At 35.4% G+C, this 122,494-nt stretch overlaps 6 protein-coding genes, 1 long non-coding RNA gene and 3 other non-coding genes across 12 annotated transcripts; 9 read left to right on the top strand and 1 right to left on the bottom strand.

Moving 5' to 3' along the window:
* The first annotated feature begins 11,591 nt into the window (after positions 1–11,591).
* On the top strand, positions 11,592–46,473 carry LOC139687957 (RRP12-like protein). Its single transcript, XM_071585331.1, has 22 exons — positions 11,592–11,806; positions 11,917–12,085; positions 12,389–12,515; positions 16,585–16,767; positions 16,857–16,973; positions 19,828–20,079; positions 20,173–20,408; positions 23,352–23,640; positions 25,020–25,187; positions 26,463–26,590; positions 28,095–28,227; positions 29,759–29,995; positions 31,635–32,105; positions 32,474–32,638; positions 34,012–34,144; positions 34,248–34,405; positions 36,284–36,546; positions 39,182–39,354; positions 40,547–40,732; positions 44,359–44,469; positions 45,179–45,362; positions 45,458–46,473. The coding sequence occupies exons 1-22, from the start codon at positions 11,677–11,679 to the stop codon at positions 45,558–45,560; spliced, it is 4,116 nt and encodes a 1,371-aa protein (XP_071441432.1). The 5' UTR covers positions 11,592–11,676; the 3' UTR covers positions 45,561–46,473.
* On the top strand, positions 13,422–13,574 carry LOC139688465 (small nucleolar RNA SNORA53). The gene has a single exon (XR_011700768.1). It is a non-coding gene; the product is annotated as a small nucleolar RNA SNORA53 (small nucleolar RNA).
* Positions 21,451–21,603, top strand: LOC139688463 (small nucleolar RNA SNORA53). The gene has a single exon (XR_011700766.1). It is a non-coding gene; the product is annotated as a small nucleolar RNA SNORA53 (small nucleolar RNA).
* Positions 23,915–24,067, top strand: LOC139688464 (small nucleolar RNA SNORA53). Its single transcript, XR_011700767.1, has one exon. It is a non-coding gene; the product is annotated as a small nucleolar RNA SNORA53 (small nucleolar RNA).
* A 2,925-nt stretch (positions 46,474–49,398) lies between the features above and the next one.
* mRpS18C (mitochondrial ribosomal protein S18C) lies at positions 49,399–50,388 on the top strand. Of its 2 annotated transcripts, none has more exons than XM_071584669.1 (4): positions 49,399–49,642; positions 49,725–49,855; positions 49,939–50,149; positions 50,221–50,388. In XM_071584669.1, the coding sequence occupies exons 1-4, from the start codon at positions 49,612–49,614 to the stop codon at positions 50,310–50,312; spliced, it is 465 nt and encodes a 154-aa protein (XP_071440770.1). In that variant the 5' UTR covers positions 49,399–49,611; the 3' UTR covers positions 50,313–50,388. The 2 variants fall into 2 exon arrangements, with proteins under 2 accessions (XP_071440770.1, XP_071440771.1); XM_071584670.1 differs by having other exon boundaries at positions 49,729–49,855.
* A 1,694-nt stretch (positions 50,389–52,082) lies between these two features.
* LOC139687487 (uncharacterized) lies at positions 52,083–53,085 on the top strand. The gene is made up of 3 exons (XR_011700640.1): positions 52,083–52,402; positions 52,759–52,917; positions 52,992–53,085. It is a non-coding gene; the product is annotated as an uncharacterized lncRNA (long non-coding RNA).
* Positions 53,086–53,519: 434 nt separating this feature from the next.
* Positions 53,520–68,797, top strand: barr (non-SMC condensin I complex subunit H). Its single transcript, XM_071585128.1, has 9 exons — positions 53,520–53,711; positions 54,244–54,514; positions 56,238–56,456; positions 57,799–58,008; positions 59,838–60,036; positions 62,929–63,052; positions 65,241–65,372; positions 68,250–68,354; positions 68,464–68,797. Exons 1-9 carry the CDS (start codon positions 53,598–53,600, stop codon positions 68,695–68,697), a joined length of 1,608 nt encoding a protein of 535 aa, XP_071441229.1. The 5' UTR covers positions 53,520–53,597; the 3' UTR covers positions 68,698–68,797.
* Positions 68,798–79,469: 10,672 nt separating this feature from the next.
* LOC139687960 (E3 ubiquitin-protein ligase MARCHF5-like) lies at positions 79,470–87,695 on the top strand. The gene is made up of 8 exons (XM_071585334.1): positions 79,470–79,744; positions 79,904–80,009; positions 80,097–80,187; positions 80,342–80,456; positions 80,863–80,993; positions 84,779–84,969; positions 86,658–86,838; positions 87,359–87,695. Exons 2-8 carry the CDS (start codon positions 79,915–79,917, stop codon positions 87,506–87,508), a joined length of 954 nt encoding a protein of 317 aa, XP_071441435.1. The 5' UTR covers positions 79,470–79,744; positions 79,904–79,914; the 3' UTR covers positions 87,509–87,695.
* A 1,845-nt stretch (positions 87,696–89,540) lies between these two features.
* LOC139687988 (2-aminoethanethiol dioxygenase) lies at positions 89,541–92,451 on the bottom strand. The gene has a single exon (XM_071585378.1). The coding sequence runs from the start codon at positions 92,449–92,451 to the stop codon at positions 91,669–91,671; it is 783 nt and encodes a 260-aa protein (XP_071441479.1). The 3' UTR covers positions 89,541–91,668.
* Positions 92,452–92,536: 85 nt separating this feature from the next.
* Positions 92,537–118,772, top strand: LOC139687961 (uncharacterized protein C2orf42). 2 transcript variants are annotated; one of them, XM_071585335.1, is made up of 14 exons: positions 92,537–92,647; positions 92,786–93,005; positions 94,006–94,176; positions 94,266–94,403; positions 95,524–95,694; positions 97,321–97,474; positions 99,508–99,761; positions 101,548–101,670; positions 104,100–104,262; positions 107,451–107,581; positions 109,317–109,490; positions 113,641–113,791; positions 114,104–114,309; positions 117,429–118,772. In XM_071585335.1, the coding sequence occupies exons 2-14, from the start codon at positions 92,793–92,795 to the stop codon at positions 117,552–117,554; spliced, it is 2,175 nt and encodes a 724-aa protein (XP_071441436.1). In that variant the 5' UTR covers positions 92,537–92,647; positions 92,786–92,792; the 3' UTR covers positions 117,555–118,772. The 2 variants fall into 2 exon arrangements, with proteins under 2 accessions (XP_071441436.1, XP_071441437.1); XM_071585336.1 differs by having other exon boundaries at positions 92,789–93,005.
* Positions 118,773–122,494: the final 3,722 nt, after the last annotated feature.

Raw genomic sequence — 122,494 nt, forward strand, 5'->3', positions numbered from 1 at the left:
TCTGCCACAAAAAATGCATTCAAATGGAAATAAAAGAAAATTATACGATACTTATACTCGTATATGCATCGTGAGTACTTGGCATTAAATACGCCATAGTCGGGTGGCAAAGAAATAAAAATTACTTTTTGGAAAGGATCGTTGCGGTAGACTTGAAAGTAGTATTATTGTTATAAGTATTATTATATTGTTATTATTATAACTACTTCATTTCTTACATTTTCCATAAGAATCCTCAATATTTTACCGCAAAATAAAAGTTAATCCTAGTAGGGAATAAATATAATTAATAGGTTTCATCGTCAGTAGTCGATGATTACTTTCGATTTTCCTTGCATATCTGTCCACACTATTCTTCTATCGAAATTAATATAGCGTGAGATAAATTAAGCATTACTAAACCGTATCACCATGATGGATTTCATTTAAACGTTAATTGGACCGAGTCACTAAAAATGTACAAGGAAAATTATTCCACTGATTCAATCGAAAAAATTAAATGAATAAGTTGTGCATAGAATCGAGACAAACGAAATTAATACTAAGGAGAAAACATAGCGGAGGAAAGGACGAAGTTGTTGGGAGAAATTGGAAGAGAGTATAAAAAGTGGATTGAGGAGATGAAACATCTGGTTCTGCTGAATAAATTCCTTTACCACCGGGTTAGACCCTTGGATGGAGGATATTATTGAAAGGCGGCCGGATGATTGTGGCTTAGAAAGCGGAGAGAGTGTTAAAGGAGAAGATGAGAAGGATGATGGATGTCAGTAAGGCTGGTATAACTAATAAGAGCCCAGAATTAAACAGGTGAGAAACAGCATATTTTACGCAGTAATACTTTAGAAATCAACTAAACTGTATTGAATATGTCGCTAATGCTCAAACGAATGCATTAAAATTTTGGCATACATACATTTTGCACGCCTTCAAGATGTGGGTGCTTATCTTAAATGGTAGAATGCCAATAATAATACATCTTATGTGAAACAAGAAAGAGCTTGAGAGCCTAGTGGTTTGAGCGCGCGATTGCCAGCCGATGGTCCCGGGGTTTATTTCTGATGAAAAACCCCAGATTCACCCAAGTTATGTGATTTTTTTAATTACTAGATTAGATCTTCCCAGGCAACCACTGGAATCACGAAAAGGACTACCCCCACTCTCCTGATGTGAATTTTTCATTTGCCGTACGACTCTATACGAAGTGATCACACATCAAACCAAGCTCGGGTTGATTACTAGGGTTTATTTTATGGTCGTGGAGTGGTTCAATTAAATCAAAGTACGAACAAGTAATTAGCTAAAACTCAAACTAAATAAAATAAATAAAATGACTCGAAACGCATTTCTAACGTTGATTTCACGATCACTTTCTGGCTGTCCGGATATTTCACCCTCAAGAGAATAAGTGTTCTATGGCGCTTCGACATCACTCCCTGGACACCCAAGACGAGCGGCGACGTGAAACATCAAGACTATTGATACTCGTTGAGAATCATGGCATGAAATGCACTTTGAGAAAGTGATTTACTAAATTTTACTCAGTATACTCAGTTAAAATTCATTATCTAACTGGTTAAAGCTAAGTATATGTAGTTCCTTACGTTCCACGAAAAATAGTAGGGATCGCGGAGGCCAAATTTTAAGATAATTTCCATAAACATTAATACTATTCCATAATCCTGACGCTATCATGAAAATTAGGGGGGAATAATATATTACTAGATTACACGTTTCGATAATCAAAACAAGTTAGCTTAGAGAACGTGATTGCAATAAGCGACGCACCCATAACAAGGCATTTAGCGTCTTAAGAGTCTCGAGTTAGCGTCTTGTGCGCCCTGCGAAACATGCTCCCAATTGGATAATTATGATAGATAAGCTACCACATATATTAATTATCCATTATAGCAACCAGCTGAAGTTAAAACACGCGATATTTACAAAAACCTACCACCAACTTTACAATCTGACATATACAGGAGTCTGACAATCTGACATTTCTGTAGTATCAATGTTTGGGCGGTTACATAGATATTGACTAATGAAATTTACCGTGGGCCTTTAAGAGAATTCAAGCCAAAAGACAGGAAACCAAAATATTAATGGGAAATGTGTGATTTCAAAATTGTGCCATTATTTTAAACGAGTTTATTTCCTATGGAAAAACATAAAAGTTGCGAACGTACTTATATTTATTGTAACATTTAATATGATCGTGTTACCAACATACGACATATCTATGGGCTTTTGGTGTGGCAGAACTACCTATAGCCAATGGTGCGCAAGCAAGTGCCTTGAACAATTACTATTTAAAATACCGCATTGCAGAGGGAGACAATTAATTATATAAATAATCATATATTTTCATAGAACAGGCCTTGAAGAATGGGAAAAACTGAGACAATAGTCGTGAAATCGTCTGGAAATGTACATTCCGTTTACCAGATTTTTTATTTTGAGGTATTTTTTAAACATTTACCTAACTTTAAAAGTGCTGGGAATTTTTAAAATTGCCATGACCTAATAGAGTGTAGTTTTCCCCATTGAATATTACACAAAACGTAGATTTTTAAAAAATTCATTAGCTTAGGAATAATAGCAGACATATAAATTTCACATTATTTTAAGGAATCAAAAACCTCACCCCAAATTGTCAGAATAATCCACGAAAAACAAGAAAACTTCAAAATACTCTATGCAATTCACTCAGCAGCAAACTTGTGAAAGTTGACGCTATGTTATCGAAATTATACAGGGTGCGGCAACATAACTTCCTTTTTCAAAGGGGTTTTCTTTATTAAAAAGGAATTTATGTTGCCACACCCTGTACCAAGGATTTTACCGAAGATTTAGTCAATAATTTAAATGCCAATTAGATCAAATGATTAGGTCATCAGTGTGAGATATCCTCTAAATAGGCATCTATTGGATATGCCTAATGATGGTTTTCCTTTATGGGGTTTTATTTTGTGTAGCACGTTATTTCCGTCATTGGTTGGAAATTTAGTAGATCTCAGAACACCGTTAAAGCTTCTACCCTCCCTCCGGTTTCAATAGCCTCTAATATAACTAATTTTATAAATTGACGGAAAGTTTTTGGAATACTAGGATCTTAAGTAAATTCTTGAAGTCGTATGACACAGAAAATACATTAAGAAAACCCTATCATCACCTGATTGCACTAAAACTACATTCAGTACGGGGTTGGAAACCATAATCATCGGATGACCCAGCAAAATCGTTGTTTACCCTCTCATCCTGAAGGCAGGAAAACTTAAAATCAGCTCAAACGTACTTAAACTACCCTCCTTACCAAAAAGATAAATTCCGCGATTATATTCGAAGAAAATTAAATTCTATCCATGAGTTGTGGGTTGGATGAGAGGTGGTGTTTTGGGCACACATCTGGACATCCTCGGCATTCGACATCACAAAATGTGCACTATGCCTGCGTTACGTGAATAAACGAGGCCGTAAAGGTTTATGATGCTAGAAGGGTCTTCATAAAATGTCGTGAGGCATCACGCGTGGATGGAAGAAGTCTAAGTTCGTCCCAAAAGTTGAAGAGCGATTCAAATGTAGTTCTCAAACACAGGACAGAATTCGGAAACAATCGTTCGCCAACAAGTAGATACGACCCTAGTGCTTAAAAAAATACTGAGTACTAAACTCTTCAGTGCGGAAGTAGTAAGGAGTTTGGTGGGAGGTGTCCGCTCTTGGGAACTCTACGTAAATTTCATGCACATGTGTTGCTTTAACTTTAATGTTTCCCCTAGTGACTTAATATTTCTCAAAGATGTTTCATTTCATTCGCTAGGGATTCCCTCAGAAGGAGGAATATGTCACCCGGAGATGAAGGAAGTGGATTGGTAACAAAAATTGAAATATAATCTCGTTTCTTTCGTAAATGATACTAATTCATTTAATTTATGAGTGAAATCTTCACGGGTGCTCAACACTTTTAGACATTCAGTGGCCAACAATCCGATTTATGGCTCTACCATCGTCCAAAGAGCGTTGTGTGCTGGGTACAATTCCAACGAATGTATACTCGTTCCGGTTTGAGTATGGTGTATTCTGATTGTCGACGCTTATGCCTCCCTTTTTCTTGAAATATTTATTCCATTGAGCATATTTTCTCCTGCTATTGGCAGAGAGCATACACTATGTCGAGGCTGAACATTCTACCCTCAAACCAAATACAATTGTCTCTTCCATTTACGTAATTCAATGGTCAATTGTTTTCACAAACTGTAGGAACATTTTCTAAAAACTAGGGTATTAAGTTATTTCTCCGGCTTCTGAGGCCGTATGAACACCGAAAATACGGCAAAGAAAACTAGCATTCCAATGACTGCCCTACAACTAAGACATAGGCGGGACTGGAAAATACGACTTGCGGGCTGGCCGTAAAGAGCACCCATTACCCAGTGACCTCATCGAGTTGGCATAAATATGAAAATAGTTCGAGTAAAATATTTTTTATAACAATCACACGAAAAGAAAAATACAGTGTAGCGTTTAGCACGCTGATACTCGAGCGACCTTATCGCAGTAACATTTTGCATAGAAACATGCTTATCATATGCCTCGATAGCTGCTGTATCCACTCGAGCTAATATTCTCTCTCAACGGATCGAAACTCCGTGAAACTTGAGCACATTACTTCTCCAACATTCGTGATATTTTTCCTGTTTCACGCTGCGCGAAAAATCTTCGGAGTAAGTTCTGAGCACAGCAACACTTCGTGCGCCTGCATCGTAATGAAGGAGTCCATCTTCCTCCTGATGGAGGAGAAACACCTTCGGCACTTGCTACAGAGGGAACCGTTTCATTTTTATTTTATTTTTTCATACTGATAACCTGAAAAAGAGCCTGGCACAAACGCAAAGACGGCTCTTAACCACTTAGTTAATGCATGCTCGACTGAGCTCAAAAAATTATCCCTCTCCAGTCAGAACGTGAGCAAATATTTTTCTCGAACTCTCTCGTCTCGTCCCTACTTATTTGCAGAAAACATTGGTAAATTAATAGTAATTTAGCATGTGGAAAATAACAGGATTTGACCATCTCGAATGTCAAGTTGAAAAGGCGAACTATGCAGATGAATTTAATAAGTTAAAGGAAAAAACCATTGTATCCAACTACAGTCATTTCTAGATCATTAAATCTATCAGAAGGACGTATAAGATTGGTCCAAGTTTTCAGGCTAAGATAACTATCCGTCACATATAAAAAAATACACAGCTCTAAAAACGGAAGATGCTGCATGGGATACTAGTTAGCTCCTTAGGAAACAAACCACGCTGTACACAAGTTTCAATAAAAATGGAAGCGGAAATGCAAACGCAATGTAAAACTACTGCGAAAAAAAGGAATCAGGAAATTATAATCAAAATCAAAGGAAATAAAATACGTGGGTCGTTCAATAATGTCTTGCAAAATTCAAGATATGCATTTAGCAAGTCTCACCTCTCAATAAAATGTTGTTAAGGTTTCAGCTATATCCACTAAGTGGTTTCGTTTTCATAGGAGATTAAAGAAACAGACTTTTGTTTAATTAGGAAAATGCAAAAAAAATGAGTTTTGTGCTGCTATTAAACACTTCTATTTAAAAGATTTAACACCGAAAGAGATCAAAGTCGAGTTGGATAAAGCTGACGGCAAATCTGCTCCTGTTTTTGCGATTTTACCATTGGGTAAATGTGTTTAAACGTGGCCGAACATTAAAAAATGATGAACATCGATCAAAAGTTGACTACATACGAAATGATTAACAAAATTCACGATATAATTTTGAGTAATCAACTAATAAAATTTCGCGAAACAGTTGATACTACAGGCATTTCACAGGGTACAGTGTTTTCAATTTTCAACGAAAAATTGGGTGTGGAAAAAATCTCGGCAATATGGGTGCTGAGTGGCGTTTGCTCTCAGTTAAGAACAAATACACACGTACTCATAAGTTAGATATCAGCAACAAGAAAGGGTAAGGCAGACCCTTCGGGAAACTTACTGTTTTTTTAAGAAAAATATCCTCAGAGTACTACAAATATCGAATCAGTGAACGATAGAATTCTGATAGTCTCTCTCAATAGAACTCCTATCGTATTGCTCGTAAGCATATATAATCCAGATATTATTTTCCGAACCATGAGAGAATTTTGACTTTGGGCTGCAAAAGATCCCGAACAAAACCAAGCATAGCTATTTATTTATATAATGCGTATTTTGAGATTCCGCGTACATTTACGCAACAACAAATATAAAATACGCGTACAGGTTATAAAATACGCGTACAGGTTACGTAACAACAAATATAAAAAAGTTTAAATGAGACTATTTTCAGTGAGAATGAAAAACCCGAGTAACTACTACGTAGGAATGCACTGAGGATTAATTATACCTATTTCTTACAAAAAGTTCAACGCATATGCACATTCGACAGCACCAGAAGCAAAACAAAACAATGATTGATTTCATAATTAAAAACAGAATTGTTACTTCAGCATAAATACTTGATATTAGAGCTTTCACTTCGAAAAAACATAATAAGGGATTGCAATCACATACCATGTAATATAACCTTCGGACATTCACAGAAAATGCAAAAAAAAACATTAAGAAATCCCATCTTAGTTATTATCATCAGATGGTACGTGAAATCACTATGAAAAATTATTTTTAAAAACTGTATGAAAGCCATAGTAAATGTAAACATGTCTAAAACATCTGGAGGAAAATAAAAACTGTTTGTAGGAAACTATGGAAGAGTGTACGGCAAAGACTAGGATCGTCATTCACGCAGTAAACTGTATATCTAGGGCAAACAAGGTTGTGCCAGAAGGACTGGCAAAAATAAAGTGGGAAATCCAATTAGAATATATAAGCTTACCACAAGAAATACTTTTGAAATATGTCCAAAGTAGAAAAAAAGTTAAATTCAAGGATGAAAAATATAAAAAAAGGAACATTGGATAAATTTTACAAGCGACATGGCTCATAGTATTTGTAGCAATAATTTCAGATATCGATGATAACCTTGATAGACAGTTCAAGTTTTACCAAGCAGTACAAAAATCTATAATAAAAATATCCACTGACAAAAGAAAATATATGATATTTTCAGAAGTCAGACGGAAAATGTAAGAAACACGGAGGAAATAATAGAATAATTGGGAAGATTGCTACGCCCTAATCTTAGGATAAACTATGAATTTGACAATTATTGACGACAGAGAAGAAGTAAAAACGACATACCTACTAGATCCTACACCCAAGTAACACATCTCAGGAAATGATGGCAATGTAACTCAACTACAAAAAAATTCAAGCAAATCATAATACACTGGTAGTTGATTTACTTTCACATAGTGCCCCGTCATCTGTTCATGGTCGACTTGTGAATCGAGTGATGAAATTCCAATAGGTGGATTAGGGATTTCGACGAAACAAATTCATGGCATGCCTTCTACGCGTTGATATGGCAGCGTCTAACGAGAAAACATCATTCCGCTCTCATGGGACGATTCCTATATAAATTCGAAATGAAGACATGAGCGACAATAATAATGATAAAAGTTTATGTTGACTAAAGGGACTCCATCTGGTGAAGGCTCACAATCGCCCCAACATAAGACCATGAGAGTAATGTTGCAAGTGTTTATACCTTCTAAAAGAAGGGTTACTTAGTCAAATTCCCCTAACGCAGGGTGCCAATTTTGAAAAGACGGTTTGAATGATTTTTACACTTTGAAATATCTGCATTTCAAAATCGCTCGAATTTATCAGCATACGATGGCTGTTTGATAAAGAGTGATCGTATTTCTATGTGCATGCTTAGCTATGCAAAAATTTTAATTTTATTTCATATTATTATGCATGTGATACAAGTTATTTTGTTTACTCAAGTATTGTGCCAGTAGCAGCTGTTGCAAGTTGAAACATATGCAATTAGCGAACTTCTAATGACGAAAAACTCTTTCAACGAAGATTTCTTTTCATTTTGGAATAGGAAAAAGTCATGACGGGCTAGATATGGATTAAAGGGATGGAAATACACTTCACATTGATTTCACGTGATAACGCGATTTTGCGGAGGAGTTCGCTAAACAACCGCGCACAAAAATTCTCATGCGCAATTTTTATGTAACCAACTTGTGGGAGAACCCAAATGAAAATGTAAATATTTCTGATACCCTAAATGTTATTTGTATACAACTGGATACATTACAATAGGTAATCTACCCGTTAAAGTATGTTTTGGATGGACACAGTCTATACAATAGTACAACAATACATTGACTGACCTCTACTAACAAACAACACAACCTCACATTGGACACTACAGTGATTCCCACTTTAATTCTGCATACTTCTTTCACTAGATACATATTTGCGTGTGCAACGTGTCGAATGAAACGACTTTACAAATAATAACCATCTCCTCAAATTAGTCACAACTTCGAACAAAATGACGATGAATTGGATGCAATATATCGAATAGAAGATCTACAGTGCCATATTATGAGTGTAAACACATATATATAAGTTAAAATATTAAAAGATTTAACCATGCAAAGAGATTGAAGTGGGGCACAAAGAGTCATAAATGGTTGATTATGATTAAATTAATCGTTTATCTAGTTTTAACTGAAGAGCAGAACTTTGTACTTGGACCACTATTTTCTACTCTCTCTACTTTGTAAGAAATCTTGCCAATGGAATTGTTTTCATTTTTTATTAAATTTTTATGGTGATTAACCTAGCTAATTAAGCGCTGTATTCAATTATGTTTTTTTATCGATAAGTACACATCAAAAGAGAAAAAAATACCCCAATATAAAGAAGATAAAATTCTTTTTCGGGGGGTATTTAAAATATGCGACATCGCCATGTTAATAGATATGAAAATTACTAAAATGCGTTTTGTTTTGGCTAAATTGATGGAGCACACCAAAGCTTTCTTTACGTTACACTGTAAAGCAAGCCTCACTGCAATACAACTTGAAAAGAGGGCTGCATCCCGCTAGGATACTATAAGGATAATTACATGGTTTGACTCGTATTAAATCAATGAATTTCTACAAAAAATCGTCGACGCATTGTTATATCCCAAAATTCTTCCAAAAAACTGCAAATAGCTCGACTGATCTGTATTACGTAGCATGCGAGATTAAAGAATATATCTCCACCCAAAAGAGGAAATCAGTTCCGTATTAATTTCAAACCACATAAGTAATGTTTCGGCCATTTCACTACTCACAATCCTATGATCATATAGTATGTCTTTGTAGTTACGATTTTGGTATAAAAACTAATTTTAATGCTCAGAAAGATTGGATTCTGGGGAAATTTCAAGGTTTACTCATTGCGTCGTGTACTTTCCTTCGCCCAACCGAATATATCGTCTGATACTATCAAAGATAATTTAGTTGGATGATTCACGAATTAATAACTTAGCATCCTAGACTTAATTCTAGCCTAGCGCAAAGCATCCGACGAAATAAGATATGACCAATGTACCGTATAAATTAACACAGGAAAAGGACTTATAGAAAAATGGATTTCCTCTGAACTACAAAGCAATATGGAATATTTTTGAGTATACGGTAATATTACTTTGGGCCAAATTTAAAAAGCTGCGCTCTCGTTAGCGAGTCGACGCTTAGATATATATTCCCGCCCAGACCTCTCCCTTTACACAGCTGATTATCTATGGAAAAGATTATTTCGCGCCTACTGATGAAATCCGTGGACAAACATCATTATGAGGCGACCCGTAATTAAATACCTGCATTGTATTTGCTTACGATACTTATATGAGAAAATGTTCAGAGGAGAGCTTAAAATTTCACACACCCCATTTTTTAGCATAACGAAATCCATAAATGCCGAATTAATATTAACTCAGAAGAAATGCCTTTTCTTGCTACCACGTTGGTGTAAGTAACAGTATTTTTGCAATGATACATAAAAAATCAGGAAAAATCCTGAATATTTTAACTGATAGAAAATTCATAAATTCTTGATTTCTTCTGGCAGTAACATATTGAATGTTTTGTGTAAATGAATGCAAAAAAATCCAAGGACGACAACGTTGCCGTTCAACTCTGGGTATATCATGGGAGCAAGGACGTAAATATTTTTTCGAATCTTTGGCTTGAACATCATAAACAAATATCCAACGTCAAAATATCATTCAGAATGATGGCAGGCAAAGTATTTTTCTACAAAGAACTTATTAATAATTCAGACGGAAATACGCATCATAAACATTTTATTCCCACAGTTTCTCCCACATGGTTAATTACGTTGCAACTACTGAAATTTCAAGTGACAAATATGAAATTAATCATTAAAAAATTGATATTAGCATGCCAGGAACAATAATTTGCCACAGGGATTGTTATTTCAATAGACCTCTGTCAATCAACGTTGTTGATACCTAAAACAAAACATGAGCTGAATATTTGAAAATTTTACTCACTTTTATAATGAGTTCATGCCTTACGACATATCTCCTTGGCAGTTCCAATCAAAGTTCTGCTATACAACCCTCTTTTGGTAAGAGTTTCTCAGCTCGTGTAATCCGCTTCTATCTCCTTTAATTTAGCAGCACTCTTTGTGACACAAAAATGAATAAGACCACTGTCTCTTCTTAAGAATGTGAGTCTGCCATTAAATACTGATGTGAAAGTCACACAACTGAACTACATTTAAATTTTCTATCTACGATACCGCTATTGGCACGAACCGCAACCACTGACGTCAGACAGCTGTCCAATATCAAATGCAGTTAATTTTTCGCTACACATCTAGCCACTAGGTAAGGATGATAGATAGCAGCACCATGCAAGACGATGAGTTTTTATTGTTGATGCACTTAAATTCATAAAGCCTCTTTTTTTAAAGTTACCTATGATGTCCTTCGTGACATCCAGTTTTCACTTAATAATCAAATCCGGTCACTATGAAGATCATCAAATATTAAAAGAAATGTTTCTTTTCCATTGCTGCAGTGGAAAAAGGATAACATTCAATGGAACTAAATGTAACGATCACTTATAGGGTTTTTCGCAACATCTTCCACAAGAAATTGATTCCGCTCTTCCTTTGGAATATGCTAATCATACCACCTATCGGAAGGTTCTGGGAACTGCGGCAAAAAGAAAGCAATGGGATAAGATGAGCAAAGGTTTTAAGCCAAGAGAGCAACTGAAGTAACTGATTAAAACTGTTTAAATATAATTAAAAGTGCTAATAACATACGTAAGAGACGCATTGCTCAGCAAAATAGAGTTCCTATGGTCGCGAATATCATAAAGGCAACTAGATGCTATGCGAGTGCGAACAATGATGTATAAATAAGCTAAACATGGTGACATTCGCATTTATTGGCATGTAAGAGACACTTATTAAGAAGCATTACAATTCAAAATTAGCTTCTACTCAAGGCTCGTTTCCAGGAATATTCAATCCGAGTGCGTACTTCGTAATATCTGGAAATAAACATAAGAGTCGCTAATTTCTTATTTTGTAAACAAATGAAGTGAGAAATGAAGGGCGCGGTGACTTCCGCTTAAGAACGGTCTTCGGTTGCACGTGGCCTCGTGATGGACACTGTGGGATAAGGTTTTCTTTTCAAGGTGGAGTTGTTGTATTCATCTTTTCACAATGGGTAATTTTCGCCCAAGGGTTAAGGGAAAAGGCAAAAGATGGGCGAAAGGACAAAGCTCAAGTTCTAACCCAGAAACACGGAAATTTAGAGAGAATGCCAAGTCGAGATTTTTTCATGAAAACTTAGGTGAGATTGATCATCGTGACGATGTGGAGAAATTAATTTTTACAGTAGTTGCCGTATATTTAAATATATATATATATATATATACAATTTTTATATAACCTCATTTTCAGGACAAACTGGCTTAACAACCGATGCGTTACAGAAACACGACGCATTTGCCGGTTTATCTAGTCCAGAAGTAATGCAGGATGATACTATCACCGTCAGCGATTCAACCTTCAAGACTTTTGGTACATTTGCCAGTGATTGGAGCTCGTGTTCTAATCAGTCGTTTACCAGGTAATTGATGTTTTCTTTATGTTGGTGAGGTCTTAGTTTTTGAGAAATTTCGTATAAAATAAAGCCATTATTACTTCAATCTTGCATGTGTACACATTTTGGTGAAATGAGTTTATAATTGATATTTAAACCGTATGCATCTCGTGATATATTAAGGCATTTATTTTAAATCTGTTTTATTTAGTCACCTTAAATAATAATAATGAGGTCCCATACTTGCAATATATCATTTCTTTTAACATTTTGTTTGAGCTTCCGTGATTACGTCCTGTGGCAATGAAATTTATCCGTGTTTTTCATTAGGTTGTTGAATGGTTTTCAGCCAGAATCTGCTATTCATAAGGAAATGCTGGCTGTACTTGCTGCGATAACTGAAGTGTTGAAAATGAAAGGTGGTAAAGAAGACGATGCAGAGTATTTCATGGCGCTCGTGAGTGTTGTGTAGTCTTTCAGAAAGTAGCAAGTACTTTTCTATTTAATTTCTATTTCATAATACTCATGACCTGGTATTCTTGAATAAATTGTTTAGAGTCATCTTTTGCTGTGCCATGTGTAGTTAGCGCCGCAATACCGGAAATATTAAATCGTTCAACGAAGCATTACCTTTACAAGTAATGCCGCGTAATTATGCTAGTTATGAGCAATAAAGTCACCCAAATTAGTTCCCTTACCATACCGAAATTATTGCAACAACAGAAAAGTTTTGTCCTTCGGTGAGTGGTACAGCCCCAATGACTGAAATTATAAATCAGTTCTGATTTTGAAGTTAAATCATTATAATGAACCATATCGGCGATAATACTGTGTGGTTTTCTTGATTTGTTTTGGTGAGAGAAATTTCGGGTCTACAGATGCCGATGAATAAAATGAAGTTATTTTTACTGTTACATTTGGATGTTTTAATTGCGTGTGTGAGCATTTCTTGCGCGCAATAACCATCAAGTAGAATTTGATAATAGTTTACGTTACATGATATTTAAATATTCTTTAGCTATTCCACCATATTTTTATATTGTCTTATTTTTTGTTACTATGAAGCCGTGCCCCAATTTGTATTATTTATTCGAACTTCCAATAGTTTTGATGTTACTATAATACGGCCCTGGTATTACACAATTTATGCATGATCCTTAGATCCACCTCCCTGAGTCAGTTTTGACTCAATTAATGGGAATATTAAAGTAACATGGACTGCACAGTTTAAGAGCAAGTAGAGTAGTTCTTATGAGGATAGGGTTAGAAGACTCTTCAAGTGACGTGTCTTCACATGACTATGTTGCAAAGGAAAATAAAAGGGTCAATTCATTACATGGCATTGGTATTATTTGTCAACATATGCACGCTCCTTAGATCCACCTCCCTGAGTCAGTTTTGACTCTTTTGATGGGAAGTGCTTGAGTCATAAGTGTGCTAAAGAAGTATACCTCCTTGGTCAGCCAAAGCTTCCATTGACAACATCAGCGGAAGTTAATCTGGTCAGGGGGACAAATAACATGTTGCTGAATTCCTAGCCTATGGTAATGGTTTAAGCAAGCCCATTTTGACAGGAAGATAAGGTCCTGAATTTCAGTGAAGCAGCTGTATTTTCCTTCAGAATGTAATTTGAGTATTTTGTGGTGCCTTTGGGATTTCATTAAGCCAGGAACTTCGCATAAATTAAAATTTCCTGCAGGAAAGTAAGTTAGTTCCAGTTAGCGTCAAATATTCAGTTTTTTTAAGTTTCAGATTTATCTTCAATTTTTTTATTATATTGGTATTGGGTGCCTTGCTTTAATCGCATGATGCTAATTTCACTCTTAACGGTTTTCCAATATAGCCAATATGTTTTTGTGTGTAGCTTATGTATGTTCTTTTGTAAGGCCATTCTTTGTGCCATCTTTGATGTAGTTCCAACTTGTTTGCCAAAATATGATTTTATCTTATTACTGTTTTGACATTAAAATTTTGTCCTCTTTTAAATTTCCCTGAAGTTAATTGCGGTATAAATAGGTAAGTTTTTTTTTCAAATCAGAAAGAACTGATTGCTCCTTTCTCAAATACTTTTTTATCCTACTCAAGGAAAATGATTCTTCTTTATGAATCTAAGAACTCTTAATCTCAGGAAACTGGTGCAATTTATTTACTCTCAGCCAAACTTCGGTTTCTATTGACCAATTTTTAAATATTTTTGCAAATATTTGTATGTGACAGTTTGTTAGGGTTCAGTAAAAAGTTATGGATCCTTTTCAAGATCTAGGTTTTTTAAAAATTTGTCCTTTTGGAGAGAAATGATAATTAACAATTGGGATTTCCACTATAGTGTTTTTATTCACACAACCTGGGTTTCAACGCTTCATGTCATCTTCAGTTGAAAATGAAATGCATGTGATTGGCTAGGTGAAAGAGTCAAACCGGTGGTTCACAGATGGGAAGGAAAAAGGGATACACTGCATATGATAATCTATATTGTGACAATTAAAGATCATGAAAACCTCGCACCACATCAAACAACCACCAGTCTCGTGAGACTAGATGGTTGAGTGATCAAAAAGAATGATCAAATTGTGGTTTGCAACATAAGATAACTGATGATCTTGCCCATATGCTGAAACCGCATCTAAAATTCATACACAGTTCCCTTATTCAGTGAAAAAGAAACACTGTTTACACTCATTCTTCCTTCAATCCTTGCTTCCTCATCAGGTGGTTGGTTTTCGTGTTTTCAAGGGCTGAGGTGGATATGGGGAAGGGTGGTTAGTCTTTAAATTTTCAAATATCTGCATAGAAATTGGAAGGTGGTAGGCCCTGAAAAGAATGGTTTCAGGCATCACTTTGTGGAAGCAATTCATTTCAGAAAAGAAATACTTAGTTATTCGATTTGCTGTTACTTCGATTTGCAAAGTGACTCACCTGATGACGACTTTGTAAGTTGAAACCTGGGTTGTGTTTAATAAAATATATATGTGGAATAACTAAGTATTTCTTTTCTGAAGTGGTAGGCCCTTTTGTTTCCTTGTGATGTACTTGAAGGATCAAAAACATTGAGGAGTGGGAGAGAAACACTTGTTCATCTACAAAGGTTGGGTTACCCAATGTGTGAAGCACTATTTTCAAGATCTTTAAGGGTATCCAGTTGCATTCCTTCTTCAATGTGGAGGAGCGAAGTCTCTGTTTTGGTTATTATCTAGTAAATGTTTAGCAAATATTGCGTTTTTCTTTCCTTTTCATAGCATATTGTATGCTCATTTTTCCTGTTCTCGATGTTTCTTCCAGTCTTGTCTATCTACTGTGCTGGGCAGTTTTTTCATTTGAATGAATAAACTATAATTTTCCAGTTCCGGAAGTTTTTCTTGGTATTAGTGATGTATTTCCCGGGGGTTGTTGGTGGATAGAAAACAATTCTGTAGTTTTTCCTTTCGGGATTTTTGCTGACACAAGTTTGTCCTTAATGAGCAAAATTCTGTGCCATTTCCTTGATTTTTCTTCTGCCTGTATGGACAAAATTTCCAATAACGCTTGTATCTGGAAGGCTTTGCATAAGATATTGTCTATGAGTTGTGATTTGTAGCCATTCCTAGTTGCTATATGTTTGATCACTTTTAGTTGTTTTTGATCTCTTGTAATTTTCAATGCAACAATTTCAGAGTGTAAAAATCATTCGCCTTGACTGGGACTCGAACCCAGATCCCTCAATATCCGGTCAAGTGCTTTAGCCACTTAAGCTACCGAGGCGTCCTTTTAAACTCAGAAATTTTGGGGCTTTTAAAGGAACTAGATGTTGTGACGAAATACCGTACATACAATGTCACATGCATTCGTAGTCGTGCGCGAGGCGCCACTGTCCACGAGGTTAAAGCCAACTTTAAACACTTATGGTGTTTTCCCTTTGACAAATTCCAAAGAAACTGCGGGAGATGCCGCAACAGTAACTATTAACGGAGTCATCCGCTAATGTGCATTTCAATGCAACTCAATGATCTGGGTTCGAGTCCCAGTCGAGGGGAATGATTTTTACACTCTGAAATTGTTGCATTGAAATGCACATTAGTGGATGACACGCCTCGGTAGCTTAAGTGGCTAAAGCACTCGACCGGATATTGAGGGATCTGGGTTCGAGTCCCAGTCAAGGCGAATGATTTTTACACTGAAATTGTTGCATTGAAATGCACATTAGCGGATGACTCCGTTAAAAGTTACTGTTGCGGCATCTCCCGCAGTTTCTTTGGAATTTGTCTTGTAATTTTGCAGAGACCGGTGGTGGTATAATGGTTATTTTGTGAAGTGGTGTAAAGTTTGTTATCTGAATTCTCTAAATAGAGACCATCATATGCAGTGCCTCTCTTCTCTCTCACTCAGCCCCTGTGAACCATCCGTTTGGTTCTTTCCCCAAGCCAATTGGTGTGGAAAGTTTCCACAGTTAAGCCTGAAATTATACAGTAATTTATCATTTCATTATGTTTTCATGGCATTGTTAATTTCCAGTACTCTTCATTGAAATATATACTTTTTGCTTTTTTTAGATGACTGCTTTGGAAGCTACAGACTCTGTTGATTCTGTAACTGCAATATTGTCTTTGGTAGCTATGAGTATCAAAAAAGTTCCAGATGCCATTCTTCGTGTGAAGTTTTCAGAGGTCACTAAAACATTGGTGAACCTGTTGGGAGTCTATGCTGAGTCTGAAAATTATGTTATCTTAAGATCTGTAAGTTCCAAAGATTTGTATGATATATGTCTGTGTGTGAAATTTAAAATTATCTTCAACTTGTGTGTTGACTCGTGTTTTTTTTGCAGGTGATAGGATGCTTGTCTGTTTTGTTGCGTGCTCAGGAAGCATCGGCATGGACCAACTCATCTACCCTCCAAATCTATGATTCCATTCTAACTTTTACAATCCATATTAAGCCCAAGGTAAGCAAGCATTTGGATCAGTACTGCTTTCTCCATCTGACTTTATTTGCCCTTAATGCCTGACCTTATAAGAGCAAGTGTGGCTTAAAGAGTACAGTTTATCTCTTTTTCAACTGAAGTGGTTCTTGATATGCACCAAAAGTGTATTTTTATTCAGGTGCCATTCATATTCAAGTGTGGTTTTGGTTTAGCTTTATGCAATGATATCTGCTTGGTTTTGATAAAGATTCTATAGGACTTAGTAATTTTACTTTTGTTGGGCTCTTATTTATCTTGTAAATGTGTAACCTCCCATTTGACTTCAGCTATTTACTTGTCTTTATTTCTGGATAGATCAGCACGCTTATACATTATTTTTAGTACAAGTTATTGCTACAGTTCTCATTTTAGATATTTAGTTAAAACAATTTGCCAATGTATTAGTTTGACTTTCAGAAATCCTTATTCTCAAATAACCTTTCTTTACTTTTCCAAGGGAGAAAGGAAATTAGGTTGTGAAAAGAATTTGAATAGAATACATTTTTAAAAATTTGTTGGGGTTAGCTGATGGCATTAAACCCAGCAATCTTTTTGTCGTAATATGCTTCCCAGCTTCAGGTTTTTGATGACTTGGTCACATTTTAGATACAGCATTCAAAACATTACAAGAGCAGTTCACTTTTTGTCATTGGTTGTGTGTCACTCAAGTGGGTGAATATACAAACCATACTAAATATCATGGTTACCAGTAACTGAGGATTCTACTGAACCTTAGGGAGCAAAGTAGTAATTTGCTTTTGTTTCAGACAGTCTCTAAACATTTTGATTTTTTTTCAATTTTTTTTAGAATCAACCTTAAAGATATTTTTATTCATTGGCCCTTAATTTCTCCAAGGATCAGTGGGATCAACTATCAGAAATGGTCCTACAATAGAAATGAAATATTTACACAGTGGCAGGATTTTTATTTTAAATGTATGAAAATACTCTAGTAAAGCTTAGCACGCCAGTATAACCAGCCGTGAGATGTTATAGTTTACACCTGCTTCATATCGATCTCTTACAAAAGTTGTGGACTATGGAAGAGTAAAATTTGTTCAAAACTATATTGATTTCAGTCAAGTCAGTTTGCTTGCCCAATTTGTCTGAAATTTTCCTCCCGTTAGTGCAATATAATATGCAATATGTGAGCTCCCATCCATCACTATAAATGAGGTGACTCTTGCTCATAATCACCAAGGATTTCATAGTATTGTGAGCTGGAAAAAATATATATAATAATTAGTCCTCCCCCTAATGTTTCATATTTGAATGAATTTTATATAGTATGTACCACAAAATTCATGCACTCTAATTAGATCCACTTCTCTGAATCATTTTGGTTCTCTTGATGGGAAGTGCGAGTCACAAGTGTGCTAGAGAAGAACACCCCATTAGCCAGCTATTGCTTTTACTGCTCTCAAGTAGATGTTGATTCTGGTTAATGGGACAATACTTTTTTAATGACTTACTGATTGTCAGAAATAATTGTTTGATTTTCTCTTTTGTGTAATTTAAAAGACACAAATAAGCTTGCAGATAAATCTTGCTGAGTACCATTATAGTGTCTGAATAGGGTTCCTCTTCATTTCCTCTAATATAAGAGGGTATCGCTTTGTTACATTAAAGAATTATATCAAGTGTAAGGCTATGAGGAAGTAGCAGATATCTAGGACGTGAACCATTCATGTTCCTGACTTAGCCTAAATGAGACATTCTATTGGCGTAATATAGCTTTTTCACTGTGTCGTGAAAGACTTGAAACGCACACAAATTATTGCCATTCCTCGTCCACATCTAGCTAGATGTCTCTATGGGATAAATTACAACACTAGACAACCAAGGTCTTCTGTTAATTAGAAAGTGTCTGGAAAAATGATGATTAATATGAATATGCTAAAACATTGCCTAAATGTAATAATGCTAGCGTCTAAAAAAGAAAAGACTTCATTTGGCAACCATCTTTATTTACAAAACGTTTGATAGTCTTAAATACTGCTAAGAATATAATTTATAAATAACAACTGCCAGCCATGAAAAAAATAAAGGTTCAGTAAAAATGAAAATAATTAGCTCTAATATTCTGCTTCCATGAAATGATTCCTTTGTATAGAGATTTCATGTTTTACTTCCTAAAGGTATATATCAAGTTGAGGGCACATATACTGTACTTTCTATTTTTCAAGTATCAAAAATTAATCATTTCAAATGTGAAGAATAAATTTACTAATTCAGGTATCTTTTTTTATACTCTTATTGACTAAAAAAAACATAAACATAGTAATCAACCCGAAGGTCAGTATGGTAGGTGATGGTAGAGTTCTCCCAGTACTGAGCCCGATAGCATGTGAAATTTGCGCATCGGGATAGGAGGCCCAGTTCCTTTCCCAGTCTCAGTTATGGTTTCTCAGGAAGGTCTGGTACCCAAAAAATCACATAGATTGGGTGGATCTGCTGGTGCCCAGAATTCCTGGGCAAGCCTTGCCCAGGAATTTCACCTGGGCCCTCCAACACTCTACCCCTGGACTACCATGACCCACTCTTATCAAATATGAAAACAAATATGAATCTTCCACAGTGCATTTTTGAAAGGTGGCAAAAAGGGCCGATATCCATGAAAAACAATAATCCTTTTAAATAACAAGCTGTATAAGTGTAGACTTTCTTGTAGTTATCTTATATCAACATATTTGTGGTGGCATACTTTTCTCTATTGACCACGCAATGCTTGTATGCTAGACAATAAGTAGTAACTAATATGCACCCTAGATTTATCTGTTAGCTCTTGATTATTGGGTTAATTTTTACAACTGAATTGTGAACATTGTCATGGTAGGTTAGAAAAGCTGCAAAGCATGCAGTGTGTGCAATATTGAAGGGAAGTTGCTTTATGTTGCCGCTCATGCCAAAAGTGGAGGGCACTGAGACTGAACCGAAGGTGATACATCCTGCTGCTGGGCATACGGCAAAGTTTTGCATTCACGAGATGGAGCGTGTTAGTTCCTTGGGTTGTGGATCCACATCAACTTTACATATGCTTGGACTACTTAAGGAAATATTGCCCTGCTTTCCTAAATCCCAGCTCAAGGTTGGTTTTTCTGTCAGATTTGCCTTCTTTTTAGCTAAAGCTGTTGGAGTGTGGTCAATTTTCCTGGTGTATGTGAAGAAATATTTCTTTTAGGCTTCGTGTGAATGCATTCTGAAAGTGATGACCTTGGGAAATGTGTTGGTCACCTCCTGTGGCATGCAGGCTCTTCATGGGCTCTTTGTCTCAAGACCATCTGGAGCCACATTCCCATCGGACCTGAACGCGCGTCTGATTGCTGCATTATTCCAGTACCAACCCCCGCAAAATGATAGTCAGCCTCTTTTGGCATGGCTCGTCGTAATGCAGGAGGCCTACTGCAATCTGGCACAGTAAGTAAAGTTATTTTTTGACTATATTTTTAATTGGCTGTTTTTACTTAGAAGCTGTGATATTTTTTGTATTAAGTTATGTAAAACATAAAAATAGTAGATTTCATCATAATAAATCAAAATGTCTAGATAAAATTTCCCACTTATTCAACTAGTGATGGTTTCTGCACAGTATGACATTGTCAAAGTTTCAGATCTGGTAAGCAATCTTATATGTATAGCTATTTGGAAGGAAGTTTAGGGTTTCTATTTGGGAGTTTATGCAAGGAATATAATGTGTTAAGATACATCAACCTCGTTACGAACCCAAAGTCATGTCACAGGAGGGATGAATAAAGCAGACAAATACCTAACATAAGTGGTCATTTGCCAACATTTTGGAGGGTGGGCAATTGAGGTGGAAGGTATGAAAATGAATGAGAGAAGAATGGGAAGGAAACAAATTTCTATTGATTAGTAAAACATTAACAGAGATATTAACAGTTTAAAGTCATTGTTTTGTCTTTTTCTACGATTCCAAATAACATGATAAAATTGCTAAAATGTTTGTTTTTGCACAAGTGTTTTAAAAGTTGTCATAACCATTAATAAAAGAATTTTTGGTTTTTTTATTCTGCCTTTAATTTATCAGCCAGTTTGACCAATAAATTGAGCATCATACTTCTCATACACATGTACTTAATACAATTCACTTCTGTCCTGAATAACATGTGGTATGTTGAATTATTTCCTCCTCAATCAGAGAATTATAAAATGATAAATTAATATTATGTCTGGGGAAGTGTTTTCAGTGTGTGTGGCAATCTGTAAATAGAAGATGCTTGACACCACCTTTTTAGTTCCGCTATAACAAGAACATGGCTGTTACCATGTGAATAGCCATTCTTTGTATCACCTCTGGACTGCACCGTTTAAGTTTCAAGTAGAGTAGTTCTTATGAGGATAGGGTTAGAAGACTCTTCAAGTGACATGTCTCAACATGACTATGTGGCAAAGGAAAATCAAGGGCAAATTCATTACATTGGTATTATTTGTCAACATATGCACGCTCCTTAGATCCACCTCCCTGAGTCAGTTTTGACTCTTTTGATGGGAAGTGCTTGAGTCATAAGTGTGCTAAAGAAGTATACCTCCTTGGTCAGCCAAAGCTTCCATTGGCAACATCAGTGGAAGTTAATCTGGTCAGGGGGACAAATAACATGCTAATGAATTCCTAGCCTATGTCACTGGTGTAGTGCGCCGATTTTGATAGGAAGATGACAAGTTCCTAGAATGGCTGATAGAATAGAATGTTGTGGTTTATGTGCAAATCCATTCCCGGAAATGGTATCTTCTCTAACCAAGTGTTACCTGGTCTCATATAGTTTAAAGAAACTTACCATTGGGGGTACATGCCATAGATAAGAACCTCAGATGTGTGACAGACCCTGTGAGATACTTGAATGTTTTCCTGGTTAGTATCTATGCTGGTCATGGCTTTTACATTTCCTTATTGCTCTGTCTTTCTCTATTTTCTCGTTTTTCTCTACTCCATTCTTAGTCTCAGTGCCTTGGGCTTTGAATATCTACATAATTTTTGAGTTATCACATTTTCTCTTGTCAACATAGTTTTAATGATTATGATTAAGATGTCATGAACAGGGATCGGGATTGGTGCAGGGGCTAATGTACTGGCTTCCCACCCAGGGGGCTCTGGTTTAAATCCCAACGGTGTCGAATATTTTTCAGAGGCATCTCGATCCATCCTTGAGGTGCTTTATGGAGAGCACTTTAAGTGAGTATGACGTTCGTCGGATGGGGCGTTAAGCTGCGGACCCCTTGGCGCCTTTCATTAAGAGTAGGCTAATGCCGATGCCAGGTTTCTCTCCACCCTTCATCCTTTCCTGTCAATCCCCTATGGCACAACTGACCTTAGCAGTCGGTTGCCCCCCTTAAATACTACTACTGCAATGTCATGAACTAATAAGATCTGTTTGAATTAGTCTAAATGATTGGGTAACTTGATTGTCTATTTTCAAGAAAAAAGCTAATGAACCGGAGTGGGGAAATGGAGGGGCTAGGAAAGATTAATGTAAATCAATCCAAATGTGATGGCTATTGAAAAAATGAACTGGGTCAACTGTCAAAAAACTTCTTATATGCTGATGGGGGGAAGACTTCTTGGCTGTTGGCAGTTGTGTGGAGGTCGAGGTTGGAAGTGTTCACCAGGGTATGGATGATATCAGGGACACAGGTGGATGAGGGTGGGTGGGTGTGATAAAGAAAAAAGGGCGTTAAAGGAATAACGGAGAAGAAAGAAATATCATTATGTCCGTGGTGAGGCCACTTTGTAATGCAAAGGAGTGATTTCATAAGCTAGGGTAGAATCATTGAGGAAGGAAGATGATATACCTTTAAAGGAAGGAAGTTTGTGTGTGAGGAATAAATGAATAAAGTGACAGTATGTAGTCTGGATTATAACTCTTCATAGTTTGAAGATAAAATCGGGTATATTCAAAGATGTAGAGGAGGTGACCAGAGAGCTTTTTAAAGGGTTTGTCTATAGAAGATATAAAAATATGATTTCAATTATTTAGTATCTTACACATTCTGGTTTTAAAGTCTGAAGTATGCTGTCCCATTATGTGATAACTATCATTCGCCATTATCATGGTAACTTCATGTTTTCATTATTAACATATTCATGTATTGAATTTTTATTTCTCATGGTATGTGCTGATGGCATTGTAGTTGGACACCACAATCTTGTGTTTAGTTATTTACTATCCAGACTTGTCTCATTTCAAGTTGTGCATATTAAATTTTTGGGAAGGAAGCAGGTACATATATGCAGGGTTTCTTTTACCTATGGTAACATGATCTATGAAATTTCTTTAGTAGTTTCTTGTATGATATCTAATGCTTATTACTGCCTTCCTCATTTATATTTTTTACATTTTTCAGGCAGGATTTAAATTTATGCATGGGAAATATACCGCGTTTGTTTTCCACCTGTACACAACTATGGCTCTCTGACCGACAAGAGATATTAACAGGTGCAACCAATACCTTGCATACAGTCACCAAGGACTGCATATCACTTGCTAATGCAGCAATTTTGGAAGACCGAGAAAAGCATTCTTCTTACATTCAGCATATTCAAAAGGCATTTGGCTTTGTAGGCGCTGGTTTGAAATATCAGTATCACAGTGCTTGGAAGCACGTTTTTCTTCTTTTATCCATAATGTTTGAGGTGAGTATGTAACAGTGTTTCTCTCATATATATATATATACACACAGTTCTTTTGAATGGTCAAATGAATATTGGCTGCGTTAAAGTGCAAAAATATTAAAAACCTTTGTTCATTCAACTCATTTTTATTCTGTCGAGTACAATTATATGGTAAGAAATTTAAATTGATTAAGGATTAGTATGGTCACAGTTTCAGAAAGGTTTTCGTCTCAGTATGCATTAAAATAAAGGGAAAAGATCACATACACCTTTCTCGGATAGTTTTGTCAACATGTGCACGCTCCTTAGATCCACCTCCCTGAGTCAGTTTTGACTCTTTTGATGGGAAGTGCTTGAGTCATAAGTGTGCTAAAGAAGTATACCTCCTTGGTCAGCCAAAGCTTCCATTGGAAACATCATTGGACGTTAATCTGGTCATGGGGACACAAACAATTTCTCATTTGAACTTCTTCACATGAACACATCAAGAGACTGACATAACTCAGCAACTTTGTCTAAGTCCTAATGCAAATTAAAATCTTTACAATGAAGAAAAGTTTGCATGGATTGAAACAGTGAATTCTAGAGTATTTTGTCTAACTCACCTATCTCAATTAAAATGAGCTCTTTTATGTTAGATTTAGGCTCATAGTAATGAAATGTTTGTGTCATTACAGCCATAGTCAAATGACACACAAGCATTTGCCTTGTGTAATCATATGATCAAAGGAATGTAAATTTAACTTTCCAAGCATGGAGTACCTAAACTTAAAATTAATAATTCTGGTGCCTATTATATTCTCCTCGTTTTCCTGGAAGTCACCCCTCTCTATCTTCAGTCATGTATGGTCCTAAATGAGTACCTTGTACACTTATGCATGCATACATATGTCTAGAAATCTGTCTTCTCTAGAAATGGGTCTGTATGTAATATAATTGATAGATTTAATGAAGAGATTTATGTTTTGATCTAAGTCACTGAATTAATTTTATCAGGTTTTAATAATAATGAAACATTATTGCTGTTTAAATTTCAAATTTTTAGTGTAGTTGAGGGACCTGAGTATCATATTTTAAAATACAATTTGTGATTTTTATTGGATGTTCACAAATTTATAATATTGCATTGTGTAATAAGAATCTAATATTTCATTGAAAACAATTTTTTGTGGGCAATATTTTGTATATTTACATGTGCTATGTAATCTTATGGTAAGATTAGTGCTATAAAAAATCTAGGTTTCTCAAATTACTTTTTATCCGTACTTTCAATTGACAGCTATCTTTAAAATTCTTTTGAGAAGTGTTATCTCAGCTCTTCTTTGCGAGGTAAATGTCAGTGAACTTCGTTATTTCATTGTGTTTTTGCAATCAATTTTTTTTTCAACCTAATTTTCCAGGTTTGCAGTGGAGGGCCATGCTTAAAATTCATGGTTCCATCACTTGGACTACTTGCAGATCTTAGAGATTCAGATAAGTTCGCATACACGAGGGAGGTTGATATGGCAGTAGGGAAAGCCATTGCATCCTTTGGACCCAAGATCGTTCTTTCAGCTATTCCTTTCACGGTATGTGGCAAATTATACGTAACAAAAAGGGTACTCTGTCTTCATGCTATTTGCGTTTCATCATGGATCTCTTTTATGTCATGTGCCCCATTTTTATAGAGGTGGTTACATTTTTGTCTTTTTTTATTTTGTATAGGTAATGCATTCTCATCTACTGTTTATGCACACAAATATAGGTTTGCTTCAGCATCTTCCTCCGAAAGAGAAGTTTCATATTGTGAGAGGTAACCCTCGAAATATGCAAGCTTTTTGAAGTCGCAGTGAAGTTCTTTGCTGCCTTTGTCTCAAAGTTTCCTGCTTCACCATGCCTCATAAAGCCATGGATGATGGTTCTTCTCGTAAACTACTCAAACCATGCAGGGCTGCCCTTAAGTATTTGTGCAGCCGTTGATGATCCTGAAATCTTATTAATGAGTTTGACAAAAGTCACTTTCCTCTTCTCACAAATTATATTCTCGTAAATATCACATTGCAATTGCTTTTTGTCTATGAATAGAAGCAAAAGCTACCTTATGACATCATTGAGAATACATAACTAATGTGTAGAAACTCATGTTACTCTATTTGAAGCATCTTTTTTCTTAGTCTTTTCTGTGTTCTGAAAGAAAAGGTCAATCGTTGATGTCGATTAATTGGTAATGTGCATGCTAATTCAGTATGGCTTACGCCTTGTTCCCTTTTTTAAATGATATTGTTTATTTTTATTCTCTTATGGCTTTCCTCTCGAGAGATATCTCTTCCCTGGGTCAATTTTAAAACTATGCACAAAATATTATGAAACTTTGCCCGCACAAATTGCTTGTAATATGTTTTTACACGAGTTTGGAATGATGTGTGATCACCAATGATACTTAGATGCTAGCAGAACAAGTGCTAGAGTCAAACTACAATAGCAGGTGTGCGGTGAATGTAGGAATTACCCTCCCCTCGTCACTCATTATGGAATTACTTGCTGTACTAGATGCTTGTTTAGTGAAGTTCCGACTTTGATTGGAAGGGAATAGCAATTTAATTGATATTGGATGTTGTTAAAAGGGCCCCGAATATTGACCAATTAAAATATGATTACATAGACCAGTTGTTGATGATCAGTGGTCTATCATTGGTCATCAACAGTCTGTCTACATAATCTTATCAAGGATGGTAAAGGCCAGTAGTATGCATAAGTATTGTTTGTGTAATGATTTCTCATGGTGAACATTCGCCCTTTCCAAAATGGAAATTTTCAGTTACTATTCAGGATTTTTTATTACATGTCTATTTAATTCTTTACAGATTACGGGACAGGAAACATCTTATGACTTTCCCCGTAGCTGGATTTTACCCGTTCTAAAAGAAAGTGTCAAGAATTCTGAAATAAAAATATTTGTGGAAATCTTTCTTCCTCTTGCTGTTATTTGCCGGTGAGTTTTATATTTGGGAATGGTAGTCATGCACATAGTTAGGCTGGCTTCAGTGTTCATCTATTTATTTACAGTGTTAAGATTTGATTAATCCTGAATTGCTGGTAGAGTGCAATTAAGTGAATTGAGATTGTAGGACCATAATTGTACTGTGATCTTCTTTCAGTAAATATAAATCATATATGTGCAGATTTTCAATACCTGTGGTTTATATAGTATGCTCTCTCTTGTAACCAGTATTTCGTTCTTTATTACTTAGTCGTAGTATTTTCTGTTTTTTCTAGCTAAGAAGTGAACTGGAATCAACTAATCAGTGAATCTACTTGTAACACCATTTGGGTGCATGTAGTCTGTTGATATTATTTTTGTGATTTGCCAAAGTGCATTTTCTGTTTTAGTCTCTTTTTCAGGAGCACAGTCTCGTTTGTTAGCTTTTTAAAATATTCTATCGGCATTGTCTGTTTTCACTCTAAGAAGAATCTTTAAGGCCTGGTGTTAACTGCATGTTTGTTTTGTAGACCACAGTATGCTTTTTTGGTGTGAATGAAATCTTAGTTCAATTTTATTTGGCTGTAATTCACAAAAAGTGATCGCCCGTGTTATAAACCTTTTGTTATCAAAAGAGGAAGTGTTAGTTGTGATTTGCTCAAGTTTTAGATGAACCTATTATCTTAAAGAATGCTCTTTGGAAATAAGGAAGTGTTTGCATAGCGCTGACTCATTGGATAGTTGACTTTGCTGAATGACAAGAAAGATATAGCAAATGATTAATATGGTCTATTTCAACATAGTTTCACATTAGTTAAACATTAGGATTAATCATAACTTAAAACATTGCCATTTATATAAATTAACTGAACTTGCCCAATTACACTATTGACTTGTTTAGCTATGTTGTTAACTTTAATTGTTATACATTTTTCAACATTGAATAAAGAACAGTGTGTTGGCAGATGGATTATTTAAGGCTGAGAAATTAGGTACTAGGATTCAAAAAGCTGACAATGGCTATCCCTTCAATAATTTTTCAGTCAACAAAAGGAACATGAATGGATAGTGTACTTTAAATTTAATCTAGATCTATAATATAGCCAAATAATTCAGCTGTCATTTATCAAAGGAGAAATGTTTCTGGCAAAAATTTCAAATGCTTATGAAATATTTTTAATTCAGTTTTAATTATAATTCATGTTTACTTCATCATTAAAAAATGTTTTACTTAATGAACTGATAAAATCTGATTTCAGAGTTAGTTTATAGAAGTTTTCTAGGACTTAATTAAAAGTGTTTATACAACATACTGAAATATTTCTATAGACCTAGTTTATTTTAGATAAATATAAACTATCCCCATGATTTGGTATTTCTATTGGCAGCCCCTGGTGTAAATGATGTGTAGGTCATGTTTCAGCCAGCAGAAATGTGAAGATGTACAATTAATAATTATTTCTGTTTATTTGATGTGTTTTTCATTCGTTATTAAATTTATTTCTTTGTGTTTTAGAAACAAATCACAGGAGCTAGCAGCAAAGAATGAAAAAGTGGGATCTCACACATATGACTTGCTCCAGGCACAGATATGGGCCTTACTTCCAAGCTTTTGCAATGGAGCCGTAGATGTCAAGGAAAATTTTAAGGTGAGCTAATAAATAGCATATCATTTATCTTCTTTCGTAAGTATGTATTTGGATTTCTCATTTCTCTCACCATTGCTACATATTCAGTCAGACAAACTATTGGCACATGGACCATATTATTGGTGGATGGTTTTACTAATTATTAATAGGAAGAAGTGTGAAATTAGGTATTCAAAATTCTATGCATAAATGGAAAATTAGAATGGAAATGTTATCTCGCGCCTATAAAGTCACAATTGTGTATTCCCTTTGTAATGCTGTTAATGAGTAAAATATGAAAGAGAAGCTTCCATCTTTATTGAATACAGGTAGTTAATATTGTAGTAACTATTTCACAGAAATCCAGGTGCGTTGAATCTCAATTTACCCCCTCTGTTATTTTTTGATTTTGTTATGCTAATATCAAATTGTCCTGGTTTGTAATAATGATTACCTGCTCTAGCACATTGTTTGGTTAAAATGAACTACCCTTCTTCAACTCTTTCTGAATATTGGCAGAGCAAAATATTTATCTGTACACTGGCCTTAAGTCTGAAATTTGGCTTGTTAAAGAGATGGCTTCAATAGAATGAAAACAAAGGTAGGTTGGAGGGAGCATTGTCACATGGACACTTCTCCATAGATAGTTGAAAATGGTGTTGCCTGCCGTAAAAGAACATTAATATTGGTGAGAATTAGAAGTAATTAAGGATAACGTTGCTTTTTGTGTGATAATGCTGGTTGCCCTTTTATATATCTAAATGTAAAATATTATTTTGCATTCAAGATAAATATTTGTTTGCACATATTGAGCTCCCCTTCTCCATTAATGAGAAGTGTGCGATTCGTAAATGTGCTAAATTATTATACTCCTGTGCTTGGCTGTTGCTGCCATTTATGAATGGTGGAAGTGGTCAGGTGCTGGAACAAATGCGTGTTTTCCAGAGACTGGTAGAGGTTTATTTTGGAAGTACTTCGTTCTATGTATGTCACATCAGGACTCCATTGAATATGGGCTTCCCTCATAATTAATTTTCTTCTCCCTTCAGCAACAGAGGCAGTAGCCTCTTAAGCTGACCATTCAAAAATCAAGATCCTTAATTGAAGCAGATCTTCCATTTTTACTTGTATTTGTCCACTGGGAAGTAGTCCATGATGTTAATATCTAAATAAAAATGCTTGCCACGACCAATGGTTATAATACTAATCTGTCAAAAAATTATAGAAATCTGTATGAAATGCTGTTTTTAAGTAAAATTCCTATGGAGCATATGAGAATGTACACATTTTAAGTAGCACACATCATGCTTCAAAACTCCTCTTCTAGTGAATGACTGGGAGTATTTGCATAAAATGTTAAGTTTAGGGGAAAAGTGTAACATTTTCCTGGGTTTTTTGTACTTGTTTCTATTTTGTAACTATTTCTGCCTAAGCATAGAAATACTTTTATTTAACGATTCAAAATAGAGAGTATGTATGCATGCCATAGTAATTTTGTATTTTATATAGTTTGTTTCTAATTTATGGTATTAATTCCTATTGTCATTCACAGAGCATAGCTAAAGTCCTGGGTATGGCCATCAGTGATAGAAAGGACCTGCGTCTGGATGTCATGCTGGCCCTCCGGAGGCTTATATCCAAAAGTTTCGAATCAGGAGCAGAAGAAGACATCAAGGAATTGAGTCGTTTTTCCAAGAATTATCTTCCAATTCTTTTCAATTTATATACAATCCAACCAAATGGTTCTGAAGAGGCTGGGCACAGGCTGGCTGCATATGAGACTATCAAGGTGTGATTTTTGTAATGATGCAGTGGTGTCCTACTTAAAAATATCCATCCATTCCATAGAACAAATTTAAACTTTAAAATATTTTAATGAACCGGTAACATATTTTTGGTATTATATTGGCTTATTGGTTGGACGGGATGAAGGGAGGAAGGAAGTACACAGAGATGAAGAGGGTCCTGATTTGGAGTAGGTTCCTGGATTGTGTTTTTTCAAGAGTAACAAAATATTTATTTGGTAGTTGTCTATCCAAAACCTACCTTAACCGGTAGATTATTTATTAATAATAATTGTCTCATTGGTTCAATTGAATTTTGTTTTGTAAAAAAATGGGCAGCTTAATTTTAACAGAAAATATTTGTTTATATCATATATTTTCCCTCTCGAGCATGAATTTTTTTTACATGCTCTTATCATTAGTCCTTTGCACTTGGATATAATTCTGTCGAATGCCATCATCTATTCCGCATTTAATTTTTAAATGCTCTGATTTTATAAGTGGCAGCACCAGAATGAAATACATTTTTCTTCCAATTAACTTTTAATTTATAGATTTTTCCCATGAAAATCATTCATTGTATTGAAACAGTGATTCTAATTTCTGTAATTTTTCATGATATATTTTTTGGACCATTCACCCATGTGAAGACCTGGATTACATTCACGTCTCGCATGCATAAATTTTCTCCTCTTCTTCCTTAGGCTTTTATATTTGGGTAACTAACACACTTTCTTTTTTGATAGGGTGAGGAATGGAGCGTTCCATCTAAGTGCTGATCTAGCTTTTCAGATGATAATCTACCCCACGGAGTCTGCTCCTCCTCAAAATTCCCCCATGACATCATGCACAAGTTAACGAATATAATGTTACAGTTTTACATTGTTTCTTATTTGGCATTGGCTGTACGAAATATAAGAATTCAAAACCTCAAGCCCCCAGAAAAAGAACCTACACCGCCATTTGTGAGTCTTTCTCACAAAACATTTTGCTTGAGTGGTGATCTGCCAGGTTCTCCCTACCATAAACCTTTTAATTAGATTTGTACTTCAGAAGTTGCAAAAGCATATGGAAAGTGCTTTTAATATATTATAAACAGTCATTCTCAGTTATACATTGTGCAGAATTGTGTGCAAAAAGAGCATTATATGCTTCATGTAGCCCTAGTAATTCATAAATTACAGTAATACCAAAAAATGATGAACATAAGTTTAGTTTTCATTCATGTCCTCAAAAATTTACAAGAATAATTATTTTTCGGCAAAGTGCTACAGTGCAGCTATCTGGGACCCCATAAGAAACCCCTACCTTAGATTGTCACAATCCGTCCGGTTTAGGTAGGGTTTACTGTATTCCTTAAATTTAGGAATTTCTTTGTGTTGAAATAGCAATAAAAAGGAGTGCTAGTTGCCATAGATTGCATAGCTGCAAGAATATTTTTCTGAAGCTCAACTGTAAGCCAATAAGTGATATTGTTCCCATCTTAAATTATGACAGATAAACTTATGTCTAGTTAGTTCCAGTAGCCTCAAGGCAGTTCATAGGGCTAACATAATGTGCCCTATGCAAAACATTATTAATGAATAAAATACTTAGAAATATTAAATTATTTCTTGTCTAATGATTTTTTTTCTCTTTTTTCAGCTTTATTTGAAAATCACTGATTCTGCTTTGTGCATGGAGCTCTTTGATCGTGCTTTTGCCAGGCTGCAGTCTTTCAAGCCAGGGCTTAGTATTAAGAAGAAGAAGAAAAAGAGGAAGGGGAAGAAAGGTATTCAGGCAGAGGAACCGATGCAGGAAGATGAGTCTGCCAACAACAAGAAGGATGTGTTTGTTCGGGAATCTGTGATGGACTTACTTAGGGCTCTTCTTCCCTGGCAGTCAGAGGGATCCAGGCTGCACTCCTTGTATAATTATTGTGTCCCATTACTCAGTAGTAAGGATGCACATGAACAGAAGAAGGCATATCGCATCGTAGAAGAGATATGTGGGAGTGGATCTGGAAGTGGTGGGGTTACGTCAAATGCTTGCAGAGAGTTTCTCAACTCCAATATTACCGAGTTACAAAACGTTCTGCTTCAGTCTCTTTCAACAGCAGCCCCATCAAGCAAAGCGGTGAGTTGTGTTGGTGATTGATTTGGTGTTCTTTCCTGAAAGAAAACTTCAAAGGAATTAGCTTATTGTCCTAGTAGATCTCTCCAAGTCTGTTAAAGACATGAATCCCTCCAATACAATGCTTAATGTTTTTTTTATTTCAATGTCATTTTTAACAAAACCTTTCATGAGGTCTGAGTTAAGTTAATTGTCAGCTTGAAAATGATGATTTGAACTATTATAAAAAAGTTTTCCTAATTGAATTTTTTATGAGTGGTAATTATTAAATCCATGCCCTCCTCCTATGTGGTAGTTTTTGTATTAAATATCCATTGAGGTCCAGAATGTTTACTTTTTGATGCATATTAATATTGATACTTGATTTTCAGCCAAGAATTCGATGTTTGATTCACCTTGTAAGGATGTTGGAGGGGGACAAAACAGATGTAATCCAGGCTATTATGCCAGAAGCAGTCATGTGCATTAAGGACATAAATGAGAAGTGTAGATCAGCAGCCTTTAATCTGTTAGTTGAAATAGGCCGAACGCTACAGGTGAGTTTGACAAAGTTTTAGTTTTTAAATGCCAAAGTCATTTATTTAGCATCTACATCTATTATAATCCACTCAAGGAAAACTAAGTTAATGATAGAAAATTTGTCAACTGTGTTTACAGTAAGCTGGGTAAGTTGTCTGTCAAAATTTACCCTGAACATCACTTAAATCAAATCAATCTCATTATTTGTGAGATTTCGTTCTCATTATTTGTGAGTCTCATTAGGATACCAAATATGGGAATTCCAGTTTTCCTTCCTAAAAAAGCCATGTGTAGGAAATATATTTAATCAAGCACTTCATTAAATCGTAATTGCACTTGTAAAAGTTCAAAATGAATTTATTTTTGTTTAAAATTCAATAGTTTATCACTTCTGGGATCACTGTCAACTATATTATGGCAGTTATATCGAGGTAGAAATTTCTGCACTGGTAAATACAAAAAAGAAATGTCAAGAGTTTTATATTTTGATAATTTTATTTCTTGGCTCGTATGAAATTTTTTAACTTCAAAATTTGCTATAAAATCAGCCTGAAATTTTAATATGTATGCATTAATTATTGCTCTGTTCTGTAAATTTCTCCCGAAAACTAATCATTTAAGAAATTTTTATATTAATTTTTACTCTGTAATTACATTTCCCAAATCCTGTTGTCTTGTAGAACTCAATTTTGCAGGAAATAAAATCCTGTAGTTTTCTTTACTGTCTGTTTTTCTAAAATGATGCTAATAAGAGATATTTCATTTTGTTGTGCCTACCAAGAAAAATATTCTGTCTGAGGGTTAATTCATAGAAAAGCATTGCCTTTCTTTTGAGAGGTAGGCATTAAATGTTAACATGATATTGCATGAATGTGCCATAGCCATAAAAGATTAATTTAGAGCTCTAGTCCCAAGCCTTGGGTTTAGTTTGACATTGTTTAATTTCATTGTATGTATATATCCAGTGTATATTTGTTTATGGCTTAGCAAATTGCTCTTGTAAATTGGTAGTTTTATTTCTTTTTAATTTTAGATATTCTTCTGTGGAAAAATTAGTTGTCAATCGCAATAGTATAATTTTTATTTAGCATATCTTAAAGCAATAGAAGTTACGATTATCAAATCTGCTTGGAGGAAATTTACCAATTTTAAAAGCTGTAAAATAGGGAAAGAATTGTGCATTTTATTCTCACATGCAAATTATTCTTCTTCTTTAGAGCTACATGATCAGAAAGGTGCGGAGATCCTTGTAATATGTGAAACCATAAATATGTGTAATAAAGTGTGTCCACACTTCAATGCATAATTTAAATATAATATGTAGTGTGCTTGTTTCAAGTACTCATATATGGTTCTTTAAAATCAACATTTTTTTTATTTTATTCCTCAGAAATGGTCATCTAAACCTGTTGATGATGTTCTTCGGGATTATGTTGCTCTCGTAATGGCTGGCTTTGCGGGATCACCTGTTTTAATAAGTTCAACAATCTTGGCATTGGGTCGTGTTGTTTATGAATTCAAAGGTAAAATTTCGACTAAACTAACATCACTATAATTACATTTGCAGTAATTCATTTTTATGTATGCCAATTTTGGAAATAATTTGCTTTTTTTTCTCTTATTCAGGTCGTTTCCCCAAGGATCTTTTGAAAGTCATTCTGGAAAATGTCTGTCTTCTTATGGTGACAACATCCCGGGAAATAGTTAACAGTGCCTTAAGTTTTGCTAAAGTTCTTGTACAGTCATATGGAGCTAATGATCTTGCACCTTTTGTGCCAACCTTGGTAAGTGCTCATCACTTTGATTAGTAATGGCTGAATGCATGAAAACAAGCCATAATGATAATTTTACCAAATGTTTGTAATATATTATTATAATAACCTTTAGGTAATTGGTTTCAATTTCAAAAGTTGATTTCGATTGAAAATTTTGGACTTGTCAATAGGTGTCAAACCAGTCTCCATTTTGTTTAAATAGTCACCAAAATTATTCAAGTCGTTTGGATAGCTAATAACATTTAATTCTATGAAGCTCAACATTTTTTTGTCTACTTCATAAATGAAAAGTGCTTGATCATGTTTTTATTATTAGGTCATTTACTACTAATGTCATCTCAAACTTTTCATCCAAATTACTTTGTGACACTTTCTACACTCATTAGTATTAAAATTTCATTCTTCATGAATGAAATGGAAATAAAAAATATTTCAATTGCAAGGTATCCATTACATGATGGCACACACACAATGTTGTGGAAGACAACAAGCATTTTTAGTAGCTATGGAAAATACCATATTTAAGAGTTTTTTAAATTTAGTTTTACATTTTACATTACAGTATGGTAATGACTTAGTTGCTCCATTTTTTTCCTATGAGACTGGAAATAGATTAAATTTTCAAGAAAACGCAGCTACTGTAATTTCTGTTGGCAGTGCTGTTAACAATTTCACAGCATCTTCAGTGTATTAGAATGATTGAATGAATATAAAACCAATGTTTTTTCAAGAGTTCCCTCCAAACCAGAAATTCAGTCTTACTGTAAAATAAAACTTTGAAAGGATAATAATACAGAATTCATGATCACATTCTCATTTTCCACTTTTGAAGAATATTTAAGCTAGGATATCATAAAATGTTTTGCAAAACATTAAACAAACCTGATCAGAAAATAAACTAATTATCAAAAAAGCAATGTCTGAAACATAATGAAGGCAACCATCATTCTAATAAATAGATAAAGAACGTACTACGGCCGAATAAATGGAATGAATATAAAACCCAAAGCCGTACTCTTAAGGGCACTAATGGGTGGAATAAAGAAGGGGGGTTTACAGGGAGCGAGTAAGTTATAGCAATCACTCCGGTATATGTAGGCACATTGACCGTCGTGAATCGCAAACACACAACACTCAGGGTTTACGGGGCGGGAAGCCCGACGCCAGTGACCCGTCACTCAGACAAATGAAATATAAAATAAATAGTTCTAACAATTACTCCCTCGATCAGGTATTTGCAGAACAATTGACCTTCACAAGTCGCAACCACACACACACTCAGAGTTTACGGGGTGGAAACCCGACGCCAGTGACCCGTCACTCAAATGATTGAAATTTAAAACAATTGGAAAAACTACTTACTCCCTCGCTCCGGTATTTGCAGAACAAATTGACCGTCACAAGTCGCAAACACACATGCACTCAGGGTTTACGGGGCGGGAAGCGCGACGCTGAAGAGGCCTGCTTAGCAGGCGAAACACCTGGTGTCAGGTTTTTCGGCACTATTTCCCCACCAGCACTGTGCTTACAGTGTTTTCCTAGTTCGAGTGATGGGTCACTGGCGTCGGGTTTCCAACCCCGTAAACCCTGAGTATGTGTGTGTTTGCGACTTCATAACATTGATCTTTGGGGAAATATTATCTATTTTCCTGACTTATAAATAAAATATCTCATCTTATTGTTACAAAATAAAAAGTAATGTAATCATTATTTGTATACAACCAAGTCTACTGAATGTGAATTGAATACCTCTGAAATGTTCACTTAGCACCTATGTTTTGGACCCTGATTCTGAGCCTCAATGATATCTCACCGTGCCAGCGTTGATTAGGGTATTAAATAATTGAATTCACATGTTTCATAATTGTTGGCAATTACTTTTTTTAGGTGAAGAGTTTATCCTGTATGGTTGATGACACAAAACGACACTTCAGAATTCCAGTACGTCATCTTTTTGAAAGACTTATAAGGAGATATGGTTATGATGCCGTGGCTCGGGTGGTTCCTGAAAGTGATTCAGTGACACACAAGAGGTTGAATAACATAAGAAAAATTCAAGCTCGAAAGAAGAGGCAACATAGTGAGGCCGAAAATGAGGAGGAGGATGAATCTATGACTGATGATTTTCAAGTGAAGGCAAAGCCAATGAGGTATGATTTTTCAGGAAAAAAGAAAGACCTTCTCAATAATCCTTCTAAAAGATTGGAAAACCAAGAATTTAACCCCGACTTTAGTTGTTATTGTTAACATTGCCATTTATTTGTTTTTGCAAAATTATGACATCAGAAATTGATGCAAAATGACCATAGCTGTCGACCCTCCCTAAAACAAAAATTATTAAGACATACTGCGAAAACACCTAAGAAAATAAATCATGCCCAAAGTTTATTCAAAGAAAAAATATGTATATTGTTTAGGATCGTGGATCATCTTTATCTTTTCTTGTATTATGGAATGAAGCCACCAGGAATGCGACCTTGATATGTTAAAACAAAATGATTTATTATTTATGATATGTACCTAATTCTTTTTTGCTAGAAAGCTGCCTAGAGGCATTTTCTTTTGCTGATTCTTCAAAACGTTGTGTAAATTCAACTATATGGGACTACTTTCAATCTAACGGGGTTTCTGTTTGTTGAACAATCTGGAGTAATTTTCTAATAGCCACTTGCTTTGGCACAAAATAGCAGCATGCAAGCCTTTCATTGGCTTGTGGCTGGGCAATGCATTCTTTTCTACTGTTACATGTATAACTATAGGTTGCTTCGGCATATTCACCTACAAGAGACCCGTCTCTTCAAAATAAAAAACCTTTTTTGGGAGGTAAACATCAGAATGTACGAGCTGCTTGAATTCTTTGATGAAGTTCTCTGCTGCCGTTTGTTTTACTGGGCCTCTTAACTCTGTGCATGCTGGTTCTTCTCATAAACTTTTCAAATCACGCCTGGCTTCCCTTAAATATTCCCTCGGCCATTGATGATCCTGACATCTTCTTAATGAAGTTGCAAAAAATACTTTTCCCTTCTCACAAATGATATTCTCATTAATAGTGTTGCATTGAAATTGCTTTTTGTTTATCTATATGAGAAGCAACCTTTCAACATCGTTGTGAATACATGCCAGTTGTGTATCTTGTCTTGTCACTCTTTGAAGCATCCATCTCCTTAATTTTGTCATTGTTCTTGAAAAAAATGCAGATTTTTTTAAATCAAGGCAGTGCAAATGATCCCATTTGTGTCACCTTCTTGTGTTTCCATGCTTCATTGTGTTAACATCAGAAAAAATTTCAATTCTAGTAATTTCAACATGTTTGCGAAGTGAATTTCTTCTGCAGGTATTCTTGTGATATTCCATGCATAAATACGTAACTAAGGCCAACAAGGTTAGACATAGAAAGAGGAAATGACGTAGAGGAAGATAGCTTAGGTTCAGACATACTCAACGATGAGATAGAAGGGACATTAAGGGAGATGGAATCTAAAAAGGCCGTGTGGGTAGACAACATTCCTGCGAAACTACTTAAAGGTTAAGGAAAATGTGGGAGGAAGAGTCTATATGGACTGATTTGTAGTATATTCTATTTGGAAGGAATCTGGCTGGAAGGCTTTGTGAGATCAGTGATAGTTCCTATTCCGAAAAAATCAAAGGCTACATCATGTGAGGACTAAAGAACAATAAGTTTGATTTCCCACGCAGCTAAAGTTATCAGAATCATCAACAAAAGGACAGAGAGTAGGGAAAATGATTACTTGGGGGATGATCAGTTTGGGTTTAAGAAGGGAAGAGGCACTCGTGATGCCATTGCAGTAATGAGATCACTAATCGAGAGGAATATAAAATACAATCAGGGTGTAGTTGCCTGTTTGTAGATTTCGAAAAGACATTTGATAGAGTGAATTGGGAAAAACTAATGAGTATATTGCAGAAAATGGGAATAGATTGGAGAGGCAGGAGGCTAATCCGCAACCTGTATGTGTCTGAGACTGCTCAGGTATGAGTGGGGAACAGTGAGTCCAGATGGGTAGTGTTAGGAAGAGGTGTAAAGCAGGGTTGTTCATTATCGCCAATGCTGTTCAACATATATGTGGGGAAAATGATTACAGAGGCATGGGAAGAACTAGAGATAAGTATGAAAATCAGCGGGAAAGTTATAAAATCAGTTAGTTTTGCTGATGACCCAGCTATTGTTTGTCAGTCAGCCAAGGGGTCAAAATGAACTCAAATAAATTTTATATCCATGGCATTGATCCATAAAAACCTCTTGATGCTCAAATAAAAATTTCCTGTATTGCCCTCTGCTAGAATATTGAAATGAAAGCCATCCATTAGATGAGATATTAAGCTGTGGACCCCTTTATGCCTATTGTTAAGAGTAGGCTAATGCCGGTGCAGGGTTTCTCTTCACCTTTCCTCTTGTCTCAACCACCTCTTATGGTGCAACTGACCCTAGCTGTTGGTCACCTCCCCTTTAACTATTACTAGTAACAATGTAAAACCCCCTGCTGGATATGAACTTGGGCCCTCTATGTGAGAAACATATGCAAAGTCTCATTCTAAAAAATGAATAACTTTGCATTGTTACTTCAGCAACCCTAATTTCGCCCTAGTCTTAACACATCACACCTTTCCAAAGTCTATTTTAAAACTTATTATAAAGAAGTAATATTTGATTTCTCTTGAATTTTGGATTAAGTGATTTGGTAATATTGGAGCGCAGTTAATTTTTGCTAAAAATTCTAATTTCAAATATTGATATAATTATCATAATCTACACTTTTCTTTCAGCATTGAAGAAATTCTAGCTGATAGTGACTCAGATGATGAATTTTTTGGTGGGGAGAAGAAACAGGATAAAGCTCAGAGTAGGAAAGGAAAGAAACAAAGTACCTGGATTCAAGAAGGTGGAGATGACAGCATTGTTGATTTCACTGATACATCTGTTGCTAAGAGAATCAGCAGTAAGTTTTCTTTTACACAATTTTGCTTTTCCAGTCAAAGTAATTTTATTAGTAGTTGTAATATGGCGAGTATATTATTTGCAAATTAGTTTTTGTTCTTTAACTGAAGAATTTCTGTGATACGTGGAATATATCCCTATAACCTGTCAATTGATTTTTTCTTTTGCACAAATGTTCATAGTGCAAATGATAATAATTTCATGTACTTATCATAAGCCAAGCAACCGTAAGAATAGAGCAATACGACTATTTCAGAGTGTAAAAATCATTCGCCTTGACCGGGATTCGAACCTGGATCCCACAATGTCTGGTCGAGTGCTTTAGCCAGGTAAGCTATTGAGGCATCCTCTGAAACTGAAATTTTGGGGGATTTAAAGGGTTTGAATATCGGTCAAGGCGAATGATTTTTACACTCTGAAATTGTTGCATTGATATGCGCATTAGCGTTTGACTCTGTTAAAAGTTACTATTGCGGCATCTCCTGCAGTTTCTTTGGAGTAAGAATAGATTTTCCCAATTTTAGGAATTGCAATGTTCATGTATGTGCATAAAGTAAGAATTTAAGGGGAATAAAAGCAGTGTAAAATGATTTTAAACACTTAAATTTGAAATTTTCAAATCAGTTCTTGTATTTTATTACAATTTTTTCCTAATGAATTTGAAAAACTTTACCACCATGGTGTACTGTTTTTTCTGAGTGCCTTCAAAGAGGTACATCTAAGTTGTCTTTGTGTCTTGTATAATGTGAGTTTATGCCAAACCTAAGAGAGATAGTTGTTACTTTAATAGTATGTTAATGTGACTGTACCATCTTCCTCGTTGAGCTTAGAAAGTTTTGCTTGTTTATAAATTAAGGGAGTACATATGAAGAATTATTTTGCCAGATTATGTTTTAATGGTTATAATATTCAGAAGATTTTATTCTGAATTCTGATGATTCTGTTCTTTTGCATCAACAGAATTAGCTTGTAGTATTATACTGTACTGTAACTAATGTGAGTGATAAAAATGCTTGTATGTATTTATAGGCATGGGAACAAATATTAAATTTCCATATTACGATTTAATCTATTTTAAAATACACTCTTTTGGAAAACACAGGTAAACTAAGTGTGGCATTACTGAATGTTATTTCTGTCAAATGACACACTTATATAGTTCACAACAGTAAATTTTCATTTCATAATTTCAGCCTCAAAACCTGGCGCAGCTCAAGCAGAAGCAAGCCAAATGAGGAAGGAAAAAAAAGAAGTATTTAAAACAGCACCAGATGGAAGACTGATAATCACAGATGATGGCAGGTCAATGGATGTGGATGATGATGTGACAGTTGGACGCAAAACCCAGAGGAAGAGAAAACCAGAAGATTCGGAGAGTGGTATGCTAAATAATCCATATGTTTCTTTGCACTTGTGTGACATCCATGAACACCAGCAGGTTGTAGCCATAATTCATGTAATCATTCCTGCACATTCCAGCCAACACAATGTTGTGCATGGTGTCATCAATTAATTATTGTGGATCAATTTTTAATCACTGACAGAATCAAGAGTTGGGTCAATTATGACCCTTATTTTCATTATGATGTTGCCATTTTTTTAATTTGCCATCTAATTGAGTCAGGATTCTGTTTGACTTTATATCCTGGAACAAAATTAGCCACAATTATTGAGTAACGAATGCGCTCAGGCTACACCAGATATGTTCATAAATGAGCTTAAGTACTCATAATGCTGAAAGTTGTCCTCAATTTTTGAGTTTTAAGGTTTGTATTCTTAATTGAATTGCTTTTTCATAGTTAGTTCAGGCTGGTCACATTTATCTTGTCCTTGAAAGGGTTTACTTCAAAGCCAGTTAATCAAGACTTTATCGTCTGATAAAAAAAACTCAACTTCATTACTTTAAAGGGCAACAACAAGCTTGTTAGAATATGCTGATATTAATGAGCACATTGAAAATGATTTAAAATTATGTAGTCTTGGGTGGAAAAACTGAAAATTATTCCTGAAATAATTAAGTTTAGATTCGTCCTCAACATGCATCTGTAGCCTCAACTCTCCTCATAAGTCTCATGTGCATTCTAATTGCTTACTTGCATGAAAATGTAACTACTTAGCAAGTAAATTAGTCATGAAATAAAAGTACATTCTGGCTATTATAGTTACAAAATAATAAATAATTTCAGCATAGGCAAATGTCCGAGAAGCAACACTAGATGCAGTAGCATTGTAGTACAAATGCAGAATAGACCAGTACATCTTAACAGCAATAGAACTTCCCAGAATTGTTGCATTTGGATGGCCTTTGGAAGATGGTATTTACCATTACCATGTTTTGTCGTTGCAGAATGCTATCAGTTTCACTCCCGTGGCATTTTGTTTTTCCCATCCAAAATATCCCACACTTCTTCGTTCTCGCCCCTCGCAAACCACAGTATTCTCCCATTGCTATGATGTTTTCCTTCCCTTTTACTGTTCCTAGAACCTCTTCCAATTGTTCATATACTTCCTCTGTTTCCTCAGCCAAATGGCTGGACGTCGGCATATGCATCTGCACCATAACTGTATCCATAGGTTCTGCCTTGTTTATTTATTTTAATATTTTTTATTTATTAATTTTATCATCAATATCCTTTTATTATATTGCCAACACATTATTTTCCTTGCCCATTTCTTTGTGAGTATGATGCCTACTACTGCAATTCTCTGGTCGTCTACTTAGTGTATCACCCTCTAGCCGTCGCTCCAGAAGTCGTTTGCCCCCGCCCGCTTAATTTCATTCAATCCCAAGATGTCTATCCCCTGCATCTCCATGTTTGCATTTTCTAATTTCCCTCTCACCCCTAATGAACTAACATTCCATATCCCTATTCTACATTTATCCACCTTGATTTTCCCCTCCCAGTAGTCCCCACCCGGAGATCCGATTGAGGAACTAGTTTACCTCTGGAAAATTTTTCGGGAGGAAAGCCATCTTGTCATATTTGAATGCAAGGCTGCATATTCTAGGGAGAATAATGTGGGAGTTTCTCATTGCCTTCCACATCGCAGTGCTGTGGCCAATATTGTGTGTGAATTCACTGATGTGTGAATTTCACATGCCATTGGGTTCAGTACTGGGTGAACTCTACTATCACTTATCAAACTGACCTATGGGTTGATTACTGTGTTTATGGAACCCATATTGCTGAAAAAAATTTCATGTCCCAATTTTTGCGTAAAATTGAAAACGTAAACACCTTGTGATGTCTGTGGCCTCAACTTTGTCATGAACGTTGATTCGTCATACACTCAAAACCATATTGTGTATTTTTGTCATTCAGTCAGAGGAAGTCACTTTACTAGATGTCTGGAACAATGTTCATCATTTGTGGATGTACAGGCACATGTAATCTCATTTACCCAATCATTAACAGTCAATAAACTGGAGCAGATGTTCCATGATCTTCATCCAATTCGACTTCGATCTCATTCTTTGTTAAGCCTTTTAAATGGAAGCATTTAATCAGTATGCGAAACTTTTTTTTTTCATTTTCCCAAATAAATAAAGGTTTGTTGCTCCAATCCATTATGAAAATGAAAGTAAATGATGGATATAGTTGAAACTTGAGCAGTCTAGTGACAAATGAGGCTTACTAAAAGCAGACATTTTCCAATACTGAGTGCCATCTTTTAGATTTTCTTATGAGTCATTGAATGGCTCATATAGGAAAAATCTTGAAAATCTAATTTTTATTCTTGATTACTTGGAATTAGAAGTCCTGGACACTTTGTAAAAACACCAAATACTTGTGCATATGTTATTTTGATAACATGGTCAGCTTACTTTTCAAAACAAATACTGCTTTAACCCCTTCCGTGATGACTTAATTTTTTAATTCATACCCCTCATGTTGGGTTTTTAATTTGGTAGGGTTTTGAAATGAGTGGTTATTTAAAATTTGTCTTATAAGTATAATCGTTAATGCAATGATCAGACCATAGGATTTTTATTATCGAGCAGATCATGTAGTTAGCTTCACGTTTGTCCATCATTCATGGTAACACTACACGCCATGCAACACCTCACCATGGTAGGAAACACTTCACCGTGGTAGGGCAGCTACAAAAGATTACCCATAAATTCCAATAGGAGAACTATATGCTAATTGGAAAGGTGAGTCACCATTAGGACACAGTATGATTTACTGCCAAATTATTGCATTTAACCCTTGAATGTTTTGGTTGTGTACAAATGGAACATCATTTAGACCACAGAGTTCTTCCGGGATAGAAGGTACTAGGTTAGCAGAATAAGGACTGGAACTTTTCCAGGTATACCCCTTACATGGTTTAAAATGCATGTTGAGGTGATGTTATGAAAAATAAAAACGAATTTTCTTGTTTTTGTGATTTTTCCATTTTATGAAAGAACCTATTAAAACTTTTTTATGGCACATTACTTAAATGAATGACTATTTGTTGTAATTTAGTTCTTTTTATATGTGGAATTACATTTTTACTTAATTTTTTATGGAATATGCCTCATGGAGTTATTTCCTTGTGTATGGACGAAGTCAAGGTTTGTCTCGTAAAGTATGCAAAAGAGAGATAATCAATGCGTGACTGTAATTATATAAATTGGGTTGATTGTGGGACTCAAAGGAATCGACAGTCTTATCAAGGAAAATATGCTACCGAGAACTTCCTACCTAGAGTCCATTGTACTGGCAATAAATTTCAGTGTTAAATTAAGATGTTCATAGTTGTGATACAATTAGTTTTTTTCAATGCAAAAGAAGTGCATCTCTGCAGAAAACTTTGTTACCTTGAACAGAATGTTAACATGACAAATTAATTTTAATTTGTAGGTTCATATTTTTAGTATATATAAAAAACCAGGAAATAGATGTGATGAAATACACTGCATTTATTTACTGGCTTGTCATTTTTTATATATTCAGTCTGTTTTAATTATCTGAAGTCCATTTGAAGCTTGTTTTACTTAGCATTTATTATTTCCCAGATATGGATGAAGATGAAGAAAGTGTTATAGCCCCTATAATGGGAAAGCGGAAGCATGGTGGGAGTGTGACCACTGAGGGGTCCGGCTACAGGCCTCCAATGAAGTATCAAGGTAAGATTCATTCATGGAATATTTTTCATTATTTATGGTAATGTAATGTGACATTCACTGTTGTCTGAATACTCACTATAAGCTCAGGTATGCCAATTGGATGGTATTTAAGGATGCATATGGGTCTTACAGCCATGGAGTGTTTTTGGTGGAAATTAAAAGCTATGTCACTTTGAGCACAAACTTTTTGAAATGAAGGGGTACACACAAAGTAATGAGTATGATTTAAAAAGGGGTATTAAATGTTTGCAAAAATGATTGGTATTATTTTATAGTATTACTAAATAAGAAATTTATATTTCAAGATGTATATTTTTCATTAATTTAGAAAAATTGTTCACATGCTGAAATGTTAGCACAAATTATAAAAGTTGGAATAAGATAGGGAAATTCATAAACCACAGCAAAAGCAATGGTAACAAAATAAGAGCAAACAATGTTGAAATGTTCTAATTACTTGCTGGAGTAATGAAATAGGCCTTGGGTGGTAATGGTGTTAATATGTTTATTGATTCTCTATTCTCAAGCTGATATCTGCTTATTGTCAGTTATTGAAGAATTCAAGGAGGTGTTGTGATGATTTATGGGATCCAGATGGAATTATGACTTGCTAAAATCAGGAGTATATTTTTGGGATGGATTTGGAAATTTGAATTAATAATATCCTCTTTTCCAAGTTTCTTCAAAGTTTTCAAATTTGACTTTTCAGCTGGAGGTTCTGGAATTCATAGGCCTGTAAACAATCCAGTGAAGGCTAAACCGAAGCAAACTCAAAAGAAAGAGAGTTTAGGCCAGGAATATAAATCTAACAAAGCTAGAGGTGATGTGAAGAGAATGGGGAAACCAGATCCTTATGCTTACATTCCTCTCTCACATAAGACGCTGAACAAAAGGTAGGTGACATTCTTGTAGTTTGAAATGTGTTCATTTTCCTTTTGTATCTCTATTTCACATTCATGTATCATTTTTAACAATTCTTACATTTCAGGAAAAAGGCAAAAAGTGCGGGACATTTTAAGAACATAATTCAAGCAGCCAAGAAAGGAGCAATTAAAGGGATGAAAGCCAAGTCAAAACAGTCAAAGAGATGAAAATTGTTAAGAGCTGTAGTGTGATATGACTGAATGTATTATATATTTATGAGGATATGATATGTATCAATATTTACACTGCATAAATATTGTTTATTTCAATGTTGCATTTCTTTTATGTGTTTAAATTATTGCCATTAAATGTTGGTAGATGTGGGCAGGTATGTCTTCCTTGGGCTGGACTTGTGCTTTCAAGTGTTTTTATTAATTCTGCTTGAGCAAGAAACAATTGGGAAAAAATCATTCAAAAGTAACTAAGTTTACATGTGGGAAAGGTAGTTTATCTGTGGTATCAGTTGGTCCATTTGTTTTCTTCCGTAAACTTTTATTGTATTGTTAATTAGTCAGATAATACAAAGACAACTCATAAGTGTAATGGAGAGGTGAATAAGGTCATAATGGAGCCCCCTGCTCTCACCTGCTGTAGTGTCTCCAGGACTGGGAGAATGTACGTACATAAGAGCCATAAATACAGACAATTGGTTATATCAGAACTTTGAATCAGTAGTAATGCACTAAGTGGAACGGTGTTATTGTTTTGCATAATTATATTTATCTCCTATTCTTAAAGAAGATCCTTCTTATCTCATGTTGTAGTCATGGATTTTGATTCTTATACATAGTTAAAAAAATATTTTGATTGCCTAAACAGGGAGGAAATATTTCTAATCTTGTATGTAAATGCTGCTAGATTCATGGCTGAAAGCATAAATGTACCTTGGAAACTTCCAATGCAGAATTGCAGTGCCATATTTTTGTTTTAATTATGGGCAAGCTTCGATTACAAGCAGGTTTGAAATACCATTTGCGTATGGGAAAAATATTCTTTAAGCTGCATTAATTGTTAAGTATTTTATTAGTGCTGAAAAACTTCTCAGCATTATCATTAGTAACATAACTGATAAAAATTCATAAACATAAAGAAGTTGTATAAATTAAAAATATGAATAAGAAAATATTTTCTTGTTGCAACCATCTAAATTTGTGACAGTTATTAATTTGCATTGTTGTTCGTACATATCGTCCTCAGTAAACTACTTAATTTTCATGCTGGACAAGTTTTTTATCTCAATATGATTTTATTTCTTTTTCAACATGAAGAAATCTCTAGTCTCTGCAGCACTACGGACTTCTCTTTAGTGTTTTTAATCCCATTTCTTTCCTCAATTTTATTTAGGTTAATAGCATCCTCACTGCTTTTCTTTCAAAATTCCACCCTTGATGCATCACACTCCATTAATATTTGTATAAATATTGTGACTATTGCCATTGATAATTTCTTCCTCGTGGAATATAAATCACCTCCATGAAGCCATTGTGTGTGACACTCACTTTAGGAACTTTTTATTGCTGTGGCCGACCCGTTTATGGCATGCAGAACTACTAAAGACTAGCCACTTCACTCACTATGCCAATAGACCCAAAACAGTTAAAAGAGACTATCAAATACTTCTTGTAATGAATTTTCATGCAATTAAATAGCCCCCTGTTCCATGGGCTGAGTCTCATTTGTATTATTTGCTGTGAACTATTCAAGTTTCACAGTTGTTAGATCTACACGGGGAAGGAAAAGTCTCTGGAATCGAATGTATAATATAATTACTAAATACAGTAAAGTTCCATGGTATAGCATTTTTTTTCTCAGGACGGGGAGTAGATATTAAGATGTGGTTGAACCTTAAATAGGCAGCACTATATATATACAAGACAGATCTAATGTGCTTGAGAGCCAAACATTTTTAAAACTTGAAATAACATCATTTTGTTAAAGAAAGCATGTCCTGTCACGAATGTATAATCTACTGAGGATTTTGTCATGGGGCCTGAGAACTTAAATGCACCTCAAACACGGCTAGGGAGACAATAACAGCCCAGAAAAACCCATGGCTTAGTTTCTATAATCTGATATCTCAAGGGAATCTCATCCTGGAGTGTGAAACAGTCAAATGAATAAACATGAATGGAATAGGAAGCTCGCTACCATGTTCCTTAACAAGCAGCATTGGCATTTCCATTTGGAAAGACGTGGGGGTGTGACTTTATATGAATGCTGGTGCTAATAATACTTTTTAAATAGTTAAAATTGAATTTGCTGGTAGTCGGCAAAAAGTGAAAGAATTATTTTTCTACAACCTCACCTACCCTGTATGCATGTAATATTGTTCCCGTTCAAACATAAAACGAGTTAATGGAGAATGAGAACATGTTGGGTAACTGCTAAACATTTAGATGTTATTGAATAAGGAACAACTTACTAGGTCCTTGTAAGAGCCCACCTTTACTCACACTCGTGCATGACCAGGATCTAAAGGAAGAGTGAACAATCAGATGCCCTAATGAGATCTGAAAATTACCAACGGCCAGTGAAGGATAAAACCAAGCCACTGCCTCAATCTGCAGAGGTAACTGAAAGTAGATCTTAACACATCTGCTTACTATCACCTTAACTAAATTAATTTTCTGGGTCTATCATTACCTCTGCTCGTTTTGACACAATATCAGAGGGTAATGGGAGGCGGGAGTGAGGTTTAGAAAAAATGCTTGCAGCATTGGCCAGCTCACACCCTGCAGCAGTGACTGGCAAGTACCTTAATATAGGCCTTGCCAACTGCAGATTTTTTATAACAGTTGTTTGGAAGTACAAGTCAGCATTATACTTGCAGAATAGTAGAAGAGGAAACGTGTCCTGTGAGTAGGTCAAAAGGAGAGGGAGATGAAATAGGGGTCACTTATTATCTCTTTAATAATAAAAATACTTTATTCATTTTGAAAAATAGTACAACCATATTAAATGTCATCAATATAAGTATTATTTAACATATAAACAAGTTCTTAAATGCGATGAAGATTATCACAAAAGAATTCATCCAATGAGTAAAGTGGGTGAGCAAGTAACCAGGTATGTAACGTATTCATGATACTCTGAATACTGTCAGGTTTCAAATGAGTTGGCAGATAGTTATACAGTTGTATGTTCATATTATGAAATGTGTTGTAGATTGATGGCAATCTACAATAAGTAGTATTTAGATTTTATCTCCCTCTTGTGGAGTAGTTATGGATGTTAGATCTTAATTGGTAAGTTTCTAGATTAACTGTCACATGAATAAGAGCCTTAAAGATATATAAACTAAATACAGTCATAATTCCGTACCTAATAAAAAAAGGTTTGCAGGAATCATGTGGTGGTATATTAGAAAGACAGCGAATAGCTCTCTTTTGTAGTAGCAAAATTTGTTTAACATGTTGGGAATGACCCCAAACTCAACACCATAATTCAAATGACATTGAAAGAAGGCGTGGTAAAGGGTTAAACGATATTCATTGGAAATGAGAAAGTTTAGCTTTCTTAACATATAAACGGCTTTACTCAGTTTATTACAGGTCTGACTGATGTAGGTTGGAAGTACAAAATTTAAGCAGAATCATGATGAAAATATGGGGGAAAGAGGTATTGGATACTGTGGGCAAGAGTGGATAGAGGAATTAAAAGAACATTTGGAAAATAGGTTGGAATATTTGCGGAGTTCGGTCAACGACACCATTCGCGAGAAAATGTGCGGAAAGAGGTATAATGCGGGTGGGTATTTTTAAAGTTAGAAGGGAATGAGAAATAGATGAAGGGTTGCCTAATGGTTAGGAGTGGAATAGTTTTTTAACACTCTGTTATTGGTATTTTGTTATGAAGTTAGAGTTGCGTCACCAGCATTTCATTAGGCTGGATGAGATTTTTAAAATCCGTCTTTGAACTATCAGCGATAGAAACAAATGCGCACCGTAAACCACAAAAACATTTGGAACGTCCTCTAAATCAGCGATAGAAACAAATGCGCACCGTAAACCACAATAACGTTCGGAACCTCTTCGTGATACACACTTAAGTTGAATAACCGTTAAGGAGTGGGTTTATATGTATTATTCTTGAATATTATGATCTTGTATGCAGTCTAGCATTGCAATATTTCGACATTTTTGAAGACTGTAAATTTTACGGTACGGAGTAGTTCATAATTTTTTGAAGTGCAGAGGAGAGCTACGTTCTTAATCCGCTATGTCTCTTAGGCTACTTCCAATTCTTACAAGTAAGCTCTTGAGACCCTAGTAGTTTATTCCTTTCCTTTATTTTTTCTTAACATATCTTGATACGTGCGAGAATGTTTTCAGGAAGGCTACAGATTACTCCTGTTGTTTACCATGTAAAGCATACTGTAATGCGGTTTAACAGCCAAACTGTAGACCTTAGTGAAGGATACAAATCGGAATCGAGCGCTGTAAAGGCGGCCTCGGATGACATGGTACATAGAACTTTACACCCAGTTTCCATCAATATTGTTACGAGCATTACTGTATTATATATTAAATCCAATATTTTCTCTAGCCTGTATCCGATATGAAAAATCCGTTTGAAAAAGAGAAAACAAAGTGCATTCTTTGTAAGTACGACATCACGCCCAATTACAAGAATGTGAAACTCTTATCACAGTTCGTCTCACGTTACACAGGAAGAATATATGGCCGACACATTACTAGACTGTGTAAAACGAAACAAGCCCTCGTGGAGAGGGAGATTTTAAAATCGCAAAATTGTGGTAACTATCTCATGGTTATGTTTTGTAATCTTATTGTATGGGCACACTTCTTTAAATTATCTCTTTTTCAGGTCTCATGCCGTACTATTTCAAGCAGCCATACCTAATGAAGGACCCAAAGCTCTTTGATCCCGAAAATCCACTAAGACCACACCGGTTCTAATGTTTCTCGATTTGTAGTCCTTCTACGAGTCCGTTGTTTAAATTATCTTTTAAATAAAGTTTTGTAATAAAAATTATGCCAGTGGTATATTTTAATGGAACTTATAAGAAATAATGAACGCAGTATACACAATTGCATACAAAATCACGCTGCAATTTTCACATAACAGTATTTGAACACATTTCACTTGATGCAAACTATGGATAACAATCTCCAAACTCATCCTCGTCGGAGTTGTACGTTAGAAGCTCGTTACTTATCCCAAGCTTCTCCATTAACTGTTTCATTGTTAAGAACTGTCCTTGCATATTCGTCTTATCAAGTAAGTCCTTCAAAGATTCTTGGCAGGCTTCTTTCCAGTCTCCTTGCAATCTTCTCAAACGGGAGACGTGCTCGTTGCCCTAAATGGTGTAAAATTGGGTATTAGTTTTGACACGCATAAATGTAAAATTACAGTGATGATATCAAACCTAGGCGGTGATGTACTTTGAGAGAGAACAAAATGATACGGTTAAGGAAACTAGCAACACTAGGCGCTGTTAAGAAAATTGAAAAACCACCCTCTAAGTACGTACTACCTCAACCTTTATTAACGACACAATTAACCACAAGGATCATGTCAACCCATTATAAGCTTCTCAGGATGAACAATTTCTTGTACCAATATGGATCAGGGAATTGATTGGTTAAATATCATGGGCAGGTACATAAAAAATACACTCTTAAAACTAAAGCTAATAACATTACTAATTTAAGGGGAAAAGATTCAAGTTAAGTTCCCCTCACTACAATAATCATGTTTAACTCCCACCTTTTTCATTTTATACAGTCTTTGTTGCAGACTGTTCTTTAATTTTTCCTTGGCATCTATCCGCTTTTTTATATCTTCTAGAACACTGGTGGCATTGTTGACACTCTTTATTGATGCGGTATCATATGAAAATTCAGACTGATTCGTCCCTACAGTGATTTGCATTGTTGGGTCGTTTAAATTGTACTCGTTTCCCTGTTCAATATGTGTTGAATTGAGGTTTAACATTAAAGTCTGCTTGCACTCGCTACTTTTTATAGATAAACATTCGGATTCACTATTATCAAAGGGTGTCATCAATCTCTTCCTTGAAGGTAATCGAGATGTTCCCTTCGGCGTACCGAACGACGGCGATGACAGACAAATTTTCTTCGAAGCACTCGTGTCATCAGACTTCACACTCCCAATTTTGCGTCTTAAGCCCATTTGTCTACATGGTGTTAAGTGTTTGTTGGCCACACTTTTATCTAAAGCCTCACCGGAGTTTGAATTCACAGGACTACCCTTGTAATCCATTTTCAATAATTATGTGTATGGAATTCTCGTACAGTAACTCGATCACGAATTATAACTATGAACAAGAGATCATTTAATACACCACTTCAACCAACGAATAAACAGAGAATCCATCTCAAAATTTCAACCAAATGCATAAAGACGTACGATCTTCATGTCACACAGTTTCACTGTTTATGTATCCCCCTCTCAAATTCGCCGCTGGATGTCCATATACATTATTAATCGACTTAATAAGAATATTTCTATTCACAAAAATATTAATTAACATTCACCCTCATTAATAAGCAATGTTTAAATTATGGCAGGGAAATTTACGCGACCGCTAAATAAAACAATCACAAATAACAATTTGAACGAAGAGCGCAATTTCGCATGTCCTTTGACTTTTGGTTAAGGCGCCTTCGTTAACGGACTGTCGTGTTTTGAGTTTAAAATAGTGTTGTTTGGAAGCAAGAAGGTCTCACTGTACATGTGAAACTATTATTGATTATTGCTTTTTCCGCTCTTTTGTTAGATTCATGTGTCTTCCGATAGCAGTAATAGGTTACACCTGGAAATGTTTAGTTGATAAATTCCCGCGCATTATATATTACTAAGCTGGTACTAACTACGGCGATAAAACGCTGTTAATAGTAAAACATACTAGTTATCTCGTCGTAGAAAGATGCCCGTTAGACCCACTATACGTTCGCCTTCGAAAAGACCATCTTTGGTGCCGCCTTCTGCTGTAGCAGAGAATTTGAATTCCAGCTTGGCCGAGGTAAATATTTTCGTTGTTTTGAATGACTCTTGGCAAAAGTTTATTTTTCACCATAGTGGTAGCGGAAAGTTTTGCTCCCTTTATTTTCAGCATGCGTTATTTTTCTCCTTATTTTTGTAAAATCTCAATTTTATCTTTCGCCTGAGAGCGACGACTTGCTTTTTGTTAATTGCAACAGATTTTGGTATTGAACAAATAAATTAAGACTGTCATATGTAACGATAAATTGTATCCCAAGAGAATACTTATTAGCAACTGCACGTTACAATTAGTACCTCCACCCCAAATGGATACATGTGGATAAGATCATTGTATATTGCAATAATATTACAAGTTCCTTTTCTTTCGTTTAACAGAACAATGATGCAGCAGAAAAGCGCGAGAGGACCCGAAGCAGATTGGTCGAAGTCCAGCTGTCCCAGTCTCCGAGGAGCTCCATCGGTTCATTTACCAATCTAAACGCAGTGCAATGGACTGAGCATTATACAAGTTGCATGAAGTTGTCTAATGAAAATGTATGCTCTTTGCTTAAAGCTTGTTTCATCGTAATAGTACATTTCCATTTCAACAATTTAATTTTTTCCTGCAGAAAATTAATGCCAAAAATGCATTCCAACTGCAATTAATTGACTACATGGCAATGATGTTAAAGAAGAAGGAATCGGAACTGGATAATTTTCAGGCATGTATTTTTGCATGAAAGAAAATTTTGAGTTATTGTTATAGTTTAAATAAATTAGTCATTTTATTATTTGCTATCTTTTCGATGGTAATGGCTCCATCAAATACATTATCATCTTTCAGTACATTCGTAGCCATCAGGGTCACTAGGAAAACCAAGTAACATAATTAAGTATGCCCATGGCTCAGTTTTCTTACGATTTGGAAAAAAATTTGGTGCCAAGTTTACCTGGCCATTCCTCTCTCATTCCTCGAAAAACTTAGCAGTACTTAACCCTTATTCTCAGATCAAAGTAAGCAAAATTTTTCTAATAGAGAGCTGGCCCCTCCTCAGTCTCATAGATTTTGTGTAATTATGTGTGGATGTGAATGTGTCAATCAGAAATGATCATGTTTTTCTTTTATTATTGCCTTTTTACTATCATTTACATTTTAGGTAGCCAGTTGTACATTGGATGCAAGTACAAAAATTTATGCCTACAGAGTTGACAGTATACACACTGATGCTGTAAAAATGGCTGGAGGATTGTTGAGGACTGACCATGCCAAAAAGAAAGGAGATAATAATGCCAGTGATGGAGAGGAGGATAAGGAGAATGTTGAAGGACGTGTAAAAAAGAAAAGAGCGGTGAGTTACTTCTTGAGTGAATGTAGAGGTGGTGTAGTAGTTGGTTTGTTGACTTCCTACCCTGATTAACTCTATTTAAACCCCAGTGTTGGCAGAATAGTAATGGTATCTTGAACCCTACTTGAGTGTTGGAGACTACTTCAAGTGGAATGTGTCCTCCATCAGATGGAATGTTCTACTGTGGACCCCTTGGCACCATTTCATCAAGAGTATGCTAATGCCAGCACCGAGTTTCTCTCCACTCTTTCCCCATTCCCTGTCTCTACCAAATTACCCACCTATTCCTAATGGTATAAATGACCTCGGCTGTTGATTTCCTCCCCTAATAACTTCTACTAATTGAGTGAATTTTTGCTGAAGAAGAAAAAAATCATCTCTTACTACTTGTGGGAGCAAGTTAAACTTAAAACAAATTAGTTTTGCTCTAGAAGAATGCATGGGAAATGCTTTGGGATTAGAACAAATTTACATGAATTTGTGAAATTCACACATTGGGGTATAAGGTGTATAATTTAATAATTATTTATTCCAGGCTAAACGCTGTAGTACAGTTGAAACAAATTTAAAGAAGCTAAACGTGAAAGAAGTTGAAGTAGAGGGTCGGATTGATCCTTTCTTTAAGCGAATGACTACCAGATTTGATGAAGGCCAGTCTGGAGGTTGCCACTTCCTTGCAAATCTGCGCATTTTAGATAATTCCCAGGAGATTGTTTTATCCTCAGAAACTCCGTGGTGGCGTAACCGTGCCCCTAGTGAAAATAGAATGCCAGAGACTGTTCCAGTTCCTATTCCAGCTTTTGAAGGTGACTAATTTTGAATATTATCACTTGCTTGCAATTTTTTTAGCCTCAGGTTTTATTGATTTAAGTTAACAAATACTTATTAGCCTGAATTTGCCATAGAATTTTTAAAGTTTTGTACTGCTCTTTAAACAAATAAACTAGCATAAATCCACATATATGTACTTGAAGTTTGCAGGTGTCATTTCTGTCTTATGAGGGTAGTTAGAAAGGTTCTCGGAATCACCACTAAATGTCTGTAGTAGTGCAATGAGTTTCCCATGCAGTAATAGGTAATCCTTTTTGAGTAAACACGTAACGCACCAGTGCTCTGGGAAGAGATCTGTGGTGCAAATGAATCTTTGTTCTTGTTCCTGTGTAGTAATTTGTGAAGATGGAAAAAATTGAAATTCGAGCATTGATAAATACTTAATAAAGAAAGTTATGTAAGACAATGAAATTCGTGTCAACTTTCAGAACACTCTGTGGGACTATGCTCTTTCATATTTAACTTTTGCCAAGAGGACAAACGAGTTTAAGTTTAGCCGGGACAGCTTAGATGATGATCCCCATAGTGGTCAGCCAAAATGTGCCTTACTCCAGAAATCATTATTGCAAAAGTGCATAAAATGGTCATGGAAGATCACCGACTGAAAGTGCGAGAATTCGCTGTAGCTGTATGGATATCATTTGTGTTGGCACATCATATGTTACCAGTGGAATTGGATACTAGAAAATTATCTGTTAGAATAGTGCCACGACTCGACGCAGGATCACAAATGCATCAGAATGGAAATTTCCAAGAAAATGTTTGACCCATTTTAAGAGCAACCGACAAGATTTTCCTGCACTGGTTTGTGACCACGGATGAAACTTGGGTCCACTACTATACACCAGAGACAAAACATCAGTCAAAGTAATGGAAAAATGTTGATTCACTGCCACCAAAGAAAGCAAAAACAATGCAATCCGCCAGAAAGATGATGGCTTCAGTTTTCTGGGATGCAAAAGGGATTCTGCTGATAGATTGTCTTCCCACTAGACATTACTATGCTAACCTCCTGGCCAAACTACAGCAAAGGATACACATAAAAATGCCAGTTTTGGCAAGGAAGAATCATCTTTCATCAGGACATTGTATGTCCATGCACAAGTGACATTGCTATGGCAAAAATACATGAACTAAGGTACGAGTTGTTGCCACACCAGCCTTATTCACCTGATTTGGCTCCATCAGATTTCCCTCTCTTCCCCAAGCTTAAAATTTCCCTTGGTGAATGGAGATTCTCTTCAAACAAAGAACTAGCAGCCAAAGTAGATGGTTATTTTGCAGGCCTGAAATAATCTAATTTTCAAGATGGGATCAGAACATTGGAACATTTCTGGACCAAGTGCATTAGTGTACAGGAAGATAACATTGAGAAATAGAAAAATTTCACAAAGTACGTCATTTAATTCTATTCCATTCTGAGAACTTTTCAAATTACCCTCGTATCAGCATGTACTTCTGTGTCTGTATGCATATTTTACACCATTTTCAATGAAATGGAGGTAGTTACTCTTTGAATTCTGATTTTTAAATAAATTTGACTTGTTTAACTGTAGTATCCCGAGATCAGTGATAAATTGTAAGTGCTCACATGGCCTTAAATAAGATGCGATGTTTAAAATAGTAACTTGAAATTGTTGGATATAATTTTTTCATGCTACTTAAACCCTTTGTCACAATATGATTGATTTTTCACAGCTATTAATTCCAATGAAATATGTCCATCCTTCTCCACCTTCACTTTTGGTGGATGGACTCCTGAAAGTGATGACAGCATTGTGTGCAGTGATTATGCTGCACGGTTGGGTACAGATGCAGTTTTAGGAAGAGATGCAGATCATGCATTTGATATGAACGCAATACCAGATCCTGTGGAAGAAAACTTAACTCACGATGATGATTTAGGCATGGACAATTGTAAGTGTTAAGAATCCTCGAATTGGGATTTTTCCATTACACTTTTTGAACTGAATAAAATGTAACATTGCACATTCCCTTTTTATAATATTATAACCTCATTATCTAGTGGTAATGCCTTGCCATTGCAACCATTTCCCTTAATCCATTACCGATCATTTCAAACTTCTTACGATTCACTATCTATTTTACTGAACACACTCTGGGAATGGGATGTCCTAGTTTGTTTTTTAGGTTTTTCCCTAAGTGTATTCCTTCAAAACCAATTTGAGCAATTTAGTATGCCTCATCATGTCAGCTTTTTTGACCTATTCTGATAATTTTATATTTACCATAAAATAGAATTTAAACCTATACTTTACTATAATCATTGCTTTATTAAGAGATGGAATTTGTGTGTATGGTTGTGTATGTATTAATAATAGAACTCCAACTAACACAATCAACTGCTGAGCAAGTAGCTCAAGTACTGAGAATATAATTTAATTTTTTGGGTCTCCATTGGCTGCATATTTTAAATTTGGGCTTATGACACTGATTCCCTCTCTGCTAGAGCAATTTATTGTAATGTGGTATGCCAGGTTGTGTCTCATTAGGTGAGGCCAAGAAGTGTGGGCATATTCAGTCAAGTGTCCATCCAAAACTTACCTTAATTCTTCCTACTTTGACTCATTTGTCTCCACAATTTCTATATCACTTAATGAGATACTGACAGTACCCTTTCCAGAAAATATTTGTCCTTCAGTATTTATCTAATCAACGAATCACCAACTGTCTCCATTTTGAGACCCTTATTCTCTACATGGCCCATCCACTATTCACTCTATCCATACCCATTTCATTACATTGTTCCCACAACATCCTTACTATACCAAATTACCCACCAATCCGGTAGCGAATGATCTCTGGTTTTGGTCTCCTCATATAAAAACTACTACTATTACCACTGAATTGGTGGTAATGAAAACTCTCAATGTTCACCTTCAAGTTCTAAAAGATCCTGAACATGGTTACCTGCTTTCCCTTCTAACTTGCCACATTCTGCCCTCAGTTTCTTTCCGCATAGCACTCCCTACCAATCTCAAGATGCCACTAAATGCTTAAATGTCATAACCAGAATGTTTAAGTAAAAATGGTACATCTTTTTCCAATCCTACTTGTATGTTCCTCTGCTTAACCCTAATATTTATCTTTCCTATCTTATAATTGGCCTGCCAATCTTCAGCAACAACAACAAGCTAACCATTCCTTTTCTCTTCCAAATTATTCAGGATGTTTGCAGTAACTGAGGTTTCCTAATTCATCTTTTAACTATAATAATCTGTCTCCTATTCTACTCTAGTCATGGATGTGGATAATGACATGGATGAGAATACAGTGGGCACTGTGGAAGTGATGGGTTGCAACCAGAAGCGAGGAAAATCATCTTGGCAGTTTGCTGAAATCAGGAATGCATTATCAATTGATCCCCAGGAATACTCGTATTTTCAAAAAGGGGTCATTTTAGGTTGGGCAGGGCCTAAACATTGGAAGTTGAAGCCTCTTTTAAAAAGTACGTACATTTTTTAATTATTCATATTTTAGTTCCAGTACAAATTAGTAAATATTCAAGGTGGCCACTGACCTGGAAAAGTGAGTGAAAGTTTCGGGAAGTTTTAGAAATTACAGAAAAAGATGCCACTTGCTCATGGAGAAGTAAACATTTTAGATTATTCTTTTGTGGCAAGGGTGTACTTGTAATTTGGTTACTCATTCAACATCATCAATGACTGATGCATTTTAAAGACTTCACTATGTAAGCACAAGAGACAAGCCATGTTCCTATACTTTGTGATTTTGACTAACAAACAGCAACAGAGACTTCCATTTAGCGTATAGCCTGGTAGGTAGAGTATAACAAAGAGACAGGAGTTGGGAACCATCATTGCTGGCAGATGTTACATGGTGAAATGATGGTTGTCACACAACTTCTAGTCAAAGGCAGGTACAACTCTCATTGTGACCAGAAATTAAGGATGTCAACTTAGTTCTAAAAAAAATTGATTATTGGTACTCAGTTGTGATCACAAGGCCCATAATCAATTGGAGCCTTACATTCCATTCAAAGATTACCGTCGACTGATTAACCTACCTATGGGTCCTATGTAGAATTTCTAACCTCAGACATGTATATTGAAAAATATTTCACTTATTAATGAAATCTAAAAGCTTGGTATGTATCAAATTCACTCATCAAGTTGGGGGCCAGTTCCTTTCCCTGTGCCACCTGTGGTATCCCGGGAAGAACTGGTGCCTGAAAAGTCACAAAGCTTGGGTGAAGCTGAGGGTGCCCAGAGGCATCCCCAGGAATAGGACCCGGGCTCGACTGAGCTAGCCAGTGCTCTACTGGCTGAACTACATTGTCCCTGATATTTACTGAGTAATATGCAAAAAGACTTCTAAATATTCACACAGTATGCGTATTATGTGTTGTATGTAACTTTTACACTACATATAAAGCATTTTTGAGTTTTTGGCAATCTTTAGTGGGTGATATCTCTTTGCTGATGCATGAATAAATGTTCAGTATCACTTCAAAGTCACAATAAAATGTTTTCAGTCATAGTTGTATGATCTGGTTCTGATCTTTAAGTCAATATCAATCAACATTAAACAACTCTTGCCCATATGATTTTATCCATGCCTAACTTTCTATTATCTTGAACTTAAAAAAAAATCAGTATTTGGTCAATTTTCAAAGTACAGAACAAGCTCTCAAACAAATAAATATTGGTGAGTAATTTTCAAATCACAACTGACAGCAAAGAACTATTTGTGCCCACTTCCTTTTTGTTAAGTGCCTGAGAAGCTAATTGCACTGTCTGCATTGGGATGTCAGACAAATAAGCTCCTACCGAATATGCTATGATTGCACTGAATGTAGATCCAACTCTCCTAGATAGATTAATCCAAGCTCTGTAAAGCAAATGTGTTAATTTATGGAGACAGAGTTATAGTGGATTGCAATAAAATATATTCCTGTTGTCGATAATCCATTTTATGAAGGCTCATACCTCGGCCAAAGTATCTTAGAAATGTGTATCAATATTCGTTGAAAATATGGAAAAATAGGCTAGAAATTTGCTACAATTATGTGGAAAGATCAACATTTTTACAGACTCTGTGGTCACTCTGACATTCAACTGGTTAGCAATATTTTTTAAAAGTATGCATTTCTTATGATTTCTTTAGTCCTTAAAGATTAGGTAATGAGGTATGGAAGTCTTACAATTTTAGATGCAGCATAAAACTAATGGAAATATGTATCTTCATTTTCCAAATAATGTCTTCATCTTTTGAACTTTTAAGTATAAATTGTTTCAACTAATTTTATTTGTTTAGGGGATGAGGCACAGAAAAGAGCTGGTAGAAGGAAACCTCAAGAAACTGTAACACTTAGATATGAAGCTTTGGCCAAGGGAGAGGACTACAAAGCTGCTGATAAGAGAGTTTGCTTAACTGATGTGACAGTTGAGAAGTGGAGTGACCTAAGAACAACACTACCAGAAGATCTGCACCTAAATGTTTCTTCCCTTCTGAGGTAATAATTTTATCTCTTGGTATTTTTAGAATTAAAAACTCAAAAAGTTACCTTACAGGAATCCCTATGGATTGGTGTAAGAATTTATTAAATTGGAAATAATTAACTTACCTCAAGAGCAAAGTTCTTGATAGTATTATTGTACGAGTGAAGCCATGCACTTCCTAGATAATTATAGTTTTTCTAACTAACGCTCAACATGGGTTACAAAAGAGCAGATTTTGTGAAATGCAAATTGGGTGATTGGTTCACCGCCTCCTTAAATCAGGAGAATCGAGAAGGCAAGTACGAGGGTAATTTGAACAGTTCTCGCAATGGAATAAAAATAAATGACTGACTTCCGTGAAACTTTTTAATTTCCCAATGTAATCTCCGTGTACCACTAATGCACTTGGTACAGTGATGTTCCAATGTTCTGATCCCATCTCGGAAATAAGATTCCTTCAGGCCTGCAAAATAGCTGTCTACTTCAGCTGTTAATTCTTTGTTTAAAGATATCTTCATCCACCTAGAAAAATTTTGAGCTTGAGGAAAAGATGGAAATCTGATTGGGCCAAATCAAGCGAATAAGGCGGGTGTGGCAACAATTCGTATCTTAGTTCATGTATTTTTGCCATGGCAATGACACTTGTGAATGGACGTAAATTGTGTTGATGAAAGGCAGCCCTTCCTTATCAAAACTGGCATTTTTTCGTGTATCCTTTGCTCTAGTTTGGCCAGGAGGTTAGCATAGTATTGTCCAGTGGGAAGATAATCTATCAGCAGAATCCCTTTTGCATTCCAGAAAACTGAAGCCATCAACTTTCTGGCGGATTTAACTATCTTTGCTTTCTTTGGTGGCAGTGAATCAACATTTTTCCATTGCTTTGACTGATGTTTTGTCTCTGGTATATAGTAGTGGACCCAAGTTTCATCTGTGGTCACAAACCAGTGCAGGAAAATCTTGTTGGTTGCTCTTAAAATGGGTCAAACATTTTTTTGGAAATTTCCATTCTAAAGCGTTAGTGATCCTGTGTCGAGTCGTGGCACTATTCCGACAGATAATTTTCTCAAAACTAAATCCACCGGTATTATATGATGTGCCCACGCAGATGATATCCATACAGCTTCGGCGAATTCTCGCACTTTCAGTCGGTGATCTTCCATGTCCATTTTATGCACTTTTGAAATAATAATTTCTGTAGTAAGGCACATTTTGGCTGACCACTATGGGGATCATCATCTAAGCTGTCGCCACCTAACTTAAACTTGTTTGTCCTCTTGGCAAAATTTGAATATGAAGGAGCAGTCCCGCAGAGTGTTCTGAATGTTGGCATGAATTTCCTTTGCTTTCATACCTTCCTATATGGGAGCACTTCTCAAGGAAGCATAATCTTTTTCTTCCTTTTTCTCACTCTTATAAATTAAATTAATTCTAGAGTCGCCAGCCAAGTCAGATTATTAACCTATGGAGATACTAGCTGAAATTTGGGCTGTGGAACTCATTTTTAACAATATTAATTCTTGGTGTCAGGAGTGGGGTCTCAAATTAAGTGTCAAAAAGCGTGCAGTAATGAATTTCTTGGAAAAGAATTCTTGTATCATATTCTACATGAACTTAAATGCCTAAACATTTGGTTCTCAGGATATTTTAATTTAATATTCTAACTATTTTATGGTAATCGGTACTCTGGTCCCTATGGTTGTAATATTTTTACTGGAAGGAAATGCTTAATTTGGTCTTTGACTATCTTGTTGTCAAGAGATGACTTTCTGATTGCCGCAAGTGGTTTTCAGGCTTTCTCTTCATAGCTTTGGAATGATACCATTTTAATTTGATGAAAATGGTACTGTTCTCACCACTGTTGGCATACGTATTGAGGTGTACCATTTTTGTGAAACAGCATAAATATTTTCAGTCATTGTGATGTTCTCCAAAGAAAAAATCTTTTCTAATTAATTGTTATAGCAATAAATTTTATGATGAAGATATTATATTGATGAAGACCATTAAACGTAATTATTCCCAGCCTGTTTTGAAACTGGCCAGGAATAAATCTCTATCAAGTGGAAAATTCTAATAGTCTTCGTTCCTGTTATTATGGAACGGTTCCACCTCATCACACCTGAATCTGTAATTTCTGTTGGGATTGTATAGTTGCTTGGTATATTATATGAACTTATGTGTAATTCCAGGATGCAACAAGATATTATGGTGTATGCCAGGTCATTACCTTCCAACTGTTCCTTGTCATTTCTGGCACATGTAATCAGTAATTATTAACCCATGACCAACATTTGCTTAGACAAACTTGTGTACAGGAGTGGAAATTCCTGGAAAACCTCTTGATTAGTGGATAGCAGACTTCCCGTTAAGGGTGTAGACTGTTGAATGAAGTGACTTAAGAAGTCCCTGGTGCCTACTACATTTTGTGACTGCAACAGTATAAATGATCACTGATGGCAATGGTTAATGTCCAAAAATAAAATAGTGCTTAATGCCAGTAATCACTAATGATGTGCATTGATGTCTGGTGGGCATAAATCCCTCCCTCAAACCACACACTGTTTTGGGGGCTTGCTGAGCACACTAGATGTAGAACAATGGAAATGAGTAATGGTTGAAGAGAAATGTTAAAAGGGTTAAAGAAGCGATCCATTCTGTGGATATTGTCACATCCATAAGCTGCACCCAAGCTTTTTACACAGATCATCAATGTGGTTTCAGCATAATGAATTGGTAAAAATTTAGAGTTGTGGATATCCAAACTGATTACATCTTGCAATTCTGGGGGTATAGCTAAATGCTGACTCTTCAGTCGACCATTTAGTAGCCTTCATAGCATTATTCCCTAATTTGGAGTTGCTTGCCTAATATTTGTCAGCGGAACTTATTTAGGTTCTGATTTGCAGGTTGTTTCTGAAGCCATCAATGGCTTTTCAGCAAAAGGACAACAGTGCCATTGAAGTGGAAGGAGTAGATCCATTTGACTTTGATAATGAGAATGATCGGGACAATTACTGCCCAAATCTTGAGGTAAGGTATTTTTAAATTTGATAAATACATGGTTGAGATGATTTTTTATGCTCTTTTGACGTCAGCATCTGAAAAATCCACTTAATTGTTTTCCATCGTATGATCAGTTGATATTTTATAGTCAACTGGAGATTTATTGGATGCTTTTCTTAATCTGAAAAAGTTTCTTACTGATTTAATTTGAATCTGTTAGTCAATGTATAATTTTAGAGAAAAGTCATCTTTATATGTATGAATAATGAAGAAGCGTAAGAGTAGAAAAGGATATATAGAACACTCTACAGATGAACCAGGTGGACAGGGTGCACCTTGAGATGACAAATTTATTTGGAGCATTATGGAAAAAAGTCTTAAAAGTGAGGCCTAAAGAAAAATACATGGGTCAAAAAGATGGATTTAGGATGAAAGACCTACAATCAGTTGTAAGAAAGTTAGAATTAGATTGGAAAGTATGGAGACCTGCAGGACATCAGTCTTTTGTTTGAAAATTCAGTGAATTGATGCTAGTACATATTTGTGTATTGTGATTATAAAAAATATTGAGATATTAATCAAGCTCGTTGTATTTCCTCGTAGATTTTGTGTGGATATTCTCCATAACTTCTCTGCCAATGTTTTATATTTATGTGCTTCCTCTGTGGTTCTTCCTTTGGATATCCAAAGGAGTAAGTTTGGAAATTGGAGTAGAACCAAATTTATCCAAATTTGGTTTTACTCCGATTCTTACTTCTCTTTCCTGTAATGCATTGCTGGTGAGCTTTCTTGTACAGTTGCAACATTCATCCAATACTTAAAGTTTGTTCTTTCCTTCAGCTACTGACTCTTTTCATTCAGCATTTGTTTATTTTGAAATTCAACTTTAACATCCTTTCTCCAAATAGATTTATTCTTGCAACATTAACATTTATCCTTTTTTAAACCCACTCAGAGTTGAGTATTCGGGAATATTAAATATCTAATTGTATTTTTAAAATTATTTTGATGGCCTAGTGCATTCATTCAAACCCAGTTTTGATGCATTCATTAGGTCAAATACTTCTGATATGTATAAAAACTTTGGGTATTAGCCCCATGGATTTTTCTTCTTTCTTTACAAGTATTGCTGTTTCTACTTATATAACATGCTATTATTTTACTCATGGTAGTTTAACTCCTTTGATTATTTGCATTCAAAGGACTGATAACATGCAGCCATTTATCAGGACTCTAACACTTGGTTTAGTTAAATTTCCTTCCCAATCACATGTTAATCTTAATTTTTGAGGCTTGAAATTTTTTATCAAAAATTATTTCAATTGAATAATTTGGCTGGAATATTATCATACTTCTATAGCTGAAAATATAAATTTAGTTTCATTATGTCCTTGGGCAGGCACTATATGTGTACCATGTGTTCTCTCCAACTGGGATTGTCAGCCATGCTATTAAGCAAGAATATTGCCAATTTATATATTTCATTTCCAAACCAGTATTTACTATTCATGTATTATCTAAAGACTTCAGCTTCAGTGCCTATCATTTTCTGCTCATTCTGTCTCGCTTGTTCATTAGTAGAAGGGTGGGTTAAGTAAAAAATGATGATGGGCTGTGGATGGAAGTCAGGCAAATGCTTCTGAAGAAAACTTCTAGGCTATTTGGATTGAATTGGAGCTAATTTAGAACCCTGTATGGCTGAATGATTTATTGCTTCATTATGCTTATAATTGTGAAAGCTATACCTTTTTCCATTACAGATATCTCAGTTTCAGTTAAAGGCATACTCGCAGCCATTGACTTATTGAGTTTTATGTACATGTATTTAGAATTAATTTAACAAGTGGTATGCATAAAATAGGTAGAGATATTATTTTAATAGGTGCTGGCACTTCTGGTTGTTTCCTACATAAGGAATTATTCATGCATATGTTGCTCAAAGAAAACAGGTGATTTTGATTGAAATCTGATACAAATATATAATTAAAGACAAAAATTTTGGATACCAGGTATTTTTCTGTCTGGTGCAAAAGTAATTAATTAGGTCTTATGCAATTTACATAAACCAACATGTGGTTAATGTTTGACCAGGTATGCCCTGACATTGGAGTAGATTATTGTTCATGTGGATGTACTGCTTTTTCAAACTTGCTGTTTCAGCCTCAATCAAATGCTTTATGCCTAATATATCATCGAATTTTATTTATTTTGTTAGAACAATGATGCCAACAGTGATTATGATGATGACGACAGAGATGTCAGCGGACTTCCTGCGATTGAGGAGGATCCAAACAAGGAGTTCAGCCAAGCGGAATCAGGATATGATTTAGTAGCAGCTCCTAATATGGTAAATTATAATTCCTATCTTTAAAAAATCATTTTTAATAGTCTTACCTCTAAACTTACTTATGAATAGTGGAAAAAAACTTGTACATTGCCTCATATATTCTTCGTGTTAGTGGCAATGTTATTTGAACCCTTATCTTTATTTTTTATTCATTGGAAGTTGCCATGTTTCTAAAGAAATGTCCTTCAAGAAGTAGAATGATCAAACATACAGATTGCTCTGCTGATATAGCAAGCACATACAAGTACATGCAAGTTGTGTTGTTAATCAAAGTAAATATGTAATTCATTTCAATTCTATTTGTTCAATCTATTTAAATATTTATAGATAAGTAAATTTAAAATACAAAGTCTGTCCAGAACGTACCCAAACATGCAATATTTTGAGAAAAATAGCATACCTAGAACAAAGAGACCTTAATCCCCTTTGAAGTGCTCCCCTTGGGACCTCACACACTTATCCCAGCATCTCGTCCACTTTTCAAGACAAATGGCCAAGTCCTGTTTTGGAATGGTCATCAGCTGCCACGTTGCATTCTCTTTTGTCTCATCAACGTCAAGAATTTTGTGCTGCAGTTGCAGGAGACTTGCTCCAAGCCACAATTAATGACCCAGGTTTTCTAAAAAAGGTCATTACTGGAGATGAGTCATGGTTCTATGGCTATGACTCTGAAACAAAAACCTACTCTTCCCAACTATCGGTTGATGAGATAAGGGAGAATGTGATGATGCAACTGATGACCATTCCGAAAAAGAACTGACTGCCGATTGTTTTGAAAAGTGAAAGAGACACTCGGGAAAGTGCGTGAGGTCCTAAGAGAAGTTAGGATCAAAGGAGACTAACGTTTCATTGTTCTAGGTTGGCCATTTTTCTCAAAATATTGCATGACTGAGTCTTTTCCAGACAGACCTCATGCTGAAGGTCATGGTATAATCACATCCTTCTGAATCATAGCTCATGTTTCCAAATAATCATGTCAAATTATTTTGCTCACTAGACCTTAAATTCTCGTACTGTGGTTATATTATTGGACTTAACTGGCTACTCAGTGAAATATCATCCATTGTGTTCACATTTTTGCCATGGACAATGATTACCGAAGTGAAAGGGTATATGATACTAGCATGACAGTGCTGGATAACTTTGAACTTGTGAAGCTTGTGGAACTGAAAGTTTAGCTTCTTGGATGAACAGCAGTTGAGAGGGAATCGGAATGGTGTGGTGGCTAACATACAGGCTTTACACCGTGAGGGCCCAGGTTCAAATCCTGCGGGCAGCAGATTTTTTTCAGTGGTCTGATCCCTACTTAAATTGCTTTGTGGAGAGCACTTAGAGTGAGTGCAATGTCCATCTGATATGGCGTTAAGCTGCGGACCCCTTGGCGCCTCTTGGCAAGAGTAGGCTAATGCCGACACCGGGTTTCTCTCCACCCCAATGGTGCCAATGCCCTTAGCTGTACGTCGCCTCACTTAAAACTACTACTAGCAGTTGAGAATCATGCAGTAAAAGCAGACTTGTTTCCCTGTCATTAATGCACATTCAGCAGAGCCAAAATCTGTGACCAGAAATGATTCCTACCTCACTAAAAAATCCCATCTCTCATGACTTTTCTTTTTCAAGAGTACTCACTTCAAACCCTAATTTAATTCATAAAAGACCTATACCCATTTAAGTTTTAGCTAATATTACTGCTAAATTTTAACTTCAGGGCATCATTCATGAGATTGTTTATTTATCTATTCTAATGTTCATGGCGACATGATGTGCATGAAAATTTGTGTCATCTGTTTATTATTCATAATTTCATAAATTTTTTGATACATTTCTGATCCATTCCGTTGTGATCATTGAACGCGTATTCTTTTGAATTGAAATGTATGTTCTAGGCATTCATAATCCCTAATCTTTGTGTAAATGTTTGTTACCTTTTGCAGCACTCTTCTGTGCATATTATAAGTGCAAAAATGTATGCAATTTCAATTTTTTCCTGGTGTAGGAATTTAACATGCAGGAAAATCTGTTTGTGTGCAATTAGTTGGGTAATTTCAATCAATAATGTTTTTAAACATTATTCAGTTTGAAAGAATCTTGACTAATTCAGTACAAAATCAATGCCTAATGGCAAAGCTGAACACACATAACTATAATGTAATAATATGTAATTGGTTTTCATGATAATTGAGAACTTTGGATTTTTTTGGAGTAGCCAAGTAAATATTTATGTTATAAAAAATCTTAGGATAAGTAGTAACATTATTAAAATCATCAAAATTTGAAAATTCCAGCTTCCTTGCTTTTGTTCACTGGAAGTTAGCCATTCCTTTTTCAATAATTGAAAAGCATATTTCTTGAAGATGATGTGTTCGGTATCCAGAACCATTTAATGCTCAAAATATTTGTCCCAGATTTGTGTCAACAGGATGTAAAACAGGATTTGTTGTCAATACCAAATATGCAATGAAATAATCTTATTTTGATATGTAGTTCAGCACAGAAGATAAAATCATTGCAGAATAAGATCCCAGTAAGCTTAGTGTACTGGTGCATGTAGAACTAGGAGTAAATACTGAGCAAGTAATGAATTGATGTTGTGAATGTTAGTCAATATTGAAGGGATTGAGTAAAAACTTGTAAATTTCATGAAAAATTTAATGTGGTAAGACAGATTTCACTCCATGAGTAGCATGTTCAGTTACCTGAAACTGTCACCTACGCGATGATGGTTGTTCCGTATTAAATTAGTGGTGAAATCTACAAAGGTTTTTATTTTACCCTCCAAATGGGATTTCTAATGGTTGAGCCTGAAATCTTTTGAATCGTTCACTATAAAAGTGAATTTCACTGTTCATGGCTTATTAAAGATTTTTTTCTTGGTAGATTCCCAATGTGTATATTCCATATGCCAAGAGGGCCAAGAAAATGGATATGAAGAGGCTTCAAAGGACAATTTTTAAGATAATGACGCATGAAGAGAAAAAAGAGGTAATTTGAAGCCATGAGATTTGTTGCTATTTCCTGTAATGATAAACAGTTTTCTCATATATCTGTAAATTATTGTGTATATCTGTCAAATATCTCTTTAATGTTGCAGAAGGTGGAAGGATCAACCCCAGAGGAACCTGCTGAGCTCTCAGAGACATTCAATTTTAGTTCAGTGTTTAAGAAAATTCCAAAGGAACTACCTTCAAAGGAAGCTCAAAATCTTAGTTTTGCTCTAGCTTTTGTGGCACTCCTCCATGTAACTAATGACAGGACTCTAAAGTTGATAGGGACATCAGATCTTTCAGAGCTTATCGTCTCCCAAGATAAAAAATTATGCTCATAGCTCTTGTACATTAAATTGTAAGTTTTTAGTAAAAAAAATGCACAATATTTTTGTCTAATTTTTATCTCTCTTGAATTGTATGTTACAATACTTTTATCAATCTTGTATGTATATGTTACAAAGTATTTCAAATACACTGTATACCATCAAGTGGAACTTGATCTGTTGTGCTCCAGTCATTTGTGGATGCCATTGTGAATCCTGCATTGGGGTTCTCTCAGCAATGCTCAAAAAAGGTAAGCTGAAATAGGAATAGCTTTTGCAACCTTCATGTCTGTGCTTCAGTGGCCTGCTCATCAGTTCATAATTGGATCTTTTAGTACTAAAATTATGACCCCATTACACTTGATGATGACCTTGTGCCCACATACATCCGTCTAAGTGGAGTAGAAGGCAATCAATTTTTTAATACCTTTGCTGAACCATGATTCATTAAGGTAATTGCATCATTCACCATTAATAACTTTTCCACTGGGCTTGTTTATTTTCTGAAAGAAAGGGTGCTTAAAGAATTAAAAAAGTCGGGTATTCTTGGTTTGGTCCTTGCTTTAGCATTTGTTTTGTCTTTGAATAAGTCAGATGTCTGGCTTTGGAGTAATGATTTTGATGCTATCTCCATATGCCTGCTTGGAAACCAATTGCCAGTGAGTCTGTCATTTTCAGTTAGTATTTCTTTTGGTGGCTGCATTTTCTTAGTTTTCCATACTTTACTTCTCCACATTTCTCCATATTTCATTCCAAGTTGAAATTGCCTTGCATTCATCTGTTGGAAAAATTTCAATGATAAACCTTTTTCTTTTAAATGCTAATATTTTATTATTGAGGTGAAAATACTAGTAGAGCCAGTAGAAGGTGGAGTAGTATTGTCAGTAATAGTAAGTATTAGAAGAATTTTGGATGGAAGGAAGTATGCGGGGGTGAAGAGGGACTTATTGTAGTTTTGGATGTCAAGTTGTGTTTTGTTGAAATAGGCAAAGAAATGTATTGTTGTTCCATTTTGTAGTCTTGTGTCCATCCAAATCCTGCCTTAAACTTTAGAATACCAATAATAATTGGTATTGTGACATATGGTCAAAATGGAAGTTATTTGAGGTTTGAAATTATGTAGAAAAGTGAACTTCTTATTCTCTTTTCCTCGGTGTTCCTTGACAGTAAGCTATACGTATTTCATCTCCATCATTTTGTCCCTTTCTGATATGCCATCTAAGCAACTAATTCCCCGTACTTAGTCAATATCTTTAAGTACTACCTTTTAACTTGTATTTAGCTCTTTCAATTATGTTGTGCTATTACTATACTAAACATTATTTTATTTGCCTATTATTTTTACAAATTCATGGGTGTTATTCTGATTTCAGGGACAAAATAAATTTAATATGTCAACATAACAATGCAAAACTCTGAATGACGACAATACTGTAGTCCTGGAATAGATATCCTTATAATGTATACTTATTGTTTCATTCCAAAATATCATTAGGACAGTGAATTCCATACCATTAAGAAGACTTGTAAAAAGGCATTCTCGTGTGCGATTTTTTTTTCTATAGATGCCTTGATCCATTTACTAACAATCGCTTCTTGCAGTATCTGTTTATGTTTGTTGACTGCCAACACTAAAGAACAATGTTTCCTGTTCCTATAATTAATATATAACCTCCATATTTTTAATGCCTGAAAAGACAAAGAGAGGGACATTAAGTTTGGTGTGGTAGCTAACATACACTGACCACTTGTGTTGAGATTGTGGGGTCAGTGCTCACCAGTGTTATGATTTTTTATTGCTATTTCAGCCTAGACCTAAATGTCAATGACAAAATGGCCAACTGTAGTGTTCTATCCTTAGGTTAAGTGGTACACCACCTGCTATTGGTAATAGCAAAAAATATTTTATGGAATTTCTATCCACCTCCAATTTTGTAATTTTCCTGTGAGAGCAAATATCATTAATATTTGCCATTAAGCTACTAAAATTTGAGGAAGAAAAGTTGGACAAAGGTAATGTCACTTGCTCATGTACTTATGAATTTGTACATACATTGGTTTTTTAATTATTCAATGGTACACCCAAATATATTCCTTTGATGCTAGCATAGAATCTGTTAGGAAATCCATGGATGTACGTACAATGGTTTTTGAATCCTTTAATAGTACATCCACGTATATTCCTTTGATGCTAAGCATAGAATCTCTAAGGAAACCCTTGGATGTAGATTTTGGAATCTCTTTTCATAGTGTACATCCATGCATCTGTAAACCGCGTCTAGTTGTTTGACGTGTTCATTGCATGCAGGGATGATATCTTGAAATGTTAACAAATGCCTGTTTTTATGCATTTATTCATTTTAAATGTTTTGCCAAATGTAACAATGAAAGAAATCACTCCTAAAGGTGCACTCAAAACAATTCTCTATCCCTTAACAATAAAAACTCATGCTTGAAGAGATGAATGTGTGCAAAAATCCTTAAGTAAATACTGCTTATTTGCATAGTACTCTATTATGGTAGTGTACATATTGGTTAGCATTATATGCTTGTGAAATCTTAACAGTAACTGTTGATTTAAAAAAAAGTACAATTACAAGTGTTGATTTATCCTTTGCTACTTAGCATCCCAACTGCTAGCAACAACTATTGCTACTTAACATCCTAACTGATAGCATGAAATAGCATTTATTTTACTTTGCTATATTTCTTACCTTTTCTTGTTTTCTTTGTCTCCAAATTCGTATTGCTAATGATAGATGTTCTTTCTCTGCCTGTTTGTTGTGGTAAACTCTTCTCCACGTATTAATACATCTGCAAAAATAAGGGTAAATTATTTTTTGTTACTATGATATTGAATGATACTAGTACGTGAAGTTTATAGCTAGCTCAATTTGATTAAGTTAATAAGGGATTAGCTCTTTATAGTAGTGCATTATAAAGAGCAAGTTGCCTAATTAATATATTGATTGTTTTCCACTAGAGATAAATTTATCTTACCTTTGGATTTGCTTTAAATGGACATTCATAGCCTTTTCAGCAAGTTGTTTCTTATTAAGGTCCATCAAATGATAATTGATCCATATTTTAAAGTACCTGCCAACAATCACTCTCTCATAAGATTTGCTAGCTTTGTTCATTATTAGGACTTCTTGCTTATTTTCTTCATAAATTCTCATCCATATTTTAAGGCATTTTGTTTTTAAGCCTGAAAATATGTTAAATTTTGTGCTTGCAATTTTATGTTTGGGAAAAGGCTGAGAGAAGTTTGTCACCACCTCAAATTTTCTGACATAGTTGGACAGAGACATAGACATAGTCCAGAATCCAAAGAGGAAAAAATTAAAATAATCAGCAGCTTTATCCTTTTGTCTTTGAACTTTTTACTCTTTAATGTGTGTTTTTTTCATTCTCACTATTCAATTATGATAGATCAGTGGTGAAGCATTACATTGCTACTCATATAACTTTTGTACCAAGCTATGAAAATGTTTAATTATACCATAAAGCAAATAACAAAATCAGGCCCGTAGACATAAATGTCATAACAGAATGGCCCAGAAGATTTTTCTGACTGGCAATGTGGCAGCTCTAGTTAAAACTTGTCATTCATTCAGTCAACTTTTGTCTACAAATCAGCCAGGAGAAGATCTAGGACTATGAAAGCTAATGCCTTTCAGAGAGGAAATTTTTCTTGAGTATGGGTGGAAATAAGGGAAAGTCTTTCACCATTGAAATGGATGGTTAGGACACTTGGTTACATTGGCAGATTTTTGCTATGTGCAGTTGACATTATGATTGAGAGGTCTGGATAAAAATCTTTCGCATGGCTGCCTGTTTATATGTTACGATAAATGACCTATTAACCTTAGTGTGTGATGTCCAGAATTCTATTGCATTTGTAGGTCACTCAGTAGTTATGAGTATGTTCTTGTGTTGGTGCTATTTGTGCGGAAAAACTTTCTTTTTTTATGGAAATGATATGCCAATTATATGGTTGTGTAATTCCAAATGAAGCCTTTTTTGGATGGTCCTCGTGTTTGATGCTATTTGAAGAAAATGCTAGTCACTAAAATAGGTGACATGATAGTGTAACTGTTCTGCATCATTTTTATTGCTTAAAAATTATCGTGTCATTCTTCTCTCTACCAATAGTGAAGGTTTAAGGTAGCCATAGGCTCAATAGGACTCCGATTAATGCTTAATTACAATGAAGGATACAGGATCAGAGTGTAAGTGGTGAACTGGAGTCAATTTGTAAGTTCATATATATTCAATCACCAACTTCCCCATGTGGGTTTTTATTTTTGGTATGTACATAATTATTGGATGCTTCTTGTGAAAGAAAGTTCTTTTGAAGCACAATATGCTTTCCATAATATCTACTGAATGTCTTGGAAGTAAGAACTGGCCTTCACTGTATTTTTGTTTCAAAAATTCTTATTTAGTCTTTAGAGTTTTAAGAGTAGATATTTGATGGGGAAAGTAGTATAATAAATGAACTTAAAAGAAATATGAATTATAACTTACTACTCATCCTCAACCCTGTCAAATAAGGTATTTGGTGTAAAGATAAAAATAGTTTCTTTTTCTTGCTGGTAGTCACATTCGTCCATTTCCTTAAAGTCCATAATTTTAATTCCATTTCAATATGTATACGAAAGTTGTTGATAAGGGAATTATAATGCTTATTTTCATTTACAATGTTCTTCCAGTCTTTGAAAATATTTTTCATTATCCTTGTTTGTATGTCTCCCCTGAATAGTTCTGCTCTTTCTACTTGAATGTCCATCATATATTTAATAGTTTTCAATCTTTTGAGCACATGTGATTTCAAAGTATGATGGTACATGGTTTTGCTCTTGTTGTTGTAAATATGCTCATCTTTCTTCCATGAAATGTACTATGAAAATTAAAAAAAATATCATTATATATTATAATTATCCACCATATTTGCACTTCAAAAAGGCCATGCCATAAGTAGTGTATTGCCCCTCAATTTTCATGGAGGGAGGTTTGGTGGGTTCACTGTTGATAATACAGTTCAAATGTTGGAGCTTCTAGTGTTTTGATTAATATTTTATATAAAAAATGACTAATTTAAAGAGGAATTCTTGGAATTATCCTCACAGATTCATGAAATAATCACATTTTTGTTCTCTACCTTACCTTGAGTTATTAAATAGGGGAGGAATTTGTCAAATACTGGTCGGGCTAATTTAGGAAGGTATGTTAAAACCCTTGCTTAATGGTTATTTTCTTTTCTGATATTATTTTCTCTATAGAAGAATATCAATACGTACTTATTTAGTTTAACTTGGTAATACTTACTTTTTTCCATTGATCCAGTGCAAAATGTTTTATTTGCATTTCATAGAAATATGTTGCATGTAACATCTGTTTTGAGATTCTTTTGGTTTCATTCACATTATTGAGCCAATGTATCAAATGTTTATGCATAATATGATCTTTGAAGTATGAAAGGGCCTTATTTTTTAAATTAGAGATTCTGTTAGTTTCATACCAGCTTTTCCTCCACAATGTCACAGCCCTCTTTATGGTAAAAAATACGTGAGTCAGAGTGCCCTGAAAGTATAATGATTGCATTCAGTGCAAATCAGAAAGTAGAAACATATGTGCTAAAACTACTCCTACATCAAGATTAATGAGTCTGTACTAAGAAGCTTGGCAAAAACTAATTATGGAAACAAAAACAGATAAACTTTCCCATTTCCCAACTTCATGTGCAACAAATTTGTCTGGTCCAAGAGAAATTTGTACTATCCCATCAAGACGATTAAGAGCCCAAAACTCTTGGTCAAGAATTACAAGTAATTTGTAGGAACCTTGAAACAAATCCTTTCATTTGTAATTCAGGACTAGGAATAAATTTCACCTAGATGTCATTGTCAGTCTTGGTAGTTGTTGGATAACATCCTTTCCTACTACACAATGGGTCTTTGGATTTCTTTCACCTAGGGCTTGGATGTTCATATCTTTCCTTGTTGTTATTTCATGTTAATAAACTTGGCTGTTTTTGGATTATTGTAAAATAAATAAATTAGATCAATAGTTAATTTTTGTATTTTGCTCTACCCTGTAATATAGCCTTATTATGTATAAAATGCAATATTTGAGACTTAAAAATTTATGATTTGCGTGAAAGAGATCTTTTACATTTGAAAATGCATTTATTCTTCTGTGATTTATTTTTTAAGCTATCATTTCCAAGTGTAGTTCTTTCCCTCTGATCACACGTTGTGACTACTTCCGTTTTGGTAAATTGATTGTTAAACTAATTTTTTTCCGTAGTTTTTACATGGGTGGTAAAATTGTCAACTAATAGCAAAGATTCCTAAGACTGCAAGATGTGAGAGTGCATTAATAGGAGAGGAAAAATACACGAATAAATGGGTAACAAGGACCCACCAAAAGGATGGCATGCATGGTACTTAGTGTAAGTAATACACATGATTTTATTGTGATGTGACCATCCATGCCAGCGCAGTAAAACCAGTCAGGAAATGTGGTAGGGGGTCTGCTTTTCCAGCACAGCCTGCCGCCAGTTTGCTCTGAGCAGAAAGACATGCCTCTGCATAAAGTGTGTTTTTCGACTTTGTGACACGGTAGGATGGAGCGCCCAGCCACACATCCTTCATCGTTAACAACTTCCAGGCTTGAAGCACCACCCCTCAGTGGTCCCCAGCCCTCTTACAGTCCTGACTTGGCTCCTCGCAACTTTTTTTTCTTTCCTAGACTGAAAAGAAAGCATTGGGAGACCGTGGAAAACATCCAAAATCATGTTACAACGTTCCTGAGAGACATTCCCATCAAGGAGTTTCAGGATGCCTTCTAAACATGGCAGACGCATCTCCGCTAGTATATTGATGTGGGGGGAGAATATTTTGAAGAATTTTAAGTTTTTGCACAAGTGCAATTGATAAATCTATTTTTCCCAGAGAATGCTCATTACTTTTATAGTGGACCCTGTATGTAGTTTTGCTCCTGTACAGTGTAGGGCAGGGAAGTGTAATTTCCTGGTTTGCCAAAAGTGGGAAAGTATTTAGTCAGTATTTATAACACAAATAAGTCACTATACTTGATGCAAAGGTCATCTTGACAACAAATAACTCTGGTGTCTGATCGCTACTACCATGCAGCAGATTTAGCTTTGGTAAGTGGCTAATTATGGTTCATAAATAGGTTAATTTCAGCTTTCATTTGTCTGTGTGTTTGTCATTTTAGTTGAAATTGAACCGAATTCGATCACCATCATCCTTCACTCTTCTTTTATATAAACCATTGGAATCCTGACTTTCATTGCTGTGGTTTCTATCACCTTTATTGCACTAAAGGGGCCAGAATATGTACTAACGTATGACATCATTGAAAGTTTTGTAAGTTATTCTTTAATATCTTGACAAAAAACCCTAGCTCACCAATGATTCTCACTTTCGAAGAGTGTGGGTGCATGAATGAGTTCCTCAAGGGGTAGAGTGATTGTTTTATCACTAGTGATGACCCATTATTATGGGTAAATGAGTTATTTTAGTGACATAGTTTTTTTCTGTTGAAGCACAAAATCAATGTGTCAAAGGTTTAATGGTGAAATAGATAATAAATTATTTAGCAAAGTACTTGTTTTTCAAGTAGGACTAATGAAAGCTATTGCTTGCTCAAAGAATAATCGATAAAAATCTCATTTTTTTCCTTTCTTAGTTTAAACTAATTCTTTGAAAATTTTCTGACTTTCCAATACCTTTTCATCCAGCATTCTTGAATATTCGTGTTCTTTCCATCTTTTCTCCCACTGCTTTAGGTAGTAGCATCGAATCGCTTTTAGAGAAAAAATCCAGCCTCTTTTATATAAATGTGACTTTTTTTTTCCAGTTCTGTAGACCAAGACCATATTTTGGAAGTATGTAGCTAGCAGAGCCTTTCTAAAATAAGTTAATTGTTGATTAAGCAGCAAATTGAAGTGATATTATTGACCTATAGTTGCAATCTTATAAAGGAAACTATATTACTTCTGAAAATTACTATTTTTTTACTTTTTGAGGCATATATTTTTGGAAATGACAATACGTATAGTATATGAGATTAATTTTCATACAGGCTAAGGGAATAGGTTGGTTAGAGAGGGTTAGGGCAACAGTGTACATGTCATTTTATATTAATTTCAATTATAGAAGCAGTGATTTAATTTTTCAGTTGCCTTGATGACTGAGATCAATTTTAAATTGTGCCATATTTTATCTGAATTACAATACTCTACAGGCTGCCTCTAGGAGGAGAAGGATTAAATCAGAAAAAATTGAAATGTTCAGCAATAGTGTGTAATTTCTTAACATTCTAAACAAAAAAATGGAAGGAGTGACTGAAAATCTTCAATGAGGACAAGTACGAGTAGAAAAGTTACGAGTAAGAAAGTAATGTTTTTTCATGAGAACAACCTGTCAAACTGAAATGTAGGAAATTAACCAAGAGTGTTCCACAAAGCACAGCCATCTGCATTGATTTCACATGATTGGTTTTGTTTTATTATCTTCATTGAACAAAATATCAGCTTGTTAAGGGAATAACAACTATGAGAAAGTTCATATAATATTACTGTAAATACTTGACTGTATTGTATAACATTCTCATTGTGACATTTTATCATTTATATAGTACATATTTGCTGTAATTACCAATTGTGGAATCATCTTAGATGCACCAAAATACTTCAGATAAAATGTATTTTATACAATTATCTGACCTGTAATGTAAATCTGCTTTTTCATAATTTTGCACATTCTTGGTAACTTCTCGTCTCTCCACAAAAGATATCCATGTTTTCATCGAGTGTCTGAGTATTATTTTTTCACCTATTTTTTTTCCCTCATTTAGTAATGACTTACATAGGTGTTTATATTTGTAGTAGGAATGTAGAAGTAAAAGTCCTTTTTTCTGTCAGAAATGTGAACAGGTTAATGAAGCAATAAAAATAGCCTATATTTAGTCCATGCCATCATCCATTATAATATTTCAACAACGTCAATGGAATAATTTTGGCATTATGAAATAATAATGACCTTCAGATTGTAAAAGTATAAACCATCAGCAAGAGCTGCCTTTTGTCTTTTATCATTCCTGTAGTTATTATATGTTTTCATGTTGTTGAAACAGAGCCTCAACCTCCTCTTTTCAAAATGTGAGTGCGCAGTAATGGAAAGAGAATCATAGGCAATTTTTTCTCTGCACCTGTAGTATTACAAGATTCAGTTTTAAAGCTACATGATATTACTAAATTGAAGTGGCCACCAAATACACAGCTTACTTAGTGCTCCAGAGATACACATATTTTGATGTTAAAGCACTTATATACATTTCTTTTGAAATTCCCCACAGTTGCAATTTTGCTTTCCTGCTATAATAGTATGATTTCCATAAATGGAAAAATAACAGTTTCATTTTTTTCTTATTGTATAAGAATGCAGTTATATTTGCTTGCTGTTTATTCATCTGAAACAATGTATTCACTATAAGATACATTTTTTAAAGAAGGAACATCTGAAAGATAGTGAGTTTCCCTCGCACATGACTTATTCTGGGTAATTATTAATATTTTGCCGTAATGCTCTATAAATGGAATGGGAAATGAATCCGATGGAGATGGTAAAGTGAGAAAGAAGAACCTACCTACCTTGTACATGAAGTAAGACTTCCATGAAATAAAAGCATGCTTTTGGAGGGTGCGATTCCAAAACTGAATGGCCATTGTATCCATAGTTAACTGGTAACAACCATCACAAATATATTTCATGGAGAGCAAATATTTCTGTTTCATGAGAAGAATGGTAAATAGCTGACGATTAAGGTTCTGAATTTTTTTAAACCCCTGAAACACTGCGTGCCTCAACTGAATTTTTTTAAAGCATGAAAGCAATAGCCTCCTTGAGTAAAATTTCGATGATTTTATTATATTTTTTAGATATTCCAATCTATGTGATATGAATAATTTCCATTTGGCAAAAGCCTTCAATGCCAGATTGAAATTATAATGGCAGGTTGCTCTCGCAAACAATCTCCGCAAATCTTTTGAAGCCCACAACAAGTCTTTCCACCTTGTGAACACATTTTTAATCAAGTTTTCATTATAAAATATAGAGTATTGGCGGGGAAAAAGTCTGAGGTCTGCATAAAGAGGCGATGGGAATATTTTGCTTTTAAGTTTGTCTTTGTTTGCTTCGTACTGGCTCTTTAGGGGTATAATACATGTCTCAGAAGAATAAATGACCCGCTGTTGTGTATCAACCATATTAGGTAAGTTAGGAAACGTGCCAGGAACTGATTGACTAGGCTAATGAAGGCTAGGCTAGGCTTGACTGAAACAGCCGTGTCATCTACGATCGTATTGTGATCGTTGCCTGAATAAATTGAATTCCGGACTTAACAACAATCGAAATATTTATTTTCCATACCGATTTGAGAAATATTCCGTTGGTAAACAGTAACCGCATTTAAAATTTCTTGGAGATTTTTTCAGGATAAAAATAAGTCGAGTGGAACATTAGGTTCGAATCCCGAAGGTGGTGAAATTCGACCAATTTTGAGTATCATTAAATTGTTCAAAGTTATTTCCAGGTAAAGAAATTTCTAAAAATCAGTTAACAATAAGAAGTTATTGACCTTAAAATATTAGGTTCACTCATTACTTCCTTTATGGCCGAGTGAAATTAAATTAATTAACTAGTGTACAAATGAAAACAGATTTCATGATATGCTTCAGAAGTTCGTCAACTGTCGTTTTTATTATATAATCTTGACAGCATTTCAAAGAAAGTAGATTTTGAACAATATATCCACTTGCCGAGGTATTAATCATCAGAATGGTGACGAAATCACTGTTTTCGAGCTTTCATTTGTCAGGTATTGGTCTTAAATAGACCGCCATGTTGATATTGGGCTACTCTTGAATGTTCTAATAATAAAAATACTTGTATTGGAGTGACGTAATTCGTTGATGATTATTCGAAATGAGATCTCCGCATTAATTACTGATAATAAATTGACCGATCAGGTAAGTTTAGCATCACTCACAGGTTTAACATAGTGGAAATCGTTAACATACAACCAAGGTTTGAAGTGGCTAGGCATTTATGGGTAGCAATGCGTTTCATTTAGATAGAATAATGAATGGCATTCGAGGAATTTGTAACCTATGATTTTTTTATTTGAGACTGAGGAAAGATGGAAGAAGACGAGAGATTTTCTCTTTCATCAAGAAGCCAGCAAGAATATGCCGAGCAAGGACGGAACACCAGGCGAACCGAAGATGATGAGATGTACGTTCGTTATACCCTCGGATATTTCATGATAAATACTTTCTGTGGATTTGATTGCCCAATAATTTGTTTTAACATTCTTCTTAGGCGCCAGTGCTGGGTTTGTTTTGCCACAGAGGAAGATGATCCGTATACGGAATGGGTTCAGCCGTGCTCTTGCCGAGGCACTGCCAAATGGGTATGACTATACGTATAAAACTGTTTTTCTTTGTTTTTTTGGGCTTGCTTGCGTTTTAATTGCATTCGTTTATGGTATATAAAAGTTAGCAGTCTAATAGGGACTCGGCTCTTTTGCTGTCCTTGTAAACTGTCATGACACAATTGTTTTGTAGGTTCATCAGACTTGCATTCAGCGATGGGTTGACGAAAAGCAAAAAGGAAATTCTTTAGGGAAAGTTTCGTGTCCTCAATGCAACACAGAATATCTAATTATGTTTCCAAAAATGGGTAAGTTTATCAATGAAACGGTAAAAATAATTATTCAAGCATTAATGGTCACTTCATACCGAGGCAATTTTACAGAATGTGGAACTGTTAATTCTTATAATTTTGTAACCGTTTTCAAGGAAAACCCTGGGTAAAAATAGATGAAATGGATATTGGTCTTAAGGTTTGACTGAGCAGATTATTAATTTGTATGCCATTTAGTACTAGCGATGGGTTAGTCATAGTCAACCGTTTGCCTACTCTTAATTTTTGAAAAATGGAATTGGTAACATGTTCATGAAGTGTTTTGTGAGTTTTATGGGCAAGAGAAACGCCCAGTTTTAATTAGATATCCTTGAATGATATTTATTTAATAAATACTCGGTAGTTACATAAGCTAACCATTCATCATTGCTTTATTTTCCAGGGTCTATCGTTATGATTTTGGATACTGCAAATAATCTCATTTATAGGATTTGCCCATCCGTTGCTGCTGCAATCGTTGTTGGCTCGGTCTATTGGTCTGCTGTGACCTATGGTGCAGTTACTGTGATGCAAGTAAGTGATCCTATTGAGTGGAACTCTCCACTAGTGGAGTTGTTTTCATTTCAAGGGTGTGGACACTTCTCAAGATCTGTATTTCATGCGAAACAATATTAAGTAATCATGTGATCAGTAGGAATGCATGTAGGACTAAGAGCATAGCGAAGTGTGTTGGTGGTAATGATGGAAATGTTAGTTATCTTACAGTTATTCACATTGAAATAAACTTAAGACTGTATTCTCTGTACAAATTTATCATTGCATGCATAAAATATCCTGCATCACTGATGTATCTATGGTATCACACTTCTAATACGTGCTGACCACCTCTGATGGTTGCTGTGTTGAGGATAGATTATACTAGTTAAGTGGTGTTGAATACTCGAGAGGCTTGGAATATGTAAAACCATAAAAACATCAATCAACCAGAATGTTGATTTTATAGGTGATGGTAGAGTTCACCCAATACTAAGCCCAACAGCATGTAAAATTCACATTTCAAGATAGGCTAGATCCTTTATCTGTGCTGGCTATGGTTTTCCAGGGAGTTCTGATGCTCCAAAAATCCCACAGCTTGGGTGAATTTGACATATATAAGCCCTCAAACTTCTCCCTCTGCTGCACCAATTACCACATTATTTATTATCATCATAGGGTCGTGGTAGTCCAGGGGTAGAGCATTGGACTGTTGACCCAAGGGCCCAGGTTAGATTCCCGGGCAAGCTTCCTTGGGCACCCTCAGCTCCATCAAAGCTTTGTGAATTTTTGGGTACCAGATCTTCCTGAGAAACCATAACCGGCACAGGGAAATGAACTGGCCCCTCAACCCTGCTTTGTGAATATCTTATTCCATTGGGCTTAGCACTAGGTGAACTCTACCATCACCTAACAAACCGACCTTAGGGTTGATTGCTGTGTTTATGGTATTATCATCCGGCAGGTTATCATGAATGGACTTTTTTGTGGGTTTTCTATTTATGTACCAAACTGTGTATAATATACTTAAAATTTTTAATGTCTGAAGTATGAAATCTTATTAAAACCTCAAATTATATAGCAAAATAAACATGTGTGTTGTGCTAATATGAGAGAAAAGTTATGCTTAAAATTGGAGAAATAGGATAAAGAATGTTATAAATGAGTAAGAAAAAAGTAGATTGAGGGCCCGGGTTCGAATCCCGGTGGCGATAAATATTTTTTAGTGGCATCTTTATCCCTACTTGAGGTGCTTTATGGAGGGCACTTTGAGTGAGTTTGTCATCCGTCAGATAGGACATTGAGCTGCAGACCCCTTGACGCCTCTCATTAAGAGAAGGCTAATGGTGATGCCGAGTTTCTCGCCACCCTTTATCCTTTCCTGTCCATCCCGAATGGTGCAAATGACCTTAGCTGTCGGTTGCCACTCCTAAATACTATTACTAAAAGTAGATTGAATGCCAAGTTTGAAAGAAGCATACTACATTTGTATGTTCATGTTGGAAGTACAGATGAGAGTTGAATTACTCAACACATATTTGAGAGAAGGGTAAATGATCCAAAAAGAGGAGGTGGATTAAGAAAGTCATGGGTGAATTTGTTTGTAGAAAATCCTAAGACCGGGGCTTATTGAAATTTTGGGAGCATTAATGAATGGCGTGTGGGAGCATTAACAGCGTATGAATTTGTGAATTGGGTATGAAATAAATTTTTTGGTAGAAGGTGGTAGCTTTTCTAAAATAAAATTAGACTTTTATGGCATGTCTTACTCAGAAAGGGAAGGGTGTGTGTGTGCATTTTGAGTATAAGTTAATAAATTTCTTGCATTTTCTAGCCAATGAAAACTAAATTCAGACATTTGTGTTGCAAGATAAGGTGAAATTGTTAATTTGATTGCAATTGATTGCTTCTGTATTTGCCCGTTTTCAGACTACTTAGAATACTTTTTGAGAAGCTTAATGGCTCTTTGAATTTTTTTCTTACATTTTATTTTTACAAAGATGTAATTATTTCTGTTTTCATCTGTATTGATTAATAATTGTCACTGACATCAGTTGGGAGATCATTTTCCTTTGCTTTTGTTGCTAAATTATGAAGGACTAAACAAGCAACTATTGATGTATTTACAGAAATTCTCATGCCTGTGGATAAAATGAGGAAACTTTGCTTCCAAATTCCAAACAAACTTTCCGCTACATTTCTTGTTTTTATATGACTGCCATCAAATAACAGTTCGTCTGGTCTTCTTGGATTTCTAATTTGAGTCAATAAATACTTATTCAATCCATACCCAGAATCCCCGGTAACAAACCATTTCCGTATGATCCTAGTTCAAAATTTGCCTTTAATTTTGAATTATCAAAAATAACCTGGTTATGTGTCAACCCAGGCCAACAACAATGTCACATACTACCATGTCCAATAAATATGCTGAGGCCATAAAACTTAATTTTGCAAAATTTAGCATTCAATTTTGTCCCCTTCAATTATTCATTCAATTTTGTCCCCTTCAAAATACCCTCCATTCATTGCTCTGCACTTATTCCATCTTATCTTGCACTGTTTAAAGCATCCTGGAAGTCCTCGGCAGTTAGGCTTTTTAGTTTTCTCTTCATTTCTTGCTTTATTGTGTCCACATCTTCCTGGTGATGTCCCATTATCACAGCTATGCATTTTGGGAATAGGAAAAAGTTGAAGGGGGCGAGATGTGGCGAATAAGGAGGATGGTCAAGGATGGTGATTGAATTATTTGCCAGAAACTGGTGAACAATCAATGCTGAATGTGCAGGTGTACTGTCATGTTGAAGGATCCATCCATCGTATTCGGTTAAATTTGTGTGCCCTGTTGATTTTCTGAAATTCAGCTCATCAGCTATCATTGGAACAGTTTTTTAACGATCGGTAAGGACAAGGGACCCAATCAATTCGTCGTCAACACAGGTGGTAGAAGGTCGTCCTGGCCTTGCATCAGCCATGGTATATTGTTGGCCATCTTTAAAATGCTCGAGCCACTTGAAAACAAATGTTTTCTTCAGAGGATTATCACTGTAAACAGCTGTCAACATTTCAGTAATTACTTGATCACTTTTACCGCACTTCACCAAAAAACTTAATGTAGATTCGTGGCTCCATGGTGTCGTCAATTTTGGTTTTCGACAAACAGTAAAAATGAGGACAGCAGAAAATAACATAACTGGCACTATGCGCACAGCTCGACCATTCACCAAGCACAGATGGCTCATTGGGTCTCAGGCAACTATGTATATACATGTTTACATCACAGGCTGGAACATTGAATGAAAAATAGCCTTTCTTGTTTCTGAATCTTTCAGGTTCATTTCCTGTTATAAGATTGAAAGATTTGCATTTTAAAGCATATCTTTATGAGATATAGTGTGACTGAAAGGAGAATTTATTGAACAATGGGCACTATATGATGTGTGGTTCAAAAACTTATCCCTGAATTTTGTATTCATATTATTATCCTAAAGTTTACTTTTATGTTATCATTCTCTCAATAAATGAAAAAGAAAAACTTTGTTCCAATCCACCACTTTATTTCAGGTACGACTAGTTTCGACGCTACGGCGTCATCCTCAGGTCCTTGTACCTGAGGATGACGCCGTAGCGTCGAAACTAGTCGTACCTGAAATAAAGTGGTGGATTGGAACAAAGTTTTTCTTTTTCATTTATTAAAATGAACTTCCACAAAGTTGAGGCTGAAACTATTGAGATCATTCTCTCAGTTTCTCATTTATTTTAGTATATTGTTATCGTTTATCCTGAGGATTTGTAACATGTATTAATGAATGTTGACCATCTAGGTGCTAGGCCATAAAGAAGGCATGATGATAATGGAGAATGCTGATCCTCTGGTCCTATTAGTTGGTCTTCCAACTGTGCCTGTTGTTTTGATTCTGGGCAAAATGGTTCGTTGGGAAGATGGAGTGCTGCAGTTCCTTCGCAAAAACACAAAGAAAATACCTTTGCTCAGGAAAATCTTCCCATCATTCAGGTGTGTTTACTTTTAGTGTAGAATATACCTGTATGTTGGATGATGTCTAAGGAAAAGCATGGGATGACCCTAAAAGTTGAGCAAGATGCCATCCAGTGTATTTTTTAGCTCTTTTGCCTAACAACCTGAATTTTATGAGTTCTAATTCAACCTGACAGGAATATAGTGCTGTAAAAGATTTTGTGGATTGATTTTTGTGATTGGGCATATGCCGTATGAAATGTTTTCAATCTCCCCATGGTTTATTCCTTGAATGATGCCTATGTTTAGATGAATGCATTGCTCAAACTACTGTCAATTGTCATTAATGTATTCTACACTTGGAGTGTGACTAATCTGTTGAATTATCTGTTCTCTAGGCGTCACATCCTATGGAAACTTTACAGCTTATGTTATCAGCATGAGTTTCTCAGGATACAGTCCCATGAATATGCATCCCTATGAATTTTGTTACAGTTTAATATTTCAGTGGTGAAATATTGAGTGATAATGTAATATGAAGTATACTAGGTCCGTACAATAAGTATCAGGACTGGTTCCAAAAATCAAAATTTATTGCAGTTATCATTACAATTACTTAATAATCTTCAAAATACATTCCTCCTGCATCGATACACGTAGTTCGGCACGTCTGCCACTCTTCAAAAGCCTGCTGGAAGTTTCCGGAATACTGTTGAGAGCCTTTGTTGTCGCCGCTTAAACCGCCTCGATGGAGTCGAACCTATATCCTTTGAGTTCCTTTTTTATTTGCGGAAACAAGGAAAAGTCAGGTGGAGCCAGGTTGGGGCTGTAGGAGGGCGACGATGCAAAACAATCACATGTCACAAAAATCCACCTCCTGTCTCAACGCATGCCTGGAGGCGACTGAACTCCAGTGCGCCTGAGTGGTGGGGGACCCCTCTACTGAGCCGATCGGTCGGACCCCCATCTACCCCTTCGTTGAGGCTACAGCGAACCAGTCCCGGTACCTATTGTACGGATCCTGTCAATAATCAGCAAGGGTGTTACATGCAGTGGAAGTGGAAATTTTGGCCATTGATATTTAAGGTTGAGTTAGAAAAAGATGTGTGATGATAGCTGATTGGGTGGAGGAAAGGGACTTTTGCTAATGCAGACAATGTAACAGAAATATTTTTTGCTGGTGGTTAATTTTGGTGGCTGGTGTTCTGCTTGGGCCATAGTAATGGTTTCCTGGTTTGTGAAGGATTGGGTTAGCAATTTGCGACTTGATAGTTGAAGCTTGCATATGTCCCTCACATCCACAGATCTTTTAGATTTCCCCACCCTAATTTCAGCTGTTCAAACTACTTGAGGTGCTTTGTGGAGGGCACTTTAAGTGAGTACGGCGTCCATCGGATGGGAATTAAAGCTGCAGACCCCTTGGTGCCTTTGGTTAAGAGTAAGCTAATGGCGACGCCGGGTTTCTCTCAACCCTTAATCCTTTCCTGTCCATACCTAATGGTGCAAATGACCTTATCTGTTGGTTGCCTCCCATAAATACTACTCGAATGGAGAGGTAAAACAAGCTACTCAAGATCCTAATATGTTATGCAGATATAAATCACTGATCACCGCACTAGATTTTACTAAAATCACTTTTTCACATTAGTATGGTTCATAGCAGAAATATGACTAATTCTCATGTGTTGTCAAGCTTATATTACATCAATAATAATTTCTTTTGACAGTTCTCCAGAAGATGGTGATGACTCTCTGGCACGAAGGATTAGTCTGGATAACCCTCCCCTCGCAGATGCCGCTTCTGCCACAAGAATACTTTGTAGTGCACTCATCCTCCCGACGATTGCAACCATTGTGGGCAAAATATTTTTTTATTCTGTTCAGTCAAATTTGCGGAAAACAATATTGGTAAGAACTTTCCCCTTATTAATTTAAACTTAATTATTACGGTAGATTTTTCATTAGATTCATGTGGTTGGGGTTACCAGTTGTCCATTTTTTCCCCAGACATACCATTTTATGAACATCTGGGCATGTTTGATTTTTGCCCAAAATTTTTCAATTAGCAAAAAGTGTGTGTACATTCATGCACATATGTGGGTATGCAGTCACATTTTCATAGTGTTCTCCTTTTTGGACAAAATTATACTTTTACCCTACTTCTAGTATTACTTTTGCTCTACATTAGTCAAAAAAGATCTGGCAAATTACAAAGAAACTGCGGGAGATGCCGCAACAGTAACTTTAATGGAGTCATCCACTAATGTGCATTTCAATGCAACAATTTCAGAGATTGAAAATCATTCACCTTGACTGGGATCCCAGTCAAGGTGAATGATTTTTAATCTCTGAAATTGTTGCATCAAGATCTGGCAACCTTGTGTGTTTATTTTTCTTTGATCATCTCACTCTTTCTTTTCAATGACAGGGTGGAATTGCTTTCATCACTGTGAAAGGGGCCTTGAAAATATATCACAAGCAGCAGTTATTTACCAGAATTACACAGCGGCTCATTTTGGACTATTCGGAGTCTAATGCTGCTCTTATACAAATTGCCCGTGGGACTACAGGACAGTGAAGATATAGCAATGAGATTAACATTACAAGTGACTATTTTTATTCTGTGTAAATACAAACTTCCACATTTTGTAAAGCTATTGTGGTTTATTCTACAATTATTAAATTTTATGATAATTCTGCCCACTTAAGAATTCATGAACCAGAAGTCAGTAAATTTATTGAATTAAATGTGTACATTTTTGAAACTTATGTGTCTTATTCATTGTAGATTGGCAAAGCCTCTTGAAAAAAGTGAAATGAGTTATTTTACCAATAGTAACCTTAGTTTCTATCAGTTTTTACCAGTTTCGTATACCTCTTTTTTATTAGAAAGGATACATTTAGTTTCCAAGGTAGATATGTGCTTAGTGTTGTGAACTGTTATGTTGATTGAACTGTATGTGTCGCGTGATCTCAACAAATAGAGTACCTGAGTAACTTCGAAAACTGATAAGACTTAGTGTGAACTTGTCTTTGAATAAAATTATGCCATTGTTGTATAAATTAATAAAAAAACATGTCAATTTCCATGCATATAGTGGGAAAATTGACCTGTTTTGTTATTGTGTTATAATGTTCGACATTTTCACAAGGTGATTCCTATATTCAAAAGGTATGCTGAATATTTTATTACTTTTTTTACCATCTGTTTGGAATGTGTGGTGGCCCCAGTGGGTCATGAATGGAATTCATCATTTTGGCAATAACTCAGCCAAAGCACTGCTGTGATTTTTCAAGTTCTATGGTAACATGGGAAACCAATGATAACGCAGTAAAAAAGGAATCTCCCCAGTAATCAGAATATTTGATTGATATTAAATTGATTTATTATAATGAATTATATGTTGTGACCTAAGTTTTGAAACCTTAATATGCTTGTTGTAGCAATAAAGCTTCATCTCTTTCATTAGAGTTGCCTCAATTGGGATGAGGCAACCTTGATGAGAGTGTCTGGCCAGTCATCCTAGTGAGATAAAAAGCCTTGTCTTGATAAAATTATTTGTATTTTTCCTGGATGTTTAAAGCAGAAAAGATGTTGTTACCATAATATTATGTAATGCAACGAGCAAGGGTAATAAAATCAGGGAGTTTGTGTTTGTGCAATTAATAAAATATTAACATGTATCCTATAACATTATGAATGTTCAAAATTTAAATTCACTTTGTGGATCCCTCGTCATCATGTTGAATTAAGGCAATATGTTAGTTGCAGCACCATCATAGTTCCATAATTGAATTGATAGGATTTTAAATGTACTGCCATTCTTCTAATATTGATACTCATTGTGGTATACATTAGAATGGTAACCAAAGGAAAACCCATTAATTTTCTCATGCATCTAAGAGAAAATCTAGGGACTCATTTTCAATCAATCTATCTCAATGAAATAGTGGTAAATACATGAGAGGATCATGACTTAAGATTGCTCATATTTCTCAGTGTGTTTGTTATGCAATCCTACCAGTTGCCAAGTTTTTGATGATAAAAAATTACCTTGGTACAAATTATTTATCCTTCAAGGTGGTATTTTCAAAGTATCATTGCAGTTTGAAAAGTTGTGACAATATGAGCTCATTTTTAATTTGGATATCTTTTTGCTGTATCATAATTTCTTTTCAAGGGAAGGGTCGGTCTTTCTGTTGGTGTCGTGTCTGTTAGTAATCAGCTACTTGATGGCTTTCTCCTGACAGTGTGTAATTACATCTGATAACTACTTCACTTAAGCATCCTCTATATTTCCACACAATTTTGTCACTAGTAGTATGATAAATTTCATAGTAATGTCTCCATTTATACTTGATAAGGTTAGCTTGGATATTGTGTGTGGAGAGTTGCTTTGCCGGGAGGGTTCACAGATCGTCACTCCATAGAGGTTTCTTTTCTGCTTCAAATATAAACATCCAAGAATGTTTATCAAAGACTTCATTCGGAAAGGGATATTGGCAAAAATTGTAAATTATGGGTTACACTGAAATACACACAAAATTGAAATCACTGGAGAACTAATACTTTTAATAATAATACATGACACATTGTATATCCTTCAAGATGGCATTTTAAATGAAATTTATTGGACTTATGTCTTTTACAAAAAAATGAAATCAGCTGCACAAATTATCAATCTTTCACCTATGCATGAACTTTATGAGGAGAAAAATTAAATAGGAACAGGTCTATTCAATCACTTCACAAGAAGTTAACATGTATAGTGTAAGAACTAAAAGGGCATGTATTAATTTATTTTAACTAATGGCAAACATTTTACCAATATAGCTTCCCAATAAGACCTCAATGTGCATGGATGAAAAGTTAGCTAACAGTTGAGAATTCATAACATAGTTGGTTAAGTGCATTACAAGCGTGTGGTCTGGTCATCATGTTACGGTGACCAAATACTAGGTAAGATGAGGGAGGAGAGGGGATTGTAGAGAGAATTTGTAAGGAGACATTTGGAGGATATTGATTGGCAATGGGATGTTGAAGTCTGTGATAGAGGGGAGAATGTTAGGCAAGCAATTAAGGTACAGGAATAGGATGTTGGACAGAATGAGGGAGGAAGGAAATATGTGGATATAACGAGGGGCTTGTAGTGTAGGATGTTGGGTTGTGTTAGGAGAGACAAGATATTTGGTGGTTGTGTCCTTCCAAAACCTACATTAACCAGCAGACTACCAATAATAATAACTGATCTCATTCCTTTGATTCACTTATTTTGATGCTGCGGTGGCATTTTCAAAATTGTGTGTAGAAGTAGTTTACTTTCTCCTGAACTAGTGATGAGTAAAATTTCAGTCCTTATAACAAAGCATCTCCATGCACCAATCATCATAGGAATGCCTTCTCCTCAAGAAAAGACCGCAGGCCACCGAATATATGAATGTCCATTATGGTAAAACTTGCTGAGATAAGGAATTCCACCTTCATAGAACACTAGTTTGTATTTAATGACATTTTAAAACTATTCATATTGTGTACATTAACTTTTACATTTAAATATATTTCTCCATTAGCATTTTTATTTTAAATAAATTTGTAATTACATTAATTACAGTACTGTCGTGCCTAATAAGGTAAAATTACATGTGGAAGATATTAGAAAAGGTATTAAATTGCCTCTAAATTGGAATATAGGCATTTCTTTAATCAAACAGTACCTATGAATTTATTTTATCCTTGGATAATAGGACCAAGAACTCGATTTCGCATACCCGGGCTTATCGCCATTATTGTTAAACCCGAAGTTTGGTTTGACAGATAAGAATATGGCTTGCATCATACTAAGCCCTGCAGCATGTGGCATTCACACAGGGAAGGGCATATTGTTTTAGTCAACCTCAGAGGTTGGTCTAGTCATTTTATATGCAAAGCAAACTTTTTATGACCACTGGAAAACTTGAGTTGTTTATCTTTCATTCAAACTCATGCGTTATCACTGATGCACACACATTTCAATCAAATCAGGAGAAATATCCACCTTCAACATTGGTCATTCCCTACATAAAGATGTGCATGGTCAAAATGAATGTCTTTCCATTATAAAAACAAAGGTCAACATAAGTCAATATCACAAAATTGTCTCAAATTAAATCAAGTTTAAACGTCCAACCCGAAAATTAAATGCTACTAGCTTGTATATTTTACTTTTAGTATGTTATTAACTGAGTGCTTTTGTGTGTGGCGAAGGTAGAGTATCACATTTCAGGACACTGAAAGATCCTTTTCAACCACGCTAACATAATGTTTTGTGAGATAATATGTCTTGTATAGTTAAGAAAGGTACCTTCAATGACATTCTTTATTAATCCCATGCTCTACACCAAAATCAGGATATAAATGATTTAAAAAATCAATTATGACCGCGATCACAAAGTTAAAACGCGTACGTCGGCTGGCTACCTGAATATTATTAATAATAATTACAAGGGCACTTACAGTCAGTAAAATTGTATTTGCTGAGTGTAACATTATTTCTAAATATATACACAAATCATTAGCATATTCTAATGATAAAATCAATAAAATATGCTTAGCGTGGTCATAATTGCCCCAACAACATACATAAAGCACAGCGCAATAACTTAGCATGCAATAAACTTGAGATTCATAACATAAGCACGACCCGTACAAATAGCTATTGTATCAATGAAGGGCTCCGTGGATGGCACAAGAAGGGTTTACTATGCTAAATTTATTACAGGCCCACAGTAATCTGCTGTGTCACAATAAAATTCTTTCGGGCACGGGATCTGTAGTAACCAGGTGTGATCTTCCTTCGGGTTAACATCTTCATTCGACACGATCTGGGTTTTAGGCGCTTCCGTGAAATAATGACACACTCGAGGGTCTTCTTCTGAACTACTCGAAGAGTAAGGTGGAGCTAACACATCAAGGAATGCCGATGGCCCTTCTACACAACGAATTTCGTGAAGATTTTTGTCGCTGGGGGTTAATATTAAAGCGCCATCACTGAAGGTACATGCTATCTCCGGCATCTTCTTAGAAATAACTATTTCTTGTTTTTTTAATGACTCAGAGAAAAGGAAATCTCCTCTCCCGGCAATACTGTTTTTTAGGCATTCGGGGGTAGGGTTTTTGACGTTTGGTAACGCCGAATAACTTTGAATTTTCACAGTCCCTAGGATAACTTTTAAAATGCCATGCATGTGTGGATGGTCATGCAAAGGTATTCTAGTGTCTGACTTCAGCACAAAAATTCCAACAGTAACATCTTCATTTTCGAAAATTTCGATATAAGTCACTGGAGCATCTTGCCCATTAGATGATCTCTTCTTATTGTATTTCGACAACGATTCATGCAAATTCACGTCTTCCGCTGTAATTTTTTCAGCTAGCAACTTCAATTGTGAAAAGTTACTTTGAAAAGACTGCGTCGAAGGGGCCTTCGTCCTGGAAAACGTTTGAATTGCTTGTATTATCAACTTTTCTACTACACTTGCCATTTTAGAATGGTTTGTCCAGAAAGAGGTCTTGATACTACGACATCTATCGAGAGAAAGAATAACGTTTCATAAAGAGTTACGAAATTACAATGGTGCAGTGGTGCTATAAGAAAATTACTAAATAATATTTTTGCTCGTTGTATATATTTGTTTCGTCAAGCAAATTTTTGGAAAAGCTGAATTTTGACAGTAACTGGTATGTTTTATTTCTGGAAATGTTTTGAACGATTCACCTATTGTGCAAAGAAACTGATTTCCCATTATGTATATTATTCTACTTGTGTATATATTTTTTCTTATTAATAATATCAGTTTTTTACTACAATAATTACAGTAGAGTCATGCCTAATGACGATAGACTAAGAGCTCTGTTGTCTGATTTGGGGAAGGCCACTCTAAGAGGTGTAAGAAGGTGCCCGAAGTGTGGTACATTCAATGGAACGAGGGGAATCAGTTGTAAAAACAAAGCTTGTGACGTAGTATTTAAAGTAGCTGGTGAGAAAAGGAAACTGTCCACTGAAGCATGCAAGCTGCATACAGGAACCACGAATTTGGTAAAACCTTATGCCGTTCTTGATTTATTTTGACGTATCTGATGAGCTCAGTTAAATGAGCATTTCCTTTGTATTATTATCAATCAGTTTCTGTTGTTTACACCAATGCCAAGGCTATAGTTGTGGTTTGTGTTGGTATGGACCTAATTTCTCATGAAGTAGTTTTTGTGTGCGAAGGTGTGATGGATCACAGGGTTGAATTCAATCTTAATATTGTAGTCATATTGGCTAAATTTATGCAGTGTATGTAATTGAATCAGTGTAGCAGATCTCGAAATTTCTCTCATTCAAATATGAAATTTTAAACCGAGTCCACGGGGTTGATTTTTTATCTTTAGCTGCTATTACATACATGCGTAGGCCTTATTATATTTGAAAGTAACTTATGGGTATATATTTTAATTAATATCCCCTGATTTCAGTTCATGTTCAGTACATTTAAATTCCCAATAGATTTGCGTAAATGTGGTTACCTTACATAGTTCATTTCTTCTGAATTAACTGGGAAGAGAAGCAATGCTTATTAGTAAAAAAAGTAAAGTTTCACCCCAGTGAGAGAGGATTGTTGCTCAGGATTATTTAAATTAGGAATTGTTAAGTGGACCATTTGGATATTTAGGACATATCAGAATTGGTTTAATCTGATCTAACCTATGCTAAAATATTTAAGTCATTGTCCAATTATTATGAACCATTTCATTTCAATCACCTTTAATATGACACTATCATGTTCAGTTTGATTAAGTAGAATAAAATGGAAATTTCTTTTTTTTTTTTAAAAATAGGTAATGCATGCCAGGGATACCTTTTAAGAAACTACCATTTAATCTAGTTCTAATTAAAATGTCTGTGTATGATGCTATATGCCGTCATATTCGGGTTATATTATTATATTTTCATACAATCTATTTAACGTACGAGTATGTGTGCACCTGATTCATATGTAGTATGCCCTAGCTCATAACATTTTAATTAATTCCTTTTTCTATTTCATTTCCAGCAAATTTTTTCAGTTCGTGTTCGTGACAAGGGCCCTGATTACAGAGGATTCGTGCAGCTTCCTCTTCTAATACCATCATTAGATGGAGATCAAACTCTATCTAATGCTTCTGCACTGATTACCGAATCTGCCTCACAGTGTTTTGTTGAATCATGCATGAGAACGATTGAAGTGAGCACTGACCTGGGCCTAGTCTAAATGAGTTTTATATTTGTAGTCATATGTTCCCCACCAATCATATCTTCTTAATTTTATTTTAGCAAGATAAAAGCGAAGGGATTGCATTGCCAACATGCCATCACATCAAAGCTGCATTGCGCTGCTATGCTGAAGCCCAACCCCTGGATTTGAAGAATAGTGTTTTAGCATCATTAAATGTCAGCAATGAAACTAAGCAGGTATGTGAAAGAATAGATTTATTTAATTACTGATGACCTCATAATCATTGGCTATTGGTTAATTATTATGTCTTGCTATGGGTCGAGTATGGTGTGCAATTTTAAAGTATTAAAATTTTTAATGTTGTTTTCTCTTTTGATTTAATTTTGTTTTGTAAATAAATATTAAAAATTTTGATTTGGAATAAAAATTTTATTGTTTCATATCTGTAGTCATATTTCTGAATAAAATTACTTACTACCTACATTTTCGAATATATGAAAATTGTTGATGGAAGACTTTTAATTATGCAAACAAATTAAACTAAAGCATGACATGATCAAATTTTACCCATGTTTCAATTGTCCAGATCCCATTCATGGTTGTTATTCTTGAATTTCACTATCTGTTAACCTAGCAGGACCAAAGCTTTCAGACGTTAACATCTAAATGAAATATGCTCCCCCTGTACTTAATTTTTCTGATTTAGAGAGGTTAAATTAAACCCAAAGGTAGAGGGCGGGGTTTTTAAACAATTTTACAAGATCAGTGCAGCAATAGGAACAGTCTGTTGGGTCCAGGTAGAGATTGTAATTGTGCTCTGTGTGATGGGAAAATAAAAATTAATTGTAAAAGCATTGTAGAAAATTCATGTTAGACAAAACCAGTAATCGTGACACTCAGGTGTATGAAGGACTGTAGAAAGTTGGCTTGGAAGGAGTGAATAGAAGGTGTTTAGGGGAGGTAAGAATAAGTTACCCTAAGAGGTACCAACGCAGCATCTTTCTTCTGAATTTGGCTTGCTGTGCAGAGCCATAAGCTTTTATTTGGTCTGTAGTTTGGTTGTGAAAAGGCAGCTCCGGAATGATTCCTCATTTTCTGTTTTAATGCACAATTTGCTATGATGAATATAAAGGTATCCTGTGTATTGCCAAGAACCCAATGCCAACCCTAAAATAGTTGAAGATGAAATTCAGGGTTATTTGTGTTGTTTTTGGTTGTAAGAGTAACATTTCTGCTTACCTATGTTTTTAACTTGCTAATTAATCTATTCTTGAGAAACCCTTTCAAGAAGTGAATTAGTGTGATTGTGAGTCAGTAAGTTCTTAAATCATATTCTGAATAGATTTTATTTTTCAGGCAATATGGCTGTTGGCTACAGAAACAACTGGACCTCTTGTTCAAAGGGTGTCAAAAACTATTATGGCTGTCAAATGCAAGACAAACCCCAAACACCCTCTTGGATACCTTCATTTTTCATTTTTCCCATGCAAGGAAAACAAATTCTTCTGCAGTTGTAAAGCTTTCAGGGTATGGATATTTTATAATATATTATGTAATTTTGATACAAAAAAATAATAGGTTAAAATTATTGGTGGAAAATTATTTGATATAAGTAAAAAATTAAAAAGTACAAAGAAAAACAAAGACGCCCTGACAATACAGTGCCAGACTGAATGTGTTTATACAAAAAAAATGTTTCTATGAGGTTTTTAATCTGTATTAAAATTATCATTGTTAATTGTACCGGCTGGTTAGGTGCGGGTATGGACAAGAATGAGAAAAAATTATGTACAAGTAGATACTGTAGATAATAATCTGGGGTTAATGCTATGAAAGCAATGTGGAGGAATTAGAAGTGTAGGCATCTTGGATGGAATGAAGGATGCTAGAAAGTATGCACAGCTAAAGAACAAGCTAATGCAATATGTGGCATGAGGTTTAAGGATACTTAGTGTTATGTTGGTCAGAGCTTAGATATAGTATTATACAGTGCTTGGATCAATCTAAAAACTACTCTAGCCTGGTAGATTTCTGTTTATAATGATTAAATAAACAGACTGGTTCGGGTTCTTGGTGGCCCAGCATCCAGGTATGATACTGTGCTAGTTTCTAGAACCCATGCTATAAGAAATTTAGCTAATACCTTTTACCCTATCACAAGTAGAACTCCACCATTATGATGTGATGATGCATGGAATATATTTTTCGAACTCCAGGTTTGGTGAAATAGTTGTAGATAGGACTCATCTCGTGGAACAAAGAATATATATGTATATGCATTGTCTCTTGTATATTTTCCAACCAATTTTTATTTTTCATTCATGTTAATTAACCACTAGACAAGGTTGATTCTAATCAATTTTCTCATTTTCCAAATTATGATGCTCTGTACAACACCGATGACTCAGTGAATTTGAGGGAAAAGAGATCATAGCTAGCAGGTCAGGATAGTGCAGATCGGGGCTGCTGTACTAAAGCATTTTACAAGAATGAACAAGAGAACAATTTTTAGTTAATGGCCGGGTTTCGATGCATTACATCATCAGGAGGTCCTGATGATGATGATGTAATACATCGAAACCCAGTTGTAAAATAAAAAAAATTTTATCAAGTGGAAAAGTGCTATGATCAGTTATTCATTATGTTCGACTTCGACCACATCACGCCTGAAGCTACTCAATTTATTTTACAATAACTTTGTATTTTGTTGTGCTGGTTTGTTACGCTATACATGCAATGCTTCCCCAACTTTCCAAATGTGTTGCATCTTTAAAAAAAAATTCAGAAAATTAATTATACTGATATTCAATTTTCAAAATGACAAAACAGCTAGAAATTTTCAATGAATTCAATATTTAAAAATAAGAAATTTTTGAAAGACTTGGAATGGTCCTTGAAAAGTGAAATACATCATGTAAAAAGGTTTAATGTTCAAATATGTTTAATTGGCACAGACTGTAAAATATTATCTATAAATTTCAACTAAAAGGCTTTTTTTAAACAAAATATGCACATGAATCCAATTTTTTTGCACAATCAACATAACTGTTGCTGAAGGTGAAGGATCTTGTGGAAAACCTTAAGCTGCAAAGAGCTTCAGTAGATTGTCAGTGCTGCTTTTTTGTCTATTAATACTAAGATTCATATTCCTAGGGCCAAGTTAAAGGAGCAGATAAGGAGGATGGAACTTTCAAGAGATGCGTCCACTTTTATGCCTGTATATGTGCATTTGCCAGTGATCCCAAATTGGCTGATGAGTTCCTATACTTCATTAACCTCGACAAAATTCTTCATCCGCATAGTTCTGGTAATGTTATATTCCTGCTTTATTTTATTCTCTTGTTGAAAGTTAGCATTAGAAGGGTTGTGATTGCCAAATATCTATCTGTTGATGATGAGAGAGAAAACATGGAAGAGGAATTGAGAGGAATTTTGAATGGGTGCAACTCTGGGGAAAGAATAGCTTTAGGAGTCACACATGGTTTGGTTTGGTTTTAGAAGGGATGCCTCTGAAAAAGTGGTGTAGCCATTTGATGACTCTTTAGTGAATGATAACGGTGACCTGTTGTTGGGTGCATGCATGAGGAACGGATTGCCACTGTGGTTTAAAGCACATCTATTTATCAGTATGTAAACTAGGTGATTGTGGGAGTATTATGGATTTTGTAGTGTGTTGATGAGAGACTGAGATTCTTAGAAAAAACCAAAGGAAATCGGAGTTGCTAAAGATGAATAGACCGCTAAATATTACATCATTGCATAACATGTTGATGGTCACTCTGTCAGGAAATCAGGAAAAAATTAGGGATAACTCAGCTTCTTCAAAAATTCATTAAAAATGGGGAAGAGGGTTAATTTTTTTTTAAAAAAAAAAGGGAAATTTGGTATACAAGTTGGGAAAATAACATAAAAATGCAAATCTGGAATTACTTGTGATGATACGATTCCCCCTGTATATTTATATTGTGAGAACAGTTTGTGTAAGACATGTCATTGAGAGCCTTGATCAACATTGAAATTAAGCTTCTGGAAAACTTCTACTGCTGAGCTTACTGCTACATCTGTTAATTCAAATATGAAACATGGTGGAATCAACCATCTTCAACTTGTTCATTTTAGTTTATTGAATTAGAAAAAAATTGAATTGGGGTGTTTCTCTCCAACAAATATTTTGTGTATGTAATATCCTGAAGAATGTGTTATGGACCTCAAAAATATCATAAATAACCTGCCTTTGAATGACAACAGTGCCATAAAAATGTGGGCAACTAATGCCATTTTTTAACTATTGTAATAAAATGTTATGAAAAATTTCTTGTGCAATATGTGAGTATCTATGAATTTGTACAGTTGTGAAACATAAAAAACCATATGACTATTAGAAACTTTGTTATAGTATTGCACACACTATAAACCGTATTTAGCTTCTAATAAGGGGGTAATATCTTTGAAAGTGAAAGAGCTTTTGTTCACTATAGCAACTTTTGATCGCTTAGCACCTATCCATTCAAATAAATTATTGGAACTGAAACTAAGAAGCAAACTATGTCCAAAACAGAGAAGAAAGTGACCCAATCCCTCACTTAAAAATATTCTTGTAGTATTTGATGATACTGTAAAACATTGATCATTTGCAGTAGTAAATTTTATGGGAGGCGACCGACAGCTAAGGTCATTTACACCATTAGGGATGGATGGGAAAGGAAGAAGGGAGGAGAGAAACCCAGCATTGGCATTAGCCTACTCATGTCGAAAGGCACCCAAGGGTCTGCAGTTTAACGTCCCATCCAACAGACATACTCCCTCAAAGTGCTCTCCACAAAGCATCCAAAGTAGGGATCGGGATACCGCTGAAAAATATTTGTTGTGTCCAGGATTTGAACCTGGACCCTCGGTGGGAAGCCTGTACGTTAGCCACTGCACTGTCCTGATCCCCTTTTACAGTATTACAACACTGACATCAGTTGGAGTGTATTTACTATCATGCCAGTGAAGGCATGCTAATAATCTGTAATAGTACCACAAACCAGGGTTTTATGCGGATGTGGTAATATTGATGCAGTCTTAAATATCTTTTTGTCCTTTGTGACTCATTTACATGTCACCATCATTGGTATATATATATGCACTGTAAGATAGTCATCATTTTCATTTGGAAAATTTTTTAGAGTTCTACCTTAATTGTACTATAAAAAGAAAAATGTTTCTATCTACCCAATGTACTTTCCTTCTGCTCAGCATTTTAGCCTTATTACATCTAGTACAATTGTATATGAGTGCATATGGTCATGATTTCAACCTCATTTTTGGATATTTTGTTTATTTAATTTGTTGTATCAGTTGTGCTGCAAAGCACTCGTCAAGCCAGAGATCAGAATCTCAAAGATACACTACCTGCAGCAAGGTCAGATGAGGCTGAAGTGGATGAAGTAGAACACCACCCACAACGCCACCTAATGACTTTCCTTGCCAACAATGGTGATCATGACGATCCCTGCAGTGTAGAAGTGGAGGTGCTACCTGAGGAAGCTGCCTTACTAGAGGCAACTGGCATTACTGTAAACGAAGATGGGCACATCACTCAAGTCATGAGTGTAAGTAGTAGTGTTTTATGTCATAGTTAATGTGAACTACATCCCTGCATACATGTCTGCTTGAACTGTGCTTAATTTACTTTATTTTAATTAAAAAATTGGCAATATTTTCCACAAAATGTAATTTATTAATGCGACCGGTTTCAATGTAACTACATCATCGTCAGGTAACAGTCATCACTCGGAGTCCAGTATATTTGCTGGAAAGCAAGTAAGGGGAAGTTAGGGGAAAGAGGGGTGGAAAATTGGCAGGCAGCATGGGTGACTATGCATGTGAGTGGGGGAAGGGATTTAAATTGCTGATAAAGGGGGATAAATTTTATTTTGTGGAAAATATTGCCAATTTTTAATTTTTTAATCGATAATGATATTCCACCATATCACGCCTGAAACGTCTCTTTTTATTACTTTGTTTTGTGGTATATCTCTTTAAAATGATAAATATTTGTAATATGCATTAAAAATATGGATTTGTAAACTTTGATTTTTATAATAATTTCATTAGAATTTTCTTAGTATGTGTACTATGAGGGTAATCCTGAAATTAAGCCCTCCAATTTTTCTACATAATCGCCATTTCGGTCGATGCATTTTTGTAAATGCTGTGACGGTTTTTGTATGCCCATGTCGTACCAGCTCGCCACCATGTCCTTGAGGAAACATTTAACTTCATCTTGTGTTCAACAAATGTTCTTTCAACTTAGGCAACAGGTGAAAGTCGCTGGGGGCCAAGTCAGGACTGTAGGGTAGGTGGTTGACAATATCCCAACCAAAGTCTTGCAGGAGAGCGATGGTTTGGCGGACAACATGTGGGCGAGTATTGTCCTGGAGAATGCATACGCCCTTGCTCAACATTCCTCTTCTTCGGTTCTGAATTGCCCGTATGAGTTTTTTCAATGTTTCACAGTACCTTTCAGCATTTATTGTGATCCCAGCAGGCATGAAGTCAACCAACAATACCCCCTTCCGATCCTAAAACACACTTGCCATGACTTTACCGGCAGACTGTGTTTGTTTGAATTTTCATAGCTTGGGCAAAGAGGGATGCTGCCACTCACATGATTGTCATTTGGTCTCGAGAGTGAAGTGGAATGCCCGGGTTTCTCACCCGTGGCAATCAAGTCCAAAAATCTATCCTTTTCATCTGCATAGTGGTGAAGAAATTCACGTGAAGAATCAACTCGATCATGGTGGTGAGCTGGTATGACATGGGCGTACAAAAACTGTCACAGCGTTTACAATAATGCATCAATCGAAATGGAAATTTTGTAGCAAAATAGATAGTTGATAAATCTTTAAAATTATGTGTATTTCATAGAAAATAAATGGTTTTTTTCTATTTCTAAAAAATTGGAGACCTTACTTTTGGGATTACCCTCATACATACAGACTATGTGCACTGAAAATGTGTATATGTGTGAAGCTTTTGGCTCATTTTATCTGGTCAACTGTGGGCACATATGGAGGAAGCATTTTGGCCTGAAAATTTGGGGTGTGTTTTCATGAATACCTAGTCTGCATAAAAATGATAGGCTACTGACATTTTAAGACTTGCATCTCTGGTCTCATGTGAGGCATGACATGTAAAACATATTCAGAAAGCATCTTAAGTGCATTTAAAAAATGGCCATGAATTTGAATTAAAAATTTTTTATTATCTACAACCCAACAATCATTACCAGCAAGGATGGCCGCTTATTTTTATTAGAGTAGCCTTCGGCAATCAAATGAGAGATTATATTAAAATCCTAAGCTTTCTCTTATATCTTTGGTATTATATTTACAGATGCACAACTTAGAAGTCCTTCCTGATCAAATAGAAGTTCAGATGCAGACTGGTGAAACAGATCCGCTTCACTTTCCTGAAGTTGGCCACTCAATACTGACAGAGCAAGATACATCTTTGGAGGTAATACAATCATGCCTTAGGTCACGTCAAATGTAGCTTGCCTTAATTGACTTGAAAATTCTAATTTTAAAGATGTACAAATGTGTAAACCATCATTTCATACTGGTTGTCATCCCATCTTTATCTTAGAGGTAATGAACCTACAGGTTCAGAAGCATCACACATTAATAAAACCCAGATAGAAGCTGCTGGAAGCATGAAGGTAACATCCAATGCTGAACTACTGAATAAATACCATTGGTATTAGATGAATACTCAGCGGGAATAATTATAGCCCTGTACTTCATTGTTTGTTGTGGACGCGAGGTGAAGTTGGGAGGAGGGAGATTGACTGCTAAACAGATCAATGTAAGGCATCCATTTCCCCATGCATAATGCTAGAACTTAACAGTTGGAAACATCTGGTGCAATAACTGGAACTACCAGGAAATAAAATGTTAACTAATTTTAAAACACATGAGACAGTCACATGGCATCTTGAAAGGTAAGAGTTAGAAGTCAATCAAGCTCATGTAATAAATATTACATTTGGAGGTTTTTGGAGAAAACATATCATTGCTTTAAAATACATTACTTAGCTGTAATAATTTCATCTTTTAAGTGTTGTTCTTATGAGAAAATTGATGAATTAGGAAAATGTTTGTGAAATGTTGGTTAATGTTAATCCTTATGTTCTCTGAAGAGGACTGCTTGGCAGTTGAAACTCTGTGTCAGCTTCTGGACACATCCCCTACCTTTCCCAAAGTGCGAGTCAGGGTTAAGGTGTCTATGCATCCCCAAGTGAGGGAGTGATTGGCAGGCCACTGGCACAGAGGGAAACCTCTCAAAAGCCCGGGTTTTGGGAGTGCCTGTGACTAGCTAGGATCAAGGCTATTTAGTACATCCAATCTAGAGAGTGCGGGATTAATTTTCATTTATTTTATTCTACTATGTGCAATTGGTGGGCTGCTGGCGGAGAGATAATTCTCTCGTAAGCCCCTGACTGGTGAGTGCTTGATAAGGGCAAGGGTCAATGCTATCTCGTACACCTTAGCCAGAGTGTTCTTGTTATCATATTTTGGTTTAACTATTTTCTGTTCTGAATCCCCCAATATAATTTCATTTTATTTTTATTTAATTTGAGTTATTTATTTATTTACTTAATTTTAATTTCTTTCTCTCATTTCCCTCACCCATCCTTTGCCTATTTGTAAGAGTGCGGCTGGGGTTGATTCTTCCCATAATATTCATGCGGCCGTAGTTACCGTTTGCTTCATACACTTTAATTATGGTTGTTGAACTATGTGACCTGTGGAAGTGATTCAAACTGTGTATTGAAAAGTTAGCATCTGCCTCCATGGAGTTTTGACGCAGTTGTTTTCCAGCATTTGTCTATTGAGCTGAAAGGGTGTTATGGATGTACTTGTGTTACTGTACTATTAGAGGTTTATTCCGGACTTTGGACAGCAGGATATTTGGATAGCAAAATGTAATATATCAACTTGTAGAATTAGGCTGAATGTTAAAAATAAATGTCAAAGCAAATGATTTTCTTAAAATATTACAATTGGATGCAAAGGAATTGGGTAATGAAGATTTGATGGAGTTAGTAGATCAGTTATGAAGGGTAAAATTTCTGAGGCTGGAAGTCAAGATGTCAAAAATCCTGAAATGTCCTAGCCTAAAAATGGTAGAATGCTTTCATTTAGTGGAGAAAGCATCTCCAGATTTTTAGGCTCAGGACACTAGTGAAGGGCACTTAATGACGTATCTTGAGCAGTTAATGGTGCACTTGTGTACAGTTAACTGCTCTAGATACTTCATGATATTTTATGTAGAGAAGTTATCATACAAACATGACTGGACAAATATATGCAAAGAACAGAAACTAATGATGTGTGATATGTATGGTATCAATATCTCTGCAGATGCTACATAACTATGGTTTCACAATTTTTTACCTATTGGTCAATTAGATTTTAATTATGAACTTCTATACTTAAGTAATTCAGTCCATAATGGATAAAATTTCATTTTCTTTTCATTTAGAATGAAATGAAAATGAAATTACTCGAGCATCACTTTGTGAAAACGTTTGATTTCCATTAAAATAAAAGTATAGAACAAGTCAGTATTCACACTTAATGGGCCAACCAAGTTTCAACACAGTGTGTCAATATTAAGGTAAATTTCGATCATTGTCCTCTCGTATAAAAACCAAAATTCAAAAATGGGAGAGACATGATCGGGGGTGGGTGTCTGCCATTGGCAGAAGAAAATGGCATGGGAAGAGAGAATGGAGGGTAGAGATAAGAGAGTGTTGATTCTAATGGGAATACAAGGGATGAAAGCTCAGGGGTAGGGAGAAGAATCGACCCACCCTTCCCCCACATTAAAGTCAAAAATTTTCCTTGGTATTTTCATTAATTTTTTTAACCATAAACTTTCAGCAATTGCTTGGATTGAAGCGAAAGCGCGAAGATCCAATTGCTCAGGCAAGCTCAGCCCTCCTAACACTGCAAGATGGTGGCAGTTCTTCCACTTCTGCTCCAACCCGAAAACCTGGCGTGAAGAGACAGCATGGCTCTATAGGAAGCTTAGCTGTAAAACATGGTAAAATTAATGTGCTTTGAAATCCTCATTTTCTCACTTTGCATTTGATTTTCCAGAGCTTTAATGCATGCATTTAATGTATCAAAGCATACAGTCCTTATTTATACTGCTGTATTTATTATGCATATACTGCTATAATTCTTTATATGCCTATGTAGATCTATGCAATAGTGCTTTCTGAATTACCATAAAAGTACCATAAAAAGTGGACTCATGACATATATGGGTTATAAATAAATTCACCACAAAATTTCCTGTGATTCTATTTTGTATTGTAAATAATGAAGCTGGCTGTGCAATAAGATATTCATAGTAAGCATTTGGCTGGAAAAGTTATTGGCTCAGTTGTTATGCTGCATTAAGGAGTGAATCATTTTCAGCCAAAATGTGACAGTAAATTTAAAATATTAGCTTCCCCAGCTTCTTTTATTGGTTGTATTAGACATTTTTGGGTGTAGCTCCATTTATAGATAAGAAAATTGACATGTCACTCCTTTTACTGGGGCATCGTCTGGTGAAAATGTTAAAATGTACATTCTTTTCTTTCTATAGGCTCCAGTACCCATGACCATTGCTCCATTTTTGTTCTATAAGTTCACATCCATTGACTAACATCAATTTCTTAAACAGGTTTCAGGGATCTCTTCCAATTTGTACTGAGGTTGCAAATATCTTCATTACTAAAATTTGGTCTTCTTTTTGCCATTTCTATTGATTCACATATTAATTGTGGATGATACTCATGTTTGAATGTTGAGCAATAATGAAATAATTTTCATGGGCCAGGCAGCCTACATAGAGTGGGCATTCATTTTAGGCTATCATTCTTCAGATAATAATGTTCCCAGTAAGAGGAGCGTGAAAAATAAAGTTTTTAATTAACTAATGTAGCTTTACAAAAAAATGTTCTAATACAATAGTTTTTGGTAAAAATATAACAAATAACAGTAATTGGCTTTATCCAAAAAAATCAGTAAAACTGATATTACAGAGCACATATAAAAAAATGATTGGGTAGTACATATTTATTTCAGTATCTGGAATATTAACATGTTCTGAATGTGGTTCTCCTGATAAGGGGGACGTATTTAAATTATTTATTGTAATACTAAGAGAAAGGTTGGCATTAAACTACGGATGAGTCATTTTACTGTTTCTCCTCTCCCCTATGTACAACATTGAGCAAAGTTTTTCAGTTTTCATCTATTCTAATATCTCAATCTCTAGAAAGGCAGCCATCAGCTTGTACGTATATTGTGATGCAACTCTTAGAAAATTCTTTGGTTTAAAATTTTTAATTTCCGAGTCTATTGCCAATCAGTTGCCTCCTTCCCCAGCTGAATATTTTATTTAATGTGAGTTCTTCAAGACATAAAAAGGTGTAAGAAGAATCATGGCTTATTTTTGACCTTTGTGTAGGAAGGGCTAAACTTGTGTTTTTTGGGGTAAATGTGTGTTAGCAACTGTAATACCTTTATAAGTACCAATAATCAATTTAAGAAATTTAAGGGGGAGACAACTAATGGTTTCATGCTGTTGTTATGACATCCTTAAGAGGCATTACACATCTACTTATGAGGTGATAGAAATTTGGGCTTCTCTGCTTTAGCCCTCTACCCCCAAACAGTTTAGCCTACCTGAAACCCATAGCCCAAAGACTCTGAATGAGCCATAGTAGTCCATTTCACTGTGCCTTGTCATTGGATAGCTGATAAGGTAACATACTCCTGCAATTTTATAGCTTTAAATTGTCTGAGAATGTTGAGAATTCTACAGATTTTATGAAAAATTATCCTCATAATCCCCATCTAGTGGTGTATTCATACTATTTGGTGTTAAACTTCTTTTTACTTTGGCACCCCAGTTAAAGAGGTAGTGATTGTCTCCGTTTTCTAACAGCGTAAAGAAGTTCAACTGCAGTTAATTAATTTGTAATGAGTTTGAATCTTTTAAATATGTAAATGTATTTCAAAATTATTTGATTTTAAAAGTTCTTTTTATGCTCATACTCAGAGCTCAATCATGGGGTCACCTCTTTCCTCAGTTGTAGCCATATATAAAATTTGTTGCACAAATTATCATGCAGGTTGTGATTGACAATATACCATATTGAACACAGTAATCAACCCGAAGGTCAGTTTGGTAGGTGATGGTAGAGTTCACCCAGTACTAAGCCGTACGGCGTGTGAAATTCACACATCAGGGTAGGGGGGCCAGTTCTTTTCCCTCTGCTGGTTATGGTTACCAAGGAAGATCTCGTACTCAAAAAAAAACACAGCTTGGGTGGAGCTGCAGGTGCCCAGAGGGCCTTGCCCGGGTATACCATATTAGCCCAAATATAATGCAACCCTGAATATAGTGTGATGAACCCAAGGACAAACACTAGATTAATTAGGCAGGTGGAAGGGTTTGAATTCCAGGCAGTAAAGAGTTTCATTGACTGGAAATTGAATCGGGGATCATTGACTTGCCTGGTCAATTTTCAGATCACTAAGCTATTAAGGAGCATGTAGTTAGTGCTGAAATCCTGGAGGTTTAATGCAACCGAATGCCCTAATTATTTGGGCAAGAGATTGTGCTCGTGAGCTATTTCACCTACTGTCAGAGGAATGAATGGATATGCAAGAGGAAAGGATAACAGATGAGTTTCTATCTTGAACAGGAAGGAAAAGATCTCAATGGGTAGCCATAGTGGTGTTTTCCCCTTCCTCTCCAACCACAAACCCAATGCTTTAAATGTGCGTCTGTCACATAAAAATATCCCGCAAATCTTCCAAGTATTCTTAAAATTCCAGGTAAATTAAGTAAATTTCAAATTCACTTCTATTCCCCAAATCCTACCAACTCTATACAACCATGTCTGATGCATAACCTGCTCCATATTCTTGCAAACTCTATTCCCAAACAGTAACTTCTCAAATATCACCTATCCATTCAGGTTTCTTCATGCTGTTCAAAAAATGTTGTATGTTTGCATGATTCCTAAAATGTAAGCTCTGCACAGCCTTATGTATTGGCCAATGCACAATGCCCCTCAATATTAGAATTGAGGACCTCAAAGCATCTGGTGACCCATCCTTCCCATCTACCTCCCTCCCAGTTCCCAATAACTATGCACACTCACTCATACGTGTACACTTGTCTATATGGTTATATATATTTTTATGCTATACTTCATACATTTGTAGATCCACCGGATGAAAATGCCACACATGTCAGTTTTCTTGATTGGCTGGGCTCTGTTGCTGAAAGAATAAACCAGGCGATGCATTATCAGTTTGATGGAAAACCTGACCCATTGATCTTCCATATATCCCATGTAAGTATTTTATGGTTGTTTATTTCATATTTTGCTATTGATTGATAATTTAACTCTTATAATAGGGCATCTGCTTTATTGTGGACCATAAATTTAGATGAATGATTTTATGAAGTCTGTGGGTATTGTGACAGTGCAGTGGCTAACGTACTGGCTTCCCACTCAGAGGGCCCGGGTTCAAATCCCTGGGGCAGCAGATATTTTTCAGTTGTATCCCCATTCCTACTTGGGGTGTTTTGTAGAGAGCACTTTGAGTGAGTACGCCATACATCAGATGGGAAATTAAACTGTGGACCTCTTGGTACCTCTCATTAAGAGTAGGCTAATGCCGATGCTGGGTTTCTCTCCACCCTTCATCTTTACCTCTCCATCCCTAATGGTTCAAATAACCTCAGCTCTGGTCAGTCGCCTCCCCTAAAACTACGACTAATGTTTAAGTGGGAATAATAAAGTAAGGATCAGCTACAGTAGTTAATTTTCAAACCATGTTATATGTATATAGATAAATATATGTTAAGTGTTAGATGCCTCTAAAATTTTAGCCTTCAAAAGCTGGATGCACATATTTCCTGGGCATTTATTAAGGCGAACCAACACGTCAATTTTTATAGAAAATTTCTTAAATTCTTGTATGCTTGATATTGGGAAAACCGTAATCATTCTGAGGGTGTTATTTTCTGTTTAATAATCTTTAATTAAATGCTTATCATGTTGATATTAAAATCATTGAGGGAACTAGGGCTCTCCACTTACGTAGATTTGTCAGCTACTCTCCAGAGTAGGTCATGTTCTAATTTCAGAAACTCACTGCTAAAACAAAGACATATGACTATCTGGATACTAGAACTTTCTGATAAACCACGTGTGGTATGGGGTAATGAAACTCGCCCCAGTATCATAAATTTCACCTGTAGAAGGAATTGGTACGAATAGAGGCCTGGCATCACGTCTCAAACCACTCTTGGGTTTGAAATCTGTGGTTCAGTTTGCCCCATCATTTTTTATTAATTTAGTTAGGGATTTAGCCTGGGGACAATGTAGTCCAGGGGTAGAGCATTTGATAACTGACTGGAAAGTCCAGTTTCAATTCCCGGGTACACCTCTCTGGGCACCCTCAGCTCCACCCAAGCTGTAATTTTTTTGGGTACCAGATCTGGGAAAGAATAGCCTGCAGAGGGTACGGAACCGGTCCCCTGCCTTGATTTGTGAATTTCACACACCATTGGGCTTAGTATAGGGTGAACTCTACCATTACCAACCAAACCGATCTTGAAGTTGATTACTGTGTTTATGGTTTATGGGATTTAGTTACCATGCAATTTCAAGTGTTCAGAACTTCATTCTATTTTCTGCTTAAATGTCTGCATGTTAAAGAGGAACTATAGCATTTCACTAAAGCTATTGATAAATATTTCTAGGAATGGGGACCCCAGTAAATTTTTGATGTATTATTACTAATTCTTATAGTAAAGTGACATGATTATTGTAAATCCGAGTGTTGTTTCATGGACTCTAACAAGTCTGAATTCACTCTCATTTTTCATAGTGAATGAAACAGGTGCCCTTGGTGTTGTTTGCTTTCTTTTTAAGTGATTGATATTCACTGATAGGACACCTATAGCATGAAGTGAATTAAATAATAATTTTTATGAATACTGAAGTTTCCATGAGTACTTGAAGAGTGATGTGCTGAAACTCTTTTGCGTTATGATAACAATTTTTGTCATTTTTGCAGGCCTTCTTTGAGTGCTTGAGGGAGAGAATATCTTGTGGCGGAAAGAAGAAAAGGCTACCAAATTTTACCCGAGCCTTTGTGAGAAAGGATAAGCTACCTATGGGGACTTTTACGAAATACACCTGGCATATAACAAATGTTATTCAAGTCAAACAGATATTTGATACTCCAAAGGTACAGTACTTGGGGTTCATATTAGAGCATAAGTGTTTTGTAATGTTTTTAAGGTAGCTTATACACAGCAGCATGTTTTGCATATTTATTTGATTTTATGAGTCTGTCACTATCCTTATGGCCATGCCATTATTTGCATGTGTGGACAATTATTGCATTATATTTATTTCTACCATATATGAATGGGTTTATAAGGAATCTGAGTTTCATGCATCTGTTGGCAACTAAGATCCAATATTGTCAGGAATGTCTCTTTGTTAGTTTTGGAGAGATAGAATAACGTAGTTAAGCATCAAATATGCACACACTCTTTATGTATGCAAGACATAACTGGCTGTGCCATAGAGTACACAGAGTTCATGTAGCTGCTGTTGAGAAAAGCATTTTAAGTACTAAAAATGGCATTGTTTAGCGTGCAAAAATGGTGTGTATATATCTGTTTTATTTACTTGCCTTGTTTAACATCAGTCAATATGCATTGCCAGTTGAGTGTGACATGTTGTAATGGTTTACTGGGGTGAAATGTGTGTATTCGTGGGTGTGACATTTAAAATAAGGCTGAACACAGTGTGACAATGAACCCGAGAAGGCCACAGACCATCAGCAATTTTCCAATGAGAAAAAGGGGCCCCTACAGAAAAATTCCCATCTGCTGTGGACTCATGGCATCAGTGTTGTAAAAAATGTTTATGTCTACAGGGAGATAATGTTGAGAGTTAACAGTTTCAATTTTCAAGTTTCAATTACCTGGTGCGAGTAGATTATCAGAAAGAAATTAGAAGACCTTAGAACTTGAAGGTATACTGAACTCTCTGAATCATTAGTTGGTGTTTTGTATTTTTTAATTGATGATTTCCCTGTCTTTTAGTGGAGTTAACTCCGTGGATTACCCATTGCTTTCTTCTATGTTGGTATTTTATATGAACATCCACACAAAAATCATGATTTGCACTTCTTAATTTAGTGTTAGCAGTTAAAAATATTTTCTCTCTTCCTTACCTTTCAGATTAAAGAAAGGAATTTGTATCCTTGCATGGTGTAAATATTATGTTTCTTAAAAAACACAATACATACTGTAAAACCTTCATATAGTTAGTGAAATGCCTACACTTGAAATTTTTAGTACAATGAAATGTGATTGGTTGGTTTTGTTCTTCGGTTCAATCATTTCTTGAGATTAGAATGTGAATCAAAATAACAAGCATTGTAGCTGGAACTGATATTTATTCAAAGATGTTTTTCACATAAAACCTTGAATAAGGTTTTAATATCCTCCAAAGAGTATCAAAGGTTCCATGAAATCTTTTTAGATAAAATTATTATGAAGCATTGCTGTTTATTTGTTTCCTATGTTTCTTCGTTTATCTCCATTTAAGCTCTTATGCAGATATGTGGTACAAAATTGTTCATAATTAGTCGGAACGGAGGGGTTTTAGTTTTATTTAGAAGAGGAGTAAGAGGTATACTGCTCCTATTTATATTGTAATTATATTAGTCACCCCTTATGATGTGAAGAAATGCTATGTGAAACCATTAGTCATATGCTCATGGATGAAGGTATAATGGTGAGTACCTAATGTAGACTTTTTAACTACCTCTCCAAGTTCAAATAAGAAATTTGTTGAAACCCACAATCTGAAAAACTTGTTCAGTGTATCCAAGTAAATCAAATTTAAATGTAGAATTTCTCTCCAAAATTATTTTATGGGTAATATTTTTAAACGAGTCATTATGCATATCCAAAATATTATAAATTACTTTTTACCTATGTACATTCCTTTTTTGACCAGAAAATCAGTTGATTCGTGTGACAACAGTGCTTATGAGAATAAGAAAGTTGTGCCATCATTTTTCAGTATTTAAACTCAAAAATTCGTAAAGATTGTAAGTAGCATATTGTGATAGGAGGAAACTTATCATAAGCCATGCATGTGACTTCTGACAAAATGCTAATTTTTTTAAAGCGATCAGGCTTTTGTTTGCTATTACAACCACCAATAGCTTATTACCTATTCATTCACCTGAATCTTTTTCCTGTAAGCATTCATAATTCACACCCCTGGGCTAACTGACATTCACAGTACACAGTATTCATACGATATCTGCCACGAAGGGCCATATCACTCGGTATTAAATAATATTCCTCTATGTATCTCGTCCACTTCTTGTTTATCTTTTTGAAAGAAAGTTTATCTTGGAGAGCAAAGCATACGATAGTGTATTTGATTTTTTGGAGAATAATTTGTAATCTATTTCTGTTTTTTTAATGTCTGCTTATGTTTTCATGATGATATTTATGGTTATACAAGGTCTGTACCAAAGAAGATGAGACTACGGGCATACTGCTTGATGGATTACAATCAGTGAAGTGTCACCTTTTAGTGGCCTCTGTGATAAGTAAAACATCACCTTGCTTGTGGCCCTATCTTGACCTGTCTCCGCACAACAGCGATCATTGTCTGAGCATGCACACACATGCTGTACAAATTCTTCTGTCTGTGGGAATGAAGGTGTTAGAGGAGCCGCACATGTGCATTGAATTTGCTTTAATGCTCGGGAAAAGTGCAACTGAAGCTTAAGCAATGATTCAAGAGGCATTTGGAAATGAATTTATGGGTCAAGCACAGTGTTCTCCATGGTGCAACCGCTTCCAGTCTGGACAAACCTTGACCGACAAAGAACTGAAAAGTGAATGACCATCAACGTCAACAAACAATACCCATGTAGACAGTGTAAATGATTTAATTTATGCAAACCATAGATTAACTGTCAGGGAGATTGCCAATGAAGTTGACATGAGTGTTGGATTTTGTTTCCCCATTTTGACAGAAATTTAAGGCATGCAATGAATCACGTCCAAATTTGTGCTACGAGTGTTAACGGATGAACAGAGGCAAAAATGTCTTGACATCAGCCATGAGATGCTTGATTGTTCAAATGATGACTGAAACTTCTTAAATACAATCATCACAGGCTACAAAACCTGGGTTCATGGTTTTGATGTAGAAACCAAAACTCAGTCTTCACAGTGGAAGGGGCCATGTTATCCACCACCCAAAAAAGCGCGGATGTTGTGATCAAATGTGAAGGTGATGTTGATGGTTTTCTTTGATTGGGAAGGGATTATTCGCTATGAATATGTACTAATAAGGCAAATAGTAAATAAGGGGCACTGTATAGTGGTTGTGAGAAGGTTAAGACATGTCATGTTACGGAAGAGATCACTAATGTGGAAAAGCAAGTCCTGATGCTTTCATCAAAACAACTCACTGGCATACACATCATTGATTGCGACCAAATTTTTGGCCTAAAACAGCACACCAGTGATCCTCCAGTCACCGTCCTCTCCACATCTTGCTCCTACAGACTTTTTATATTTCCAAAGTTGAAATCCTCCCTGAAAGGATGCTGATTTAAAACTATTGAAGACATCCAAAAAAATTGTGCTGCAGACCTAAAGGCTATCCCAAAAGAAGCGTTCCATTCGTAAGCTGGGAAATATGTTGGGAGCGTTGTATTGACAGCCAAGAGTGGTATTTTAAAGGCAGTAAGCATGATTAAAGCATAACTAATAAAATCAAGTTTTTATTCAAACAGTCTCATCTGTTTTTGAACAGACCTTGTATGACCATATGGATGTAAATAAATTATTATTATTGGAAAACTTTGAGGGAGGCATGATAGTCCAGTATGTAGAATCATCGGCTACTGACTGGAGGGCCCAGGTTCAATTCTGGGTGAAATCTCGAGGAACACTCCATCGAACTGATTTTTTCAATACCACATATTCTTGAGAAACCATAGGTAAATGCACGGAAAGAAACTGGTCATAATGTATGAATGTCACTTGCTGTTGAGCTTTTTGCTAGGTGAGCTCTACTGTTACCTATCAAGTCAATTTACTTGTAAATAACTGATTTTTAGCCTTTTATAACTGAAATTGAGAATTTAAACTATGGGACAACCCTACTCGAAAGCTATAAAAAATCCAATCATGCCATCACCATTTTTAAATACCTATTAATTGAAACTTCAATAGTTTTGCTGGAGTCATAATAGAGCTGGAGCCCTCATCTCTGTTTAGAGCTCTGGTTTAGGATTCTTTGTGTGGACATTACTAGAGACTCACTGTTCCTTTTCTTCCAAACAGATGCCATTGGAAGTCACCCAGAGTTTTATTCAAAGAAGGGATGGTACTTTTGAACTGTTTGAACAGCCGCAAGATAAGAGTGAAATGTACAGAAAATTGGAAGGTCAACCACTCATTAAACCATTGGAGCTGAAGACGTTCTTGAAAGTTGGTGGGTTTGCATAATGTTATATTCTTTGTTATAGGAAATATATTTATGACTTTACTGCCAGGGCTCTTTCATTGTACTGCCAACCAGCCTTCATTTATCTCCAAAGAAACTGCAGGAGATGCCGCAACAATAACTTTTAACGGAGTCATCCGCTAATGTGCATTGTAGTCAATGAACCTTAACTCAATAATTTCCAAGGTTGATACTTTTTTCTTAATAATTCATTTTTTAGAAACTAACCTCCTTAAAAATATAAATAAATTATTTGTGATGAAATGTTTTAAAGCTTTGTTGAACTATTTATTTTCTCAGGAAACATGTCACCAGGACAGACAACACCGACACCATTTGTGATTGAATGGATTCCGGATTTGTTACCACGGTCTCACATTGGTGAGCTCAGGGTCGAGTTTGAGTATGGACACCAACGCAATGGGCTTTTTGAAAAGCGTGATGGATCTTTAAACAATGCACTTATCTCATCTTCAGAGAAGCCTTATGTGGCCATTCCCAGTCTGGTAAGTTGATGTGTTCTTTTCAGTATAATAATAACAACATATTTATTTGTCCAGTGGACAGTGTACAGTATTGAAAATAGATGTATAGGGGGGCACGTCAGTGGGATATTGATCATATTATTACCAAATAGAAATACTAAATACAGCGGTGACAGGAAATTTGTGTACACTTTAAGTGTTACATATATATTCTTTGACCGTATGATAACACTCATGTATGGAAATAGATTCACTTACTAACACCCAACGTATAGAAATAGATTCTTCTTGAATAGTGAAATTCTTCTCTCACAGTGAATTGTGAAATTCTTGTCTCGTATATCTAAAATCGAGATCTTAAATCCATTCTCGAGAGAGTTTTTGTCTGGCTCAGTGAGTTCAAAAGATTGGCTAATGTTTTATATTTTGGAAATTACCATTTCATGTAAATTGTTTGTACTCAGTATTTATATTATTAATTAAAATTGAAAATAAACAACTTGGCTTTATTTTCAATTTTAATATGAAGATTTTCCACTAGTGACGCCAGAAACTGTTTTATTAGCAATTGATTTTAATATAAGAAACAGTACAAGTGATTGAAAGGTAGATGTACAGTAAAACATCATAATTTTTTAATTCAAGGAACTACAAACGTTACCTCCAAAGTATTCAGGTTTGAAATAAAAAAAAACTTAAAAAACTTACATATGATTCAGTATTTGGACTGAAAAATAACAATAATATACTTGAGCTCTGCATACTTCTGGGGTTTTCACTGTGTTAGTTGACTTGAACTGGCAAGTGAGAAGCATGCATAGCTCATCTAATCCACACTACAGAAACCCAGGGATCGAGATGGTGCGGGGGCTAAGATACTGGCTTCCCATACAGAGGGTGCGGGTTCAAATCCCGGCGGTATTGAATATTTTTCAGCGGTATCTCGATCCGTAACTGAGGTGCTTTGTGGGAGGCACTTTGAGTAAGTACACCGTCCGTCGGATGGGACGTTAAACTGCGGACCCCTCGGTGCCTTTCGTAAAGAGTAGGCTAATGCCGATGCCGGGTTTCTCTCCACCCTTCATCCTTTCCTGTCCATCCCCTATGGCACAATTGACCTCAGTTGTCGGTCGCCTCCCCTCAAAACTACTACTACTACAGAAACCTCTGAAAGAAAATTATGTACATATTACCTAGCAAACTCAACTGATTGTGTTGTTACTATCAACAGACTTGGCAGGCACTTGATGGAAATAATGAATATTGGCTTAGAAGGACTGTGTGTATTGTATCTGAATCCATTTTCCATTATCCATTTTCACGAATATGTTTTTACTATATAGCCATAAAAAGTTAACATATTATTGGTTATTAATAAAAAGTCATTTTTACCCTATAGGGCAGTATCATGCCAGGCATATCAAAGTGGCCAGCTTATAGTGAAGGTTTTTACACCATGATTAGGAAGGAATAGCATTATGTCACGTAAATGCTAAAAAAATAGGAAAATAAGGGATGAAGCAGAATGAAGGGTAGACTGAGATAAGAGCATAAAGGGTAGACTGAGATAAGAGCATGAAGGGTAGACTGATCAACTGACATAGCCCATGAAATCAATGCACCTAAGTCCTTACCAATAATTACTGAGTCTTGTAGCAGTTTTATTTACACTTGTAAGGACTGAAAAATGAATCATAAATTTGTCAATGATGTGTATGCTGTATTATCTCCTCATTTCTTAAAAGTCCTGCATGCTTCTGTACACTTGAACATTCGTATAATATGTTTGTAAAAATAAAAAGGTTTGACAGAATGCAGTAATTACTAAAATAAACTTTTTTGCTTGCTTGCATACAGTAGTGAGGCATTCAAGGTAATAAAGAAAGAATTTCCACAGTGAAAAACATCCCTCAATACAGTACACTTTGAAGCATACATTCAATGCTGGCAGGAACCTCTAGGAAGCAAATGAACTTCCCCCAAGTCCTGGAATTGCATTCAAAATAAACAATTACTAATTCCTAACAGAAACATTAAAAATGTTACAATGGCTAGAAGAGTCATCACTCTTCTGCATGTTCCATGTGAAGGTTTATGTCCATTTATTGTAGAAGTTAAGTGTCTGTCTAAATTTGCTATTCATCAACATAATTTTTCCATCATTGATATTGCAGCCATTATCTCCTTTCAATAACAAAAAATAGTTGTACTGTAACTATTTTTATAACACAGCCACCAAAATTTCAAAATAAATATCACTATCAATATATGCTGTTGTCTCATCACAAAACATAAAATAGGACATTATTATGCTTGAGAATCGTTTGAACCATATACTACCATAATTTTGTTTACATTTCTTAAATGACATTAAGTATCATTTGAAGTAATTTTGATATTATAATCTAAGAAAGTGTCTTTTTATGTAAGTTGCTGTAGATTTTACCTCTATGTTGTTGACTTAAGGATGAATAAAGTTAAATTTAGTCCTTTATTTAATGTGCAAAAGAAGTAACCAAAACGGTTGGAAAAAAATTTTCTGAGTAGGTCTCCTGCGGAGAAACTACTATTTTTAATGAAATGAAATTAAAACAAAATAAATGCAGCGGGTGGTCTCACCTGCTCGGAGGTCGGCCCGAATAACTATCGGCATTTTAACTATAATTGTGTACATGAAGTAATGGGCATGCTAACAAGGAAAGAGTGTTTGTGAGGAATATCCCAACAAGTCCAATGTTTGAATTAAGCAGGAGCAAAGTAATGAGGTTTTAACTTAAATATAGCATCTCATGAACAACTCCTCCATAAATAGGCATAAGGTTTATATTATTTGCTACAAGGTGTTTACAGTCAGTCAAAATATACCTTTAAAGTAACTTATTTGTAAATGCTAACATATTCCTGTATTTAGTTGTTTCAATAAGTATGTTCTATAGTTGTGCTGATTACAGTGATATTTGTGTTGGTACTCATTCATAATTTCAAATGTGTTTTCTAAATATTGAATTCTTTGAGTCGCATTTCACAGTTGGGTAGAATTTTCCTTAATATTGAAGCTCACCTTTTTGCAATAAATTGTTTGACTATGGTTTTAGTATGGGAATACTTGGTATTTATTTTGTAATAAATATCTTTATCAGGCACGGCAAAGGCAGAACAGTGGATTGGCTAAAGTGGCCAGAAAGGAAGCATCCACGCAAAGCAGTTCCTCTGCAGCAAGGACAACACTTGTGACATCAGATGGCAACTTACTGACCATTCCCTGATGAGAAATTGCATAATTTGGTGGTGATTGACCCTAGAGGTGGGATTGTAAGGGATTAAGTGATGGGCTTTTTCCCTCTTGGTCAATTAAGTAATGTGAAGACATGAGTCTTGAGACTGCATTGATGCAAGAATGTTTGCATTGGGTGAGGCTGAATTCGAAATGATGATTTTTTACATTTTCCTGTTATGCATTATTCCATTAAATCATTTTATGTGTCAAATTGTAAAACATGATATCACTCTGCATACCAGGGTAATGCCATATCATGAGAAATAATTTATCCTTTTTGTAATGTGGCCTGTTATTAGTGTTCACATTTTGATCCGCTGATTCGACTCTGTTGATTTATTTGAATGATTTTATTCAGAATCCATGCCATCAAAGATGGCACTGTGTAAACAAATAATTTTCAATTCTTGATTCCTCTTATCCTCTTGGAATGACTGACTGAGTATTATTTAAAATTTCCCTGAGAGTCATGATCATTACCAATGAATGTCACGTATAGTTTCTTTGTAGTCAATATTATACTCTCACAGTTTGAACACTGTGTCAAGAGTTGGTTTGTCTTCAAGTTTGGTATCTAGTCAATGAACAAGCAAAAGCATCAAGGCCTCTTGATTGATTGGTTTTGTAAATATGTAAAAAGAGTGAATTATGATGGGTTTCATGCCCAAAATCGAATTGTAAATAGCAAGCAAATGATGTTATTAATAATTTTTATTATTGGAGCATTTTATGGGACAGCTGTTATAAAATGAAGTTTTATGTGATTCCATGTGTAGCCAACAATGAATTCAAGGAAAGGTTTTTTAGAGCACAGGAAAATAAACAAGGGTAATATATGGTGACCATTTGAATACTGTAATTTTTCACTGTACACCGCAAGTAATCACTACAAGATAATTAATATTAGTCTTTCATTCATGCATTCAACATTTTGTGTCTTGTTTTCCATTTGTATTGTTGCTGTAACTTAATTGGTGCATTAATGAAGTTACTTCGTAGTATATCTGCTGTTTTTAAAGAATTGCAACTAAATGGAGCAAGTTATGTTTCATTTGAATGCAGTGGTTTAGTCTAAGTGTAAGAATGACTAACAATTATATTGATTCATAGTGAATTAATTTAAATTTAAAAACAACTTGGTTGGTCCTGAAAATGAATTGTCATTGGTATTGTTACATAATGGCTTTCATGAATAAAGTCCTTGGCTACTCAGCTTGAAAAATAATTTATTCATTTTATCACATAAATGTTTCGCATATTAATAAAATGATATTTTACCAGTTAAGGTAGGTTTTAGATGGGCGCCTATATGATTGCAATACATTTACTTGCCCCTCTGGACATAAGCACAACCTTTCATCAGATGCTGCTGTAAGTCTCTCTTCAATTCCGCATACTTCCTTCAATCCATCCCACATGTCTATCCTATTCCTACCCCTTCCTAGTTTATGTGATGCTCTGCATCCACTTTTTCTGCCTCTGTTTAATTTCCCCTAACCATCCCCTCTCCTCCCCCACCTCACCTAGTACTTGGTCATTTGTTTTCCTTTCTGTTTACTTCACTTTTTCCATCCGCTCCAAATCCACCTTTCAAAATTCTCCAATCTATATCTATGGTCCTGCTTCAATGGCCACATTTCTGTACTGTACACTTTTTTGGATAGCATGCTCCACATCAAAATTTTGATGAGCTGTTTCTTAACATCCTTACTCAAAAATCCTGTCATCAATTCCCTCCTCCTTGTGAAAGCTTCTTTGCCAATTTCAATTCTTCTTCCCATGTCCCTACTTCTTTGATCATCTTGGTCCAAAACACTTCCAAATTATGTTAGCTGTTCCATTTGCACAAGTTTATGAGCTCATATTTGTCTTGCATATTGCTCATAAATTTCTTTTGGTCATTCTATCAGTTTCAGTTGTGCAATTTAAATCAATTGCTACATTTTCTTAAAGTAAAATTGACTGGTAAATGTATTAAATTATTCAATGTCTATGTGTAATCTGAATTAATTGGACATATTTCTGTTTGACAGATGCGGCAGACTCCATTTAGAGTTAAGTCAACTTTATAAGAATGATAGCAATAGTTGTTGAGGACTGTTGAAGACCAGCATTTATATTGTTGGGGGAACCCTAAAACTTTATCTCATGCATATTTGAAGAACAAATGCTATTATGCCAGTATATCTGAATGGGTATGCTACATCTCTCAAAAGCTTTTCATTTTTTCCCAAGGCAATTGATTGGCAAGTCTGTTGATATAATGGGTTCACTTTGCCATTAGGCTGATAGAGTACAGGACCCTATGCCCAGAATTTTAAAGTGGCCAACATTTGAGATTAAATTTATGCTTTGAATTCAAAACCACAACCTAAATAATAATATTTTTGGGTCATTGCAAATAAGTACACATGAGACAGCGTTGCATGGCATGTTTAGAAGAAATACAAACTTTTCTTTTTGATAAGAGTGATGATTCTGGAATTCAACTTCTAGCAAAATTCAACTTAATTTTAATTTGCCTCAAACATGAAGGTTGCTATAATCATATTGTGATAGTAAATATTTGAATAATAATGAAAGTATTAATATTTTATTTTCTAAATTCCATATTTATTTTGGTCTTATTATAAATATGTGTCTATTATATAATTAAAATGTACCTATGGAAAATCATTTCTTCTATCAAAGACTCAAAAATCCAGGAGTGCCTCAGCTCTCCCTTTGTTATTGTTTTAACAAAAATGTTTCATTTGGGCTGATATTTATGTAAATTTGCTGCAGTCAACGTTTTGGGTTTCTTACTGCTTATTGTTCAGCATGGTGATATCTCCAAATAGACTTCCTATTTATTGATGTCAATATTTTAAAATGCTTTATGGTAATTTTGGAAACATATTAATATATATGGTGTACAAGTTTCCATTGCCTTAGGTAGACTGATGTAATGTTGATAGCACATGTACTGGATATTAATGTAACTGCTAAGTGGCATTCTGTGATAAGATGCTCAATAATTAACCCTTTAGGCTTTAAAATAAAAAGTAGAAATGGAATAGAGAAAAATTTGAGAGGATTGTGTAGTGCTCCCAACTTTTAAAGCATCTAGGCATAATGTGCACCTTTTGTATAATGATATGTATTTCTCTTGCTCCTCGTTTATACTTCCTACCTATTTATGCTTCAAAAATGCATATTCTTTTCCTGTTTTATCTTTTTATGAACCCAATATTTTTCCTCCAATCCAATCTCCGTACAGTTCTCAACATATCCAATTCTGCTTTTTCTGTCTTGAAGTTTTCCCCCAAAAATGTCATATTTTCCCATGCCAAGTCTAATACTTCTTTTTGTAATTTATAGTCTTTCTTCTGCTTTCCTCAGAGACCATGTTTCAGAACGTTGTAATGCCATGCTCCATATCAAAGTCATCAATTATAGCATCTTCAAGCATTACTCATAACTTTGTCCTCAGTTCTCTCCTTTTAAATGCTTCATACTGAATCAATTCTTTTCACAATGCTCTCATTACTATGTCCGTTTTATTCTCTCCAAAAAGACTTCTCAAGTTTGCGAAAATTACCTCTTCTTTTAATTTATGCCCACCTTCTATGAAGCATTAGTCCTGCAATTTTATTAAAATGCCATTGCTTTTGCTTTCTCATGATTTATCTTCGTTACATACTTCTCACACTTAATTTTTAACTTACTCATGATAATTGCAATTCCATGGCTAACCTGCCTGAGAAATTAATGATCATTCGAAGATCTAATCAATATAAACACTTGTAGCTAACAACTGCTTTATTATGCTACACCCAAAAGTTCATATGCCTCTAATTTCATATGTATTCATGATGGTTGTTGCAAAATGAGCAACCATTTGATTTACCCAGTTATCATTGATAACCCCTATTTTGTTGCTGTTTTTTCTCTTGTAAAATATAATGCATGTGGTTCATTTGAATATGTGTATCCATCTAATCTACATGTTCATTCATGAAGCATGTGTTGATGCCTCTTTGCCATATTCATTCAATTATTGTTCTAAATGTTGCAATGGCATCATTTCTTCTACTCATTTAACTAGGCCAAATTGATTTCCACCCAAGTTGTTGGATAGCATATATGTATGATGGTATTTTTTGTAGATAATCATTTCAGGTCTCACACATAAAATTGACCTATGGTCCAATAGTCCAAACTCATAGTTATTTTTTTTCAGAATGGAAATTCATTTTGAGCTAATCCTGTCTTTGGGCCAAACTTCTTCCTTGCAAGTAGTACAATTTGACCCTAAACACTCCCATTTTTTCATTAACTATCAAGTGGTTCTGATGTTATTCAATCTATTCTAAATGGCCTGATCATCTTCATTTAGCAGTTTTTTTTTATGTTTTCTGGGATTCTGGGACCTGAAAGCTATCCTATTCTACATTGCATTCAAAGGCTTGTATTTATCCTTTACATTCACTGTCATTTCCTGTTATCTTCATCAAAATTCTAGGTATTTCTTCTCTCCTTCCTAAATTGATTACGATTTGTTAAAAAATTCTGCATCATACCTTTGACTAATGATATCATATTTCCTTTAATTGTGCTTACCCACCAAGAATGACCCTGAATACTATCATCAGTACAATTATAGAAGTTACTGTATTACACAAGCCCTTCTCCGAAGCTGAGGTGTTCTTGTCTGTGTGAAGGGTCTGCAGAATTAACTATTGGCGAGTTTACCTTCTCTTTGACCAACATACAACTAGGACATTTCTCTAAATTCAATCACATCAGATAATCCATATTTGCTTAATCTGAGTAGGTCAGAGAAACAGGATGTCCTGGGGGTTGTCCCACCGAAATTTCATTTAAGCATTACAAATTTTCGTCCTTGGTCGACATATTTCGCGGCGATTAAAAATCGAATGCGATACC

The sequence above is a fragment of the Hetaerina americana genome, unplaced genomic scaffold (assembly GCF_022747635.1).
Source record: "Hetaerina americana unplaced genomic scaffold, ioHetAmer1.1.p SCAF_2, whole genome shotgun sequence".
Classification (NCBI taxonomy): Eukaryota; Metazoa; Arthropoda; class Insecta; order Odonata; family Calopterygidae; genus Hetaerina; species Hetaerina americana.

What these genes read in the sequence shown, in the direction of transcription:
- barr (XM_071585128.1), top strand. Translation starts at nt 53,598, where the DNA reads ATGGCTGGAGGATTGTTGAGGACTGACCATGCCAAAAAGAAAGGAGAT. An exon ending in GTGTAAAAAAGAAAAGAGCG is followed by an intron (nt 53,712 to 54,243) that starts GTGAGTTACTTC and finishes TATTTATTCCAG; the next exon opens with GCTAAACGCTGTAGTACAGT. An exon ending in AATGTTTCTTCCCTTCTGAG is followed by an intron (nt 60,037 to 62,928) that starts GTAATAATTTTA and finishes TCTGATTTGCAG; the next exon opens with GTTGTTTCTGAAGCCATCAA.
- mRpS18C (XM_071584669.1), top strand. Translation starts at nt 49,612, where the DNA reads ATGTCTCTTAGGCTACTTCCAATTCTTACAA. An exon ending in GCTACTTCCAATTCTTACAA is followed by an intron (nt 49,643 to 49,724) that starts GTAAGCTCTTGA and finishes GAATGTTTTCAG; the next exon opens with GAAGGCTACAGATTACTCCT. An exon ending in AGGCGGCCTCGGATGACATG is followed by an intron (nt 49,856 to 49,938) that starts GTACATAGAACT and finishes TATTTTCTCTAG; the next exon opens with CCTGTATCCGATATGAAAAA.
- LOC139687988 (XM_071585378.1), bottom strand. Translation starts at nt 92,451, where the DNA reads ATGGCAAGTGTAGTAGAAAAGTTGATAATACAAGCAATTCAAACGTTT.
- LOC139687960 (XM_071585334.1), top strand. Translation starts at nt 79,915, where the DNA reads ATGGAAGAAGACGAGAGATTTTCTCTTTCATCAAGAAGCCAGCAAGAA. An exon ending in GTGCAGTTACTGTGATGCAA is followed by an intron (nt 80,994 to 84,778) that starts GTAAGTGATCCT and finishes TTGACCATCTAG; the next exon opens with GTGCTAGGCCATAAAGAAGG. An exon ending in ATTTGCGGAAAACAATATTG is followed by an intron (nt 86,839 to 87,358) that starts GTAAGAACTTTC and finishes TTTCAATGACAG; the next exon opens with GGTGGAATTGCTTTCATCAC.
- LOC139687957 (XM_071585331.1), top strand. Translation starts at nt 11,677, where the DNA reads ATGGGTAATTTTCGCCCAAGGGTTAAGGGAAAAGGCAAAAGATGGGCG. An exon ending in CAATCCATATTAAGCCCAAG is followed by an intron (nt 16,974 to 19,827) that starts GTAAGCAAGCAT and finishes TTGTCATGGTAG; the next exon opens with GTTAGAAAAGCTGCAAAGCA. An exon ending in GTGAAGGCAAAGCCAATGAG is followed by an intron (nt 36,547 to 39,181) that starts GTATGATTTTTC and finishes CTTTTCTTTCAG; the next exon opens with CATTGAAGAAATTCTAGCTG.
- LOC139687961 (XM_071585335.1), top strand. Translation starts at nt 92,793, where the DNA reads ATGCCTAATGACGATAGACTAAGAGCTCTGTTGTCTGATTTGGGGAAG. An exon ending in GCAGTTGTAAAGCTTTCAGG is followed by an intron (nt 95,695 to 97,320) that starts GTATGGATATTT and finishes TCATATTCCTAG; the next exon opens with GGCCAAGTTAAAGGAGCAGA. An exon ending in AGCAAGATACATCTTTGGAG is followed by an intron (nt 101,671 to 104,099) that starts GTAATACAATCA and finishes ATAAACTTTCAG; the next exon opens with CAATTGCTTGGATTGAAGCG.